Source organism: Oryx dammah, unplaced genomic scaffold (genome assembly GCF_014754425.2).
Source record: "Oryx dammah isolate SB20612 unplaced genomic scaffold, SCBI_Odam_1.1 HiC_scaffold_26, whole genome shotgun sequence".
Classification (NCBI taxonomy): Eukaryota; Metazoa; Chordata; class Mammalia; order Artiodactyla; family Bovidae; genus Oryx; species Oryx dammah.
Window position 1 is genome coordinate 65,496,698 of NW_024070210.1, and position 141,290 is coordinate 65,637,987.

Genomic DNA, 141,290 nt, shown 5'->3' on the forward strand with positions numbered 1-141,290 from the left:
GATCCAGACTGGTTAGAATCAGAAGGCTGACTCCTAGAACACCACCCTGTTACCTCATCACCAACCAATCAAAGGAAGGTCCTGCACCCTGCAGCTCGCCAAGCAAATTTCGTCTATAAAAGCTCTTCCTTGGCAAGTACTTAGCAGTGCAGTGCCAGTGCAGGGGGCAAGAGTCTGAGCCTGGTTGGGGAACTAAGATCCCACAAATCTTGAGGGCACAGCCCAAAACAAAAAACCTCCCCACACCACTGAGTTCAGCCATTTTGAGCATGAACTGCTTATTCTTGCTGGGTCCTTGCAATAAACCTCTCTCTGCTCCAAACTTCAGCATTTTGGTTTGTTTGGTCTCACTGTGCATTGGGTGCATGCACTTGAATCTGACAACAGCTTGATGACTCTGGAAAACATTGCTGACTGAAAGAAGGCAAACACAAAATAATCCAACCTATATGATCTATTTATATGAACTGCAAAACAAGCTACACTAGTCAATGGTATTTGAAGCCAGGATAGAGGTTCGGCTGCGACTGGAGCACTAAGCCCGGCCGAGAGGAGCTACCCCACGTCCGAGGTCAGGGGTGGAGGCCAGGAGGAGCCACCCTGTGCCCAAGGCCAGGGGCAGCGGCCGGGAGGAGCGACCCCACGTCCAACTAGCGGTGGCTGCGCGGGCGCAGGAGGGCCTAGAGGAGCTATCTCACGTTTAAGGTCAGGAAGGGCCCCGCTGATAGCCCGTGTCCAAGGTAAGGAGCAGCAGCTGTGCTTTGCTGGAGCAGCCATGAAGAGATACTCAACGCCCAAGGTAAGAGAAACCCAAGTAAGATGGTAGGTGTTGCAAGAGGGCATCAGAGGGCAGACATACTGAAACCATACTCACAGAATACTAGTCAATCTAATCACACTAGGACCACAGCCTTGTCTAACTCAATGAAATTAAGCCATGCCCGTGGGGCAACCCAAGACGGGCAGGTCATGGTGGAGAGGTCTGACAGAATGTGGTACACTGGAGAAGGGAATGGCAAACCACTTCAGTATTCTTGCCTTGAGAACCCCATGAACAGTATGAAAAGGCAAAATGATAGGATACTGAAAGAGGAACGCCCCAGGTCAGTAGGTGCCCAACACGCTAGTGGAGATCACAGGAGAAATGACTCCAGAAAGAATGAAGGGATGGAGCCAAAGCAAAAACAATACCCAGCTGTGGATGTGACTGGTGATAGAAGCAAGGTCCGATGCTGTAAAGAACAATATTGCATAGGAACCTGGAATGTCAGGTCCATGAATCAAGGCAAATTGGAAGTGGTCAAACAGGAGATGGCAAGAGTAAATGTGGACATTCTAGGAATCAGTGAATTAAAATGGACTGGAATGGGTGAATTTAACTCAGATGACCATTATATCTACTACTGCGGGCAGGAATCCCTCAGAAGAAATGGAGTAGCCATCATGGTCAACAAGAGTCCGAAATGCAGTACTTGGATGCAATCTCGAAAACGACAGAATGATCTCTGTTCGTTTCCAAGGCAAACCATTCAATATCACAGTAATCCAAGTCTATGCCCCAACCAGTAATGCTGAAGAAGCTGAAGTTGAACGGTTCTATGAAGACCTACAAGACCTTTTAGAACTAACACCCAAAAAAGATGTCCTTTTCATTTTAGGGGACTGGGATGCAAAAGTAGGAAGTCAAGAAACACCTGGAGTAACAGGCAAATCTGGCCTTGGAATGCGGAATGAAGCAGGGCAAAGACTAACAGAGTTTTGCCAAGAAAATGCACTGGTCATAGCAAACACCCTCTTCCAACCACACAAGAGAAGACTCTACACATGGACATCACCAGATGGTCAACACCGAAATCAGACTGATTATATTCTTTGCAGTCAAAGATGGAGAAGCTCTATACAGTCAACAAAAACAAGACCAGGAGCTGACTGTTGCTTAGATCATGACACTCCTTATTACCAAATTCAGACTTAAATTGAAGAAAGTAGGGAAAACCGCTAGACCACTCAGGTATGACCTAAATCAAATCCCTTATGATTATACGGTGGAAGTGAGAAACAGATTTAAGGGCCTAGATCTGATAGATAGAGTGCCTGATGAACTATGGAATGAGGTTTGTGACATTGTACAGGAGACAGGGATCAATATCATCCCCATGGGAAAAAAATGCAAAAAAGCAAAATGGCTGTCTGGAGAGGCCTTATAAATAGCTGTGAAAAGAAGAGAAGTGAAAAGCAAAGGAGAAAAGGGAAGATATAAACATCTGAATGCAGAGTTCCAAAGAATAGCAAGAAGAGATAAGAAAGCCTTCTTCAGCAATCAATGCATACAGGAAAACAACAGAATGGGAAAGACTAGAGATCTCTTCAAGAAAATTAGAGATACCAAGGGAACATTTCATGCAAAGATGGGCTCAATAAAGGACAGAAATGGTCTGGACCTAACAGAAGCAGAACATATTAAGAAGAGGTGGCAAGAATACACAGAAGAATTGTACAAAAAAGATCTGCACAACCCAGATAATCACGATGGTGTGATCACTCACCTAGAGCCAGACATCCTGGAATGTGAAGTCAAGTGGGCCTTAGAAAGCATTACTAAGAACAAAACTAGTGGAGGTGATGGAATTCCAGTTGAGCTATTTCAAATCCTGAAAGATGATGCTGTGAAAGTGCTGCACTCAATATGCCAGCAAATTTGGAAAACTCAGCAGTGGCCGCAGGACTGGAAAAGGTCAGTTTTCATTCCAGCCCCAAAGAGAGGCAATGCCAAAGAATTCTCAAACTGCCACACAATTGCACTCATCTCACATGCTAGTAAAGGAATGCTCAAAATTCTCCAAGCCAGGCTTCAGCAATACGTGAACCATGAACTTCCTGATGTTCAAGCTGGTTTTAGAAAAGGCGGGGGAACCAGAGATCAAATTGCCAACATTCATTGGATCATCAAAAAAGCAAAAGAGTTCCAGAAAAACATCTACTTCTGCTTTATTGACTATCCCAAAGCCTTTGACTGTGTGGATCACAATAAACTGTGGAAAATTCTGAGAGATGGGAATACCAGACCACCTGACCTGCCTCTTGAGAAATCTATATGCAGGTCAGCAAGCAACAGTTAAAACTAGACATGGAACAACAGACTGGTTCCAACTAGGAAAAGGAGTACGTCAAGGCTGTATATTGTCACTCTGCTTATTTAACTTCTATGCAGAGTACATCATGAGAAACACTGGGCTGGAAGAAGCACAAGCTGGAATCAAGATTGCCGGGAGAAATATCAATAACCTCAGATATGCAGATGACACCACCCTTATGGCAGAAAATGAAGAGGAACTAAAAAGCCTCTTGATGAACGTGAAAGAGGAGAGTGAAAAAGTTGGCTTAAAACTCAACATTCAGAATACAAAGATCATGGCATCTGGTCCCATCACTCCATGGGAAATAGATGGGGAAACAGTGGAAACGGTGTGCGACTTAATTTTTTTTGGCTCCCAAATCACTGTAGATGGTGACTGCAGCCATGAAATTAAAAGAAGCTTACTCCTTGGAAGAAAAGTTATGACCAACCTAGATAGCATATTCAAAAGCAGAGACATTACTTTGCCAACTAAGGTCCGTCTAGTCAAGGCTATGGTTTTTCCAGTAGTCATATATGGATGTGAGAGTTGGACTGTGAAGAAGGCTGAGTGCCGAAGAATTGATGCTTTTGAACTGTGGTGTTGGAGAAGACTCTTGAGAGTCCCCTGGACTGCAAGGAGATCCAACCAGTCCATTCTGAAGGAGGTCAGCCCTGGTATTTCTTTGGAAGGAATGATGCTAAAGCTGAAACTCCAGTACTTTGGCCACCTCATGTGAAGAGTTGACTCATTGGAAAAGACTCTGATGCTGCGAGGGACTGGGGGCAGGAGAAGGGGACGACAGAGGATGAGATGGCTGGATGGCATCACGGACTCGATGGACGTGAGTCTGAGTGAACTCTGGGAATTGGTGATGGACAGGGAGGCCTGGTGTGCTGCGATTCATGGGGTCGCAAAGAGTCGGATATGACTGAGCGACTGAACTGAACTGGGGAGAAGCGGCAGAGATGGGACAGGACCCAAATTGCTCCTGGAGTGTTGGTAACATTCTGTTTCTCGATCTGGTTACTGGTTATTTGGATCTGTTTGTGAAAATTCCGTATGACTATACATTTCTGATTGGTATATACTTTTTGCATGTGTCACACTTCAATAAAAAGGTTTTTAAAACTTCCACTATTGGGACTCATCTGGTGGTCAAGTGGTTAAAACTCTGCTCTTCCAGTGCAGGGGGCCTGGGTTTGTTCTCTTGTAGAGGATCTAAGATTCTGCACGCCATGTGGTACAGACAAAAAATTAAAAAAAAAAAATTCCACTATTATCACCTACCTGAAACCCCATGACTGTTACAGGGGGGCCAGGGTCCAAGGTGCTTGGGGAAAAGAGACTGAGCTGAAAAAGTTACTTACACTGATTTTAATTACTGATCATTTTGATTTAGATAGATTACTTTGTCACACACACACTTACTGGAATTCCTGTGCATTAAAATGTATTTATTATTTATTTGGCCTTGCCATGTGGCATGTAAGATCTTAGTTCCTGGACCAGAGGTCAAACCTATGCCCCCTGCAGAGGAAGTGTGGAGTCTTAACCACTGGACCACCAGAAGTCCCCTGTCCTGTGCATTTTGAAAGGCACCTACTATTGACAAGCAGTCACCCAAAAGATGACATGATTGCGATGAAACTTCTAGACACTCTGGTGTGGTAGGAGAATTGCCCAGGCTCTGCTCTCTGACATAGTAGGCTTAAAGTCTGGATCAAGCATTCGTTAGTTACATAACCTTAGACAAGTTACTTATTCTGCATTTCTGTCCTTTCGAAGGATAATTATAGGCCCATTTTATAGGCATATTCCCTGTATTAAATGAGATAATATACATGAAGCACCAGGCACTATACCTGACACAGAACAGGAGTCCATTAATAGTAGACGATTATTTAGGTGTAAAGATTTCCCAAGATGTAAAGGCCATGGGGTCATAGAGTCAGACACAACTGAGCGACTGAACTGAACTGAAAGGTCTCCCAGTCAGTAATTCCCAAACACTACCTCACAGATAATCATTACCTGCTGCTGCTGCTAATTTGCTTCAGTCGTGTCTGACTCTGTGCGACCCCATAGACGGCAGCCCACCAGGCTCCGCTGACCACCAGGATTCTTTAGGCAAGAACACTGGAGTGGGTTGCCATTTCCTTCTCCAAATCATTACCTGCAGTTAAAGCTAATCACAAGCAGGAAAGATTCTGAAAGCCTGAAAATTACTTGAGGTCTCATGATCCACGTGGGAACGAGAATCTGGAGTTCCAGTAACAGGTTTTTCAGGATATTTGCTTTCAAAAAGTATCCGCCCCATTCCACTGCCCTCAGCCAGCCATGCAATACCTGCTGTCCCTCCCAGTCTTCCCACACCCCTCCACAAAGACAGCGGCCATTTCTCACGCCTCCTGTGGCTCATTCCCATTAGCTTGCTCTAAAAGCTTCTGAAGTTTTCAGGTGGAAATACTTGAAAGCAAACTTCATGCTCTTATTTCTAATCCCCAAGAGGCTCACCATTCTCTTTGCCCACTTTTCACGCTTCCTGGATCCAGGCGACATTGTGAAGGTGAGCGCTGTCTCCACACCCAACAGAGTCTGATAGAGGGTTAGGAGGCAGCCAAAGTAGTCTCTTTGTCTCTCTTCCAAGATAAAGCACTTTTTCAAAACATTTGCATTTTCAAAAGGTCAATGGTGGTAGGATTATAGGTATTTGGCATTTTTAAAATTACTTTGTGCATTTTCCTAATCATCTCTGACTATGTATTATCTTTACTATAAGATTCTTTGGGACCATCTGTAATTACAAAAGCATTTTGTGCTCAATGCAGAAAACTTGGGAAACATAAAGGAAAAAGAAAAGTCCCCTTAATGACATCATGCAAAGAAAACAGCTGTTAACATTTTGGCATATGTCTTTCAGACTTTTCTCTCTGCAGAGATGCTTCATTTTTGTAATCTGGAAAGAAACGTAAACAGTTAAGAGACAAAGCCTTGAGTCTTTAGTCTTCAATTTATTTCTGTTTTTAAACAGCATCTAACGGCTTGGAAAAGTCCCTAACAGCAAGGGCCTGCCCCATGCGCTCCCAGAGGCTCCCTCAGTCAGGGCTGGGGCCCAGGGTCCAGTCATTCCCCTTCAGCCACACCAGTCGCCAGGCCTATTTTATCTCCATCTCCGGAGACATGGAACAGAAGAGCGTCTCCAGTTAGAGGCGAAGTTGGAACTAAGGGATGCTGCACGAAGGACGGGGCTGAAACACAGCTGCCTTTGTTAGTCTTGGGATATTTTGGGGATATGGTAGCATGCTCAGACAGGAGGGCGTGAAGAGGGGCTCCTGAACTCCTCTCTGGCCTCATTCATTCCTGGGCAAGCCGCACAGCACCCCTTCCTCTTGCCCAGCTCCTCAGTGCACTGCCTTTAAAAGCTGGGCAAAGGATGGCCCGTGTCATTCAGCATTCCTGGCCGTGATCTGCTCAGCTGCTCTTTACTCCTGACCTAGACAGGATGGGTAACCGGGAAGGTGACAACAATTCAGACCTGAGTGTCCCACTACCTCACGCTACAGGGCTTGGGACCCGACTGTACCAATCCCTTACCAATTCTCACCTAAAGGGGAATAATACAAGGGCATCTCTTTGTGAGGAGGGGCAAACCTGGGCATTTAAACCCCAAGCACAGACACAGATGGGCCCCCAGGCCAGAGATGCCTCAATGCATGCACTGAAGCCACAGGGCCGCTCAGCTGGGAGAGTAGGGGCCCCGACTTCTCTCCACACCCATGGTAACCATGGAAACATAACCACCCCCTCTGCCAGCTGCCTGCGTTTAGACAACCAGGCCTGGCCCACCTCCACCCAGCAGAGGCCTGAACTGATGCCAGGCCGGCCACAGAGTTTTGCAGGAAGAACTGGGATTGGGTGATGTGGTCAGTCCAGGCTTCCAGCACAGCTCAGGAGGGCTACCACAGGAGCCTCCACGCCTTGCCGCCTGGGCTTGGGTCAGATGGGGCTTAGTCAGCCAGCACAGCAGCCGGCAGAGCCAGCCACGTGGCCCCGGATGCCCTCGGCCTGTGGGCTAACAGCTACTGTGGGGCAGTAGCCCTTGCTGCAGTAGCAGCAGCCTCTGAGACTCACTGACGGGGCTCTCTGGCTGCTGCTGCCCCTGCCCAGGCCGCTCAGCCAGCTCCCCGGGGCTGAGGATGTACCGATAGTCACTGGGGGTGCCCCCCACGGCCCCCAGGCCACTGTCATCCCCCGCCCCGCTGCTGGCCTGGTCCCCGCCAAGCAGCTCCAGGTCACCTCCCTCAGTAGGCTCCTGGGCCCCCTCAAGGTTGATGTACAAGGGGTCCTGGCTGGCGGACAGTACAGACAGGCGGCCCAGGACCGTCTCCAACTCCATTCGCAGACACGTGAAGCTTGGGCGCTGCTTGGGGTCGGCGCTCCAGCATTGGTACATGAGCTCATACCTGGGACAAAGAGAAGGGTGAGTGGAGGGAGTAAGGAGCCAGAGGAAGGGGAAGAAGGGTCCTCCTTTCAAAAGCAGAGGCCCCTTTATTATATGAAACCACAATTTAAAAAGATGTGATGGGACTTCCCTGGTGGTCCAGAGGTTAAGACTCAGCATTCCCAGTGCCAGGGGCCTGGGTTCGATCCCTGGTCAGGGAACTAGATCCCACATGCCGCAACTAAGAGTTTGCATGCTGTAATTAAAAGATACTGCATGTCACAACTAAGGATCCTGCAGGCTGCAACATAGATCTAAGATCCCAAGTGCCTCAACTAAGACCCAGTGGAGCCAAATAAATAAATAAATATTTAAAAAAAAAAAAAAAAAGATGTGATTATGGAAGTTCCCTGGTGGCCTAGTGGTTAGGATTCTGGCTTTCGCTGCTGTGGCCCAGATTCAATCCCTGATCAAGGAACTGAGACCCTGCAAGCCACATGGCAAGGTCAAATATATATAAATCAACACTGTGTGTCTGGCACTATTTACTGGCACTATGGGTTTACTGTGTATCTGGCATTATTCTAAGTATTTTATATTTATTACTAATTCTCACAATATTATGAACTAAGTGATTCCTACTCTACCAATGTTCAAAAAAAGGCACAGAGAGGTTAAGAACATTGACTAAGGTCACACAGGTAGAAAGTGATGAAAGCAGGTGGGTAGGGTCTAGAGACCCTCTTCTGCTGTTTTGGGAGTGGGTAGTAGGAGTGTTTTTGTCCTGTGAGACACAGCCAGGAGTCAGGGTTATCTGGAGGGGAGTGAGATTTGAGCATTCACCCTTTGTCCTAAATCCTCATCCATTCAGGGGGTCTTAAATCCTCATTATTCATGGACACCTTGAGAATCAGAAAAGCTTCCAGCCCCTTCCCTGGCAGCAACATTTTTTATGTACAACTTTAGGAGCTTTACAGATTCCCTGAGGTCTTATTCCTATTCCCAGGGAATGCCTCATGCTGAAGGAAAAAAAAATCTAACAGGAAGGGGCTGAGACCAGATCTAGTCAGAGCAAATGCCTGACTTTCTTGCCTGTGCCCACAATAAAAGCCCCAAACACTCCCCACATACCAGGCCTCCTGACAGGGGCCTCCAGTGATGGGGCAAAGTCATGCCAGACACTGAATAGGTCGTGGGAATGGTCCAGACCATGGCTATGTGGCTGGGCTGGGATATACTGTCAAGGCCGTGCCAGGAGCCAACTGGCGCCTGTCCACGGGCTGCCTGGTGGGAGGCCAGCGCCTGCCCACCCCCTACTAAGAACACTAACTTCAGTCCTGAATGACACTAAGCCAGAGCCTGGTCCCCACTGCCCAGTAGAGCCTCTGTGGCTTCAGAGGCCCAGGCAGGCTGCAGCCACTGGGAGACCAGCATTTTCTGACTCCCCTGAGCTCTGATGAGGGGAAGCCCTGGTTTGTGCACTCAGATTTCCCTCTCTCCCACAGTCCAGCCTCAGGGTCCTTCAAAGCTCCTACCTTAGAGGAAAGAGGATCCCACTCAGGACTCAACCACTCAGGCTGAGTCTTCCTCTGCCTGTCTCCATTCTTGGACCTCTGGAGGTCCAACCCCAGGGCAGGAAATAGGTTTGTAGCCTCCCATCCCCTAGTACTAGTGCAAAGGTCCTCTGGGGGCCCAGGGAATCTCTGGCTTGCATGGCGTGAGAGAATAATACTAGAATAGACAAGTCATAGTGGGGGTCATGTTTAATAGGCACCTTCTAAACTCACATAGATCTAGGTTCAAGTCTCAACTTATTCACTTAATAGCTGTGTGACATGGGTCGTGTTATCTAACCTCTTTAATCCTAATTCCTCATCTACAAAATGGGGATAATAATAGTCTTTTCCTCATAGGGTTAGAGGAGGATTACCTGAAAGAATGCCTGTGAAGTAGCCAGTTGATGTTAGCGATACTGTGTTCTAGTCACACGGGGTTCATGACTCTCCCCCGAGTAGCAAGTATATCACCATCCCGCCCTACTCCCAAGGGCTCCAGGCTTCCAGAAAGCAGGGAAGACAGTGCCCTTCTCCCCGGGATTGCAGTCTGTTATCTTAGGTCTCTCCACTCCCCCAGAGCAGAGGCCCAGATAAGAAAGGAACCCAACCTCCCACCCCCAGCGCCCCCTCCCTGTCAAGCAAGGAATGCGATGGAGCAGCAGTTTTTCCCAGCCTCCAGGGAGCACTCCCGGAGGGGGAGGGAGCTCAGCTTTGGAGAAGGAGTCTGGGTGGACAATGCTAACAGGGGAACCTGCAGCCACTGTTGCCCAACCCTGGACCTTCTGCCTCTGGCAGGGGATTCCTGGTTCTCCCCGGGATCTGGAGAAAATGAGCAATCGGTAAAGGCTGGAGGAAGAACTATAGGATGATAAAGGAGGAGAGAAAGAAAACGAGTCATAGATGAAAAAGAAAGTTCGGGGTAGAAGTCAGACTTGCCTCTAATGACAAGGATATTTCCACAAAAGTTCAGCTGAGGGTCGCAGCCCCCGCCAGGACAGCAGGTGTGGTGGTAGCCATCAGCTGAAACACCAAACACCTGTTCCCTCCCAGAATCCCCTCCCTGGGGCACTCACACGTCCTCCATACACTCCGGAGGCTGTTTCAGGCGGTTCCCGCCGATGAGGTAGTTGTAAATCTCAGCGTTCTCGATGCCAGCGTATGGCGTCTGCCCACGCGTCATGATCTCCCACATGGTCACCCCGAAGGCCCACTGGGACAGAATCGAAGTTGGGGGGGAGGTGTCACTAGGCCTCCTAGGCCAGGCAGTCTCGAAGCAAGCATATCTTGGGGCTCAGGGGCCTCAGGCTGGGACAGCCAGAGCACAGAGGGCTGAGTGGGCTAGGCCTAGGAGAGGCTCCAGGTCCACCCACACGCTAACCACAGTACTACCCCGCCACCTGCTCACCACGTCACTGTGCACAGTGTACAGGTTGTCAGCCAGACTCTCCAGGGCCAGCCACTTGACGGGCAGTTTGGAGGCACAGCCCTGACGATAGTAGTCCCCACTATAGATCTTTCGGGAGAGTCCAAAGTCAGCCACGCACACCGTCATGTCTTCTGCCAGCCTGGGAGGGGTTGGAGGGTGGGGTCAGCCTTCCACCAGGCTGCAGCCTTACTAAATCCACGGTGTCTTTGTCCCCAAGCCATCTCTTCACAAAGCAGATACTGTCCCAGGCGGGGGCTAGTTCTTCCTGGTACTGCTTCCTGCCTCCCACCCAAACCCTCCAGAATTCACATACATGCAGTTCCGAGCAGCCAGGTCTCGGTGGATAAAGTTCCGGGAGCTCAGATACTCCATGCCACAGGCAATGTCCACCATGAACCGGACCAGGGTCTGCAGCGGCAGATTCTGGTGGGCAGACAGGATAGCAAACTCAGGACAGACCTAGCCAGGACAGGAGGAAAGGGATTCCCTGACCAGGAAACCTAACAACTGTCCTCAGAATTGCTGAAAGGAAGAGGGTGGAGGGGCTTCCCAGTGCAAGGAAGCTTTGGCAAACTTGAGGGAGGGCACCCAAAAGTCAAGACTGTCCCAATCTGGGGCCCCCACGGGGCTCCTCTCCCAGGAAGGGGCCTGGCTAAGCCTCAGTTCCCAATGGGGACTTGTGAGGGAGAAGGAAGCCTGTTAGCAATAAAGGTCAGACTTAGAGCCCGCCTTCTCCCAACCTACTCAAACGGCCCTGCCCACCAAGCCAACCTCTCTCCCAGGGTTTCTGTGCTTTTCCAACTCCTGGCCACTCCCAACCCAGGCACTCACAAAGGGGTTCTCGCCAATCCGGGAGGTGAGCAGGAAGGCGTGCAGGTCCCCATGCTTCATGAAAGGCAGGATGACCATGGGGATGGGGAGACGGCCTTTGGCCCTGCTCCGGAGGCTTACCCCTGGGGACAAGGGAGAGTCAGCGGGGCACATAAAGGTCAAGGGACAGTCCAAGCATCAGCCTGGGTCCCCACCTGCTGGTCCTACCTCTAGCCCTGGCTCTGCTACCTCTTTCCCCATAAGTTCCACACTGGCCCAGTGACTCCCCAGGAGTCATTCTGGCTGCCCCTGAATCTCTGGAGCATCTTCTCTGTCTCCTCCTCCTCTGTTTACACAAGCAGTCTTCATGTACAGGGTCTACAAACTGAGCTCCTTACCTGGAGCCTGATCAGATTTCAGCCACGCCCCTCCTTGCTATTTTGGTGTCTGCTTACTCACCAGGCAAGTCTGAGCTTCTCCCCACAGGCTGCCCTAGCACCTTGGAGGAGTACCGTTTTAGCCTCATTTACATTTACTTCCCCCAAGAAGGAAGGGACTCACCAACAAGCTTGGCCACGTGTGGGTGGTCAAACTCCTTCATGCAAGCCGCTTCCCTGAGGAACTCTTCAATGTCGCTTGAGGCAATGATGTCAGCTGGGAGAAAAGAAGGGAGGGGAGGAGGGAGACGTGACCACTGTGGGCGTGGGGAAACAGTCTGGTCATGAGCAGGAGGAAACCCCACAGGCTGGTCTGTCCAACATCTCCACTCGCTCATGCCTTCTCTTTGGTTTGGACAGCCAAACCACTCAACCAACCACAGCTTAGTCACCCCAAGTGAAACCAGAGGATAGTCACTGCTGAGGCAGAGGACAGAGGCTGGGGCACCAAGGAATGTGGGTTTATGCCTGTGAATTATTCACGTGGCAGAGAAAGCATCCCAGTTAGCGCTGACTAACACATCTTGGAAAGTCTAGGGGCCCATCAGAGCCTGCTTCAGAATCAGCCCCCTTTCACCTTCCTAAGTGACACCCTCAATTCCACTATAGTAATATTCTCCACTCACCTTTCAGCATCTTTACAGCCACTTTCACAAAGGAGCCATCCTCCTGCTTCAACTGGGCCTCCCGCACTGAACCAAACTCTCCTAGGAACCGATCCAAACAATGGTGAGTCCCCTTGGCCTCTTGCCCCCCACCCACCTCCCCAGTGACCCTTCATAGGGGACACAGTATCACTTTCTGGGGCCACTGAAGGAGGCTCCCTCATTCATAGCAAAACAAAGTAAGCTAGGAGTGATGACACCTCAGCCTTTCTTGACCCCAGCCTCCATTCCCCTAAACGTCCAGCAGCCAGGAGTTTATGAGCATATCCTGTTCATAGGAGCTGACCTATACCCACAGCCCAGAGTGACATGGAAGCAAGCAGACACACCCAGCCCTGGCAGCTCAGGCCAGTCCCTGCTCAGCCCCACACACCTTTGCCCAACATCCGGCCCAGGGTGAACTGCTGCTCCGGGATCAGCACATCTTCCAGCTTGTCCTTCAGCTCGTCACTGATCCCCAAGCTGTCCACTGCGGGGAGGCGGTCATAAGAAAGGGAGCGACCTCTCTGGTCCTGATCCAAAACTCAGTCTGCCTCCTCCACCCCAGACGCCACCCTCAAAGCAGAGGTAAACTTTATTTAGCTCCCCCACAGCTGGGCCAGTGACCTCTGCCAGGATAGGTCTACGTGTCTTTTCCATGGTGTGCCTAGGACTTAGCAAGGTTCAGACCTATTGGTCAAATCAGTAAGAGAAAGGCAGGTGCAGGTTCAAGACAGCCCATTCCTTCCTCGTAGGACTCCCCACCACTCACTTACGTGTAGCCTCGATGCGCTCAGGCCTTTCCCGATTGAAGGACCGTGCTGCCCGGAAGTGAACAGCTGGCTCCCCCCGGGCCATGACGGTGTCAAAGGCTTGCCTAAAAGGAGACCCAGGACTTGGAGTCAGCTCCAAGGTCTTCAGTCAGTGCCGGCCTCTCTCTCGATGTCCCCAGCCCTTACCCAAACCGTGTCTCCTTCCTCCTCTTTCGAAGCAGGATGAGGGCCAGGGCAGCAGCCGTCACCAGGGCTGTCAGCACACCCAGGACCACAGGCACCCAGGATGTGCGGCTGTGGGGAGCACCCTGCTGGCCTGTGGGAGACAGGGGCAGTAGCACGAGCTGGGCTGACACCACGGAGACCCTTTAGAATTTGTAAATGAGGGTCAATGAGCCTGAGCCAATGGCTCCTCTCAGTCAGTAAGGGAGCAGAGTGGAAAGAGGCTCCAAAAGAAGACCAAGAGTTCCTACTCTGTCAGCCACAGGCCCTGGCTGTTGGCACCTACAGTGTGACCAGGCATTTCTATGCTAGTCTGCATGGCATGGGGGTGGAGGATGAGATACAACCCTGGCCTCAAGTGCATGACTCTGAGTCTTCGGGCCTCTTAGGAGGGGAGGTGCTGCCAATCTCCTCCCATCAGTCCAGGTTGCCCTGGAAAGCCTCAATCCCGTGGCCCCTTCCCCTTATAGGCCTTACCTGCGTGGTCATGAGAAGAGACCACCAGTGGCTGACTCCAGGGCCCACAGCCAACTGCATTGGTAACACACACACGCACAGTGAGGTCCTTCTGGGGATCCCAGCCCGTCAGGTTGGCCCTGGTCCCCTCCACTGTCAGCTCACCCTGCAGCCAGGAAAAGTCCCCATCCCACACTGAGCCTGAGGAAAAAGGCTCCAGCTGGGTGGGGCCTGAAGGCAGAAAAAGATCTCACTAGGAACATGGGCGGCTAGGAACACTGTGGGTTCAGGGGATGCAGGGACACAACCTGCTGGGAGTCATCACATTCCTGCTGCAGGCTGCAGAGGCCTCTCCTGAACACAAACAAGGCTCAGTCTGAGAAAGCAGGGGTGGGGGATGGGAGGGAACTGAGGGGTGGAAGAGGATAAGAAGGCCTTATCTGTGTCCTCCCCTGGTTTGTGCAGGAATGTACTTCCTGCTTGACTTTCAAAGTGGACACTGGAAGCAGTCTTCACAGGAGATGGACTCCAGTGAACAATGCAGCCTACAGAGGAGGGCAGGACAGCGTAGACTCCCAGGGGTGGTGGAAGGCCCACCACGGCCCCCCGCGCTCACCAAGGACCGCTAACCTGAATCTTGAAGGGCCTCGGAGCCCTGATGGCTGACTCTGATGGCACTTGGAAGTTTCCCTTACCTGGGTACCGTTGTCTTGAGCCCAGGACATTTTATAGGGTCCCAGGGGGCCTTCTGAAGGGCCCTCGGGGATCACTTCTTCCCACTCCAGGATGAGGCCAGAGTCTGTGTGGATGGCATGGAGGTTCTGGGGAGCGCTGGCTGGGGCTGTTCCCAAAGAGAGAAGCTTGCTAAGAGCCCTGCCCTGCCTGCGCACCGTCACTAGCCCACGTGGGCCTTTGGAACCGGCTCCATAGAACTAAACTGCTCCGAGAGGAACAGGTTGGGGAACAGTGTGTCTGCCATTGCTCACTCCTATCACCCGCTGTCCTGGGGAGTAAGGGTGAACAATGGCAAGGCCTGGACTATCCCAGCGAGGCAGGGTATTGCTCTTCATCACCTTGATGGTTCCTCGGTGGCATCCTTCACTCCCCTCTCCTCACAGCCCTGCAGCCTCCTTGCAATTGCTAGCAACTCCATGCATGTTTGTGGTATAGGGTCATTGCGCGCTCTTTCTACAGGGATTTCCCCCAAATATGGGTCTTTCCTTATCATTCAGACCTCAGATCTCTGTATCCAGGTAATCCTGGAGCCCCCTAGGGCACTCTTTACCACTGTACTATCCAATCTTTTCTGCTTGTCTGCTCCACCCACTAGAACTAGAGCTGCTGGATGGGGGCTGGATTTATCCAGTTCACAGGTAAGCAGCAGGCACTCGGTGAAGGGCTGGCTAACTGATGTATGATCCCCCCTCTTTCAATCAACTCTATTCAGAACTGGAGCTGACACTGCCCTGCCCCTCCTCATCCCTGCCCAGGTACTCTGCCCTGTAAGTCCTTTACCTAGACCCTTCGTCCGAAAGGGCACCCAGTCAGCATATGGAGAGGGCCCCAAGGCATTGGCACAGCGAACCCTGAGGCTGTAGTTGGTGGCGGGTGTCAGGTCCCGAAGCAGGCAGGTAAAAGGTGGCACGGGGACCATGACAGCCAGAACCTCCCAGTCTCCTGGGGCCTGAGTCACCTACAGAATAGCAGAAAATCAATGATGTAAGGGAGGGAGGTTTCTTAGGCATGTGAGATGAGATGGAAGGTAGGATGGGTATGGATATGATCGGGGGCTTTAATCTATGCCTCTTCAAGTCTATCAGTGGAGTAACCAAGACCTGGAAACAACCTAATGTCCAGCAACAGATGGATGGATAAAGAAGATGTGGTATGTGTATATATACATACATACATATATACCCAATGGAATATTACTCAGCCATAAAAATGAAATAATGCCATCTGCAGCAACATGGATGCACCTAGAGATTATCATACTAAGCAAAACAAGTCGGAAAGGGAAAGACAAGCACCATATGATATCACTTACACGTGGAATCTAAAATACAACAAAAATGAATATATATATGAAGCAGAAGCAGACTCACAGACATAAAGAACCGACTTGTGGTTGCCAAGGCAGGGAGTGGGGGAGAGGGAAGGATTCAGAGTTGGGGATTATTAGTATACATAGGATGGGTAAACAACAAGGGCCTACTGTATAGCACAAGGAACTATATTCAATGTCCTGTGATAAATCTTAACGGAAAATAAAAAACATATATATCTATAACTGAATCACTTTGCTGTACTGCAGAAATTAACACAACACTATAAATCAATTATACTTCAATTAAAAAAAAAAAAACTGTCAGCAGACATTTGCAACCCATCCCTTCCCACCCACCCCCACTGCACATTCCACACCTCTACGTCTTTGCAAATTCTGTTCCCTTTGCTGGAAATGACCTGCTCTTCCTAATGAAGTCCAACTCATCCTTCAAGATTCAGTGCAAATATCACTTTCTCTGTGAAACACTTTCTCAAATACTCAGTAAAATTGATGCCCCTTTGTGCTTGATGCATAATTATGTTAGAGTAGATACCACTCTTTGTATTCATTTGGCAAAAAAGTTTGTTTACATTTCCGTAAGTTGTTACAGAAGAACCCAAACTTTTTGGCCAACCCAGTAACTGTTTAAATGCCAGCCCAGGGACTTCCCTGGCGGTCCAGTGGTTAAGACTTTGCCTTCCAATGCAGAGGGTGCAGGTTCAATCCCTGGTCAGGGAGCCAAGATCCCATATGCCTTGCAGCCAAAAAAACAAAATATAAAGCAGAAGCAATATTGTAACAAATTCAATAAAGACTTACAAGAAATAAATAAATAAAAATAAATGCCAGCCCAGAGTCTCAGAGCTTCTCAGGGGCAAAGTGCCTAGGAGCTTAGGGGCACCATGAACTTGGCCTGCACATTACACTTTGGGGACCCAGGGCAAGAGTACAAATGGGGAGATCCAGTGTACTATATGACTAAACATTATGATTTTATATGATTTTAAATGTTAAAAATCAGCTAACAGGCTATTAAGTAAAATAGTTTCTATCTTAATATACTGACAAACAAAGCTACAAAACAACCCGAAAGATCAGGTTTGCATTTTTCTACAATTCTCTGAATCCTTGGAGTTCCAAGCCTGAATGAGACAGCACAAGAAGAGCCAGCCTCCAGGCAAGGGTCTGCACCATGAGGGACACCATGTGCATGGGTGTGGACAGTGGCCTCCATACCCATTCCCCCTCAGATGGCTGTCCTTGAGGCTGAGGGGTGCGTGTACCTCAGTGTGATCCATCCTTGGGAGGATGGAGCAGGGAAGAGCCCCATATCAGCCCCAGAAATAGATTTAAGAGGAGGGGGTGTCCTGGTGAGCTGGACGGGTATATTCCCTTGGTCCTATGTATTCCCTGCCCAGGGGCAAGAGGTGCAACCAAAGGAGGGCCAGAGTGGGGTCCTCTAAAGGGGGGCACCCAGAGCAGGGCCCTTTGCTGCCCAGGAGAACTGCCTAGAACTGTTTCAAAGGTTCCCCTTAAATAGCTTTGGAGTGAACAGACAAACGAGCTGGCATTGCCTCATTTTTAGATCACCTTACTTGGCCCTCCCACTCTCTAATGTCCAGGACCCCTTCTGGGCCCATCTCTGAGGCCTGAGTCAGGGTGTGGAGCTCGAGAGTACAGGCATCAAATAAATCAAAGCTTTGGGGTTTTGCCCACATAAGTAAAACTCTTCCAGGGTATCCCCAGTCTGATCTACCGACCCGTTTTCCAGCCTGAAGAATGCACAGGTTGAACTGCTCTGCCATCACTTGTTTGCCAGAGCACCCTATGATAAGGGGCAACAGCCAGGGCTGTTCCTGGTAAGGGAATGACACCTGAATAGTGGAGTCCAAGCCCCGAGGGCAAGACTAGGTAAATGTGATACCACTGTCAACAAAGTGCCACCAAGACAGCCAGGAGGAGGATGGCCAGGAGAGCCCGTCCCACCCTCGCAGCCTACCTGGACTGTACAGGATTGGATCAGGGCTCGGCCGTCGGCCCCCGGCATCCAGGCCACGCTAACGTTGCTGCTGGAGAGCTTCGTCACTGTGATGTTGAAGGGGGCTGCGGGCAGTGCTGCAGATGGGGACTTAGAGTCAGTACCCAGGAAGGATAGAGAAAGGGAGAGAGTATGGGAGTCAAGCCATGAGTCCCTCCCTAGGGTTCTCCCCACCAAAATGATGGCCACGCAGCACTCCCAGGACCACAGTAATACAGAAGCCAAGCAACCAGCAGCAGACAGCTGCTCATACCTGGGAGAGGGCCTAGGCTGGGGAGGTAGGTCGCCTCTCCCTGAATCAAGAGCCCTGTCTAATCAAGGAATAGGATAAGACAGTGGATGGGTGGGGGACACAGTATCTCGGCCTTGGGAGATACCAATGAGAGGCAACTGGCCCTGCAGCCACAGCCCACTCCTGAGCATACATCAGCTCTCTCTCCCTCTGTACCCCACCCACTGTGCACAGCAGCCCTCTGGGTCTCTACCATCCTGCTAGGCTGTTTCCCCCACCCCCATTCCCTCTACAGGGGCTGGAGAAGCAAGATTGGGCATGAGCCTTGACCGTCTCCTGCTAGCTCCCTCCCTTCTTCCCTCCCAAGGACTCTGCTCCAAGATGGGAAATCTGCTGTGACGTCAGGTTTCTATTCTCATCACAGCCGTGGCAGGGTCTCAGGTGCTCCCACTAGGAATGGAGCTATGCCAATTAACCCCTTATCCACCAGATCCCAGCAGGACCAAGGCGAGTTGGAACACCAAACAATTCTAACTTCACCCACAGCCAGCAGAGAGGGCCTCTGCCTCACCGCCTCTCACTTCCTGGGGTCCTCCTACCTTGAAGATGAACAGTGGCAGTGCGAGAAGAGGCCAGGCCTTTTGGGTTGTGAGCTTCACAGGAGAACACAGTGCTCTGGGTCACCCCTGGGGCCAGAAAACCTTAATTAGCATGCCCTGAGCATCAACTCCCACTCAGTCTGGGATAGCCAAACCCTGGGTCTGATTAGCTTAATACCCTCCAGCCAAAAGAAAGGGTTAGACCATAGGGATCGATATAAATCCCAAGGCTGGGGCTCTGTTTTCTCATCTTCTGAATGGCAGAGTTGTGAGAACCAACTGATATAACATATGTAAAGTGCACAGTAAAACATTTGAGAAATGTGACATGTGACACCCCCCCCCCCCACCTCAATCCCATCTCTGGCAGACAGCACAGTGTTGCCTCCCTTTTCTGGTCACTCCTTTGCACATTCCAGAGAGCCCTTCTGTATTTGCTCTGTTCCAAAACATTGTTCTATTTGCAAATTCTCTGCCTTTTCAGTAGTTCTCTGCTCCTGAAGGCACGAGTCTTATCTCCCCAATTATACTAATTCCTAGGGGGCTGGACCAATGGCTTCTCTTTCTTTTGTCCTAGATCCCCCGTGGTGCCTAGCACAGTGTGGTGTGTGGAGTAGGAGTTCAGTGAGTGCTTATTATCTAGCTGGCTGCCTGAGGGTCCCAACCACGCACTGCTAGAGAGAACTGAACCCGACCTCCCTTCTCATCTGCTCCAACACAGCGCCCCCGAACGGGACCTGCCCCACTTCAACCGATCCTGCAGTTCATCTTTTTTCAAATTCCTAAGGGACCTGGCAGATCAGTGTCCATCCCTCCCAACTTGCAGTGCATGAGACCAAGCTCAGATGCCCATCTTTTGCAGCCAGTTCAAGCCTCCACCAGAAACAATAACTTTGTTTCACACATAAGCGAGCCCTTCCTGAGGTGTGTCCCTGGGGATCTTGGGGTCCATGTGGGTGTGCAGGCATGGCGGCTTTGGTTTAACTGTGTAGAGGCATGGCCAGATACAGTTGTTTGGGAAAGGTCTGGAGATTTTCTGGAAAGGGCCATTAGAAGAGTAGGCTCGTGTATCTATCTGTGTGCTGGCTCCCCCTTCCCCCTTTTCCTCCCTGCCCACACCCACCCCACCCCCACTATCCCCAACTCTGCCGCCTGAGATTCTTGTCTTCTAGACAAGTCTGCCAGACACTCCTCCTAGCTCTGCGTGGGCTGGCTCCTGGCTCCTTCCCTTGGGAGGGGTGGGGGGGATGGGTGCCCTGGGTCCTACACATTCACCTCCCGGGGCCAGCTGTGCATGGCCTAGTCTGCTGTGAACTAGCCTACTGTGAACGAAGGCAAGAGGCTCCAGCATCTCCTTAAGCACACACAGCAGGCTCACCGCAAATCAGCCCACCCGGCCAGTCTAGCACACCTGACTAACGAGCTTAGCAATGGTGCAGGTCATGTTCTTAGGCACTCTGGACACTCACAACAGCAAGGTTAGTGACTGAAGCAGGTTTGAGCTCTGCCAGCCTCACCACCCCTGCTCAGAGCCCCTGGGGAGGCTGCTCACCTGTGACATTTAAAACGGAAGGAGAGGGAGCAGGTTCCCCAACCTGCGTGCCTCCTCTCCACCAGATAATGGTGACAGGTTCTGGGGGCCCCACGGCCTCACAAAATAGTTGGAAAGGGGCATTGGGCGGCACTGCCAGGTCTTTTGGCTCCACAGTGAAAAATGGCACACCTAGGGGTAAAAGGCGGATGGGGAGTGAGCCTTGAGAGAGGGATTCTCCCTTCTCTAACAGCCCTTCTCGAAGCCGGGGAAGAGGCAGACGGTGGGGAGCTGCGGGAAGGGCAACAAGGAGGGGAGTGGGCAGGAGCTTTAGCAGAGTTCTGCTGGCAAGCCCGAGATCCCATTCAGGGGCCTTTGTTGCTTTCTTAGTCACTTTGTTTTCCTGGGCTCAACAGCTCTGAGCTCCTGCAGCTGTGGAGCCTTCCTCCCCTCCCCCAGTCCTCCCCCTCCTGGCCTGGCCACTTGGCAGAAAAGGGTCTAGCCCCAGATGGGTGCTCAAGGCTTGTCTGTCAGACAGCTGGAACTCAATTGCACCCCATAGATGCTGGGTTCTAGCCATCCCCTTGGCTCTCAAATCCCCAGGCCTTTCATGTAGGGGCCGGGCCTGGAGTCTGGTGCAACCAGGTCCAGAAGGCAGTGGGGCCACCCAGATTCCACTGAGCTTCCTTGGGCAGAGGTGTGGTCCCTAGCAGACAGCGCCTGCTCAGGTCAACATGCCCCTGTGGCTCTGCCTCCTCACCTTCTACCGTGAGCCACACTGGCTGGGAGGTCTCAGTTTCATCGCCATCCTCCACCTGGCACCAGTACCTCCCCGCATCAGAGCGGTCCACTGACTTCAAGCTGTGGAAACAGGACACAGGGCCTCCCAGAGTCAAGAGGGGCAGCTCTGCTGGGCAGACTCAATGAGTTCAGCCTACCCCCGCTTCTGGAAGTATCCACAGGTGGCCAAATTAAAAAAAAACAACACCACAGACCTATTGCCCCCAGCTCCCAAATCCCATGGCAAGAAGACAACATGCCCCCAGACTGGTATCCCACACCCTCCCCCAGTCGTGCACCTGAGGAAGCCAATCCAGTGCTGCTCACTGACGGGGATGTACACCTGATCCATGCTGTGGACCACAGCCCCATCCTTCACCCACTGTATCTCAGGCTCTTCCATCCCCTCCACACTGCAGTTGAGCTTCACCGGCTGTCCCTGAGACACTGTCAGCTTCACTGGGGCCCCCATGAGCTTCAGGCCTGAGAGGTGGGAAAGAGAAGGTGTCATTCTGCTTGACAGGCACCCTGCGTCTGGAAATATCCCCCATCCTCTCCTACCACCTAGTTTCTGTGTCAGAAGGTTCATTCCTAGCCGGTGGCCAAGGAAGCACAGGCAGGACGGTGTGGGAAGGAAGGTGGCCTAAGCAGGGCTGCGGGAAGGAGCATGACAAGCTCTCCAGGCGCCATCTCTACCACTGCCACGTCCCTCCCAGCGGTGAGGAAGTGACCTGTTCCCCATACCTCCCTGCTGGGCGATGCTAAGTCGGGCCCAGCCACCAAAAGGAAAGCGAGCCAGGCTGCAACAGTGGGGCACCCTCATAACCCGGGGCAGTTACTGCCCTCGGAATCACTGCTGCACCCAGTCAGTGCAACAGGCAGCCAGCTCTCCACCCAAGGTGACAGCCCAGACCCTGCACTGCTGTTGGCATCCTCCTGCACCCCCGCCTCTGGCAAATGTAAGGAGGAAGGGAAGGAGGGGGTGCTCCCCCGAAGTGGAGAACATATGGCTGCAAAACCACGTCAGATCAAACACATGGCAGCCTTCCTGGCAGCCGGCCGCTCTATTAATACCTGAATGTGTGCAGGGGCGGGTGCTAGGAAGGTAGGAGGTAGAAGGGAAGGGAGGGGCCCTGAGCCCAAGACCCCTGAGCTACTGTCACACCAACAGGGGGCTACCCTCTAGAACACTACCTCTGAACACACACACACACACTCCTCCTGTGTGTCTTTAAGCAGTGAGGCAGAGAGGGGCAGGTGAACTATCCATAGAACTGAAACCCAGTCCAGCTTATTCCTGCCCTTTGCTGTGTGATGCCAGGCAAATTTCTGAGCTCTCTGATCTTAAGATACACACGCTCTTCCACTCGTAAATACTTGTCACTATTTCCTTCCTTTTCCTCCTTTGAGATTCTGATATGGCAGGGAGAGCTGTCTGAAAAGAAGATACCTGCTGCTCTGCCCAGTGTCACTTCTTACTCCCTTTACCTTCTCAGGACCAGTCACAGGGCAGAGGGGTAGCTTTACACCCCACACAGGACAGGCAGTCCCAGGGGTGTGTAGTGTGAACTTAGGGATCCCGGGTGCTGCAAGAAGCACTCTAGCCACTGGCAAATGCCTCAGTGGCTGTGTGGGAACACAAGGCTGAGCAAACACCAGCAACTCTGCCCCAGTCCATCATCTCCAACATGCCTGGGTTTCAGGAAGCTCAGAGCAGGCACAGGGACTCGAGTATGCCCAGGTGTTTTCTGTGACTGGGCACCGTGAGAGCCCCTGTACCTACATGATGTAGGGGTCCTGTGGGTGCTGAGTCCCAGCCCCAGTGGCTTCAGAGTGGACCTTCGCGTGTGGGGCGAGCAGACAGGGGTCTCCAGGACTGAGAGGGGTGAACAAACAACTCGGAACATCGAGGCGGGAAAAGCCAGTCCCTAACATCCCCCGCTGACCGCTCAGCTCGCAGCCCCACTTCTTTCCTTACAACCCCGCCAGAAGAGCCCGGCCATGAGAAAGTTGGGGGGTGGGGGCCCCGACCCGAGATCCCGGGGCGAACCCACCGCTGAGCCCCCTTCCCCAGCCCCCGAGCCTCGGCCTTCCAGCTTGGAGCCCCCCGCTCGAATCTCCGGCCCGCCCAGGCCCTGGGCTCGCCCCGCTGCAGTCCCCGGGCTCCGATCCCCGCCGCGCCCCTCCGCAGCCCCCAGCTCTCCGCCGCCCCCCGGGCAGCCCCTACCTGCGGCCACGGGCTCGGGGAGCAGCAGAACCGCCAGACCCGCCAGCAGCAGCAGCGGCGGCGGCGGCGGCGGCCGCGGCAGCGGCGGGAGCCCCGACCGCCCCATGCTCCGCCTCAGCGCCATCGGCGGCGACGCCGCACCATGCCGGGCCCGGCCCGCGAGCGACCAGGGAGGAGGGAAGAGAGGGAGGAGGAGGAGGAGGGCCGAGGGAGGGACGGGGGCCGGCCCGGGGGGCGGCGCTGGGGCTGGGGCTCCGAGACCCGCGCCCGCTGTGAGTCGCCGCGGCGGCTGTCAGCCACGCGGGGTCCCCGGGGCCGCTCCTGGGCCACCGCGCTCCTTCCACAGCCGTCGCCGCCGTCGCCGCCGCCGCCGCCGCTGATTCATGTTCTTCTTGGAGCCGCCGCCTCCTCCCCGGTCGCCCGCCCGCCCGCAGCCCGAGCTCGTACCGCCCCCCCGCGGAACCCCAGGCGGCTCGCTCCGAGCACCAGCCTAGTAGCTGCCAGCCAGCCGGGCCTCCGGCAGACCTCCACTCAGACCTCCGCAGCCTCGGCCGGCACCCGCGGTCCCAGAGAATACCCTAGTGCAGAACCCAAGGGCCTGGCTGGGTCCCCTAGATGGGCACCCCAGCCACGCCCCTCCTTTCCTTAAATACACCCCAGCATCTTTTCCAACCCAGCACTCTAGATCCTTCCCTCAAAACCTTCCTAGAGACCTCTACCATACCCCAACTTTTGTCCAGACTCTGATCACAGAACCTAGCACCCTCCTTTCAGCACAGAAAATTTCCCCTGGATACTTCCAACCATCAGGCCCTGCAATTGTGGTGACTCAGTGCTCCCCACACAGGACCTACTAGCACACCTTCGTGCCTCATTCATGAGTTTTTCACCCAAATTCCCTGTATTCATATTCCACTTTCCACCCCTTTATCTCCAAGACCTTGGGCCTTGGGTCTTGAGTTCTGAGATCTTGGTAATCCTCTGGTTTTATCCGCTGTTGCCACTGTTCCACTACATAGGTTAAAGCCCAATGGCCCACATCTCTGAGGGACTGTCATTCTTCCTGGTTGCTCCCTATGCCTCTAGCCCCCATCCCTCAGGATGTGATGTGAAAGTTGGCTGTGATCTCACAATATCCAATAAAACATTAGCTATTATTAGTAGATTACCTTACACATAGTAGGCACTCCATAAATAGACAGATGCTTGTTAAATGAACAAATAATTGCCTCAGAGCTTGGCCTGACCCACCACCAGTAATCTAAGGGGTAGCTGACGTGTCTACAGACATCCTGTCTGGCTGATAAAGAGCTGGTTCCAAATCCATTTTACCAAATGTCCCCTTCCGTTTGCCCTTGCCTTTAGGGGTCCCCAGGACCAGAACTCCAGAGGGCAAGGCCCAGAAGTACTGGGTAGGGAGGAGGGACAAGCCACTTGTTTTCCCCTCTTCCTCACCTTCCATTTCCCTGAAGCCTCACTGGATCTTTCAAAGGATTCTCCTTCTGAGCAGCAGAGGCCTGCCTCTTCCTTCTCTTGGCCCCATCAATGCTTGTTTATTTATTATACTAATGATAACAACAGCAGTTCTGGCGGCAGCCTCAGACTCAGCTGGGGGCGCCCCCAGGCGGCAGCACAGGGAAAGTGCTGTCAGAGTTGGATGGCGGGGGCCTGAGTGTCCGTTTAACTGAGAGCTCAGGCAGTCTTCTGAGGCGCTGTGGGTCGGCTTTGGGACTCTTTCCTAAAGGAAAAGTCTAGATCCGTTCCAGAATCCACAGTTTCGGAGCTCGCGCTGAGTCGGATCAGGGCAGGCAATAGTCTAGGGCCGAAGCCAGATTCACCCGGGCCGCGGCTACTGCGGCAGAGTGGCTGCTGCAGCCCTGCCCTTGAGCACTAGTCATTTCTCAGGGTCCTCTCCCCCAACTCTCCTCTCTGGAGGCGACTTCAAGTTTCCAATGAAAGGAAATTGTTGACTCTGGCTGACACCGGAAAGACCGCTCCTAGAGGATGTTGAACTTGGAGCCCAAACCTGGCCTTTTAACTTCCTCTTCTCCCCTACCCCAACCCTGCCCCCCATTAATTCCTGAACTCTGATGAGAATCCCAGTCCAAGGACCATCCTTGGCCCCCAGGCAAAATGGATTTCTGGAGCACATGCCTCTGCATTCTCCACTCACAGTCTTTATTTTCTTTCTTTCTTTTTCTTTGATTGGCCACTCCAGGCAGCACATGGGATCTTAGTTCCCCTACCAGGGATTGAACCCATGGCCCCTGCATTGGAAGCATGGAGTCTTAACCACTGGACCCCCAGGGAAGTCCCTCTTCTCTCACAGGCTTGACAAACTTCCTACCTCAGGTAGCAGCCTGAGGGGCAGCATACTGTCCCTGTGGGGCCTGGCGACTGGAATGCCTGCCTCCTCTACCCCTGCTTCTGAACCCCTCTCAAGTCTTAGTATTTCTGCTTGCAGGGTAGGGAGGACTGTGGAGTCCTGGCCTTCAGACTTTGTGCTCCTGCATAGAGTGCTTGCCTCCCTGAGCCCTCACAACCCACTCTTACCCATCTCCCCCATCTTTCTGTCTCTCTGGACACAGAAAAGAAACATACTTTAAGGATATGTGAGCAGGTGTGATTTTGTGGAAGAGGTGTGTAGGTGGGTGAGAGGGTGTGCATTATGATGTATGAGGGAGGGTGTGCATTTGTGCAAACCCTAAATGTGACTGACGCTTTGTGGGTGGATGGGGAGAGGATGTGTGTGTGTGACTGGAGGAGGTTGGCTGCCTGTGCAAATACAGGCCTGCAAAAATCTCCCTTCCTTTTGTAAATGCCTTGCTTGGAAGAAAACTAATCAAATCAACAGGAAATGTATTTGACCTAACATAGGAGCAGATGTCCAAGTGGTTCCTGTTCTCAAAACAGAAGCAGAGCCAGCTATGATCTATCCCACCAGAGAGTAAAGGCCAGCAGCAGCCCCTTATTATGGGTGGAGCTGGGTTGGGCCTTGGCTTCACCCTACTCATGTGAAATAAGTATCTGCCCATTCTCTGCCTTTTACAATCCATGACTGTCCAAGGAAGTCAAGGAGCAAGAAAAGACAAAGGCAAAACTGGAAATAAAAGCCACCTGCCCATAGCAGCAGAACACCTTGATAACAATTTCTAGCAGTCTCTGGAAGTAGCTGCTTCAGCTTTCTCAGAGTTAGGACTCCTCCTCCATGAGAGAACCAAGTCACGGGGTCATGGCAGTCTTGCTGGCCCTGTGAGCAAGGCTATATTCTTTTCCAAATACTGCTTAAAGAGGTTAAGAGTTGGGAAGTTTCCTTTAAGGAATGGGGCAGCCAATGGAATCTGTTCCTCATCACCTTAGAGAAGCAGGGAATCTATGACTTTGGGGTTTGGAGGTGTGACGTCACGGGCGCTGGGGACTGTTGCTGTACCTGCCAAACGCCCCTTGCCTGAAATCCGTAAATCAGAAACCGTGCCACACCTTGCTCAGTTGACGATAAAGCAAAAAAGTAAGTTTCTAGGAGAGACAACACTCTGAAAGGGGGATTTTCAAATGAGCAGATTTTCCCCCAAAAGTAGATTTAGGAAATAGGAAGAGAGCAGGAGGTCTGGGGTTTCTGAAATAGCAAGTGAGTCCAAACATGTGGGAAAAAAACCCAACTGTACTCTTCAAAATTTCACTGAGGGATGGCCCTGAGAAGAAGAGTATAGTAAGTATGTGTGTGTGTGGATGCCATGTATCTGGCTGTCTATAGTTCTTTTTTTGAGCTGCTTTAATAGCAACATGGTAATTTAGGCTATTAAAAAAGTTTTTTATTATGAAATATTTTAAACATACGTACAAGTAAAACAGTATAATGAATCCCCGAAGTACCCTTCATTCTGCTTCAATGATTATCTTAGCCAATCGTGTTGTATTATTCCAATTTATTTTTAGTCTTTTGCTGGAGTTCTAAAACCAAATCGTAGCCATATAATTAATTTCAGCTGTAAATATTACACTGTGTATCTGTAACAGGCTTTAAAAAACTCACCCATACAGAGATTCAGATAGTTACATATAGAAATATTTATAGATATGTGTATATGTTACACGTACACATATATTCCCTTTGTCAGCTGAGAAGGGCCCAAAAGCAAGACACTCCAGTAGCAATGAGTATATCTAGCACCCAAATCTTGGTTTCTAATACCATTTTCCAATGTAAGAGAACCAAGGGTCCTTGGAGAAGTGGCTGATTCTAGGACTGGGGCAGGAAATATACAAGATGAGTTTGGAGAATTTTGTAGTACCAGAAAGTAAGGAAGTGTTCAAAAGCAGAAAACACAAATCAAGCATATACATTCAGGGAATTCTGTCCAGTGGTTAGGACTCCAAGTTCTCACTACTGAGGGACCTGGTTCAATCCCTGGTCACGGGACCGAAATCCCACAAGCCACATGTTATGGCCAAAACACACACACACACACACACACACACACACACACAATGATGGGGTATATCAAAGGGTCAAATATAAATATATGTGAATGACTATAATTTGTTAGTAATTAAAAAGTATATTGTAAATTAATGTTAGTTCATGGAGAGCATAGACAAATCTACCATGCAGAATTACAAATAATTTATAATTTAAATATTTCAAAGGTACTCCAGCCTCAAGGAGGGGGAGGACTTCAAACTCATAACCTCAGTCTAATCATGAGAAAATCATCAGACAAATCTCATCGGCGGGATATGGCACAAAATACCCTACCAGTACTATTCTAAAGTGTCCAAGTCATCAGAAAAAACAAACAAAAAAACCCTCTATGAAGCTGTGACAGCCAAGAGAAGCCTAAGGAGTCATGACAATGAAATGCAATGTGGTATCCTGGATGGAACAGGAAAAGGACATTAGGGAAAAGTTGAGGAAACCTGAATAAAGTATGGACTTTAGTAATACTATGTCAAATATTGGTTTATTAATACCAACAAACCTGCCATATTAATGATAGATGCTACTATGTTTAGGATAAATTGAATGTTTCTTGCTTTATAATCCTGTAAAGCTAAAGCTATTCTAAAATAAAGTTTATTTTTCAAAAAAAAACACATCCATACCCAAAACATTAAAAAAAACACATTTTATTTATTGACTTGTTTATTTAGCTGCACCACTCGGCTTGCAGGATCTCAGTTCCCAACGAGAGATTGAACATGGGCCATGACAGTGAAGGCACTGAATTCTAACCACTAGATCACCAGGGCGGAGAAGGCAATGGCACCCCACTCCAGTATTCTTGCCTGGAAAATCCCATGGATGAAGGAGCCTGGTAGGCTGCAGTCCATGGGGTCGCTAAGAGTAGGACACCACTGAGCGACTTCACTTTCACTTTTCACTTTCACGCATTGGAGAAGGAAATGGCAACCCACTCCTGTTCTTGCCTGGAGAATCCCAGGGACGAGGGAACCTAGTGGGCTGCTGTCTATGGGGTCACACAGAGTTGGACACGACTGAAGGGACTTAGCAGCAGCAGCAGCAGACCACCAGGGAACTCCCCATACCCAAAAAAATGTTTTAAAAATACTTAATAGTGTGTGTTTTAGATTTAGTTTTTCCAAACAGTCTTAAAAAGTATCATTTTATAGTATGTTTGTTTGAATCAGGATACAAACAAATCAGGACCACATATTTAATTATCAGCCCTGGGATTTCTTTGGAAGGAATGATGCTAAAGCTGAAACTCCAGTACTTTGGCTACCTCATGCGAAGAGTTGACTCATTGGAAAAGACTCTGATGCTGGGAAGGATTGGGGGCAGGATGAGAAGGGGACGACAGAGGATGAGATGGCTGGATGGCATCACGGACTCGATTAACATGAGTCTGAGTGAACTCCGGGAGATGCTGATGGACAGGGAGGCCTGGCGTGCTGCAATGCATGGGGTCACAAAGAGTCAGACACGACTGAGTGACTGAACTGAACTAATGCAGTTAGACATGATAGAGCTAGACGCTTGACTAGATTTAGCTTCAATTTTTTAATAAAGGCTTCCTAGGCTGCAGTCCATGGGGTCGCTAAGAGTCAGACACGACTGAGCGACTTCACTTTCATGCACTGGAGAAGGAAATGGCAATCCACTCCAGTGTTCTTGCCTGGAGAATCCCAGGGACAGGGGAGCCTGGTGGGCTGCCGTCTATGGGGTCGCACAGAGTCGGACACGACTGAAGCGACTTAGCAGCAGCAGTAGGATGTGTTTTGCACTTTCAGTGGCATCGTATCAGAGGGCACATTATGCCCAGCGGCCCCACTTTCAGTGACGTTAAGATTCATCAGTAGGTTTAAAAGTTGGCCCTCTGATCCATCCATCCAAAGTTCTCATCAACCTTTTACCTAACAGTTTTATCAATCATTGCCTGCAGTAATTATGTCATTAGTGGTTGCAAACAAAGATTTTCTATATCCAGTCTTCCTGCAGTTTTGGATTCAATGTCCCTCCCTCACTCACCATTAACTTCTGACCAGCCAGTACTATTTGGATTCCAAGGTTGGCTAAATCCTAGCAGCTGAAATTTACTGCTGCAGTTGAAACCAAGAGAGTTTAAAAAGGATTTTATAGAATACTTGGAAAATTGCTAGAAATGCAAATTCTTGGTTCCTATTAGAGACTGAGTGAATCAGAAACTCAGATGTGGCCCGAAATCTGGCTTAACAAGCCCTCCAGGTTTTCTGGCGCTTCTAACATTGGCCGCCCTAAGATGGCCTTCAATCAAGCAATGATTTACTAAGGTCATATGAACATGGCAATAAACTGGGTGCTGAGCATGATGGATGCAAAAAAGAAGGCCTGATTTCCCCCAAGGAACCCAAAGTTTACACACGGGAACAGGGGACATGCCTGTGAAAAGGGAACTGGTGATAGGTGATAGTGGGCAGTATGCTGCCAAAATGGCACACAGGTAGCGCAGATAGAGGATTCCAAGGAATTCCTTGGGTTTCACCTTTCCTTTGTCGGCAAGAATACTGGAGTGGGTTGCTATTTCCTCCTCCAGAGGATTTTCCAGACCCAGGGATCGAACCCGGGTCTCCTGAGGCTCCTGGATTGGCAGGCAGATTCTTTACCACTGAGCCACCTGGGAAGCCCCAGTAATCTTCTTACTAGTCCATAATCACACTGGGGAGGCTACCGTCCTGAGTATGCAGGTTTCTATGCGCTGCTCCTGAGCGTGGATGCTAGAGTGTAGCATACAGTTATCCCGGCTGGTGAGTACGGGAGGGCGTCTGAGTAACTCTTTGCCTCTGTCACTGGTATTGTTTGTGTAGAGAGAGCCTGCGTAAAGCTTACTTGCCGGAGTACTTTCCTGTTCAAGCGTCCTGAAGACCAAAACGGCAATTCCCTCCCGGGAGTGGGCGGAGCCGGGATGCGGGGCGGAAGCTCAAAACCAGCGGCGGCGGAAGCCTGGCCCCAACGGGGCAAGATGGCGGCACCCAGGTGCTTCTAGATCAAGTAGGTGGTTTGGCTGGCGGGACGGACTGGAGGAGATCCCGGCAGAGGTCTCTGATACAGGGTATTTAGTTCTTGGTCGGAGCCTGCCCCAGTGTCTTTGGTCTGGCCAGGGGCGGCCGCGGCCTCTTCGATGCGGAGACCGTAGGCACGGCCCTCCATCTGCAGGCAGCATCGTCTGAGACTCCGTGGTTTCTCTTTGCTGACACGGGTGATCCTGGAGCACCTGCGACCGTAGGGCCCAGCTCTAGGGCAGTTGTGGGGCCTGACAGAGTACAAGTCATGGACTGCTTTGGTGAAATTTATTATTAAGTATTTTATTGTTTTCAATGCTATTGTAAATACAGTTGTTTTCTTAATTTTGTTTTCTGATTGTTCTTTGATAGTGTGTAGAAATACAAGTGATTTTTATATATCTTTTATAGCCCAAGGTTTTTAATAATTTAAATACTTTTAAACCAGGCATGTTCAAACCAGTCTGATACTGAATCACCACTGCCTGGCTCTTGAAGGCATTTTTCTTAGGTCCCCTGTGGTTGTTCCTGAGTTTTTATCATCCACAGATTGTAAACAACCTAAGTTGGCAGTAAATACTGTTGCTGGACTGTTGACATCAGGGAAGGCTAAATAAAGAGAATGGCAATAAGGTATGAATGAGGAGGAATGAGTCCACATGAACCCAGGGAAAAGGAGCCTTCTCTGATGCACAAAAAAGAACTGAGGTTCAGTTGCAGAGGGCCCATTATCTTTATTGCTTCTAGGGTGAATGAGAGTGAATTCCCTATGCTGAAGCAGTGCTGGAAAGAGTTGAACTAGAGAGGCAGCTGGAGTGGCAAGATGCTGTCGAGACCAAAGCCAGGGGAGTCGGAGGTGGACCTGCTGCGCTTCCAGAGTCAGTTCCTTGCAGCTGGTGCCACCCCAGCAGTACAGCTGGTGAAGAAAGGAAGCAGGAGAGCTGAGGATGCCAACCTGGAGCAGCCTCCACTGCAGGATCATCGGGATGTGGTGATGCTAGACAGTGAGTGGCTGTGGATTTGTGGTTGAAAAGGAGAGAGGTACAACCTCAGGGTCTTCTTTTCCTAGTGTGGCTGGATTGCCCATAACTGTGGAACTCTGTTGCTGCAGCCCCATTTTACATATGAAGAAACTGAGGCCAGAGAGATTAAATACCTTACCCAAGGTGACACAGCTTGAGCCAGGGCCCCACAACAGCTGCCTTTCTTTCTTTGGCTTCACTCTAGACCTCAATCTCTTCCTGGGAAGATATGAGTAATCTCACATCTGGGGTTTTTTCCTTTCTTAGGTCTCCCAGATTTGCCCCCAGCTTTGGTTCCTGCTCCCCCAAAGAGAGCCAGGCCCAGCCCTGGCCATCTCCTGCCTGAACATGAGGACCCTGAAGAGAGGCTGAACAGGCATGATCAGCACATCACTGCTGTCTTGACTAAGATTATTGTGCGTCTCACCCTGGTTAAGTGGAGCAAAGCGTCCTAGGGCAGCAGGGATGTTTGGTGTGGGTGGTGAGCCTTGCTGAGTAGAGAGTGATTCAGAAAGATGGGACTCCATCCCTCTGCAGTCAGGGTGGGGGCTGTTTAGAATCACTGTGCCTTAAGAAGAAAGGTGGGTTCATGACTTGTTAGGGTGAGGTTCTAGTGATAGAGTACTAAGGTTAATGGGATAGCATTGAGCTTGGGGATTTGTCTATATCTTTACTGCTTTGTACTTTTTTGCTGCAGGAACGAGATACAAGTTCAATGCCTGTGAATCTGCCTGTGTCCAGTGGCGTTGCTTTCCCTCCTGTATTCCATCGCTCACAGGGGAGACAGGTAGGCGAAGGTCACCTTAGATGGTGTTTAGGAGACAGTCATGTGAGCATCATAGTTTATCCCAGGTAGATAATCTTAATAATGACAAACAATTCCATTGTTAAAACAGCACAGCACTAAGCACTTTATATGCCTTACTTCATTTAGTCCTCATAACAGCCATATAATGTAGGCATCATCTCCATTTTCCAAATAAAAAAACTGATAGCTTGTCCTACACCACACATCTAACAGAAGAGCCAGAAGTCCACCCCACGTCTGTCCGACTTCAAAACTTGTGCTTCTATGGAGCCTTGCTTTTTCTGAAGACTTGGGTTGTGACCCTTGGAGATTAAATAAGTCTCTTGTACCTCTTTGTTCCAGCGACATCAGTAGGTTGAGAAGAGAATAGGGTAATGAGCATCTGTCACCTGGGTTTTCTTTTTGCCCTTTAGGGGAAGCCAGTGACAGCTGGTAAGAGAAGCATCTTTGCCCAGGAAATGGCAGCAAGGAGAGCATCTGGAGCCAGAGTCTCACCAGTTAGAGAAGTTGAATCTGTCTTGGACCCGCCAGAGAGTGAGTGGGGACTGAAGAGGCTTGGTCTAAGCTGTTTTGTAGTACACAATCATCAAGTCATCTCTGGATATTCTTCTTTCCTGCTTCAAACCTGAAGTGCATTTGAGCCATCTAAAGAGGAGCTGTCCCATACCCTACTGAGAGTATTGAGTGTGGGCAGCTTGGGTCCATATCCGGGTCTTAGGTGCAGGCAGAGGACAGGTCATTGCTTGACTATAGGAGAAAAAAGGGGATAGAAATGTCGGTGTGTGTGTGAGTGCGTGTTAAGTTGCTTTAGTTGTGTCTGACTCTTTGTGACCCTGTGGACTGTAGCCCGCCAGGCTTCTCTATTCATGGGATTCTCCAGGCAAGAATATTGGAGTGGATTGCCATGCCCTCCTCCAGGGGATCTTCCCAACCGAGGGATCGAACCCAAGGCCTCCCGCATCTTCTGTATCGCGGGCGGATTCTTTACTGCTGAGCCATCGGGGAAGCCTGAAGTGTCTGTTAAGAGGCTGTAAAATAAAGATGTAGGCCAAAATTCTTTAGGGATGCAAATTACTAGGAGAAGAACTTGGGGCAGACCTCTAGAGGCAGACGTCTGCCTAGACATCCAAGAGAAGAGTCAGTGGGATGTTTCTGAGGGAAACCTCATGTAAATCCAAGGGGGAAAATGAATACGTCACCCCAAGTCAGGCCCAGAGTGCCTGGAGTCCTGTGTCATATCCAGGGGGGTCTCCACTCTGTGCCTGGGTAGACTCTGGGACCTCTCTCTTTCTCCAGAGCTAATGGGATTAGAGAAGAGGCCCAGGAATTCCAGCTGGAGTGAGGCAATGAACTGATGGTATTCTTCTTGCAGGTGCTATGACCTGTGAGGCACTCACACCTAGGGAGTTGGGCAGCCAGCCTCCTTGGAACAGCTACAGCTTCCAGGGACCCCGTCTGGTGACAGGGAAAGGGCTCAAGAGCCAGGAGGCTGAGCAGGAAGCCCAGACCATCCATGAAGAAAATGTAGTGAGACTGCAAGCCCTGGCTCCGGAGGAGATCCTGCAGGAACAGCAGCGGTTGCTGGCTCAGCTTGGTACGGGTACCGGCCTTTCCTGCCAAGATCGGGCTAGGAAGGGATTGCCATTTATTGAGGAAGGCTTACTGTGAGTGCTTTTCATTCTGTTCTCAAACTGTACCTGTGAGGCAGGTGGTGGTAACCTGATTTATTTAATGAAAAACAAATAAAACTGAGGCTCAAAACTTTAAGAAATTCTCCCCCAGGTCACGCAGCCTGGTACCACATCCTGTTAAGGAATGCGAATGTGATGTAAATCCAAGTCTACCTGGTCTCATGGGTTGTGCTTTTAACCAGTAGATCATGTATCCAGTACAGGTATAGTATAGTATACACTGTATTCCGGCTGTACTCTAGTACAGCTGCAGGGCACTCTGTTTTATGTGAATTATATGCTGTGCTGTATTACACCTCCCTCCTAGTTTTTGGACACCAAAACAGTAGTGTCAAGTCAATCTTATTCCAAACTATGTATCTAGCACTTACATAGAGCACAGCATATATTAGGTTTTTAGTGAATATTTGTGCATAAGTAAATAAATAAAATAACTGAAAATGAGAAACTATTCCCCTAAATGCCTTCTTTTTGGCCCTAGTCAACATTGATTCATTTATTCCTTAGCCCCTTACTTTGGGCCTTGACCTGAAGCCAAGCACAGGGATGGGCAGAGAGGCCTGGACCAGAGGACTGTGAAAAATGGAGGGATAGGTGGGTAGGCAGGTTCCAGTGACAGATATGGGTCACTGAGGCTGCAAGAGAGCCCAGGGGGCGCATACCCCGGCTGGGAAGTGCCTTGGCACCCACTGACAGGCCACATTCAGCAGGTTTGGGTCTGTTGGAGGCTGGGAAGGGTATGCCTCCAGCTACTCCCCTCTCCATGCTCTCTTCTAGATCCTAGCTTGGTTGCCTTCTTGAAATCTCACAGCCGTACCCGTGAGCAAGCAGAAGAGAAGGCCACAAGGGAGCGGAGACCAGGAAGACCCTCTGCTGAGGTCACTGGAAAGGAGGCCATTGCACCAACTTCTGCCAGTGTGCCCAGGCAGGAAAGTGAGCTGGAGCCAGAAACCCCAGGTTTGGAGGAGAAGGGGACTTTGGAGGAATGAAAGCAGAGGAAAGTATTCCTTCTCCCGGGTCTGGCAGATAGGAAGAGAGAGAACCTTCTATGTCCTTGAACATGTAATGCTAATCCTCATGCTTGGCTTGAAATCAGTCTTCATTTGCTCATGCATATATTCTTCCCGCACACGCTTCCTGTGTTCCCGTCCTGTTAACTGCTCCTCCCCCTTCCCCGGTAGGAGACAGCACAGTAGGATGGGGCTGAATGGCCCCCTCCCCCACAGACCATCTGCCCCTTGCCTTTGCAGTAGCTGCCCCAGCTCTGGCTCCATCCATCCCACAGTTCTCTTTGCCTCTGCTCTCTCTGATGGCAGGATGGTGGGAGAGGAAGAGTCTGATGCAGGTCTTGTGAACAGGCCAGGCCTGAAGCAGAAAGGCCAGTGGGAGCACTCATCTTCCAGGAACTGGATTATTTTATGAGTGATTAACAAAAGAAGAATTGAATTTGGAGAGCCCTAGGAAGCTCCTGCTAGGGGATGTGCTCCAGACAGCTGAACAGGTTGGGTGGGGCTTGGGTCGGGTGAGGAGGAGGCGGCGGCAGGTGTGTGTCTCGGTGTCTTGCTCTGCCGAAGTGTGACTGCCCGCTCCTCACTGTCTCCACTCCCCTGCTCCTTTGGAAGGTCAGTGCTAGAGTGGAGAACTGGGTTTCCCTGATGTCTGTGGTCCTCCCTTCCTCGTTTCCGTCTCTCTCCTTTCTTCCTTATCTCCTCCTCTTCCTCTTTCCCCTCTCAGCAAATCTTTGGGGTCAGCAAGGGGCTGGAGCCCAGGACAGGATGTCTGCCATAGTAGTCATTCCAGGCCGTGGGCTGTGCCATTAGCCACAGCTGAGGGCAGAGGCTGCCAGACCCTTGGGCAGAGGTACATGTGGCGGCTGCTGGACACCTGGACCCCAGTGGATCAGCAACCTGAGCCCCTTAGGGAAACTGCTCTGCTCCCATCTCTCCAGCTCTGGCCTTGCCCGTGACTCCCCGGAAAGAATGGCTGCACATGGACACCGTGGAGCTGGAGAAGCTCCACTGGACCCAGGACCTGCCTCCACTCCGGCGGCAGCAGACGCAGGAGGTGAGGAGGGTCTGCGGGCCGACAGGGATGCAGCGGGGTGGGAGGCGTGGAGGGCCCGCTGGCTGACGGGTGCAGCTGGGTGGGAGGTGTGGAGGGCTCGCTGGCTGACGGGTGCAGCTGGGTGGGAGGCGTGGAGGGCCCGCTGGCTGACGGGTGCAGCGGGGTAGAAGGTGAGATGGGCCCACTGGCTGACAAGGGTGCAGCGGGGTGGGAGTGAGTGGGGCTATTGCTCTTGTACCCAGAACTCAGGCCCTCCTCATCCCTCGAGCTGGAGAAACTTCTCTGTGCTCACCCCTCTCTTCCTGCCTGGCCCCTCAGGCCAGAGGAGCCCCACTTCGGGTCAGAGGTCCAGGCAGGACGTCAGTCCTGGGAGGCCTGGGGTTACAGTGAGGAAGGACGTGAGGAATTCACTGTGGCCCCTGTGCATAGTCTTCTTTCTCTACCCATTAGAGGATGCAGGCCCGATTCAGCCTTCAGGGAGAGCTGCTGGCCCCCGACATGGACCTTCCCACCCATCTGGGCTTGCACCACCATGGAGAGGAGGCGGAGGTGAGGCGTGGGCTCCAAGGAGTACTGGGTCAGCAAGAGCTTTTAACAACCATGTGGAGAAGAGCAGCTGCTCAGCTGCCTCAACCCTCCAGTGCACCCATTCCAATTCTTGACCCTGCTGGTTCTAAGGCTTGAAATCTTTCTCCGTGTTCTCTCGCACTCCAGTCGGTCGCCAGAACTTGGCAGTTCTGTTTGTCAGCTCTCCATGTTGCTTCCTCCGTCTGAGCCTTGTTCCCTCTTGTCTGCTCAGCCACCATGTCTTCTACTCACTCTGTCCTGCGGTTCGCTCCCCCATGGGGTTGCTGTACTGATTTCCTCTGACCCCTTTCAGGCTATCTCTTGCCTCAGAAAGTTTCTTTGTTCCGGAAATGCTCCCAGAATAAGGCCCTGGCTCTTCAGCCCTGCAGAACAGCCCTTCCGCCATCTGTCCTTGCTGACCCCACAGCTCTGCCTCCCTCCCTCCTGCTGCACATTCGGCCACCTTTCCCCACACACAGCCCCTCTGCTCCTGGACCTCCAGCACGCAGTTCCTGAAGCCTGCTCCAGGGAAGCCTTTACCCTTCACTCCATGCCCTGCCGGAGAAGGCAATGGCACCCCACTCCAGTACTCTTGCCTGGAAAATCCCATGGATGGAGGAGCCTGGTAGACTGCAGTCCATGGGATCGCGAAGAGTCGGACACGACTGAGCGACTTCACTTTCACTTTTCACTTTCATGCATTGGAGAAGGAAATGGCAGCCCACTCCAGTGTTCTTGCCTGGAGAATCCCAGGGACGGGGAGCCTGGTGGGCTGCCGTCTGTGGGGTCACACAGAGTCGGACACGACTGAAGCGACTTAGCAGTAGCAGCAGCAGCAGCAGCCATGCCCTGCCATCAAGGGCTCTATCTGCTCACTGAGACCACATCACTTTTCCAGGACTGCTCTCTCTCTCCTGTACTTTAGTTGCAAATTAACACTGATGACTACATTTCCCCCCAATCTGCCTTAAGCTGTGGTTACTTGTGTGCAAGTCTTATTTTCTTTACCAGTTTGAGGATTCATGGAAAGTAGAGGCAAGAAACATCACTTCCTTTTCTTTATCTTCGCCTTGACACCCAGCTCCGTGTACGGCAGACGGGGATTGCCGCATATTTGTTAATGGGTGCTGCCCTCTGTCTTGGCTCCTTCTGACTTCTTGTCCCTGTTCCAGAGAGCAGGGTACTCCCTTCAGGAGCTCTTCCACCTGACGCGCAGCCAGGTGTCCCAGCAGAGAGCCCTAGCGCTGCACGTGTTGGCCCAGGTCATCGGCAGGGTGAGTGGCCCGCTGGCCTGGTCCTGTCCACCCCCCTACCCCTTAGACTCTCCCACCCCTTGCCGATTTCTTTCTGACTCACTGGTCCGTACCCCAGCTGTCTGTGGGTCACACTGGGAAGAGGTCAAACCCAGGGTCCAGATGGGCAAGTGAAAGTCCTAGGACGAAGACTCGGTACCTTCCGCAGATTCAGCAAGGTTTTCTCCTGCCCTCAAGGCCCAGGCTGGGGAGTTTGGGGACTGGCTGGTGGGCAGCGTCTTGCGCCTCCTTCTGGATGCCGGTTTCCTCTTCCTGCTGCGCTTCTCCCTGGATGACAGAGTGGATGGGGTCATCGCAGCTGCTGTCCGGGCTCTTCGGGCTCTGCTGGTGGCCCCTGGAGATGAGGTACAACATGCCGAGGAATGAAGCTTCGCGGCCTCATGGTCCCTACTCCCCCTGCTGGGCCTGCCCTCACCGACAACCACCGACAACCTGTTTCCTGACCCAATCCCTTCTTCCTCTTTCCACCCCCACTCTCCTCTCTCAGGAGCTCCTTGACAGCGCCTTCTCTTGGTACCACGGAGCACTGATATTCGCTCTGATGCCCAGCCAGGAGGACAAGGAAGACGAGGACGAGGACGAAGAACCCCCAGCAGAAAAGGCAAAAACCAAGAGTCCTGAAGAAGGAAACCGGCCTCCATCTGACCTGGCCCGACATGACGTCATCAAGGTACAAGCGTGCAGGCAGCTGCACCAGTCCCCTGACCTCCAGGGCAAGCACGTGTTGGGCAGGTGGGGTCATCAAGGCCTGGGGCCCAGCTGCATTTGGCAAGGGGCTTGTGTCTGAACCTCAGGGACTTCTGGCTACCAACCTGCTGCCTCGGCTGCGCTACGTACTGGAGGTGACCTGTCCAGGACCTTCTGTGGTCCTTGACATCCTGACTGTGCTCATCCGCCTGGCCCGGCATTCCCTGGAGTCAGCCACAAGGGTGAGAGACAGGAGGGAGGGACTGGGCAGAGAGCCTCGCTGGGCCTGGCCTTGCCCCTCAGCCGCCCACATCCCTTTTCTTCCTGGCCCTCACAGGTGCTGGAGTGCCCTCGGCTGGTAGAGACTGTGGTCCGAGAATTCCTGCCCACCAGCTGGTCCCCCATGGGGTCGGGGCCTACCTCCAGTCTACACCAAGTGCCCTGTGCTCCTGCCATGAAGCTGCTTCGTGTCCTGGCCTCGGCCAGTAGGAATATTGCTGCCCGGCTGGTGAGCGGGACGTGGCAGGGGATGAGGGCTTGAGACAGAACTGGGTTGGGGGCTAAGCATGGCTCTTGTACTTTTAGGCAGCCCAGTCATGCCATCTTTCTCTTCCTGTTTCAGTTGCTTAGAAGTGCAACAGAAACCCCCAGAAAGGGGCCTAGTGTTATCCTGTAGGCTTGCTCTGTGCTCATTAGAAAGGCTGCCTGTTCCCTGCACCCAGGCCAGGGGGGCCACATACAAACAGGCACCAAGCAGCCTTGACAGGTGCCTAGCAAGTGCCTGCTGACAAGAAGGCAGGCAGGAGGGCGGAAGGGAGGGATGGGTGAAGTAGTTTCACCCGAGCCCTGAACTATGACTCTGTGGCACCAGAGGGTCCTGAAACAGGACTCCCAGCGATCCTGATCCCTGGACTCTCTGCCCATCCCCAGCTGAGCGGCTTTGATCTCCGGAGCCGCCTGAGCCGCTTTATAGCTGAAGACCCCCAGGATCTGGCCTTGCCCCTGGAAGAAGCCGAGACACTGGGCACTGAGGCCTTCCGCCTGTGGGCAGTGGCGGCCTCCTACGGCCTAGGCAGCGACCTTTACAGGTGAGAAGAGATGATGGGAGGCCCCTCAAGACCCCTCCAGCCCTGTACTCTGGCCTGAACTGACGATTCAGCCTTGCTCAAGGTCCAGGCTCAGAGGGAGGCTAAGCATGAGGAAGAGATGATTCTGGGAGGAATGAAGACAGCTGGGGCATCAGGGCTAGCCAGGGGGCAGTGGAGCAAGGCTGTGTTAACCACATTCTGTGCATCACGGCATTGATATCTGGGTGAAATTGAAATTCCCTGTAGCGTGTAGTGTGGAAGCCTTGAGGGGCTGCCTCCCTTCCCCCAGCCCCCAGACTCCCTTGAAGCCTCACAGAGTGCCCGGCCCAGGCCTCCCTCCTGTTCCTCCTCCGCCAGCCTACAGAGGCCCCAGGGCAGGCCTTGCTCCCTGTCTTCTGTCTCTGTCTCCCTCCTCACACTGAAGGGCCGTCTTTGTCTCCCCCTCACCACCACCACCAGGGAGCTATACCCTGTGCTGATGCGAGCCCTGCAGGCTGTGCCAAAGGAGCTCAGTAGCCCCCCGCCTCGGCCCCTCGCTCTGCAGAGGATCGCCTCGCTGCTCACTCTCCTCACCCAGCTGACCTTGGCAGCCGGCCGCATCGCCCCTGAACCCAATGGGTAGGCCCTAGCCCTGAGCTGCCAGTGAAGAGTTGTCCTGCCGGGAGCTCTGGGATCGGTGGAAGGGCTCCTCCACAGAAAGAGGGTGGCCGGAGCCTAGAGGGCAGTCCAGGCAGCCAGATCCTCACCCGGCCCCTTTTGGCTCTCCTGTAGTGCCTCTGCTGAGGCCAGTCTGTTGGCCAGCCCTTCCTCAGTCACTTGGACACAGGTGTCTGGGCTCCAGCCTCTCGTGGAGCCATGTCTCAGACAGACCTTGAAGTTGCTGCCCAGACCTGAGATGTGGAGTGCCCTGGGCCCGGTGCCCACTGCCTGCCTGCTCTTCCTGGATGCCTACTACCAGGCCTGGAGCCAGCAGGTACGTGTTGCCTACTCGCCTTCCCGCCTGCCCTAGGTGCCCCGTCTGTGTCTTAGCGTTCTGCCCTCTTTCTCGTGTCTCCACCTGTCCATACCTCCCTCTTGCCACCTTTCCTGCTCTCCACCTTTTCCCTCCTACCATTTTTCCTCTTTCCACCTTCACATCCAGTAGAGCTTCCAAGGAGCCATGTTGGTGGAGGCCAGAGAACCCCAAATAGCAGCTTAGCCTCCCTGGAGCCGTTATACTCTCTCATGACCCTGCCAGCACAACCTCAGAGTCTTCTCTACCTCCAGAAGGGTCAGAAGGCAGAAGCCTCTAAACACAGACTCTGGGGATCTTGGAATCACAGGGTCGGCCTGAGTGCCCCGGGTAGGAGGATGGGGGCTCCGGGGCCATCAGCTCTGAGTCTCATGGTCTTCCAGCCAGGCCTGTGCCCAGAGGATTGGCTGCAGGACATGGAGCGCCTGTCAGAGGGGCTGCTGCTGCCCCTGCTGAAACACCCTTCTCTGGGCAGCCTGTGGGATTCCCTGGGGTATGTACTATGTGTGTGGTGGAGGTTGGTGAAGGGAGGCAGTTTTGCTCCTTGTGGGGTTCCTGAGTCCATTCAGCTTGAGGGAGACCTGAATCCCTAGTAGGCAGCAGCTGGGGGCTCCAGGGAACATGGGCCCCCTTGTTTTGCATGGCCACCTTGACCCTGACCTTGGTCGCAGACAACCCAGCACACCTCAGACCAGAGCCCCCTCGGCTTCTCCATTCTGCCTCCAGGTGCTGCTCCCCTCTGTGCAACCCACAGTCCTGTGCTGTGGCCCCTGAAACTATCTCCAGCCTCGCGTCACTGGGCTGTGCAGGGGGCCACCCCCCTCTCAGTCTGGCTGGCTCAGCTTCCCCCTTCCCGTTCCTCACGGCCCTCCTATCTCTTCTTAACACCCTGGGCCGGATCCACAAAGGACTGTGTGGCCAGGTGAGTGCTGGGGGCCAAGATTGCAGGATTGCGGGGGAGGGCACCCCTTGGGGAAAGGAGGTCTGTTTTGTCAAACCCTCACTTCTGAGTTTGGCAGGGAATGGGTGGCCGGGGAGCCCCAGAAGGGATCGAAGTCACCTTCCGAATCTGAACACACTTGCTCTTCCTCAGCTGGCCACCGTACTGGCTGCCCCGGGACTCCAGAACTATTTCCTGCAATGTGTGGCTCCCGTGGCCACTCCGCACCTCACCCCCTTCTCTGCGTGGGCCCTGCGCCATGAGTACCACCTGCAGTACCTGGCACTCACCCTGGCCCAGAGAGCGGTGGGTGCCTCTAACCTCCCACCCCATCCTGCCTCCCTGGAACATGTGCTGCTGCTAACAGGCCTTGCAGCTCCTACTTCCTGAAGACATGCCCAGAATCTGTGCCCTTGGCACGTGCTCTCTTCCTCACTTCTGTTCCCTGTGCCCCTCACCCCCTTTGCCTCCTCCTCCCCCTTCCCCCTTTTCTGTCCACAGGCAACACTGCAGCCACCAGTGTCAGGCACCGACGCGGCCCTCTGTCACGGCATGGCCTTGGCCCTGCTGGGCCGGCTGCTGCCTGGGAGTGAGCACCTCGCCCATGAGCTGATGCTGAGCTGTGTGTTCCGGCTGGAGTTCCTCCCGTAAGTCCAGGCTTGGTAGCATCAACTCAGCCCTTTCAAAAAGCTGCTGTAGTGGTTGCCAGAGCAGGTCTGAATTGGGAACCGGAAGACCTGGGCTTAACTTTCTTTCTTCCATGAATTACACTTAGCCTGTCTTGAGTTTCCGTTTCCTCATTAGTCAAGTGAGGATGAGGATAACACACTAGGGTGTTATTTTGAGACTTCTGTGACTGTATGGCTGGAAAATGGTTATAAACTAGCTGTACACTTGTAAAGCTAACAGTTACTCAGTGCTTACTCTTTGTCTCATCCCCCTTAACTATATGTCTGTAATTATTTAACCCATAGTATGAGATGGGTATTATCATCATTATTATCATCCCCATTTTACTATGCAGGAACCAAGGCAGAGTTCTGTAAATGAGCACCTAGGTAACTCTCTCTAGTGTCTGTCCTCTTAACTGCCATGTGGCTGGTTATTAGGGGGACAGGAAGCAGCAGGATTGGACCTGGGAGCCTCTGGGAGGCCCTGGAGAGCTGGTGGCCTTGTGGGTTCTTGCCCTCATTTTTGTTTTCTGGTTCCATTACAGAGAAGGAGCATCAGGGGGTCCGGAGGCAGCTGACTTCTCTGACCGGCTCTCCTTAGGAAGTGGAAGCGGCGGAGACCTTGGATGTGGGCGAGGGACTCTCCTAGCTCAGGCCTGCCAGGACCTCCCCAGCATCCGCAGCTGCTACCTGACCCACTGCTCACTGGCCCGGGCTAGTCTGCTCACCTCCCAAGCCTTGTACAGAGGGGAGCTCCTGCGAGTCCCAGCCTTGCTGCTCCCTGTGCCTAAGGAGCCGCTGCTGCCCACTGACTGGCCTTTCCTGCCATTGATTCAACTCTACCACCGGGCCTCAGACACCCCCTCGGGGCTCCCTCCTGCTGACACTGTGGGCACAGCCCTGCGGGCCCTGCAGTGGGTGCTCGTCCTGGAGAGCTGGCGCCCCCAGGCGCTCTGGGCTGTGTCTCCTGCTGCCCGCCTGGCGCGGCTCATGTGTGTGTTCCTGGTGGACAGTGAGTTGTTCCGGGAGACCCCAATACAACGCCTGGTGGCAGCCCTCCTGGCCCGGCTCTGCCAGCCTGAAGTCCTACCAAATCTCAACCTGGATTGCCCGCTTCCTGGCCTGACATCTTTCCCAGACCTCTATGCCAACTTCCTGGAGCATTTCGAGGCTGTCTCCTTTGGGGACCACCTCTTTGGGGCTCTGATTCTCCTTCCCCTACAGCGTCGATTCAGTGTCACCTTGCGCCTCGCCCTCTTTGGGGAGCACGTGGGTGCCTTGCGAGCTCTGGGCCTGCCACTGACCCAGGTACTTTCTCAGCCCAGCAGGGCCCACCATGGGCATCCTGTCCTGGGCCTTGGAAGCACTCCTGAGCAGCAGGGTGCTTTGGTGGCCTGAGGTTCTTTATCTTACCTCTTGGGGGCTTTGAGGAGATGAGAAAATACATGAAAAGGGTTTATCATGGTAACTGGCATACCATAGGTGTTCATTATTATTAGTGGCACTGTTCTTGCTCGTGAGGTGCTACAGTGTAGACAAGAGATGTACTGAAACCAATACAGTTCTCAGTTATTCAGATTCTAGGTGTTAAGTCAGGATTCAGAGAAGGCAAAGATCAAAGTGGATTTTCCATGAGGAGAAGGTCTTGTGGAGGAAGTGGGATTGATCTGGATACAAAAGGTTGGGTAGAATTTGGATTGTTGAGGAAGGATAGAATGTACCTAGTGTACCTAGTGGAACAGCATAAGCAAAAGGCACAAAGAAATATGATAGGATGGGAGGAGGAAGGAGTCACACAGATACCAGCCTGGGAACTTGTTGAATATCAGGCTTAGGAGTTAAACTTGTAAGCTGTAAAGAGTTCCAGGCTCTCTTAAGATTTGTTTTTTTATTTCCATTACAACTTATTTTGGTAAGCTTGAAATATAAAGATTTTAGTATATGTATGTAAAGTATAAATGTATAGTTTAGATACAAAACTAAAAAGAAAAAAAATATTTTTAAGAATTAAAAAGAACATTACAGGGAATTCCCTGGTGGTCCAGTGGTTAGGACTCCCACTGTAAAAGGCCTGGGTTTGCTCTCTAGGCAGGGAACTAAACTTCCACAGACTGTGCAGGCTGCAGCCTAAACAGGAAAAAAAAATAGATTAGTAATAAAAATAGTGTTGCCGTTATCCATAATCCTGCTGCCCAGTGGTGACCATTTTGACTTTGATTTATCCTTTTCTAGTCTTTTTTATTTTTTCCCACATGGCACAGCATGCCGGATCCTACTTCCCCAACCAGGGATCAAACCTGTGCCCCTTGCAGTGGAAGCACAGAGTCCTAACCAGGAAATTCCCTCTACCCTTTTTCATGGAGATATGTATATATGTTGGCAGCACTGCTCTGTGGGAGCTTTCTCTAGTTGCAGGTGAGTGGGGGCTACTCTTCAGGCTTCTCACTGTGGTGGCTTCTCGTTGCAGAGCACAGGTTCTAGGCGTGTGGGCTTCCGTATTGTGGCTCAAGGGCTCTGAAGCACTGGCTCAGTAGTTGTGGCACAGGCACTCAGTTGTTCCACGGCAATGTGGAATCTTCCTGGAACAGGGATCGAACCTTTGTCCCCTGCATTGGCAGGCCGATTCTTATCCACTGCACCACCAGGGAAGTTCTTAATGTGTATACGTATTTTTATAAAATTGGGATCATCACATAATGTTTTCTTAATTTAGTGTTATATAATAAGCATTTCTCACATTATTAAATAGCCTAAGAAATCAATATTTTTATTATATAATCCATTATGCAAATATGTCAGTTTATTAGAACCCCTTAGTGGGCATCAAAGTTTGTTTCTGATTTTTTGCTATTTTAAGTAACACTCTGATAAACACCATTGGACATAAACACATAATCATTCTGCATGAAATTAAGAATAATTTTTTAGAAAAATAATTACTATTCCAAAGAACATGAACTTTTGAAAGGTTTGGTAATAGAATTGAGCAGCTGCATGTGACATTTTGAAAGTTTCAAGTAGATTAAACAGGCAGTGGTGGCAGTAGAAATTCACAGCTGCTTCTCAGTTTCCCAATTTCCACTGCTTTCCAGCTCTTTAGTCTTTTTTTTTTTAATTTATTGATATGTAGTTGATTTACAATATTGTTTCAGGTATACAGCAAAGTAAATCAGTTATATATATACATGTATCCACTCTTTTGTTTTAGATTATTTTTCTGTATAGGTTGTTACAGAATTCCCTGTGCTATACAGCAGCAGTTTCTTATTAGTTATTTATTTTATATATAGTTGTATGTATATGTCCCCATCTCCCAATTTATCCCTCCCCCCATCCCCTGGTAACCATGAGCTTGTTTTCTACATTTGAGAGTTTGCTTCTGTTTTCTAAATAAGTTCATTTCTAGCTCTTTAGTCTTTAACCTTGACCCTTGTGATAGAGAGGGACAGATCTCTGCCCTCAGGATTTGGTTCATGTGACCATCAACCCTCCTCCCCATTGTCTGCTGATGCACATCATGCCCTCAGCATGTCTCATATCCCCTGTCACAGCTGCCTGTGTCCCTGGAGTGCTACACGGCGCCTCCTGAAGACAACTTGGCCCTCCTTCAGCTCTACTTCCGGGCTCTGGTTACTGGTGCGCTCCGTCCACGCTGGTGCCCTGTGCTCTATGTTGTGGCTGTGGCTCATGTCAACAGCTTCATCTTCTCCCAGGACCCAAATAACTCAGTAAGTTACATCCCCATCTCCAAAGGGAGGAAGGAGGCTGCAATTGAACTGGGCCAGCTGGGGAGGAGGTGAGGGCCCAGCCAGGCCAGAGATAGGTACCTTCTCTTGGCCTGGTGCCACCTCTTCTTACTCTGCTTCTAGGACGAGATCAAGGCTGCCTGTAGAAGCATGCTGCAGAAGACTTGGCTGCTGACAGATGAGGTGGGGGTCACATCTTGGAGGTGGGAGAAAGGAGGGTATTGGGGAACAGAGATCTCAACGGGATCTCACTACCTGCTACATAAAGTTTTCTTCTCTGCAGGGCCTTCGGCAGCACCTTCTCCACTATAAGCTTCCCAATTCTGCCCTTCCCGAGGGTTTTGAGCTGTATCCCCAGTTGCCCCCTCTGCGTCAGCAGTACCTCCAGAAACTCAGGATCTCAGGTGTGCTCCCAAATGGGGTGTCAGATACCTAGTATAGCTGCTTCAGATGAAGAGATGGATACACCAAACAGATACCTGGCCAGAGAGAAGGGCTTTGTGTCCTCAGAGTGGGCAGGAAACAAAGAGTGGAAGGCCTGCCTTCTTGGGAGGAAGCAAGCTCTTCGAGCTTTTTTAGAGCTTGGTGAACCTACCTGTATATCCTGATAATTGGAGCCCAGGATCTAGGACTTCTGAGGGTCTGTACTGGGAGTGAAGGGTGACTTAGCTATGTCGCCTTGGGGACAAGACAAACCAACTATACCTCTCTTCCTCTGCCCACGCCCTGGCATCAGTGTGTATGAATACTGGAGCTGGGCATTGAAATAAAATTTTTTTAATCTTCTGGGAATGTGATTTGGACTGGTTTCAGATATACTAGTTCAGGATTGGTATCAAGGGATGGGTTATCCCTGAGGGAAGCAAGACTGCTGTGAGAGAAACGGGAGAAATCATGAATGGGAAGCGAAAACTAAGTCTATATCTGGGACGACAAAACATGGGTCCCAGTTCTGGAGTGAAGCCAGGCCGGGGCAATGCTCTTGGGAATGGGGCACTTCTAGAAGGACTCTGTCAGCCGTCCACTTGAAGTGTAGGTGTCCTTAATGAGGTCATTATCCTGTCTCTGCACGCATGTGTGTAAGTGGCTTCAACCATGTCTCCATCTTTGCAACCCCATGGACTGTAGCCCACCAGGCTTCTGTCCATGGGATTCTCCAGGCCAGAATACTGGAGTGGGTTGTCATGCCCTCCTCCATAGGGATCTTCCAAACCCAGGGATCAAACCCAAGCCTCCTGCAGTGGTAGGTGGGTTCTTTACCTCTAGCGCCACCTGGGAGGACTGCAGCTTGTCTCCTATGGCCTCTTATTTCCATCAGTTGCTATCCTGAGACAAGAAGAATCCAAAAATCAGACTGGTGTGGTAGCTGTCTGTCTTGGATCTGTTTGGGCTGATATATTAGAATACCACAGGCTGGGTGGCTTATGAACAAGATATTTATTCTCAGAGTTCTAGAGACTGGGAGGTCTTCCCTGATAGCTCAGTTGGTAAAGAATCCACCTGCAATGCAGGAGACCCCACTTCAATTCCTGGGTCGGGAAGATCCACTGGAGAAGGGATAAGCTACCCACTCCAGTATTCTTGGGTTTTCCTTGCAGCTCAGCTGGTAAAGAAAATGCCTGGAATGTGGGAGACCTGGGTTGGGAAGATCTCCTGGAGAAGGGAATGGCTGCCCACTTAGAGTATTCTGGCCTGGGGAATTCCATGGCCTGTGTATTCCATGCGGTCTCACAGAGTTGGACATGACTGAGCAACTTTCACTTTCAGAGACTGGGAAGTTTAATATCAAGGTGCTGGCTGATTTAGTGTCTGGTGAAGACCTGCTTCCTGGTTCATAGACAGCTCCCCCATGGCAGAAGAGACAAGGGAACTCTCAGCGGCCTCTTATTTTTGGCCACACAGCTTGTGGGATCTCAGTTCCCTGACCAGGGATTGAACCCAGGCAATGGCAGTGAAAATGCTGTGTCCTAAACACTAGGCCACCAGGGAACTCCCCTGGGGCATCTTTTTATAAGGGTACTAATCCCATTCCACTCATGAAGGTAAAAACCTCATGACTTAATCACTTCCCAGTGGCCCCACCTTCAAATATGCTCAATATGGAGATTCAGTTTCAATATATGAATTTGATTGATGGTGGATCTGGGGCGGGGTATGGGTAGAGGGGTTCTATATAGTGAGGTTCTACAACATCCCTTCCACTGTGGACTTTAGTGGTGGTAGGCAAAGACTGGGGAGGATTGGATCAAAAAGTAAACTCTGGTTCATCAGTTTATCTCTTCCTTTTGGCACCTCTAGGTTGTTCTTTTGTCTGAATTCCAACACTAAGCTTTCTTAGTGTCATTTGCTGTGTGAAATTATAATCATTGTGTTTACAGGTCAGAGTGAGAGCTATGTCCCATCAGTAGGTAAAGAACCCATCCCCTATAAATGGACCTGCTGAACACAGAATTAAACGGTATGTTTTACTGAGCAACTCCCATATTTATGAAACATCAGTAGTTCTCAAACTTATGTGAAAAAAAAAAATCACTTGGACATGGTGTTGAAACAGATCACTTGGCCCTACTGCCAGTGTTTCTGATAAAGTAGGTCTAGGGTGAAACCCAAGAATTTGCATTTGTAACAAACTCCCATCTGCTGCTGCTGTCCAGAACCAACCACACTTTGAGAACCATCGGCTTACAGGGACCTTGTAAAGTAAATTCTATGGCCTCATAGTAAGAGTTAAAAAAAGACATGGGTGCCAGGCTTTTTTTTTTTTTTTTAAATCACTGTAGTGTCTACAAGCAGCACTATACACTCAGAGATTACTAAGTAGCTAACTACTATAACTTCTTTTTTTCAGTATTTTTTAATTAGGTCTCAGCCTTCAAAATTGGTATTTTGAGCCAAAAAAAAAAAGACACAAAACCACCTGATGGTGCGTGGCCCTCTCACTTATCGTGTGCCTTGTGGTTACAAAACAACTTCCCTTCCTATATTTTGCAGGTGTAGAGAAACTCCTTGAGTTGTGATCTCTTCACCAAACCCAGTTCACTACAGATGCTAGTCTTTTTTTCCCTGCAGCACAGCATGTAAGGTCTTAGTTTCCTGACCAGGGATTGAGCCCATGCCCCTGCAGTGGAAGCAGAAAGTCCTAACCACTGGGTCACCAGGGAATTCTTGGCACTCTGGTCTTTTGATATCAGGCCCAGGCTTTTCACCAAATCGTGGAAGTTGTGCACAGAGTTGACATAGGCAACAAAACTGTACAAGTGATCGCTTGATATCCCAGGGTCTGAGCTGGGGTGTAGTCAGGTCGGCTTTAGGACCCAGCGGTCTCCAGTAAGAGGCAGGACATTCCTAAAAGCATCAGTCTGAGCCTGTAACTCTGGCTGTGGTGGGTGGGCCAGTCCTCTTCCTTCGGCTGCTGCTGTGTCTTTAGTAAGTGCCTTCTGGCAGTCAGGGGACCATAATGTTACAGGCAACTTCCTAGACTTGGGGGTGGCTGTTGAGACAAGTGGGGTTCCAAGGGGCTCCTGCAGAGGTCTTGAATGCTTGAACCCTTGCAGCCAAAGCACAGGGAGTGCGGGTAAAGAAATGTGGTGGGTGCCTGATCCCAGGATCCAGATCTCTGCTGGGGAAGGAGGGACAGGCCCTGGGTCTCAGCATGGCATGGGGGCAGAACCACCAAACTAGGTGGAGAGAAAAATGGGGGCCCTGCAGGATGGACCTCGTTGCTGTGCCCAAGTCATCCACTGGTAAAAGCTCTCCGGGGAAGAAAAGTGAGCACACGTCACCCGTACCCCACCCCAGTGGGCCTTTGACAACCAGAGTTGGTTTGGGCAGCGTCCAGGTGCTAGTATGTTCCAGCTAGGTGGGGGTAGGGGTGTGGCTGCGAGAGGCTCTCCATCTGCCATCCTGTTAACACATGTGCCCTCTCCCAACCCTGCCGTCGCCTCGTCACCTTTCAGGTGCAATTCTCTGCTCCAGCTTGGGGTCCCAGGCACCATTTCCCCCATCCTCGTCCTTGCTGCCACCGGCTCCAAGCTCCTGGGACCTGGATATCACCACCCTGCCTAATAGCTTTGAGCCAGCCTCTCCTCTAATTCTCCCAGGTGAGCTCTGAGCTCCTTCCTCCCTTCTCCGCTCTCCACTCTGTGGGGTCCCTCAGGCTGGGGCAGGTGCTCCTGACCCTTTCCTCCCTCCCTGCTTCCAGGTTGGCTCTTCTCCATCTGCAGGGCCAGGAGCTGGCTTGGGCCCGCACACACAGTGGGCCAGGGACCACACTAGCAGCAGTGTGGTGGTAACAGTGGGGGCCCCTGGGACTCTGAGCAGTTGTGGTAGGCATGGGGTGCTGGCCAGTATCTATAAAGAATAGATACTGGCAGAAACAGGAGTAGATGTGGGCAGCAGCTGCAAATCTGAGATTCTGTGGTCTGGGGAACTAGGGGTACCTGTGCTCCATTTAATCTTGGTGTATCCCGCAGTGACAAGCAGCTTTGTCCCTTCTCCCAGCCAGACCCTGGAAGGGGTGGCAATAGTTGCTACCAAGTTAGCTATACCCAGGCGCCTGTTCCTGCCAATTGGCGTGTTCATAACCAGTAGCTGCTGCAAGAGGTGGCTTGAGCCTCCCTCACCATCTCCATTAAGCCTCTTGAAATAAGTGCAAAATCTAATTTTATGGTGTGCATACCTAGTCTCCCCATTCCTTCAAAATACACTACATCCCCTAGGTCCCTTAGATAAGAACTTCTGGAACCTCCTCCATCACTAATCTCTACCTTAGGCGGGCAGGCTGAGGACCAATGGTCAAGGGCCAGGGACTCAGAGCCCGCTTTCCGAAGGATCTCAGCCCATAGTGCCTCGGGCAGCAAAGGTGCCAATAAACACCTATCACTGGCACGTGGAATCTTCATCTCTGCCATCTGCTCCCTTGGTTGTGGGAGAGCCGCCTTACATCCTCGTGGGGCAGCTGGGAGAGGATGCCTGTCTGGAAGGAAGCGGAGCGGCTCAAGCGCCCCAGAGCAGGGGCTGGGTGGAGGGAGGGGCGTTTCTCGGGGTTCAGACCTCAGCACTGGGAGGGGAGGGCCCGGGCCTCCACCTATTGCAGCACCGGCACCAGACTCCCCGCGGGAGTTTCCGTGCCGCTGAGGAGAGGGCGGCGACCAATGGGATCGAAGGGGTCCCAGGGTCGTGGCGCTGGGCAGGAGGCGGCGGAGGTGGTGGGAGCACCACCTACGTCTTTCGGGTTCGTGCTTCCCTCCGCGCGGGCTGCCCCGGTCCTCCAGAGCTAGGTGTTGGGGTCCTTCCCACCGAGTGCTCACTCACAGGATCTCTTTGGCGTCCCCAAAGCCGGGGACCTGACTGCGAGCCCCTGTCTTTAGTCCCTGGGGCGCGAGCCCTTGCCCAGCGCCCGGCTTCTCATTCGACGGCTGGAGGGCGCGCCCCTGTATGTCGCTGCCGCGTAACTGCGCACTGGTGAGCCGAAGCCGCTGCTGGTGGCGGCCGCAGGAAGCGGTCAGGCGTACTTGAAGCGGCAGGACCGAGGGGGGACTCAGATCACCGCCCGGAAACTAGAGCCGCTCGGTGGCGCCCAGGAGCAGCTGAAGAGGCGGGGCGGCAGGTGAGGGAGCGGGCTGCGAGGACTGGAGGGCGTGCTTCCGTCCCCGCGGCCAGCCACCCCTTGTCTCTCTGCAGGGGGCGGCTGGACCTCGCAGGCTCCCTACACTCCCCGCCGGCAGGTCAGCGAGGAAGGGGTCGGGGCAGCCAGGGCAACGCGGAGGTCTGGGCTAAGCTTGGCTGGGTGGCAGCCGGCGGCTTCGCGGGCGGCAGCCGTTAGGTGCACCCTTGGGGAGGGCAGCGAGGCAGACCCGAGAGTGAAGTGAGGTTACACCCTTAAGGACAGACCTAGTCCCTCAGAAGACAGTTGGGAAAAGTGTTGAGCCCGCCTTCCAGGCCAGAGCAGGTAGAGTAATAAATATCAGAAAAAGAGGTTGGGTAAGTTGCAAAGTACACGTGCAGACTGGACTCCCTCGATTTTCTTTTACATCCAGCATCTTTGTCAGCACAACATGTCCCATCCTTGATCTGTAGTAGTCCCAGGAACTTAGAGCTGGCTGCATTAGCAAGCTGAGCTGGGAGGCAGAAAGGCAGGGGTAGTTTAAGTCAGCAGTTCTCAGAGTGTGGTGGCTGAGCCATTAGCACCACCTAAGTTGCCAGATATACAAATTCTCAGCCTCCCTCCAACCTCCTGAATCAGAAGTTTAGGGGAGGGCCCCATTATCTGTGTTTTAGTCAAGTCTCTAGGTGATTCTCATGTACTCCAGAGTTTGGAAACCACTGCTATAAAGAAAGGGAGCCTTCCTGTCTGGGCAGTACTGTTCCTAAGTACTTTATACACATTATCTCCATTGTTGTAGAAGTGGAGTGTGTGGGTTGGGCCTCTTCCATTTTATAGTTGAGAACATGGGATTAGAGAGGTTCAGACAGACAAGGAGCAGCCAACCTGAGCCAGGCTTGCAGATTCCAGCTATTATTTCTTCCCACCTCTCTGGCCCCTCAGCTCCCACCTGCCATCTGGCAGCACTAGTGTGATGTGAGTGTAGACAAGGCTATACTGGGGTTTCCATGGGGAGACTCCGGCTTCCCTGCTGTATAAGCCAGCTTCCTGTCTGTGAGGAGCTGTGTGCTCCTCTTCCTTCTCCCATTTCATAGCCAAACCCTCTATCTCAGTTTCTGGCAGGGAGTGATGCCTCAGAGACTGACATCCCCTGGACTGATGAGAAGGGTGCAGTATTTGTCATACACCCCAACAGTGCAGCTTCTGGCAGATATTGGCCCCTATCCCCCACCTTTCAGCCTAGTCTAGCTCTTTTCCTCAGTCCCTCCCATCTGACCACCAGCTCTGCCCTGTGAACTACCTGGTCTTGCACAACTCAGGAATACTTGGGAGCTGGGCTGTCACTTGTGATGCCAGAATGGGGCATTGTGGTCTGCTTGTCAAAATATCTCTTGCTCTGAATTCTCTTCAACAACCTGCAAGCTCAAGGATCCCAGAAAAGGAAGCATACAAGATTGACAGAAGTCCCCCAAACTCTCCCACCCTCCCCAAATGCCTGGCATTGCTCCTCGTTCCAAAGTTCAGGGCTAAAATTAACCATGAGACTGGAAAAAGTACATACGCCCCCACCCTCACCCAGCAATATCAATTCTTTTACTCATTGTCATGGAGAGTCACGGAGGGGTGGAGATTCGACTAGACCTCAATTGCTGCCTTCGCCTTTTGAAGATCTGCCAATGCCAGGCCAAGCTCCAGTTGGCCAACCGCATGTGCCCCGAGGGCATGGAGCTGGCTGCGGATGACGTCACCTGCATGGGTATGTCCTGCCTGTGTCTGAGGTCTGGACTTGCGGGACTATGGGAGGGGGTGAGCAGTAGGGCACTGGGAAGGATAGCTGCTGTGTGCCAGGCACTGTGCTGAGTATTGGGCAGGGGATTAGAGGTGTATCAGTGCATGCTCTGCCTTCAGGGAGCATGTAGTCTAGTGCTCTAGTGTGGTAGGGGAGATACTGATCACTGTCTCTATATATGTCTACATTTATATCTAGATATCTACATATATCTTGTAGTGACGGTTGCCATGGGAGGTGTAAAGTGTCTTAGGGGTGATGAGGAGGGAGTAGTTGCATTCATTTAGGATAAGTGAGGAAAGCATCATGGAAAAGTGAACACTTGAGCTGAGTCTTGACGCATCACTAAAAGTTGGCATAGAGGGACAGAGGGGAGTTTCCCACTGGAGGACCTGCCCACCCCCTCAGGCCTTTTGATTCTGATGATGGCTGTGGTGGTGGTCTTGACACTGAGCCTTCCTACGGTGTGTGGGGTCCTAATTCTGGGTACAGAGCACCCAGCAGGCAAGGCTGATTTCTTCACTGAGCCAACAGGCTTCTGTGGGGTTCCAGGGGCAGACATAGTTGATTTCAAACCTCTACTCCCAGGAGAGAAGTGGCAAACTCCCCTAGGGTTCTAAAGAGTAGAAGCACCTGGGGAGGCCTGAGTACAACATTATCTTAATGGACATCTGGAGAGGTGTCCTGGGCAGGGGCAGGTCAGGGCGGGCCTGATGGGCAGGTAGAGAATATGCCAGTGTTCCTCCCATCCTTGGTGAACCATAAGAAGTGGCAGGACCTGTGGTGGATGAAGCTACCAGGCCTTGAGCTCCAGATCAAGCTTCACATCTCCACCATGAGGACAATCCCCAACCCCTACTACTTCCAGGTGAGGCTTAGCCCAGGCCAGTTCTGTATGCTGCCCCCCCAGGGCTTATGGAGGTTTCCTCAGCCAATTTCATTCTGCTCAGCTGAATCCTCTCGCTCCTTCTGAGAGCCTATGCACTCTGAATCCCCAGCCTCCATCCTGCGCCCTGCTGTGGTGAATTATGGATCCCAGTGAGCATCTCATCCAAACCCCTTGTATAGAGGAGATGGAGGTCAGAGAAGCCCTGAAAGGGGAAGTAACCTGGCAAAGTCAGCTGTCATCCCCAGTTCTGGGATGGTAGGGACCCTAAATATGATTCCTTTGGCATAAGGATTGTCTTTACCCCAGAGCGTCTGCAGGGACCCAAGGGAAGACTTAACACAGAATCCCACCCCACCACCTTAACCCACACCTGCCCTTTCTTCTGCCCTGACTCTGCCCTGGTCACCGTCACCCCTTGCAGAGCTTGTCCTTGGGGACATGCCATGATGCAGAGAGCTCAGACCTTCAGAGAGGGCCAGTTGAGCATATGGAGGGTGAGCAGGGGACAGGGGAGGTTAAGGAGGCTCTAGACCCTCAAGGACGCTTCCCCAGACCCAACCACCCACTCCCTTCCAATCTGCCTTTCTGCAGAGCCCTGGCCCGTGGTGTGTTTGGAGAAACCTATGAGGGACTGGTAATTGGCCTTCCTGGGGACCCCAGCCTTCTGCAGGTGACTATCAAGGTGAGAGGGGTGGGGCTTCTGACTGAGAGTAGAAGAGAAGGGTCTCTGAGAAAGGAGTCATGGCTGGAGATAGGGTCAACTCGCCCTCTAGAAGTGTCCGGGGTACTCAGGAGTACTGTAGTCTTCCTCCCCAGTGAAAGTTGTTCAGTCACGTCTGACTCTTTGTGACCCCATGGATAGTCCGTGGAATTCTCCAGGCCAGAATACTGGAGTGGGTAGCCTTTTCCTTCTCCAGGGGATCTTCCCAACCCAGGGATCGAACCCAGGTCTACCACATTGCAGGCAGATTCTTTACCAGCTGAGCCACCAGGGAAGCCCCTCTCCCTCCCTGGATTCTGCCAGAATTCTGCTGTCCACAGGATGGACTGGATTTCCTCACTGAGATGCTCATCATGGGGTGCACCTGGGGCCAGGGGCAGAGGTACAAGTGGGAGGGAGGCACCCAGACCCACCTGCAGAAATAGCTTTTCTTCACTCTGGGGCTGAGAGGTAGCAGCTCTAGGGACCTAGAGCTCCTCTCCTCTCCGCCTTGTGGAGCCTAGAGCATGGTTTCTCTTCCTGCTGGTGATGGGGTATATGCACCACCAGCTCAGCAAGTTCAGCCATGAGAACATCAAAATACTGTGAGTGCATCAGGGCTACCTCTGGCCTAATTCTGCTGGAGTTGGTGTCTGGAGGGGACATGAAGGGTTTCCTGAGTCAGAGCCAGCTGCAGCTGGTGTGACCATTTTCCAGCCCTCTAGGCTCACCTAAAGACCTGTTCACGGGTCCCCAAACCTGTATGGTCTGATGTGCGTTCTGCCTGACCCAGGCCCAGCCATCACCTCTGGCCATGCAAGACCTCCTCCAGCTGGCTAGGGACATAGCTGAGGTTTGCTACTACCTGGAAGAAAATCACTTCATCCACAAGTCAGAGTGATCTAGCCCTGGGGACCTCCCATCCTGCTCCCTCCCCAAGGAATAGCCCTTTTACATAACTTTTATTTATTTATTTATTTATTTATTTATTTTTCTAGAAGGGCTGGACCCAGGCTGACACAGTCACAGTGTTCAGGGGAGAGACCTGGTCCCTTGTATGCTTATTAAGCCTCCCAGGCATTGCCATTATCATTTGGACCACACGGCACTAAGCAGGAGGGATTGGGAGATGCTGAAGGGTTGCGATCGGCATGCCATCATGTGGCAATGCTGATGGTGCAGGATGAAGCGTCCAGAGCCTAGAACAGTGCCAGGCACACACTGGTGCCAAATCTACAGGCGGATGAATGACAGAAGAGAGGAAGCAGGAGGCGGGCTTGACGCAGGTGGTGAGGATGCTGGTGAAACTGAGCAGGACCCTGTAGCACCCTTCTGGGTACAAAAGCCTCTCCCTGCCCCCTGTCTTCCCTGAGTTCTAAAGAGCAGGCACAAGCAGTTAATGATTCGGAGAATAGAGTCACAGAGCTCCTGGATCCTCCTCTCCTGCAGCCTGGTTGCCCCACTTCAGAAAGCCCCTCCCTGAGTGAGTGAGGGACGGAGCCTCACTGACGTGGGAAGGGCCCTTTCAAGACAAAGGGCTGCCTTTGCCAGTCCAGTCCTTGAGCAAGCAAGCATCAGGGGCCTCGGGCAGGGAAGAGGGGTGGACAGCCGTGGGGCGGGGGCCGGGTACCCTCGAAGGGAGCAAGCCTGAGGGGGGTCACCCCACCCAGGAGGACCAGCCCCACCCCAAAGGCATGGAAACCCGGCCTTGACCTGCTCACTGACCGACCTAACCAGACCACTGGTCAGGCTGCCAGGGAGGGCTCGGGGAGGGAGAGAGAAAGAGCAGAAATAAGGCAAGGATGGCAGGAGGTGGGGGGGAACATCAGGGCGGGGAGAGTGGTGGGGGACAGAGAGGAGGTAACTCCATCTAAGTGGGTGGCCAGTGGGTGGAGGAGGAGGTGAGTAGAGGGCAGGGGATAAGGGGTGGGCATAGGATGGGGGATGGGGGCCCCTTTTACATAACTTTTAAAGAAAAGATCAAGGCTGGAGTTCTGGCAGTGATTTTTCGCTTGACTCTACTGGGCCACCAGGAACTGCCTGCTGAGCTGCGCTGGATCCAGCCAAGTGGCCAAGATTGGAGACTTCTGGATGCAAGCAATATCTACAGGTATAGGACCTGGGCATGTGGTGCTCCAAGGGAGTTTACCAGCACCTTTGGACCATTTGAACAGCTCATCACTTCCTTCCTCCCTCCTGTAGGGCCAGTTATTACCACAAGAGGGGCCCAGGCTCTGCAGGGGGGCCCCAGAAGCCTCCCTGGAGGGCATCTTTACATCCAAGACAGACTCCTGGTGATAACATGCACTCCACTACCTTGGGTCACCTGATGTGAGGGAAAAGGAAACTGCTCCTGATGGATTCCCCTGCACTCAGTTCCCACCATGTGTGATGCAGGTCTTTAAATGCTGCTCTGGGAGATCTCACTGGGCTATATGCCCTGCCCTGGGTGCACCAGTCAGGAGGTGCCGACTGTGTCATGGGGCAGGGAAGTGGGGGTGAATGACTCAGTGTGAGTATGGAGTGTTGTCTTGAGGGGGAAGTTTTTCACTGCCAGGGTTGGCAATGAACTCCTCTCCCCAGGTACTGTATCATGACTCAGTGTTGACAGCATCAGCTGAACTTTGCCCTCGTTTTGCCAGAATCTTGGAGCATCTTCAGTACAGCACTCAGGTGTGCCATCTGACCTGCCCCAACCATCCTGGACTTGGGGAGCAGGAGGGAAACCATAAAACAACACTGTGAGCCCCTACTCCCCAACCTTCCTATTAAAGAACCCTGTTGTGCTGAATTCACCCCTTTCAATTGAATTAACCCATCCTGGAGGAGGAAGGGGCTGGGGAGCCTGTCTTTGGCGGGCCTAAGATCTCCACAGGCCCAGGAACTGATTCTAGGAAGCTTGAAGAACTGGGGAGGGAGCCTCCTTGGTCCCCAGCTGCCTTTTGGCCTCAAGCCCCCCCGAATCCAGGAGTAACCAACCTTGGAACCTTTGGAATCTCACCTGTGGCTCCTGGGTGCCACAGGGTCCTAAGGGTGAGGACTCTGGCATTGATGGTGACAGTTCCTCCCTGCACTCCTCCCCAGGCTTCTAGGTGGCTTGTGTCCCACGTAGCCTGTCTCCCGCAGTCTGTGCTGCATGACTGGGGCTGTCTCAGGGCTGGCCTGGCACCACTGAACTCTCCATCCTGGAAACCAGTCTCAGGCCTCCTGGGCAAGAGCCTGGCCACTGCCAGCCTTTGATATGTGGGGCTAGAGGCCACCCCCACCCACAGGTGTAGATGGGGAATTGAAATTGCCTCTTTCAGGAAGCCTTCCCTGGATTGCCCTTACCCCATTAGCATCCTCTACCTGGGCAGCCCCCAACGCTACACATGCCTCTAAAAAAGAGCTCTTCTCAATAGACCACAGTGATCTGAGTGCACCTGAGAGACGCTAGGGAACCAAGAAAGAAGGGACCAGAGGGAAGGAGGGGATGAGGCCAGAGGCAAAGCTGGTGTCTTTGAGTTTTATTGGGAAGGGGAGTCCATTGTAGTGTGGGAATTCAGACCAGTAGACCTAGTGCCTGTGAAACAGAGTTCTTTATCTGGCTTCTCTGGAGAGGTATGGAGCCCCGTCAGAAGAGCTGGGATGAAGAAGAAGCCACTTACCCAGCTCTCCTCCTCCCTCTCCCACTTAATTCGTGTCTCTAGGAACACTGGGGCTTGTAGGGGGCCAGGCCCTGCGCGTGCAGTGTGTCCCACAGTGGCTGGCACTTGTCCCTACACGGCGGTATGCACTGCTCCACATCGCGAGGTTTCAGTCTCTCTTGCCTGCATGCATGGTGGGGACGCAGGCGCAGCTCCATCTGTTAGACCCTCAGGTCAGCAGGGACAGGGGCCCAGCCTCATCTCTCGGCTAGGCTGGCCAGGATGCCAATGAGATTGTCCAGCCCCAGCAAGTAGCCGTCCTCTCGGTTGCCCTCTTCCCAGGGCCGCCGGTGGTCCAGGGTCTGGCCGTCAGGGAGGGGCGTGGTCTTGCCAAAATCGATGAGCCACACGCCGGCGCGATGGCAGTGATCATGCACGAAGAGGAGCGAGCTGCCGATCACCTGTCGAGTCCCCCACCGTCAGGCCACGGTGGAGGAGCCCTCCACCCTCGTCCCTCACAGACCACAGACATGTGAGCCTACCCCTCTTACCTCGTGTCTCCTAAAGAACTCAGAGACCTCCAGAGTGTCCCGGATCTGCTGCAGGCGGTTCAGATACCTCCTCTGGAGAGGGTGGAGAAGAGGAGGACAAATTAAATACCAACTGAACCTCTGCGATTGTGAGATTATGAAGAACGCCGCGATGCATGCTTGGCTTGGCAAATACCATGGTGAGGAAGGCGCAGGCCCCCACGTGGCACGCAGCCCAGAATTGTTGTAAGCAATAACAGCGCAGTGCGATAAACACTGGGATGGGGGTCACGTAGGGAAGGCTGTTGCGTCAGATGACCTGACCTGGGGGCACCCCTCGGTATCAGGCTCCCCAGCATCTCAGGGTTCTGGGATCCCACGCTCACCAGCACTTCCGCATCCCCTTGCACAAATTCCTCAAAGACGCGGATCACCTGCTCCCGGCTTCGCGTGGTCTTGAAGTCGGTACTGCAAGAGCCGTCGGCTTTCTGTAGAAGGTGGCAGAAATCGTCAGGGGCCACGTGTGCGCCCAAAGGGAGAGGATCTGGCTAGCGCAGGGATACCTCCCGGGACGTTGAATGCCAGGGACAGCGAGACGGCCGCCAGAAGGTGCCTCTTCCGGGGGCAGTCGGGGTGGGAGGTCAACACGGAGGACAGACACCGCACAGTGGGGCTGGGGCGGAGGAAGGGCCCGGGAAGTGCAAAGCGACGCGGTCCTGGCCCACCTTGATGCCCTCGATGCGGAAGCCGAGAGTGGTGCTGGAGCTGATGCCTTCTCGCCACTGCATGTAGCGCGGCTTGGTGACCGCGCGTTGCGCGTGCTCCTCCTCGGTAGGTGCCTCAGGGTCGACCGCCAGCATCTTCTTGTACATGTCCTTCCGCAGCTTGGGCCGCTCGCGGGCTTTGGTCAGCTCCTCTTCCAGGTAAGTCCTACGGAGGCGCAGGCAGCGGCGCGGCGTGAGCGGGCGCACACCCGGACCTAGTCGAGCACTGCCTTGGGCACGCGTAGAGCGCTCGTTCCCGCCCTGGGCCCTTTATTGGTTTCCAGCCGCCCCGCAGGGCACGCGTACCTGACGCCCATCTTGCAGTCTAGTACGCAAGGCCCATCGAAGCCGTCGAGCAAGTCCTGCAACTGCAGGTAGCTCTCGCCGTCGCGCTCCACCACGCCGTGGAAGGCGGGCACGCAGCCTCGTAGCGCATCCGCCATGAGCCGCGCCAGGCAGTAGCGCTCGGGCTCCGAGCTGCGCTTGAGGATCAGTCCGCTGGTGCCCGCTGCCTTGAAACTCCCTGAGAGCAGACCCTGGTTAGCGCCGCCTAAGTCCCTTCCTCCCGGCCTCCTCCCCCGGCACCCGCCACGGCCCTGTGCTCACCCGTGTGCCCCGCCAGCTGCACCCAGGCGTAGCGCTTCTTGAAAGGGCTCATGACCGGCAGGTTCACCATGGTGCGGATCTTCTGCCAGTGGCTTTTCTGAAAGCGACACGACCCGGGTCTGCCGGTCAGCGTCTCAGCAGTAAAGCCATCCTTCCTCTGGAACATGGTCTCGCCCCGTCCCACCCTACCCTAAGCAGCTCATGCGTGGAGCTTCAACGGCTGATTCACTCAGGGGAAGTTTATCGTGAGCCTGTGTGGCGGACCCTGAGACAAGCGCCTGGAGATGACCGATATCCAGTGTGCTGAAAAGAGCCTCAGCCTTAGCGTCAGAAGCTCAGTTCTGCTGCTCCAAAGCTGCATGGACAGGTTACTGAACTGCTCTGTAGAGGTTTTAGGACTTTTGTAAGGAAGACAGTCTCGTGATGTTAAAAAAAAAAAAAATGCAGATTTTCAGGTCTACCACAGGGAAACTCTGAGCATTGCACTTTTACCAGTGCCTCGGGATATTCTGGGGCTTGAGAAGCCTCTGAGTTCAGTTTCTTAATCTGTAAATGGGGAAATAACCACTCCCACCAGGTTGTTGTGAGTAGTAGTAAATGAGACTTGAGTGTGACACCCCCCACCGCCTGTCCCATTCCTTGGCATGGACCACTACCTGCACAAATCTGGATTATCATTTAATACTTGGGACCATTGGTTCCTCTCATTTAGGGAGAAAGACAAACATGGAAACAAATCATTACACAGGCCCAAGGCAGGGAGGCCAACCTGGTAGAGCCTGAAGAAAGAATAGCTTGGTGCTCCCGAAGGCCCTCTTCCTATCCTTAGATGCCATCTCACTCCCTACCAGTTGACAAGGCCAGGGTGCCCCAACCTGGACCCAGAAACCTGGGTTTTGAAAATGGAGTACAGAGAGGAGGGTCTGTCATCTTAGACGAAAATGAGAGGGAAATTGAGATTTTGGTGTACCTTTTGCCTTTTGACCGTTGCGTCTAGTCTGAGATCATCTGATACTCTGAACCTTTCCTCTTCCCACGCCAAGCTCATCACTCCTGTGTCTACCCACTGGAGCGCACAGGTTTGCTCATCTAAAGAGTGTGTCTGCTGCCTCCTCCCAGGGTGCCTGCCTTTTAGAGGAATGACATGTGTGCCTCCACAGGGCTGGAACCCAGGAATCCAGCTCTCACTCAACCCACCAGAGTGAGAGGGAGAACTAGGGTGGAGGCTTAAGCAGAGGAGGCTGCTGACTATAAAACCACTTTTCATGGGGAGGAGATGGGAGTCAGTGACAGAGTACTGGAGGGGGGAGTCCAAAGTTGCTTCCAGTCTTGGCTCTGTCACTTTCTAGCTGAGTGAACTCAAGTGAGAATTTCATCTGTGTGAGCCTGTTTCCTCTGGACCTAGCTGTTGCCATAACACGAGCCACCATTTACTGACCGCCCACTGCACGCCAGCCTTCTCATCTCCAACAGACAGCATTGCTCCTGCTTTCTTCCCGAAGTCCTTACATGGCACAGTAGGGTGTGATCACGTGTCCAATCCCCAGGGATCTGGGGGTGTAGCCAGAAGCAGCCCACTAGAAGCATGACATCTCTTTCGAACTCCCTTTTTCACTCTTTAAATACATACAAGTTTTGCATTATGCTGCATAATAAATCCAAGTTTTATTATAAAACTCTCCCACCTCCAAATCCTCAAATAAAATTCCAGGAGGATGTATGTGCCAGGTACGTTGAGTGGCACATCCTATACCCTCTTCCCCCACACTCAGGTTGAAATTCATGCTGCTGCTGCACATGCGCAGTAAGTGCCTGAGATGGTAACTATTGCCATTTTACAGAAGGCAATCAAAGTTCAAAGAGTAACATTCCTGCTATCCCTGCTTCCAGCTGGCCTCCCAGTCTCTGCCCTAAGCTCAAGTTAAAAACCCACCCCCATGTTCCATTTGTCCCAGCAGGTTCCAGAGGTCAAATGGACCCTGCATGAAAAAGTTTTGTATAAGATGAAGCAATTTGCAGCCACAAGGTTGGTGTGTTTTGATCTCTGGGGAAACACTGAGATCTGCCTGGGGACCCCTCTTTGTTGGCTGGACACCTTTAGTTTATCCAAAGGGATGGGTTTAGTGGTGGGGCTTCAGGAAGCTTTAGGGACTTACTGGCAGAATTTGGGGGGACAGTGGGGCCAGAATGGACTTCATTATAGGACTCATCTAGTTCCGTAGCCACCCCAGTAGAAGATGGAATCAGCCTTGGGTTAGGTGAGATGGGAGAACTGCATCATCCTTTCTTCTGCGATCATGTAGGAGCAGTGAGTGAGGCTGGAAGGTGAGAGGTGGACCTGGTAGAAGAGGATTTAGTACCTGCAGGCCTGAGCTACTATCTCTTGAGTGATGTGTGATAATATAGCATTGACTTGCTCCCAAACTGAGATAACATCAGGTTATCTCTCCACTCTCCCCACCCCAGTTTTGTGAGATCATATCAGCCAAGAGCAGCAAAGACTAACGTTGTTTCCAGCCATGTGGGTTACAGAAGGCTTTCAAACCCGTTATGCCATTTGAGCCCTCCCAGGTACCTTTTGAGGTTGGTTGGTAATGACAGGATTTAGTTCCTCTGCCAGTAATGGATAGGGTCAGATATGGAAGGAGTTGATGCAAGCATCATGGAATTCTGCCATCTTCATCGAGGGAGCTACCTCCCCCAGGGAACATAATGCATAAAAGATGCATATATCCAGAATGGCTCTTGGGGAATCATTCTTTGGCGAGTGGGTGGGGATTTTGGCACATGAACAACAGCAGGGAAGATATTTTTGAGCAGGTAAAGCTTTTATTGTGTGAATATCAGAAAGCAGATTTATTATGTTACAGAGTGAAACCTGGCTGAAAAAAGGGTTAAAACCCCATCGCCTGGCCCAGGCAAATAGAAGTCTGAGAAAGCATCTCACAGCAAGAAGCTACCCAGACACCTTGGGACAAAAAGCTCAGGAGAGCTGACCATGTGAGAGTCTTTGATGAGGTCACAGGAGGACCCTCTGATAATTCTTCACCCATGAGGCTGGACAGGAAGCATCTCTCTCTGGGCAGAGCTTAGCTGAATACTAGCCTGAGACCCTCCTTTGTCTGAGCTCTATTTAGAAGCCCTGAGGACTCCAGCTTCTTGTATCACACCAGACACTCTGTGTATCTTCTGCCAGAAGCCCTTTACTTTGTCTTTGGTATTCATCTCCCCTCTTCCTGACTTCCATGCCCTACCTACAGCCATCCACTCTGGATAAAGCTCTCTACCAGCCCAACCCCCTTGCCATGTTCCCAATACTTTATCAAATAAGCACTCCTGGTGATGGTGGTGAGAACAATCAGTTTAAATTTATAAAATGATTTGCACCAAGGTATAAGTGACCCACGACTTCACCCTCCCAGGGGCATTTGCTTTTTAAAAAGGAAGTCTGTTAACCTAAATTCTGCTCTATAATTAGTGAAAAGTGAAGTGCGGGAGTTCTGGGCCCAGGACAGGATGGCATCCAGGTCTCCTTACCCATCCTGGAGCACTGAGAGAAGAGAATCAAATGAACAAGAGTCAAACAACCTCTCTTCTGCTATAGCAACACCCCCAAAATTGTTTTAAGTGGCAGACAAGGCCTAAGAATGTCATGCCAGCTGCCCTTGGGGACAGGCCCCCAACTCCTCTCTTGGCCTGAATGGTTTTTCTTCCCCATGACTCTTCCCTCTACCGTAGGAAAGGAGGCAGGAAGGAGACAGGCTGCCCAGTCCCAACTACCTTGAGGGGGAGCCCAGCTCCAGACTCTGGGCACACAGTGTGCGGCTTCTAGAAAGAAAAGATGAAGGATGTACGCAAGCCTCGCAAAGGCTTCCGCTATTCACATTATCCACCCAGGCCGGAGTTGTAAGGGGCCGGAGAGCTGAGAGTTGAGGAGTGCTGCCGCAGTACCCTTCTCCCAGGTGACATCCTTCACGGCCAGCTAGCCCGTGGGCTCTGCTTCCTGCCTGGGGAAGCCCTAAAGCCAGCCTAGGCGGGCGCGCTGTGCCGCTCCGCGAGGCAAAGTCCGAGCCGGGCCCTTCCACGCGGACGCAGGCGGCCTCTGTCAACAGCCCCTGGCTTATCTGCCACCGCCGTGGCTGTTTGCCTTCGGGGAGGTCCCGGCGGGCTGGGGGTTGGGAAGGCCTGGTACTCGCAGCCTTGGAGCTGGAAGGGCCCTCCACGGCCATCTGCTCCAGCTCCTGCCGCGCCGGGTGACGGGGAGGCCCAGAGTGGGAGAGGCCGGCCGAAGACGCCCAGGGCACAGCTGCGACTGGTCCCCTGCATCTTGACCCCAGCTGGCCTGCCTACGTGTAAGCAGTCCTGAGCCGCAGGTCCTCCTCCGCCTTTAGGGAAGAGTGAAGCCGGGGGCTGCCCTCCTGGCTCCCTGCCTCCAGCGCCCGCCTCTCAGCTCTCAAAGATTTGAACGGGGGGAGAGTTGGGCCCACAGTTACTGCTCCGGATTTTCGGGGGTGGGGAGGGAGGAGTCCTCTGACTGCCCCTCATCACCGCCTCAGAAACCCTCGGGCGGAACCGCCTCCTTTCAGCGAACAGGGTTACACCAGAAATGTCAGGGGTCAGGGGTATCCTTACCCCTAGGGAGGAGAGAGGGACTCCCCGCGCCTTCTGCCTGGTGTCGGGGTGGGTTCCTGCTCTATGAGACTTTTTCCTTTTCCCTCCTGTCACAAACCACGTCGCCCTGAGGATAATGTAAGTCTCAGGGGTAACTGAATCACGGAGCCACTGCAAGCCATTACAGTGACTCTCGCGCCTCGTCCAATCCGAGCGCGGGGGGAGCCTAGGTCCCGCAGGCCCGGCCGCCCCGGCGCACGTCCGCGGCTCTCACCACCCTTCTGGGCAAGCCCCGAGCCACCAGAGCCTGAGGGCGCCCTTCGCCTCTCCCTCCACTCCAGGGACACTTGCATAACGTGGATCTAGAGCAACTCCTTCTCGTTGACCGCGGATAGTTATTTAAAGTATTTGGCCTTGATTAAAACAAGGGGGACAGAACGGCTATCCTGGGCGCGGCACGACCCGGAGGGGCAGGCACGGAGAATGATTGCACCGCACCCTAGCCTGGGTTATCAAAGGGTCAAACCTGGCCCCAGAACATCCAGGCTACCGGGGGCGGAGATTGGCAGACTGGTCCCACCCTCTCAGCCTCAGTTTACCTCCCCCACCCTCCCCGGCCAGAATTAGGAGCAGCAAAGCGGAGGAGGGCAGCGTTCCGCCCCCTGCCGAAGCTCGCTGTCCCGCGCCCCTCCCTTGCCCGCGTCCAAGCCTGGTGCCGGAGCAGACGGCGGCAGTTCGCGAGCGGAGCCTGGAGCTCGGCTCCACTCCCACTCAGGAGAGGGAAACCGTGGCAACGGCGGGGGTGGGGCGGCGGCGAGGGAGAGGGGGCGGCAGAGAGGGAGGCTCGTCCTCCCGTCTCGGCGAGAGTTCTCCGGGCAACGCTAAGCCCCTCGGATCCCTCCAGCCATCTCACGGCCGGCAAGTCACGCTGCCCTACCGCCCCACCGGTCCCCGTGGCCGGTCTCGGGGATTCCTCACTCTCTTAGACGCCCCCACGGCCCTAGAACTGGAGTAAAAACTGTCAAGGCGAGGGGTTGGTCCGGCGCCTGCCGCCGACCCCACTGCCTAAAGAGGGAGAAGGGGCCTCTCGGCGGAGGGAGCTCAGGGCGGGAGTTGGTCCGCAGCGAGCTCCAAGCAGGTCCCCGCTCCGGCCCCGCCCCGCGGCCCGTACCTGACCCACGTCCTCGCCCGCTTCCAGCTGCACGTTGCCGCGGCTCCGGCTCTCGCTGTCGCTCAGAAGATCGTCCTCCGAATCCTCGGGCAGCGACGAGGAGCCAGTGGAGGAGAGCGACGAGGTGGAGAGGCGGCGCGGCTGCTGCAGGTGCGACGAACCCACAGCCGGGAGCCAGCTACCCTCCGGCTCGGGCGGCCCGGGGCTGGCCGGGGGCACGTCCGGCTCCTCGGCCGTCACAGTCAGCTGCGGGATCACTGGGGCAGGGGGAGTCCGCGGAAGCCCGTTGGGGACCTGTCCCCCGCGCCGCTTGGCCCCGCGAGCCCGGGGCTGCCCGGCGGCGGCGGCGGCAGCGACCGCAGCGCAGCGCGCCTCGAAAAGCAGGCGCAGCTCCCCGACACTCCGGCGCGGGGCCCGCTCCAGCCCAGGGCTGCAGGGCCCCGCGCCTGCCGGCCGCGCCATGCCCGTCGGGCCCCCGGGCAGGGTCATTTCCCGGTAACAGAGCCGCGGCGGAGCCCACCAGCCCGCGGCGCGGCGGGCACTGGAGACGCTCGGCGCCCCCGGCTCGAGACTGCCCCGAGGCGGAGCCTGCGCCGCAGCCCGCCTGGGCCCCGCCTCGGCCGCGCCCCCCGCCCACTCCTTTCACTTTCAGAGAAAGCGCGGGCCTTCCTGGGCTCCTGCCCAGCCGGGAAGGCTCCCTGTTGCTCCGGGGGTGGCCGGGAAGCCCAGGCCTCCTGGATATACAGAAAACCCGGGACTGGCCCTCGTGGCCTCTCAGTGCCCACCTTCGCTGGGGAAGGCCGGAAGGATTGCTCCGCCCCACGCCGCGCTTGACACCCCAACTCCACAGGGATTCCTCCAGGAATTCCTCCAGGGCAATTCCAAGGGCCCTGACCCCGCGGGGGTGGAGCTGGTCCGGCTTTGGCTCTCGCACCCCGTCCCCTCGGGCTCCTTTCCTCGTTCCACCCATTCTGGGCTAAGGCGTCCAGGTCTCGGGGGCTTTTCCCCCTTCTTCGGCGCGGAGTTCGAGGCCTTCGGCTTCCCTAGGAAGCCTCACCCCAGGGCGTGTGCCCAAGTGGGGACTGTGTCTTGGGAACCAGCTGAGGCTTTCCCCACTCCCTTTCCCCGAGGCTGGCAGAGTACAAGGTCAGGGGGCGGAGCCTGGATCTCTCCACGTTTTCCTGGCGGAGAACCGGGCAGCATCCCAGGCTGCTGGCTGGCGGAGGCTGGGGTGGGGGCGGCGAGCCCTTCTTACTCCTTTCCTTTTGGAGTTCAGGGGTTGGAGTTACTGTGGGGCTGGAAGTAAGTCATTCCTCCTCCTTGAGCTGATTTTTCTTGACAGGGTTGTTGTCCGCCTCACAGGATTGCTGTGAGAATAAAATGAAAGATGTGATATCTCGAAATGGTAAGAATAATTTTAGTGTGGGTGGGAGAAAGAGCCAGCCTCAGGTTCACCACACTCCAGATGTGATTTTAGGCAGTCTAGTCACTGTTCTAAGTCCATTTTCTTACTTGTAGATGTAGGTAAACCTCACCTGAACCACAGAGTTGTGGCTGTGAAACTGGGAAGACAGTGCTGATATTGGAGAAGGATCTCATACACCCCAGCGTGCTCATCAGTAGCATCGTTGTGGTAGGTCTTTTGGCCACTTTGCGTGTTAGTGGTCAACTGAGCTGCAAAGGCTGCATTGTGTAGAACTCAGCATTTCACAACATTTCCTGTTTTTTCTCCAGATGCCATGAGAGAGAATCCCTCACTGGGGATTCTGATGCCTAGAGATTACTGGGGGACCTGTGGGGATACAGCCCTCAGAAGGATGGCCTCTGAGCTGATGAAGACAGAAAGGAACTCTTATCTCCTTTCCTTATTTCCCTTCATCCAGAATTTGAGAATGGCCTAGGAGGAGAGAAAAGGAGGAGAGACAGTGGGCGCCTTCAGCAAAGAAGAAAAGGGAAAACCCCTAGGGAAGAAAGATTGAGTGGAAGAAAGAGTGGGAGGAGGGAAGAAAAACGGAAGACATGAAGGAGTAAGAGAAAGAAGGAAATACAGGAGTCTGAATACTCAAGTCCTCTGGAGAACCTGGGAAGCCACATGGCTACCTTCTCTGGGGCACAGAGGTTTGGAGGAGCCTGAGTGTTTGTGTAAGGGGTGTACTTGAGGGCTTGAAGGACCAGAGACACCTGCACTCATTTCTATCCCTCCTTCAGAGCTCCCCTGGTTAGGGGGGGAGCTGGGAAGGTAGTACCCTCAGAGGGGGCCTGCGGGCAAAACCAGAGTGGAGAGAGGCAACAAGGACCTGTTAGAACTGGAAAGGTGGGAAGGGAAGAGAAGTGAGAAGAGGGAATATGCAGCTCACACCTGTGTGGCAGTCAATGGATGGGCAATGTTGGAGGCACAAGCAGGCTGGGAGCTGATGTCATCCTGACTGCCATGAGGAAACTCAGGGCAATTCCTTTTTCTTGTATCAGGAACTTGCCCAAGTCAGGCAACCAAAATAGAGCTCTTTGCCATACCTGCTCAGGCCTTCCTCCCTGGAAAGGTAAGGACAAACCTTGGAATGGGTATTGAAATGAGTTAATTTCATAGATTTTCAAGTGGGAAGTACATTTATATACCTCTAACATCATCACAATACAGCAGAAGTAACAAAGAGGTTAAATGACTCAACCAAGGAGGTTAAGGCACTTGTGCAAGGCCACATGGTTAGGTGGGGGAGTGTGCCCTAACTTCTATTCTTGTGCTATGCTCAGTTTCTTAACATCTTGCAGTTCAGTCTCTAGATCCTTATCCAGTGAAAGCAGAGTCTGCCTCCATCTATCATAGGCAGAAAACATAGGCACAATCCTGGGGCAGGGTGGAGGGGTCCCAATAGAGCTGTGGGACAAAGTCAAAGGGGCTGCATGTCCTCCTAGTTGAGCCAGGAATGACCTTGCAAATGCTGGAATTCTGTTTTTTTTTTTGCCTCAGTTTTCCCAGTCCTTGAAGTTGAGTAGATGGATGTGAGTTAGAGGGGTGTGGAGAAGGTCAGTCTGACTACAATATAGGCGTAGGAATGGCCTCTTGTATGATGCAAAAAAATAGATGTGCGGGGGCCAAGAAGATTGTTTCAAGGTTTTGATGGTCATTAGGTGGCTGATCTGAGAATGGCCATGAGAATCCCTCTGCTTTATCCACAAGGTCAGCTACATGTCTGAGAAGAGAGCTGATCCTTCTTCTTGTGGCTTCTTTGTTCAGGGATCCTCCTATACCCTAGATGCCTGCATCCTGGGGTGTCTGAGTCTTTATCCCTCTCTGTGTCCTTCAGGACTTATCAGGCATGGGGGCTACATCCCTCCTGGGGTTAACTAGCCTGGGGCACAAAAGCTGTGGAAGGGGTGTGTGAGATTGAGTGAGAGGTTTCTAGTTTATTCCTTAGCCTGCCTCACTTAGCTCTGTGCCTCTTATGCAACTCACAGTACAGGACCATTGGCCCCAGGGGTAGGAGCAAGGTCACTACTCACCATTTCTATGCCAGTTTCTGGTTCCCAAGACCCCTGGGCAGGGCCTCTCACCTTGGAGAGAGAGGATGAGTGGGCCATCTGTTTGTTTGTTTTTTTTAGTAAATTTATTTGTATTTGCTGCACACAGGCTTTTTCTATTTGCAACAAGCAGGGGCTACTCTTTGTTGTGGTGTGCAGGCTTCTCATTGCAGTGACTTCTCTTGTTGAGCATGGGTTCTAGGGCACAGGGCTTCAGTACTTGCAGCACTTGGGCTCAGTAGTTACAGCCCCTGGGCTCCAGAGCACAGGCTCAGTAGCGGTGGCACACAGGCTCAGTTACCACTTGGCATGTGGGGTCATCCCAGACCAGGGATTGAACTCATGTCTCCTGCACTGGCAGGCAGATTCTTTAGGACTGAGCCATCAGGGAAGCCTCCACCTATTGTTTTGAAAGCCTTTCCAGTGAGAGCTGAGCTTCCATGAGATGTGTGTGAGTGTGTGAGACCATGTGTATATATGTTGGGAAGGTGGTGGTGGCATAGTTTCCTTTAGGCCAGGTGGTACGGGTTCTCATTCAAGTCAACAACTCCCAGACATGCTCTATGAGGCTTAGTGTCCTCCAAGGGAGTTTCTGACCCCAAGATTCCAATATTCTGTGACCTATGACTCATTTGTCATTTATAGAGCAAATTAACTTTCATTGCAATGGCACCCCACCCCAGTACTCTTGCCTGGAAAATCCCATGGATGGAGGAGCCTGGTAGGCTTCAGTCCATGGGGTTGCCAAGAGTTGGACACGACTGAGCGACTTCTCTTTCACTTTTCCCTTTCATGCATTGGAGAAGGAAATGGCAGCCCACTCCAGTGTTCTTGCCTGGAGAACCCCAGGGACGGGGGAGCCTGGTGGGCTGCCGTCTACGGGGTCACACAGAGTCGGACACGACTGAAGTGACTTAGCAGCAGCAGCAAGCAGCTGCTATGAACAAGGCATTGTGGTAGGTGAAAGGGATGCAAGAATGATCCCTTACTAGGGGTGGTGGCGCATCATTTTATATTGTCTTTTGAAGGAAGGGAATGAGAAAGGACACAACAGAAAACAGCCCCGGGAGATTCTGTGCTTCCAATGCAGGGGGCATGGGTTCCATCTGTGGTTGGGGAACTACGATCCCCACATGCCACACGGTGCAGTTTTAAAAAAGACAAGAAAGAAAACAGGCCCCAGGCTGCTAAAAAGCTATATTTACTGTTTCCAAGGAACTTTCAGTGAGACCTTGGTTTTCAGCTGCTTCCTGCAAGCCATTCATTCTCCAGCCCTGGTCAGTCTGAAGCCCTTTTCTGCCCAGAGCATGGTAGAGACAGTGCTGAAGGGTTTGCCAGAGCCAGGGTTATTGCAAATGGGGAAGAATTGGTGTTCTCCTTCCTCCTGGAAAGAGGAGTGAACAGCCATCTTCACTTGACAACCCCAGACCCTTTTCCTTGCCTTTGGGTTTCTCCTCCTCCCGATGCAATCTCTGATCCCATAATTGATACAATTTGTGGAAATATATCCTGGGAATATCTTCTGATAAAACTTGGGACCTAGCAGCATTCACTGACCCGCCACCCTCTGAATCACCCTCCTCCAAAACAGTCAAAATGTGTCACCACACCTGTGTATGCTCAGTAAGAACATTTTCTCTCCTGACACACTTCAGAAACAAGGTTTCCCATCCCTCCCAGGAGCCTGTGTTTCCCCTCCTCCCTCTCTCTAAAACTCAGAACCCTCAGAATCTCTGCCAGTGGCCAAGGGGAGGCAGAGGGGACTGGTAGTGTCTGAGGTCAGGGATGCAGTCTTTCTCTGTCCCCCACATCCCTCCCAGGGTACCTCCAGATCTTTCCCTGCCCCAGGTGGGCGCATCCGCTAATTATATTTGTGATCTCTGCCTGCCAGCGTGACCTCCACCCGGGATGCGCAGAGAGCCTCCAGTGGCCAGGTGGAAACAGGAGCCACTGGGAAGCAGTGTGCAGGCCCTAGGTCCGTGGAGCTGATGCTTGCTCCTCCTCCGCAGGCATCAGTCGCCGGGCGCCTCACGCAGCCCGCCAGGAGCACCGAGTAATCTGAGGCCCCAGCTCCTAACTGCTGGTGGGGGGCGGGTGTGGGAGGCCGCCGGAGCACGCCCGGCCGGGGTCCACGGTTGGAGACGTGCATGGCGAGTGCATGCACGTGCAGGCGGTGTGGTCACCGCCCCGTGGGGCACTCGGACCTGGACTCCAAGGTCTGTGAGGTCGCAAGCGGGCGAACAGAGGCCGAGGCTGTTGACTCGTCGGGGCGTGAGGGGATAGCTCCCATCTGCCACAGCCGTTTTACTCGCGGACTCAAGTTGAACCCATACGACGCGGACAGCCTGGGCTTCTACTGCAGGCGGCGCAGCACCGCCATCTCATTCCCGCGTGCGCTGCGGTCTGGGGGACACGATAGAGGGGAGTGGTGGGGTCAGAAATCCCAGAACGCAGTCAGCTGGTCTCGCCCCCCTTTCCTCCACTGCGTTTATTGGGCGTTAACTAGCTCCCAGGGTGGAGGTGGAGACTCACAGATAACAGTACTACAGCGTGGTGTGTGCCGCCCTAGAGAAGCCTAGGTGCTCCCAAACCGGAGCGGGAAGGGGCAATCAGAGAAGGTTTCCTGGAGGAGGTGACCTTTGAGCGCTGAAGGGTGACGAGTAGTTCTCCAGGGAAAAATCGATGGGGATAGACCTGTGCGTTTCAGGAGAGGTGGATGTGTTTATGGCTGAGCAAGATGTGTTCTCCGCATGAGTTTAGCGACACAGTGTCGTACGTTTGCGCCTGCTATGTCCATTCAGTCGTTTCTCTTTGTGACCTCATGGACTGTAGCCCACCAGGCTTCCCTGTCCATGAGATTCTCCAGGCAAGAATACTGGAGTGGGTTGCCATTTCCTTTTCCAGGGGAACTTCCCGTCCCAGAAACTGAACCCGCACATACTGCATTGCAGGCAGACCGTTGAACCGCTGGGGAAAATGCAGGGTCATGGACAGCTAAAAGAGACAAAAAGTGATATTCTGAAGATACTATTAAGTCGTCATGAAAGAGATCAGAACTTGGTTGAACTTCTTTACACTCATTTTCCAGTTTGGCACGGTTTTTATGTTTTAATTACTCCCTGTGGTGTTGGGGAGTTGAGGCCTCACAGTCTTTCTGAGTCCCCTGGGGCAGTGGTGAGGTGGAGGCCTCCGGAGCTAGTGAGGGCTGAGAGCAGGAGGATGCTTTCAGAACGACCATCAGTAAAGAGGGTGTGTGTTGGGGCTGCAGAGGATAAATAGCAGCAGCAAGTTTCCTTCTCTGGACAGTTCTCCTGGCCAGCCCCAGTGATCATCGGAACCTCCATAGGGAGACAGAATTTCTTGACCTTCCTCCCACCCTTCAACACACACACACACTCCTAGGTGGGAGCCAGCTGTCTCTGGGACACACACACACGCCACCTGAGTCTCTGGGACACACACACACACTCCTAGGTGGGAGCCAGCTGAGGCCCAGCTTCTGGAGCTTCATGCCTTCTGCTGGCACGGGCTATTCTGTGGTTTCTGACCCATTCCATCACACTGCCCCTTCCACCCCCACCCCTCCACTCTGCTCCGTCTCTCCTGTGAGGCCTAATGGACTCTATTCTGACAACAGCACCTACCGAACCTTTACTGGGAAAAGGAACACTTAATCTTGAACAGGCTCCAGATAGATTTTATGTTAAAGATGGGGAATGGGCTCAGAAGAGTTAACCAGCTTCAGCCCTAGGTAGTTAAGTGGTGGAGCTGGGGCATGATGCTGCACTGAGCCCGTTTACCTTGTGGCTTTTAGGCTCTCTCTCAGGTCCAGAGCACAATCTGGAAGCCCTCAATACGCCTGTGCTGCACTGGCTAAGCCCCTATTTTGGGCCAAGAAACTGGCCCTGGGGGCCAGCCTGGGGAACCCTCCAGAGAAGGCAGACTGCCCCTCTGTCCTCACCCCCTAGTGCTGCTGCTCCCTCCAAACCTCTCCTCCTCAAAGCACTTCAGCTGCCCACTTTAGTCAGGAAAGTTACATGAAAGTATCTGAGCTGGAGGCCTGTGACTTCCCCATTCCAGAACGCCACTGCCATGAGATAGCCAATAGACCCTGCACTCCTCTCCCTTTGCTTTCCTCCACCCAAGGCAGTCACAGCCAGTGGCTGCCTCACAGCAGAGAACCCTGGGAAATAACTAGACAAGGCTGTCCTCTAGGCTGGACTATAATCTCTGCTCTCTAGGGCCCAGGAGCCCACTACTTCCAACAATCAGGTGGCTGGTGTGATAGGGAGTTTAAGAAAACTTCATTAGATGCAGTTGCTAGGTGATCCCCAGGGACCCACCTCTCCCAACATCAAAGGCAGGCCTGGACTAGGCTTGTACCATTGCGTTGCCACCCCCTACCTTCCCAGGTCTAGAAAGGTTTGACACAGCCTCATGCAGTGAGGGCAGGGAGCCTTACAGATGTCCCCAGCTGGGGCCCTAAGGGAAGTATATCAGTATTATCCCCAGAGCCATACTCACAAGCCCTGGGTCTGCCTTCATACTCACGACAGGCAGAAAACAGGTTAACAAAGAAATTATACCTCAGCCAACTGAAAGCTATAGGATGACACTCTCACTAGGGTTAGGCAGTCTATCAGGGGCCTACCTAGTTCTGTTAGAGCTTGTTGGTATCTTCCAACGTAGGAAGTAAACTAGGCCAGTTGGAGGTTGCCTTGGCTCTAGGTAACCATTGTCTCAGAGAGGCTTCTGGGGAACTGAAGAGTTTACAACAGCCACTTTCACTTGGGGGTGGTGGTGGTTCAGGGCTAAGAGTAGGAGGAGGGAGGGAAGCCAAGCGAGAGGCTCTCTTAGACTTTTAAAACCTAACTTTGAGAGTTGCCACTCAGGATGCAGTCTTTGGACTAAATCTGAGTCCCTTGTTAAAACAGGGCATAAAGTTTATTTACAAATATCTGTACAGTTTGAGTGACAGGTCAGGACTTCACAGAAACAAAGAAAACAAAAGCATTTTCTTTGAAGGAAAGCTGTAGGCAGGAAGACTTTCTCTGCACCTGTCAGAAGCAAGACAGACAAACAGACCTCTATACATCATGAGCTCGGCATACGGACATTGGCCTTTTTGCTTCTTGGAAGGAAGTGAAAAATGTATAAAGCAGCTTTAGGTGCCACACCCTTCAACACTGAAACCACCTGGGGGGTGGGGTGGGGGTGGAGCAGTGGGCCACTGCTGCCATTCCCCAGCACAAGAGGTACCTCGAACCTCCAAGAAGCTCCGCTGGTGGGATAAAGCCAATGTATCATGCCTGGTCAAGATGTCAGTTCAGAGGCCCTGCCTCAGTTGAGACTGCAGACAAGTCCTCGGTCTTGATTCCAATCACCAAAATAGGCTACTCAGGTGAGAAGTTAACTGTCGGTCTTCTTTGGTTGGCTCTGCTCCCTGCTGTTTCTGGCATCTCAGAACGAAAGTTTCAGCAGCTGCGTGTGGGGAGGTAGTGGCACAGTGGCTACAGTGTGATGCAGTTTTAATAAAAACTTTATTACACAGCCATAATGTAACCGACACTTCTCCAAATCCAAATGATACTAAATACAGATCTACATGGTGGATCAGAATGTCTCCAGCAAATTATATGGATTCTATCATTTCGTGTCTTTTAAAACAAGAAAGAAAAAGTCCAAGTTTGTCATGATACGAGAGGTCCCAGCAGCCTCCAGGACTCTTCTGGAGTCCAGGCAATGTTTAACAGTCTGTGATTCCACATTTACACAACAGTCTATAAAGAGTTTTGGTCAATGGACTATTCAAGTATATATGATTTTAATGAGTCCACCACCACTCCTTTGCCCAACTGAACTGTCACAGCCACCATATAAGCTGTGTTACAGTCATATTTATCAATTTTACAGTCACAATTCTTTTTAAAAAAACATTGATTGCTGCTTTTTTTTTTTTAAATAAAAAAAGTGGAAACTAAGTTAAAGCAACACTGAGGCTCTACTAAACCCAGAAGAGTTACCAAGTTCCTTTCTGTTTAAATATAACTTAATCCATGATTTCCCATCATCCTACTTTCTTATAGAAAGTGGGGTGAAGAGATACAAAGCAGGGCTTTGAGATTCCTCTCCCTCTTGTGGGAATCAGCAGCTCTCAGCTGTTCCTTTAGCTTAGTTCTTGTTTTATATAGTCAGCTGTACTTTGTTCTGAAAAGATTTGTTAAATGCCACTTTTATTTACACTTGGAGCTTTACACCTGAGAATGATTATCAAGCAGTCAGCTTATCTCTTTGCAAACATTTTATAAAGACATACATACTTCTTTGCTGGCTTCACCCTAGCTGCACAATATATATGCTTACCATATATATGTATACACACACACAGAACTGCACATGCTTGTAACATCTGCAACCTATATCTTTGTGTTCGTTCTCTCCACATTCATGTTGAACACTTTCTCTTAAAAAACAGAACAGAATATTATTCTTGCTGAAACGGCAAAACAGAACCACTAGGAAGAGACAAGTACATGGGGTGGGGAAAAGACACACTACATTCAGCCAAGAAGCTGTGGGCTGAACACATGGGCTGAGCAAGACACCTGTACCTCCCTAGTACCTAACCATGGGCTTCCCTCCCACCTGCCAGGACACAGCTGACAGGGCAGGGGCCAAACTGGGGAGATTTCTCCGAGGTGGGAGGGTGATGGGAAAAAGGAGGTGGGGGAGAAGTTACACAGCTACAGCAGTCAGGCCCGTTTAGTAAGAAGAATCACATTTAATGAGTTTCTTTCTTGCAGTTTCAGATGCTCAAGTACAGCTGAAAAAAATCTGAAACAGCTATAGCCCCATGACAGACAGATACAAAGAGTACTGCATTTTAAAAAAATGATAAAAAAATCCACACACTTACAGACACATACACACATACACACTCTCTCTCAAATAGAACCCCCTCCCTCCCCACAAATGTACACTTTTTGGAAATTAAATTGGGTTTTGAAAGCCCTTCTTCCGCAAGATCGGAAGAAGAGAAAGATGAGAGAGAGGAGAGGGGTCTGCGGGTGCCCAGCCCCCACTCCCCACCAGGGCCAGGGGCCAAATGTTCAATGGTTGGGTCCAGGGCCATCCCGCACAGGACGCTGCCCAGTGCTGCTGCTGGGGGCTCCAGCAAGAACCCCAGCTCCACGGTAATACTGAATGCGTGCAGAGTGGCCAATGAACTGTGGTTTAAAATAAAAAAGAAAAAGGCAAACACAAATCTAAAGACATGGATAAAGCCCAAGAGAGCCCAGGTTCACATTGGGTGGGTCCTGGGGGGTCGGTGGAGATGTTGCAGACCAGGGAAGTCTATACAGCAAATGGTTTATATTACAGATGACTGGCAGTTTAGAGTCTCTTCCCAGTTCTCCTGCTGCTCCAGCCCAGTGAGGGCAAATCAGAGGAAAGGAGGAAAAGTGGGACACTGTGATGGGCATGCGGGGTCAGATGCAGCAGGCTGGGCACGCTCAGATAAGCCCTCGTCGTTTTTTGTAGTCCTCCAAGTTCAGAGATCTCCTCGGAGCGCCATCCTTGGCCGGCGGAGCCTTGGAGGTGATGGCCAAGGCCTTTGATTCTACAGGAAAGAAGAGCAAACCAGCATCTGAGGTCCCCCAGTCTTGGGCTTCACTCCTCCAGGTAGTGTCCCTGTTCCCTCTCAAGACGGACCTGCAGCCTATCTTACTCTGGCCTCCATAAATACAGGTGACTAGACATCCCCATTTCTTCCCCCAAAGCAGGCCTCCTTGCTGGCTGAGAGTCATGGAGCCACCCTGGTCCTTGGCCATGGCCAATCTCTACCTTCACCTACCTGAGCTGGGGACTTGTAAATCAATCTTCACGTCGAAGTCATGTACTTTGAACAAGTCTTCTGAGAGATCACTGGCTGATTTAGAATTCAAATCTTTATCCTTTCCCTGACCCTGCAATGGGAAGAGAAAAACTAATTACAAAGGGATAAATGCAACTGGACTTCAAGCAGCAGCAACCACTAATGGTAAAAACTGCTGCTCAAGTTCATTAGATCTTCCTATTAAAAGACTTTTCTGATTTCTTCTCTCAGAGGGAGGAAAGGAAGAGTCCACAAACAGGTTTCATTTCTGAGCCTAGGAGGAGAGGGAAGGGAAGGTTCATGTCTGTGGGTAAGGGTAGAAAGGGTAGGTTTAAGACAACAAATCACCCCTGACTCAAGATCTCTGGAATTTCTGGGAGTTTGGGCTCCTTAGGAAAAGGCAGAAAATGGCTTCTAAATGGGCAGTTTCTCTTGGTTTAACATTTCAGTTTACAAGGAGCTTTCACTTTTACAACTGTCTCATCCTTACATATCATCTACTCCAGGTTGTCCTATAAGTTAGGCAGGGCATATAATATTACCCCACTCTACACAGGAGAAAATGTGGATTAGAAGGCTAGAGGTCAGCCGCCCAAAGCCACAGTCAGGGGTTTCATTAGATCTTCATTAGAAGTAGTGGTGTTGGGTTCAGAACTTACGTCATCTGACCAAAACTCAGTAGCTGTTTATTACATTTGTAAATAATGAGAATGAAGAAAGGACTCCAAGTGGGACGCCAAGTTCCTCCAGGTGGGGACAATCAAGCCCAAACCAGGAAGCGCCTGCTCTGGTGTCCAGGCCAGTGGCCGAGCTTCAGTGTTATACTTGCCTTGCTCATTTCCTTTGGAGCATCTGGTAACACTCCAGAACCGTATTTTGCATTCAGCTGGGCCAATATGGCAGCTTGAACAGCTGGGTCTCTGGACTGAGAGAAAAAAGAAGTTATTTTAGAGACTCTTCAACACTCACACAGTCCCACCACCAGTTTCTGTCCCACCTACCACCACTAACACAAGCACCACAGTAGGCCCATCAGCAGTTCAGTGGGGTTTTCCTCCAGGCTACAAAAAGGGACAGTTAAGAGCTTTGAAGTCCAGCCCAGCCAGGCCCTTGCTAGGCGGCCTAGCCTACACAGTCCTCGTGTCTGCTGCACTGGCAAACCTGCCCTGGTATCGCACGTTAGTCCATGGGTTTCTAAAGTCCATGCCAGGTTTTTACTACCTGTATGTCCTGCAGTAAGATAGAAAAGGAAGTACCCAGACCTGAGTGTTTGAGGCAAGCAAATCCCACGAAGACAACATTATTTTTAACTTGCTTATTAATCTCCTAATGGAATTCATTTATGTCCCAGAATCTAGGTCCTGACTAAATATGTCCTCTTTAGGCACTCACATTAGAAACGATGGTAGGTTTACACTGTCGCCTGGTAAAGGGATCCATCTGTTGGTTTTTCATGTTGTGACTTTCAGCCTGAAACAGAGAGCATGTATTACAGAACTCTATCTCCTGCCCGCCCACGCCTCTCATTTATCATAAGCATATGTATAAGTAACGGTCTCTGCAAGGGCCTGGAAAAGTCAAAGGCTGTCTATTAGCCTTTTCCCTTCAAGAACACCAGAACAGATTATGGGAGCAATAACAAAAAGAAAAAAACTGGAAACTGATAAAAATAAATATGCGTGGAATAGAATCTAAAGATGGGGAGGGGTTAGCACAGAAGACTGCTGCTTTCTATTATAATACCTTATACAGTTGTATGTGTACAGACAGAGAGACTATGTGTGTGTTAAGTGTACATGCTACTTTAATAATTAAAAGAAAACATACTCAGGTGAGATACAGAAAATATTACATGTTGTTTTATTAATTAAAACTATACTTAGTGATCCAGATCAAGCTGTCTCACTCACCACAAGGGCCTTCTCAGACTCCACAATGTTCCACTCCCGGTTCCGCTGGTTGATGTAACTGTGGGGTGGGGAAGAGGGATGAGTCAGTGGGCTGTGAAAGGAGGGCGGGAACCATGGTGCCTGACTCCAGATATGTGGAGCCACTGGAGCATAGCATGTCCAAGGCCACAGCTCGCCTGATAACTGTGGACCAAGGATAGGAGCCCAATCAAAACAGGCTCTGAAGCACACCTGATAGCAGATATGTTCTTGGTCCGCTGGCGGTCCAAGGCCTCTGCTCGCTCCTCTAGCTCATTCAGCTGGTCTTGGATTTGTTTGGCCTTGTCCTGATCTCCCAGGTCCTCAGCCATGGCCTGTACACAGACAGATGCATGAGATTTTGGCTATGACCGGCTCTGTATCAAGTGTCCCCTTCCTCCCAACACAGGCAAGATATCTCACATGATGAACAAATGACAGGAGGTGTGAAGGAATAGCAAAAACGAACACCTCAGAACCCAGGCCCCCCTGGCTAACTCACCCTAACAAGGCTCACCCCACCCTGACATGAAGAATAGAAAGCCACCTGCCACAGTGGGGCTGGGCAATATCATTCGTCTGTTCGGACCCAGTCCTGATACTACCCTGGGGTCTATCCTATTACACGTGAAACTAAAGCGACTAGAAGGGGAGGAGAATGGAATAGGCAAGATCAGCTTCCATTTAGAGAAAGGAAAACAGCCAAGGGATGCTGCCCAGATGCCAAGAAAATCTATGCTGCTTACAGTCAAGCCCTGCATTTTCTCCCAATCCTGCCACTACTGACTTGGCAGAGGATGAACAAGTCTGGTTTCCGTATCTCCTTGCAGGACAGGGAAAGAAGTTCCAACACAAGTCCTCACCTTTTCCTTCAGAAGCTGCGTTTTCTTCATAGCATAGTTGGGTGGAGCTTTCCTGAATCTTTCTTTCTCTTTTACAATCTGTACCAGAGAGGAGAAGACACCAGCAGTGAGGTATTCCTAAACTACTTTTGTAGGCAGGACAGGTGAGCCCATTGTGGAGGTAAGCAGATAGTTAAAAGAGGGCTGCTCTTCCTATGGCAGTGCCATGCCCCACATACAGAATGAGTTCATTCCAAGGGGTACTATGCTGCTTCCCGGGTCACAGAGATTCTTCCAGGCTAGCGTGAAGGAACATGCACCAATAGATAGCAGCAGCCCAAGGACCTTGTACTGTAAGGCTAGCCACTGTCCAAGAGAACAGAGATCACACAATTTTACCAAAATGTCTCGGAGAAAGGAAACTCCTGAAGGACCAAGCCTAGCAGAAGAACAGAGATCCCTGAGCCCTGAATCTACTTTGTTAGGCTATGACTTCAAGTGACAGTGTACAAGAAAATCCTGATGAACTATAAATTCTAAGGTAGTAATAAAAGAATTCCTTCTTCCTCATGCAATAGTGGTAGAGCCCAAAATGTCAAAATACAGGAAAGAAAAGACAGACATGATCTTCTCTAACACTTGGCTCTTGATGAGTCTCCAGACTCTGGGACACCAGGTTTCTTACCTCTTCAATGTCCTGATCATTGAATTTATAATTAAGAGCTTCTTTAATAGATAATTCCTTCTTATTGATTTCATCTAGAGTGGGCAACTGCATGCCAGCAGAGAACATCTGGACCAAAATGCAATAAAAGGGTTGTTTATAATAAAGAATTTTGGAAAGAGGCTCTGTCAGTATTTTCATGAACAACTGCTAGGGAGGTGCTGTCTACTCACTCACCGCTTCTTTCCACTTCATGAATTCGCTCTCAGTGAACTCTTGGTTTGAGACAAACTCTAGGCGGAACACTCGCTGGTCACTGCCGTGCCTACGTGAAAAGGAGACAGCAGCTTCAGGAATGGCCATGTTGACTGCAGTGCCAGCAGATCAATCCCACCAGACTCCACACTGCGTATTTCTGAGGGCCTCCATCTTGGCCACCCTTTAGAATCATCTACAAAGATTCACAAAACTTCCAGTGGCAAGACACAACTCTAGATCAACTGAATTAGAATCTCTTGGAGTAGGAACCAGCCACTGAAATAACACAAACAACAAAAAACCTTCCAGGCTGTTCTAAAGAGCAGCCATGATTAAGCATCAGCGTGAGCACTGGAAGCGAGTAGACTTAGCAAGTGCTTCAAAAGTCCGGCTATAGTAAAATCGGTCACAGTCAACTGGCATCAAGAATATGAAATGTTACGGAGGTATGAATGACAAGGAGGCTCTATCCCTAGAGAGAAAGAACACTGCCTTTCTACTGATCCCTGTGCCAGCCATGTGAGTCAGTGCCTGCCTCACAGGGACAGTCACTCTTAGCATGTCATGGCTACTGCCTAACCCAACTGGCTCTTTTCAACAGTCCAGGAGAAATGATGGGAATGGGAGAAGAGAACAGAGAGACCACAGAGGCCAAATAAGGCCATGGCAGAGGTGTGTCTGTGACCCACTATCTGCAGTGACCTAGCAAGCTACTTCTATTCCTTCCCATACGGGGCCTTTAGAATTTTCAGGCTCTAAGAAGGTAGGGACTTGTGTATTTTGTTCGCACCTCTATCCTGATGCCTACAACTGTGGCATGTAGCCAGCATTCAGTCAATATCAAGTTATTGAGGCACAAACTAAATCCAAAAAGGTGACCTGGCTTGTGAGAGATCAGGTTAGTTGGTGATGGAGCCAGGACCAGAAGCAAGCCTCCTGCCCACACTCACTGAGGAATGCCTGCAGGACTCTGGGAGGAGCAGATTTTGTGATCGTCTTCCTTCTATGTGTTCCACCATTCAACGTCCCCTGTGAGACAGCTACACCCTACCTTCCCTATGGGCAAGGGCAGAACACAAGTTTCCCTCCAAGCCCCTGGTGGGGACAACACAAACAGTACTATAAGAAAGAGAACAGTGGGAGCAAGCAACAGCCCCAGCAGGCCATGCCTCTTTGCAGTGGGAACAGAATCGGCCACAGAAGCACCTCTCCTACCGTAGCTGTAGCCCTTTGTTTGTTCTGGTGCCACCAAGCTGGTAAACTTTGGCGGTTTCCACAACACCCGTGATCTCAGCAACCTAAGTGAGGACAGAGACAGCAGTTACAACACACTCATTCGAAGTCCTCCACCCCACCCTCTGGCTTCATCTGCCTGAGTGCAAACGAGTGACCCTAAACTGAGAGGAGCCCCACAGCTTCAAGGTGTTCTGGGCACCGTTCTCAGGCTTAGGACTCAGACAGCCAAGCACCTGTGCCCAGAGTAAGTGAGGATGCAGTTAGCCTGGTGGGACCCGTTGGCAAATTCCCCTCTAACCTAATTCTGCCTTATTGGGGGTGCACTTGGCTTTCAGAGGTCAGTTTTATCAATCAAATGTGAAGACCATGATGTCTGTTTCTGTTGCCAACGTTTCTGGGACGTGGCATGGCCACTGGTCCTCACACAAGGGGGTAAACACAGGTTAAAATCAAACAACTCAGAACAAAACAAACAAGAAAAGAAAAGAGAAAACAAACCAACCAGCTACGCTCTAGTCATCCAGACCACAGAAGCAGAGCTGGAACTCACAAAATAATCTCAATAGGTTGGAAAGTTTTGTTTATTTTTTAAACCTCAATATAACTCCCTGTTCCAGAAGTCATTTAGTATGTAATGTGGAAATTTTTCATCATTTTTCAAATGAATAAATCTTCCAGATTACATAACTCCTGACAAAGACTTCATAAATGTCTCCCGTCTTGCTTTTATATGGAAGGATAAAAAAAATTGTTCTAAATCTAAACTTTTGGGCTCCTAAACTCTTCCGGCAACAGGTCAGCTTGATCCCTGGTTGCCTCAGACTGTGGCTAATCTAATGACATCTCTACTGGAATCTATTTTCCCATCAAATGGTGGCAGAAAAATGACAGGTTTGTTCAGCAGTTCATACTCTTAGCCCAGAATCATTATATTTAAACCATCCTACAATTGTCCAAGGAAAGAAATACTAGCCCGGTAAACTGGTTTGCTGTTGTGGTTTCCAATGCCGATCCGTACAAAACATCCTGTGACTGTCTTAGCGAAGAAGGGCATATGACACCAACGTTCCAGCTTATGCCGTGATAATCGAACCCGATTCAATTCCTCTGGTAAGGAGACCGGTTGTGATTTTGGAGGGATCTCTTCTTTCCTGTGAGGAACAAAGGACGCTGGGAAAACTGTTCATTGTACTAACAGATCAAGGTAAATAAAAAATACCGACTTCTTAAAACTTAACCAAAGTATATGTGATTTCACACAGCAGGAGAAATACATGAAGCAACAGGAAAGTGGGACTACAATCCTGTTCCTGACCAGGACTGTGAACTGTCTCGAATGAGGCTGCTATCCCAGATAACCCACTATCAGAGAAAGAAAACTAATGGGAGCTCTTGGCCAATCTGAGGGTGACATGAAGGCAATTCCTACCTGCCAAATCCTGATGAAATGTTCAGGGGCGCAGCCTATGAGCCAAAGGCAGAAGCCAGTTTGGCAGATATGCTCACAAACTCAGCTCGGCAATTCAGGATACTTGACCAAACCACAGTTTGTCGCCAAACAGGAGGAGATATTTGGAAACTACACTAAACCTTTCCCCGTAGAACCCACACATCCTGACTACTAGACCAAAATGTGCACAGCTTACTCCTCTTCCTCATCGGATGACGTTGTTCGGGATGAGCGGTCTGACTTTTCACTGGACTTGTCATCCTCTTCCTCCTCTTCGTCGTCAGAGTACACCTCACTAGTTTTTAATGGCTGTTTCTTGGCAAGGAGCTCAGCTTAAAAAAAAAAAAGGAAATGTTTACTAAGGTTTTCTCAATAAGAAACATCTTTCATCTCTGAAAAAAAGGACTGGAATGTAGAAAAAGATTTACTAGATCGTTCCACCATCTCTGGCCTGGATTGTGATTACTTAGGCTAGTTACCCAGAAAGTTTAAAATCATACCAAATGTCAAGCCCCAGCAGACAAAAATAAAGGGGGTGAGGGAGGGTGTTGGAAGATAGTCAGTAAGTGGGCAAAAAAGGATACCAACTCTGCTGACACTAGTCTTTTATTGTTCTCAAGACACCTGGAGATGGGCAGAAAAAATGAGGAAAAACTAAAGATGTCTTCAGAGTCTTTCAGGGAAACCTTATTTTGAATTTACAGCACTACATGTAATAGCACAAGACTGAAAACAACCCAAATGTCTGCAAAGGGGAGTGGCTGAATCACCTCTAGCACACTGACCCAGTGAGCCACCCTGCAGCTGCGAAACAAGGAATGAGCCAAGATGAGCCATTACATTGCATCCTGAGTCAGAAAATCTTTTTAAATGAACAGATAGTAAATATTTTAGGATGGGCTTCATATGGTTACTGTATCAACTACACAACTTTGCTACTGTAGACAGGAAGCAGCCACAGACAATTATGAAAAATGGGCATCGCTGTATTCCAATCAAATCATTACAAAACAGGTAGTCTACCAACCACTGCTCGACCTAAGGAGTTATCTCTAGAATATATGAGTAAGTGAAAAAGGCAAGGTAGAGAAAAGTGTGTATAATGTGCTGCCACTAATTCAAGATGGAAGGTGAATCTGCTCCTTTTGTTTAAAAAACTAAAAAGGAAGGCTGCCTACTATGGGAGGGAGGCAAGGAGTGAAAAAGAAGGGTATAGGTTCTATATTTCTTTGAACATACCTTATTTAGAAAGTTTGACTTTGGAACCTTGTATTTTATATAATCATAAAAGAAAAAAAAATAATATCATCTCTACAGATCACAAATAAAATGAAACGAAGTATTCACTTGATGGCACAACCACACAAAAAGAACGCTAATAAGTGACTTTTTTGGGGCCACGCCACCTGGCTTGTGGGATCTCAGGACCCTGACCAGGGACTGAACATAGGCCAAGGCAGTGAAAGCATCAAATTCTAACCACTAGACCACCAAGGAACTCCCAACAAGTGACTTTGAAAAAGTCATTTGAAAGATATACAGACCAATGAAATAGAGAGTCTAGAAATAAACCCTTGTATCTATGGTTAGATGATTTCTGACAAGGATGTCAAGACCAATCAATAGGGAAATGACAGTCATCTCAAAACCTTGTCCTGGGAAAACTGGATATCCCACATGACACACAAAAAAGTGGACTCTTACTTCCCACCATACAAAAAAATGAAAATGAATCAAAGATCTACATGTAACAGTTAAAATTATCAAAATTTTCGAAGGAAGTAGGGGGAAAAGTTTATGACACTACATTTGGCAATGATTTCTTGGATATGATATCCAAAGCACAGGCAACAAAAGAAAAAGTAGATAAACAGTAGACGATAAATAGTACTTCATCAAAATTAACTTCTATGCATCAAACAACACTATCAAGAGGAAACAGACAACCTATAGATCAGGAGAAAGCCGTTGTAAATTATATATCAGATAATGGACTAAAATTGAAAATAATTAAAGAAGTCCTTCTACTCAATAACAACAAAAAACAGAGAACTTGATTAAAAAACGGGCGAAGGACTTGACATTTCATCAAAGAAGATATCCAAATGGCCAATAAGCATACAAAAAAATGCTCAGTATCACTAGTCATTAGAAAAAGGCAAATCAAAACCACAATAAGATACCACTTCATACCCACTAAGATGGTTAGAATAAAAAAGACAATGACAAGTGTTAGTGAGGATGTGAAAACGAGGAGAACGCTCATACATTGCTGGTGAAAATGCAAAATGGTTAAGTCTCTTGGAAAACTGCCTGGCAGTTTCTCAGAAGGTCAAACACAAAGTTACGATCAGTCAGTCAGTTCAGTTGCTCAGTCGTGTCCAACTCTGCAACCCCATGAATCTCAGCACGCCAGGCCTCCTCTGCATCACCAACCTCCAGAGTTTAGTCAAACTCATCTCCATCGAGTTGGTGATGCCATCCAGCCATCTCATCCTCTGTCGTCCCCTTCTCCTCCTGCCCTCAATCCCTCCCAGCATCAGAGTCTTTCCAATGAGTCAACTCTTTGCATGAGGTGGCCAAAGTATTGGAGTTTCAGCTTTAGCATCAGTCGTTCCCAAGAACACCCAGGGCTGATCTCCTTCAGAATGGACTGGCTGGATCTCCTTGCAGTCCAAGGGACTCTCAAGAGTCTTCTCCAACACCAAAGTTACCATATGCTTCAACAATTCCACTCCTAAGTGTATAGGCAAGAGAAGTGAAAATCTGTCTACTCAATAACTTACACATAAATGCTCAGAGCAGCATTATTTGTAACAGTCAAAAAGTGAAAACAATCCAGTGTCGCTCAAGGTGAAGGGACAAATAAAACGTGTACAGACATATAATGGAACATTACTCAGACATAAAAGGAAGAAGTATGATACATGCTGCAACATGGGTGAATCTAGAAAGCATGCTAAGTAAAAGAAGTCAGACACAAGAGACCATATAGTGTATGATTCCATTTATATGAAATGTCCAGAACAGGCAAGCCCATAGTGACAGAAAGTAGGCCAGTGGTTGGGAAATAAGAGGAGTAGGCTAGGGCTGGGAAATAACAGGACTGAGGGGGTGACAGCTAAGGGATATGAGGTTTCTTTTTAGAGTAATGAAACATTTGAAAACTCATTGAGTTTTATTACACAGCTGTGAATATACTAAAGGCCCTGTATGCTTTAAATGAGTAAACAGCATGGTACCTTAATTATACCTCAAGAAAGTTGTTATAAAGCATAAACAAAACAAAACAAAAAAACCTTGGCATCCTAGTTTTGAAACAGATACATCAGTATGAGGCTCAAAATCAATGTATCCTAAAAAAAAAAAAAAAAATCCTAGCTCTGGATATCAAAAAGACTTTAGAAGTAATAACCAATCCAGTAGTGTTCCTTGTGTCTAGACTATGGTTAAAATACAGTTTCTCATGAGGGAGGAAAAAACCCACCCCAAAGCACAAAGATGAATTGGGCTCCTTAGAGAAATGGCTGACTCTAAATCCAGAAAGCAAGAAAGCTACAAAAGACCACTGGATTATTAAAGACTAAGGCCTTTGTTTCCTGTCAAAAGAATTCAGGCTACAACTGGTTGAAGATAAGACAATTTGAGTCTCAACAATAATAACTGCAATGGAATAAAAACATAAAGTATGTTAAAAATCCATGAGTTCCCAAAGATATTAAAAAAAAACAAACAAATCTCATTGGTTACAGTTGGAGTTTACTAAGGAACTATCTCATTCTTTTGAGAACTAATAAATACAAAATGTCCCTGGTGTTAACCGAATAGCTGTTAAGTTTTTCTTTACGTAAGTATACCAGATAGTAGATGAAAGAATGATATCACCATTTTGTGGCTTAAAGACTTAAATATGAGACATGACACCATAAAACTCCTAGAAGAGAACACAGGCAAAACAATCTCTGATATAAATCACACCAGTGTTTTCTCTGTTTCCCAAGGCAATAGAAATAAAAGCAAAATAAACAAATGGACCAACTCAAACTTACAAGCTTTTGCATAGCAAAGGAAACCATAAATAAAACAAAAAGACAACCTACAGACTGGAAGAAAATATTTGTCACTTTTTTTAGCTGTGGTAATGGAACTGTAGTTATATTTAAGAGTCCTAATCTTTTAGAAATACATATTAAAGTATTTATGGTTGAAATGTGATGATGCTGAGATTTACTTTAAAATAACCCAAAGAGGGACTTCCCTGGTAGTTCAATGGCTAAGACTTTGCACTCCCAATGCAGGTGGCCTGGGTTCAATCCCTGGTCAGGAAACTAGATCCCACATATTGAGACTCAAGAGTTCACATGCTGCAACTAAGACCTGGTGCAGCCAAATAAATAAAAATAAAAATAAATATTTAAAGTAACCCAAAGGAAAAGGCGGTACAGATTTAATAAGATTGGCTATGAGCTGACTGCTGAAGTTGGAGGATGGGTTCATGAGTTTATTATACTATTCTCTGTGTTTGGAACTGTCTATTCTTGAGAGCTAAAAGGGTGAGTGGGGAGATAAAAATGGCATCGGGAAGTCAGATCATATGATCAAAGACACAAAGTAGCCATTACATTTTCCCCACTTACCTGTTCTGTTCTTCCGTTTTTCTCGCTCTGCTTTTAGTTCCTCCATGGCTTGAGATTTCTTATCTAGTTTCTCATCCCGTTTGGAACGTCGTTCCTTGTTGTGGGACGTTACCTGCGAAGGGAAAGGTATGTAGAATGGTTCTCTTCACCAATAGCTGATAACATTCTCTGTAACTAACAATAATTCAGTTCTCCAATGTGAATCTATATTGGCTGCAGAAACTGAAATTTGCTTAAGGGGAGACAGCATCCTCTTGTGGACAAAGAGGACTCAGCAGTATAGTCAGTCCTGTCTTATCTGGCTAATAAAGAGAAAGCCAAAGAAATATCAGAGTAAACACTTTCTGGAAGGACTCCCTAGATCGTAGCTAATTTTTTTAATACTGTCAACAAAGCTTTTTGTGATAAACGTAGAGATGACTAATTTTCCAAGCTACATTTATTACCAAGTCCAGGATGACATACACCTGAGTAAACATCATAACCAATTTAGCTACCTGGGACAGGAAGTCTAGCAACTTTCCCTTAAGGAATGCTCACACACCAATTGAGCTGCTTTTTTACATGCAGACTTCAGTAGAATTCCCAAGGAGTTAAACAGCACAGCTAATGGTGAAATGATATGTCCAGAGATTAATGAAACCTACAAGATGAAGACACCACATAAACAGTCTTGCAATAACTGACCTAAGCTGATTATAATATAAACCCATCTTTTACATAAACATACGTACACACTCAAAACAGAGGTATTACTCTTTGGATAACAAGGACTACTGTATCTCCTACCTGAGATTCTTGAATCTGTGTCAGTTTTTTCTTTTCCTGCTCCTCCTCTTGCTTTTTCTTTTTTTCTTTCTTTTCTTTCTTTTTGGCTGTTTTCAGTTTTTTCCTGATTTCAAATCTGTTTAAAAGATATTTGTTTGGTTTTTAAGTGGCAATTAAATATTTGTAAGGACTGACTTGTATTAGATCGGAGAAAGAAAATAAGTAGGGGGGAAGGAGTTAATGTTTTAGTTTCCTACAAGAAACTCCAATATATTAAGTATGTTAGAAATACTGAATATAAGCACACCAAAAATACTGGACAGCATTTAGCTGAAATAGACTTAAAAATGAGAGAAGATATTTAGGATCCTCCTGTATCTTGTTGGTAATACACAGCTCTTCCTCAACTTCACAAAACGGAAGAGTTAATTATTGGATTAACTTCAATGGTGTCTCATTAGAAACATAATGGAGCCACAGAGAATCACTGTCACATTTTGAAGGTGGTCAAGACACAGGCTGTATTTTAAAAATACCACTTGACATCTTTCTTATTTAGGAAAAATAACTCCCTCAGCTCTACCACAGCAAACATGTGAATAAATATGTTATTCTCTTAAACAAATGCAATTGAGGCGCTCTCCCTGTAACAAAAATTAGGCTTTTATGAAACAAAACTATTGTTTTGTGTGAATTTAAGGAATTTTATGGAAAGGATCAACAATAAGAATATAAGAATATTAAACTCTTTTTCAATTATAAATTTTTTTTTACTTAGCTCTTAATAGAGTCAATATACAAAAATTAATTGTATTTCAATATACTTGCAGTGTGTAATCCAAAAATGAAATAAAGAAAACAATTCCATTTACAGTAGCATCCAAAAAAATAAATACAATATTTAGGAATAAATTTAACAAAACAAGTGCTAGTCTTTTATGCCAAAAACTAAAGAACTGTTGGAAGAAATTAAACAATATCTAAGTAAGTAGAAAGATACCATATTCACAGATTGAAAGACTTAAGATGGCAACACTTGCAAATTTGATAAACAGATTCAACACAATTCCTACAAAAATCCCAGCTGTGTGCTCACTTTGGCAGCACATATACTAAAATTGGAACGATACAGAAAAGATTAGTATGGCTCTGCGCAAGGATGACACGCAAATTCGTGAAGCGTTCCATAATTTTTTTTTATAAAGGGAATAATAAAGTGAATGAAACAAACAAAAAAATCCCAGCTTTTTCTTTTCACTGCTGTGAAAACTGATAAACCAATACTAAAATTCCTATGGGAATGCAGAGGGCCTCAGATAGTCAAAACAATTTTGAAAAAGAACAAAGTTGGATAACTTAACACTTCACAAGTTAAAAACCGACTATACAGCTACAGTAATCAAAACTGTATGATATTGGCCTAACAATAAACAATGATCAGTAGAACAGAAGAGATTCAACAAATAAACCCATACATCCACAGACAACTGATTTTCAACAATGGGGCCAAGACTGGGGAAAGAACAGTCTTTTCAACAAGTGATACTGAACAACTACACCAAATGATAAAGCTGAATTCATATCTCACACCATAAAAAAAAAATCTGAAAATGGATCAATGAGGGGCAGAGGGGTAAATTAGGAGGTTGGGATTGATATATACACAATACTACATGTAAAACAGATAACCAACAAAGACCTACTGTAGACCACAGGGAATTCTACTCAATACACTATGATAGTCTATATGGGAGAAGATTCTTAAAAAAAAAAAAGATATATGTATAATTGAATTGCTCTGCTGTATACCTGAAACTAACACAACACTGTAAATCAACTATACTCCAATGTAAAATTTAAAAAAATCAATGATCTAAATATAAGAACTAAAACTATAAAACTTATAAGAAAACATAGGGGTAAAAGTTCACGACTGGATTTGGCAATAAATTCTTAGCTATGATACCAAAAGCTTGAGCAAACAAAGAAAACATTTATTGTACCCACAAATTTTAAAATTTTGTGCATTAAGCAATACTTGAGAGTGAAAAAATACAACCTACAAAATGGGAAAAGATACTTGCAAATTATGTATCTGATAAGGGCCTGCTGCTGCTGCTGCTGCTGCTAAGTAGCTTCAGTCATGTCCGACTCTGTGCAACCCCCACAGACAGCAGCCCACCAGGCTCCTCTATCCCTGGGATTCTCCAGGCAAGAATACTGGAGTGGGTTGCCATTTCTTTCTCCAACACATGCATGCATGCTAAGTCGCTTCAGTCGTGTCCAACTCTGTGCAACCCTATGGACAGCAGCCCACTAGGCTCCTCTGTCCACGGGATTCTCTAGGCAAGAAAACTGGAGGGGGTTGCCATTTCCTTCTACGATAAGGGCCTAGTAACCAGAATACATAAAGAACTCTTAAAACTTAACAAAAAGACAAATAACCCAATTTAGAAAATAGGCAAAAGCATTTGAACAAAAATTTCTCCAGCAAGGATTTGAAAAGATTTTAAACATTATTAGTCAATAGGAAAATGCTAATCAAAACCACAATGAGATACTTCACAGCCACCAGGATAGTTATTATGGAAAAATAACAAGTGTTGGCAAGGATATGGAGAAACTGGAACTCTCATACATTGCTTGGGGGAATGTAAAATGATGCAGCTGCTCTGGAAACAGTTACCAAACTGTTTTCTCAAAAAGTTAAACATAAAATTACCATATGACTCAGCAATTCCACTCCTAGGTACCTATCCAAAAGAACTGAAAATAGATACTTAAATATTTGTACATGAATGTTCATAGTAGTATTATTCATAACAGCAAAAAGATGTCAAAACAGATTAATAGGTAAACAAAATGTGACGTATACACTTAATGGAATATTATTCAGCCATAAAAAGGAATGAAGTACTGACACATGATACACGAATGAACTTCAAAAATATGTTAAGTGAAAGAACTCAGGCACAGAAGACTATATATTTATGATTCCATTTATATATAATGCCCAGAATTAGGCAAATCTATAAAGACACTAAGTAAGTTAGTGGTTTCCTAAGGAAGGCTAGGAGGCAATAGAGAGAACTGAATATCAGTAAGTACAGGGTTTTTTCCTGGGGTGATGAAAATGTTCTGAAATTAACTGTGGCAATGGCTATACAACTTTCAGTTCAGTTCAGTTCAGTTGCTCAGTCATGTCTGACTCTTTGTGACCCCATGAACCACAGGACACCAGGCATCACCAACTCCTGGAGTCCACCCAAACTCAGGTCCATTGAGTTGGTGATGCCATCTAACCATCTCATCCTGTCATCCCCTTCTCCTCCTGCCCTCAATCTTTCCCAGCATCAGGGTCTTTTCAAATGAGTCAGCTCTTCGCATCAGGTGGCCAAAATATTGGAGTTTCAGCTTCAACATCAGTTCTTCCAATGAACATTCAGAACTGATTTCCTTTAGGATGGACTGGTTGGATCTCCTTGCAGTCCAAGGGACTCTCAAGAGTCTTCTCCAACACCACAGATCAAAAGCATCAATTCTTCGGCACTCAGCTTTCTTTATCAATATATTAAAAAAAAAAAAAATCACTGAATCACTTTCAACCACTTTCAATGGGTGGATTCTATGATGTGTAAAAATATATCTGAATAAAGTTATTTTTAAAAGTTAATATCTGAGGTGCTGGAAAACTGGACAGTTACATGCAAAAGAAAAAAATTAGAACATTTTCTTAAAAAAAAACTCAAAATGGATTAAAGACATAAATGTAAGACCAGAAACCATAAAACTCCTAGAGGAAAACATAAGCAGAATACTCTTTGAGATAAATTATAGCAATATTTATTTGGCTCTGTCTCCTAAAGCAAAGGAAATGAGAGCAAAAATAAACAAGTGGGACCTAATTAAACTTAAAAGCTTTTAAAGAGTAAAGGAAACCATTGACAAAACAAAAAGACAACCTACTGAATGGGAGAAAATATTTGTAAATGATAAAACTTATAAGGGGTTAATATAAAAAATATATAAACAGCTCATACAACTCACTATCAAAAAAACAAAACCTGATTAAAAAATGGGCAGAAGACCTGGATAGACATTTTTCCAAAGAGGAAATGCAGATGACCTATAGGCACATGAAAAGATGCTCAATATTATTAATCATTATGGAAATGCAAATCAAAACCACAATGAGGTATTACTACCTCACAGAATGGCTATCATCAAAGAGAACACAAAGAACAAATGGAGGAAAATTAACTGGCGCAGCCAGTGTAGAAAACAGTATAGAGGTTTCTCAAAAAACTAAAAACAGAATCACCATATGACCCAGCAATTCCACTCCTGGGTATATATTTAACAAAAACAACAAAAAACTAATTCAACAAGATACACACACTCCCATGTTCATAGCAGCATTATTTACAATTACCAAGATATGCAATGAATGGATAAAGATGTGGTGTGTATACACATACACACACACACACACACACACACACACACAACAGAACACTATTCAGCCATAAAAAAGAATGAAACTTTGCCATCTGCAACAACATGGATGAATTTGCAGGGGATTATGCTAAGAAAGGGGATTCCCATGTGTCACTAGTGGTAAAGAACCTGCCTGCCAATGAAGGAGACCTAAGAGATGCAGGTTCAATCCCAGGGTGGGGAAGATCCTTTGGAGGAGGAAATGGCACTCCAGTATTCTTGCCTAGAGAATCCCATGGACAGAGGAGCCTGGAGGGCTGCAGTCCATTGAGTCACAAAGAGTCAGACACGACTGACAACACAGCACATGCTAAGTGAAGTAAGTCAGACACAGAAGAACAAATACTGTATGATATCACTTGTATGTGAAATCTAAAAAATACAACAAACTAATGAATATAACAACAGAAACAAAGAAACAGATCCACAGACACAGAGAACAAACTAGTGGTTACCAGGGGGGAGAGGAAAGTGGGGAGGGGCACTATAGGGGTAGGGAATTAAGAGGTACAAACTACTGTGTATAAAATAAGCTACAAGGATATATTGTACAGCATGGAATATAGCCAATATTTTACAATAACTAACAATATAAATTGGGAAGAGTATAACAAGGCTGTACACTGTCACCCTGCTTATTTAACTTCTATACACAGTACATCATATGAAATGCTGGATGAATCACAAGCTGGAATCAAGATTGCAAGGAGAAATATCAGCAACCTTTGATATGCAGATACCACTCTAATGGCAGAAAGTGAAGAGGAACTCAAGAGCCTCTTGATGAGGGAGAAAAGAAGAGATTGAAAACGCTGGCTTAAAATGCAACATTCAAAAAACTAAGATCATGGCATTCAGTCCCATCACTTCATGCCAAACAGGAGGGAAAAAGTGGAAGCAATGACAGATTTATTTTCTTGGGCTCCAAAATCACTGCAGATGGTGACTGCAGCCATGAAATTAAAAGATGCTTGCTCCTGGGAAGGAAAGCTATAACAAAGCTAGGCAGCATATTAAAAAGCAGATACATCACTTTGCTGACAAAGGTCTGTATAGTCAAAGCTATGATTTTTCCAGTATTCATGTACAGATGTAAGAGTTGGACCATAAGGAAGACTGAGTGCTAAAGAATAAATGCTTTTGAACTGTGGTGCTGAAGGAGACTCTTGAGAGTCCCTGGGACTGCAAGGAGATCAAAGCAGTCAACCCTAAAGGAAATGAACCCTGAATATTCATAGGAAGGACTGATGCTAAAGCTAAAGCTCTAATACTATGTCTATTTAACATGAATAGCCGACTCACTGGAAAAGACCCTGATGCTGGGAAAAACTGAAGGCAGAAGGGGAAGAGGGTGGCAGAAGATGAGATGGTTAGATAGCATCACTGATTCAATAGACATGAATTTGAGCAAACTCTGGGAGATAGTGGAGGACACAGCAGCCTGGTGTACTGCAGTCCATGGGGTCACAAAGACTCAGACACAACTTGGCAACCCTGAACAACAATAAACAATATAAATGGAATATAACCTTTAAAAATTGTGAATCACTATACATGTTACTTATATAATATTGTATATCAACTATACCTTGATTTAAAGTGTTTATATTTATATTATGTTCTTACATGTATCATCTGACTCTGAACTTACAAACAATCCCTCAAGGGGAGGCTGAGGCAGGAGGAGGGTCAGATCACCTGGCTAGTGAGGTGAACTTGAGCCTAGACTTTCTGACAGAAAATATCAGTGCTCTTTACACAACCAAGTTACCTTTATGTAGTAAGCTTGAATAAGTAAGTAAATAAATAATAAAAAAGGGAAAGCTCTAGAATAGGGGAAGAACCTAACAACCAAAACCAACACATTCCCCAGCAGTCCAGTGGTTAGGACTGAGCCTCCACTGTGGTGGGCATGGTTTGGATCCCTGGTCAGGGAATTAAGATTCCGCATGCGACTTCACTTTTACTCATTGGAGAAGGAAATGGCAACCCACTCCAGTACTCTTGCCTGGAGAATCCCAGGGATGGGGGAGCCTGGTTGGCTTCCATCTATGGGATCACACAGAGTCGGACACGACTGAAGCGACTTAGCAGCAGCAGCAGTAGCATGCTATGCAAAGCAGTCAAAACAAAGACAAAGAACTCCAAACAAACAAAACCACCCCCTAAACAAACAAATAAACACCACCAAAAAGGATGCCTCATTACTGGTGCTGCCACTACATCTCACATTAGGATGCTAGTGATGTTTACACAAAAGTTTCTGAGTTTCCATGTACTGCCCTGCAGCTAAACAAATGAGCTACAAACCCCTAAATTTCTGAGAATGGCTCTGAACTTCTGTCTTAATTCTCCTCACTGCAAACATTCTTTAATTGCCTCATTCATATAAGGTGAAAAACATAAAAACCAACCTCGAGATAAGCCACCCACTACTCTAGAGCTACTTGGTGATTTTACCATAGGGCCCTACTGGCCTTGGTTGAGAACCTTTTGCTATGCTCTCCACAGTTCAGAAATACAAATTTTCGAAGTCATTCTTAACCATCTGGCAACTCTGGTACTGTTTCTTAAGTCCTGTTTGTTCTAATATAGGTAACTGTGGAAGCATCCACACTCAAAACAAATGTCTATGACTTGCTGCTGACTGAAAGCCAAACATTCTTGTCTCAGATAACTCACCAGACTTAACATGGTCTCCAGAAGGGACAACCAGGCTCCCAGATGAAATGGGACTACTTGCTGCCAAAGAAAACGCTTCTATGTTTCTTTCACATGACCAGGTAGGGACAGAATAATCCTAGTTCTGAGGACTATTTCCTGAGATGAAAGCCAAGTTTATTTTCACCTTGAAATGCTTTTAGGAGATAAGGAAAGACTTTTGTCATTTACACATGTAATCCTAAACACTGAAACACCTTTGTATACCAAAAAGCAATTTAACATTAGAGTTTGAAAAAAAAAACAAAAACCATGCTAGAAGGATAGTCAGATTTCTAACTCATAAACAATGAGAATTTCAAGTCATTTTTTTGGGATGGGGGTGCTGTGCTGCATGGCTTGCTTCCACAACCAGGTATTGAACCTGTGCCCTTAGTAGTGAAAGGGTGCAGTCCTAACCCCTGAACTACGGGGCAATTTCCAAAATTTTAAGTCTTAAACCCTAGGAAGACAGGGCTCCAAATGTGAACTTTGGAAAATTACTCTAATGTATCATTAAGGAACTACTACTTTACCTTTTTTTCAACACCTCCCTCTTCTCTATGCGGTTGAACAGTTCTTGTTCTCTCTCCTTTTCTGTCATCTGTTCCAGACGGGCCCTGTCTTCCTCATCTCCCATGAGGTCTTCTCCGTAGCCATCATGGAATTCCTCATCTTCTGAGGAAGAGTCTGAATCTGAACTGGAGGAGGAGCTGTTGCTGTCAGAATCTGACACTTCACCTGCAGCACAGGCCCAAACACAAGATTAGGTGGTGCTGCAGAAGACACGTGTTGATAATCATTCCTCCTCAGCTCTCCTAGGTGAAGTGGAACACATTCATCTCACTTCCCTGGTGAAAATTCTTGGTCTGCCTTTGGCAAACGCAAACACAGGTTACAGAGATTCTAATGCAGGGACTCCTCGTGGGTTTCCTGTGGATTTCAAGGACCTCAAACACAGGTTACAGAGATTCTAATGCAGGGACTCCTCGTGGGTTTCCTGTGGATTTCAAGGACCTAACTAATGCTTTGGAATTGCATGTATTTTTCTTGCTTCATTCAGATTCTAAACAGATACTGAAAAGATCAGAGAGCCTTGCAATAAAGGCAGAAACCATACTGTAAATCAGGTACCTTTCCCCCTGATTTCTGATTCTGCAGCTTCTACCACGTAAGAGTTCACTCCCAGGTCTGACTTGACTCACCTTCCTCAGGAGCTGAGCTCTCCGCTGAACTGTCTTTGTCCGAACTGCCTGAGGAAGCAGTTTTATTCGCTTGTTTCTTCATGGTTCCTTTCTTCTCTATTTTTCTGGCTTTTCCTTTCTTCTTATTTTTATTGCTCCCAAAAGTCCACTACAAGGAAAAAAGAAAAAGGAAAATTGAAACAGGAATTTTATTGAGAAAAGTTGTAAGATTCGAGAGTTAAGAATTTCGGATATTCACTGAAATAATTTCAAGAGTCTCTATTGCTTTGAATCCAAAACAAATACACTTTTATAGGAAGAAAGATAATGATTTTTGAAATTTTACTTAAAACTTCGTAACTTTTGGTTTATAATTTCTTAAAGACAGTAGATAATTTATACAATAAATAAAAATTAATAACTTTTTATCAAAAGAAAAGCAATTATGTCATCTTAATGGCAAGTCAACTGAGTTAACTAAAACTCGGTATAGAAAACAGCTTCTAACGTTTCCTGTGGCAGAGAGGTCAGTAATTGCTAGAGGTTGGTATGTTTGGGTTTCAGTACACAGTGCATAGTTTAGTTCTGGAGTGGGTCCCAGGAAGGCAGGGGGAATAAAGCATGTTAGCAAGAGAGAACTTCAGAACACACAGCGAGAAAAGGATGAAGGCCACTGTTTGGCATGGACAGTAGCACTGGTACCAACTCCAAGAAGGCAGAAAGCATATAATAGATCATTGAAAAATATACATGTGTGTGTATCTTTTTAAAAAAATTTAAAAAAGTATTACATTACAACACAGTGCTTAAATTGGATCATAAATAGGAGATCCCATACATCTAAATACAAGGAACCTGCGATTTGTATTATCAAAGTAACAGGCTGGTGATACACAATCACTCCAAGGCCAAAAAAATCACCTTCATCAAGCACTTTAATTATAAGGCCGAAAGACCATAAAATCATTATTAAAATTCACAGAGACTATTTAGTTACATTAAACCATACCTCCTTTGATACTGTAACATCAGTTTAGGAGAATGATTTTAGGTGAAAAGTACTTTACTTGGAGAAACTTCATTTTATGTACTCTGAAAATAATATTTATAACCATCATGGACCTACCGTATAGCAGAGAACTATATTCAACATCTTATAATAATCTATACTGGAAAAGAATCTAAAAAAGAATTTATATAGATATAGATATATCTGAATCACCTTGTTGTACACCTTAAAGTAATACGACACTGTAAATCAACTATACTTCAATAAAAAATTTTAAAAACTCAGTAAAGCAAACTCAGACAATACTAAATAAACCAATGAACAACCATGGAGGGGGAGGATAAAAAATAACATTCATCTTTCCAACATCATAGATTGAATTATAAATCTGGCATTGACATAAAATTTCTATATCTAATATTTTTTAAAAGCACCAAGTCTTTGTTCCTTCTATAATATGATCATTATAGAACCTATCTAACAATAGCCAAGATCAGAAGGAAATTTATTTTGGAGTTTTTTAGGGGGTGTGGGTGGCAGGATAGTTCTGATGAGGTTTCCATCTTAGAAATGCTCCAGATGAGCTATTTTTAAGAACCACAGTCTGTTAATTTACCTTGATAAAATACTGTGAAAGAGTGCTACTTTATCTTCTAATTTTTCATTTTAATTTACTCAGTTATTTTAACTGCTACTTTATTTTTGTACTCAGGAGCCAGGAAGAAGGGATAAGTGAAAACAAAACAGCTACATGTTCTAGATGATACCGTAAGTGAATAAATGACATATTAAGTAATACACCATTTATATATTAAGTGATATACAGTTAAGGCAACTCTATAAGTGAGTTTACTTCTCAAACTTTTAATATTTCAACACTTAGTTACCATTTCCAATGCTTTTAATGGCTATGTTTCAACCATTTCAAATTTTAATCATTCCAGGATGATATTTTCTAGGTCATTTTGAAAGAATCCCAAGAGGCCAAAGTGATCAGTTTCTTAGTTAACTGAGCTAAAATATATTAACTTCCTACGCTGATAATAGAGATATTACACTTGTTTCAAGAAATATCCCAACTATGCACATGATAGTCAATAAATATTGATCATGAAAATGAGCATAACCCATCTCTTCTAAGCAGGGTGTCTTTTCAGACTGTACAGAAATCCCTTCTTTGTATAAAGAGGTCCCTTTATACTTCTACCTGAAGGTAATACGGAAAGGCTCAGAACATAAAGGCTGAGCTTACCGAGGTCACGTGCATCAGGATGGGCTAGGGTCTACTTCTGCCCACAGATTAGGATTACTCATCTGCAACAGAGTCAAATTCTGAAATCCTGGGTGAGGGCAAGTGGGGAGTGTGTAAGAGCAAAAAGGGCTTAAATGCAAGGCCATACAGGTGAACTCAATTCAGGAGGTGCTAGAAAGCTATGTGTGGAGAAGGCAATGGCACCCCACTCCAGTACTCTTGCCTGGAAAATCCCATGAACGGAGGAGCCTGGTAGGCTGCAGTCCATGGGGTCGCTAAGAATCGGACATGACTGAGCGACTTCACTTTGACTTTTCACTTTCATGCACTGGAGAAGGAAATGGCAACCCACTCCAGTGTTCTTGCCTAGAGAATCCCAGGGATGGGGGAGCCTGGCGGGCTGCCGTCTATGGGGTCGCACAGAGTTGGACACGACTGAAGCGACTTAGCAGCAGCAGCAGGTAACTTTAGTTTAAAAAATAAAACTTCTTATGAATACATCTTTAATAATAATATGTGTTCATTATATGAAGCTTTGGGGAAAAATAGTATTTTTAAAGCTAAGAAAAAAAATCTGTATTTCTACCACCCAAAGGTAAATAATCACTTAAAATATGGGGCCCAGTCTCATTATTCCTATTTAATATAGAGAAAGAGACTCAAATTGGTTCTGATTGGTCTCCCCAAAAAATTTTTTTCCCTGGAGAACAGGTCATATTTGTAATATTTTACATTTATTCCTATAATCCAGAGGTTTCTGAGTGTTTTCTTGGTCTAAATACATCTAAAGTACATATTTTAAATATCTGCCCAGTACCTCTCCTCTCAAGATCATAGAACCTAATAAACCATAAAGGAGATGGTCAAGAATTGTGGCAGGCAAAATCAATGTAGAAATAATCTTAACCCAGCCATTAGCTCTGTCGAAGACAATGGCAACCCACTCCAGTACTCTTGCCTGGGAAATCCCATGGATGGAGGAGTCTGGTAGGCTGCAGTCCATGGGGTGGTGAAGAGTTGGACACGACTGAGCGACTTCACTTTCATGCACTGGAGAAGGAAATGGCAACCAACTCCCAGTGTTCTTGCCTGGAGAATCCCAGGGACGGGGGAGCCTGGTGGGCTGCCGTCATGGGGTCGCACAGAGTTGGACATGACCGAAGCAACTTAACAGCAGCAACAGCAGCCATTAGCCCAGAGATTGACTCATTCTGTTGACTCTAAGAAGGAAAACTAATTCTTTCATTGCCAGACGGTGGTAGTAAAGGGAGTCTAAAGAGTACAGGATAGGATTAAAGAGATACTCTTGGGCTCTCCCCATCCAGGAGAGAGCAGAAGAAATGACCTAGCTTTTCTTAATTTGGTTTGGGAACTATGGCTGTAATGAATGGCAAGCTCTGTGGTGACCTTAAAAGTGCTCTAAAATGCACCACAAAGAAGACAAGAATGAGAAAGCGAGTGCCTGCCAATTTGCATCCGAGTACAGAACCAGTCTTCCCTGGTGGCTCAGATGGTAAAGCGTCTGCCTGCAATGCGGGAGACCGGGGTTTGATCCCTGGGTTGGGAAGATCTCCTGGAGAAGGAAAGGGCAACCCACTCCAGCAAGCTTGCCTGGAGAATCCCACGGATGGAGTAGCCTGGTAGGCTACAGTCCATAGGGTCGCAGAGAGTCAGACACGACTGAGCAACTTCACTTTCACAGAGCCAAAGAATCCCCTGAGGATAGCTGCTTAAAAACAATCTGGAAAAGGGAAAGGATCAGTGGATCAGTCAGGACTCATACACACTGACATCCTGCTTTCCCCCGCACTCAAATGCAAGCAGGCCCACACAAAACACCAGGGAAGCATTATGTACATATGCAGTGATGGAAACCTAAAACAGCGACTAGAAGGAAGATGTTTTCTTAAGTAATAAATTAAAAGAAATTAGCACTTTGACTCTCACTCCTGTAACAGATACTCTAATGGATGGCAATTATCTAATAATACAAAGAGGGTTAGGAACTACTACATCACCCTGTGCCAGACTGAGTGTGTAGGGTGTATTATAGGCAGGTCCCTACTCTGGGAAGCAGCTGACCTTCCTGGCACTCAGCTGAAAGACAGGAAGGAACATGGGGTGGGGCGTGGCTGCTTAGGACTTGGGTGGCACTGACATGCTGCATACTCTGAGTATCCTGGAGAGAGAAAAGCAATTTCTTCAGCATTTCAGAGAGGTTATCTCTAATGGGCAAGGAAGATCATATTCTAGGTCTCAGGACCCAGAGTAGAAACCACTGCAGTGCAGTTATTCCTGAAATGAATTTAGAGTGAAATGACATACTTTGAGGTAAGCAGGGTTTAAGAAGAATAGCTGGGCTAGTGATAAACTACAGGAATAGAGGTTCAAAAAATTGGAATAAGGCCCAAGCCCTCAACTTGAGACTGTTTTCTTATCTGTAAAGAAGGAATAATACTTGACCACATATCAGGGTAGTGTGAGACTCAAACGAGACTGAATGAAAGATGTTTAGAGCACATCAGAAACCACGAAGCTCTATATAAATGGAGGGCACTATTTTATGATGGGAAAAGGAAACCAGATACTCTGTGAGCCTCTGTTCTCTAATCTGTAATAAGGGAATCCAAATGATCTCTATGACCCCTTGGAGTAGGATACTATATGAACTGAGTATTATACTAAATGGAAGCATTTGTCAAAAGGGTTCAGTAGTCATTATTCTACATCTAAACAGTGGCTGATAGAGAGCTGTGTGGACAGGGCATGGTTCCTGATTTAGGTGGTTTTCTTTCTCCCCTTGAAGATAGAAAAGGATCAGCCAAGCTGAAGAGTAAATGCAAATGTCAGCCTAAAGGACATGAGGAATAGCTAAGTTTTCTTTTTCCTTAAAAGAAATTAATTGCTTTGTAATTAATCACAGTACAAAGAACACTACTATACCTTATAATCAAGCAATCATGCATATTTAACTGGAAAACACACTCAATCACAAAAATCACAATCACAAGAATCCCTACACTCAATCACAAAAACTTACAATGTGGTTGTCGAGATAAAAAGTGAAACAGAAAAGATACAAAAAAACAAAGTAAAATATAATCAGTACTTCACTGCACTGTGTGGTAAGAAGTGTCAGAATTTGCTGTACACAGTTTAAGCAAGTGGTCCATGAAAATCACTTTATTTTTCTTATGATGAGATTTTTTTGGTCTCTAGAAAATGAGGTGCTACAGTATGGTAATCTACATAGCCAAGAATCAAGAAGTATGTTAAAAAAAAAAAAAAAAAGCTTATGAGCAATTCAAACAGCTACTCCTGTTAAATTCAAGCAGAATATTCACACAAACTCTATGGGGCCCTGGCTTCCTGACCTCAGAGCAGATCAGATACAGGAAGCCGGAAGCAGAGCCATCACTAGGAGGTGAGACAATGGCCACTGCTTACCTACAATAGTGGGGGGGGGGGGGGGGAAAGGCACCCCAACCAGCACTGGTATTCTGGAAGTCATTATTTCACAGGACAAGAACTGCCATTCATAATCATGACTAAATCAGCTTAAAAAACTATATTTGACAAAACTTATCCGAAAGTTTCAAATATAATAGATATAAACTTTCAAGAATTTAGTTTTAGTATTGGGATAATTCATCTCCATGGAACATCTTTTTCTACAAGTATTGTGTGTATGAAAACCTTACTAAATGAATATACACATTGAAAAACATTAGTTTGGCGGTGAAGGCCTTTATCGGAAGTACGTGCTGATTATTATCTGCATGGTAAGGCAGTAACAAAACTTTGCTCTTGGGATCTCCGCCAACTTCGTGGAAAAGTTATTACTAAATGAATTTTAAGTAAAAGTAGCATCCTTTTCAAAATGTCCTATTAAAAATATTGGCGCCAGCAAGCAATAAATAAAGTAGTGGAATAGGAGTGCAACTAGATCAACCAGGAGCACCCAAAAGATTAATGGGATAAAAGGGAAAGAGAAGCAGCTTCAGAAAGAAAGAAAGTAGAAAACAATGGAATGAGGGAAAGCAAGAAGAGACCAGAGTTTTGAAGAGGTGGTAAGCTGGAGCATGAAGTTCGTCCAGGAGGGCTGACACAAGTTGTAGGGAAGAAAAATCTGGTGTGACAAGCAGTGAACAACAGGGCTGGGCCAGATGCTTTTATTTCTCAAAAGTGTAGAAAACAGGGCTATACATGAAGTTTTTTAAAATAATCATTCTCAGTCAGGCTGAGGGTATTAGAACATAAGTCTGATGTCCCCTTACTTTGTCTAATATAGTTATATTCTGCTTTGAACAACAACAAAAAAGGTTTTCTTGGTATCTAACATGATTTTTACTGGTACCAAGTGAAAATCTAGGCTTTCTTCTTATGGCTTACCTAGATGCAGCTATCTGTTTCCACGAGACCCACCATGTTTCTCTGAACTACCCAGTTTAGAACTCTCTTCCTCCTAGTAGACTTTTGTTTCAGCCACTTTTTTGTTTTTAAACTTCATCTCATGAATAAGCACTAATTCTCTTCCTTCTAAGCTTGTTATTTTTCTTCCCCGCCACTCCTGTCTGCACCCTTGGTGGTGCTTCTCTTATCAAGTGCGCTCAGGGACAAGAAGTGTCGGTACCAAAATGCCACAACACATTATCAACTCCCACTGCGGTGTGTTTCCCCATGTCCCAGGCACGGCCAATGAAAGGTTACAGGAAGAGTTCCACTTCTTATTTTCTCATGTGCCCAAGGTATGATTGAGAATAATTCACTCACCAAAAATAATACCGAAGCATATTTTCTTCCATTAAAGTTAGGTATTCCCTCCCCCCGACAGAGACTATAAATGAAATCTCTACTATTCCCTCCTGAAATGAATGTTTTCTTTTTTTTTTTTGACTATACCACACAGCTTGTGGGATCTTAGTTCCCTGACTAGCGATCAAACCCATGCCCCAGGGAGCAGAACCACCGAGTCCTAACTCTGGACCACCAGGGCAGTCCCCATAATTGAACTCAACTTAATATCCTCTGTACCCACTTTTTCTGGATAGGAAACTTTCATAACTTCTTTGCATCTCCCTCCTCACCCCTACCAGTTAGCTAGGTATCTTCTTATTCTAAAGTCAGTGCGTGTCTCTCCTTAAGACAAACCACCCATTAACCTAACTCAGTCGTTCCTGACAAATTTTCTGTTCCAGCAAATCTGAGGGGAACAATATAATTCTTTCTATCTGTATTTATCATTGCTAATGACAATAAACCATAAAAGAGTCACATGGGAGGGGAAAAGTGTTGGGAGGTGTATATGGCAGCCATAAATCTGAGTTTACCATACTACTGTTCTCTCGTGGTTGGTAGGATTTTTTAAAAAAGATTTTAATTGTCGAAAATAATGAAATATTCACCCTAACTTTGTAGTGCTCTGTGCTTAAGCTAGTAGCCTGGGCCAGAAACTGATAATGCAGACCAAAAAAGAGGCACCTTTCAGAATGGCCATGAAACAGAGACTGCTATTTCCAGTGAAGGGTGAGCAGACTGGAGCAGAGCTGCAAGAAGCCAGTGAGCCTGAGGGATGGGACGTGGAGGCAGCTACAAGAGCTAAGAACTCTGCGAGGGGAACCTTACTCAAACTTTAATTCCCTACTAGACAGGGTGCAGCCTGTCAGCTTTTTCTCTAATAAGTACAGAAGTAGCTGGTAGCATTCTAAGGATGAAGACTCAAGAGTTGGTAAGTAGCTGAGAGTGACAAAGCTGGAGACGTGTTTATGATGCTCGATCTACCCTAGCACATATTTGGGCTCCTCTAATGCTGTGGAGTTGATACATACTCTGACTGCTTGGTAGAAGCAGTTCAAAAGGATGAAGGGAATCCTTGTAGTAACTGCATACTCAAGAGTGATCTAATGATAGTACTATGGAGCTTCAAAGGATAGCTACTGATTTTTTCCTTAAGGAAGTACAAAGATCATAAACATGCTACAGGGTATTCCAAACACAACACAGATTTGGGATTACACTGTAGCAGCTGACTTCTAAAACATGGAAAATGAAAATAGTTAATGTAGGAATAGTGGGGAAGGGAATTATTTCAAGATTTTTCTGTTCTATTTTTGCTTTTTTTTAAATAGAAAAAACAAAGCAAATTATTTCATAAAGCCTACTGCTTTCTAACAGATTGGATTACGTTATCAGTTTTAGAGAACTTACAGTTCCTCCATGAAAAATAAATGAAACAAAAAATAAAATTCACACATTTACTACCTCTTATAGTCAAAACAATTTTAGGTCTGTTAAATTATTTACGACTAAGAGAATATCACTACAGTCAATCAGAATGCAATCTTTCCTAATCTGCATATACAGGGCACCGGTGAATACTGTTCTGGCTGTTAACTAAATTTTATTATACTAAAAAAATTTTTTTTTACTTCAGTGGAACTTTAAAACAAGATACTGTTAGTACACTGTTAAAAATATTTTCCTAAGGAGCTTCCCTGGTGGTCCAGTGGTTAAGAATCTGCCTTGCAATGCAGAGGACACAGGTTTGATCTTTGGTCCAGGAGGATCCTACACACCTCAGAGCAACTAAGCCCGAGTGCTACAACTACTGAAGCCTGTACACTGTGCTTAGCAACAAGAGAAGCCACCGTAATGAGAACCCCGCGCAGCACAATAAAGGGCAGCCTCTGCTTATTCCAACTAGAGAAAGCCTGCATAAAGCCATGAAGACCCAACACAGCCAAACAATGAAATAAATAAATACAAAAATTAAAAAAATTTTAAACAAAAATTTTTTCCTAGACTGCAGGTTAAGAGATTAAACACAAAGGTGATATCCAGTCTACCTCCAGGAAATTACTAAGGGGAAGAAAAGTATTTTAAATCAAATGAGGAACATGTAGGAGTGTTTCAAAGACCTTTCCCCTAATCTCTCTCTTCCATTAAAGTTCTGGATCTTTTAGGGCCTTGTTCGGTGGTGGGCAGCAGATTGGGAAAGTCACCTTGGCTTAAACAATGAACAGCTGGGTATTTCTCCATAATACCTAATGACACCACTTTGGGGGATGTTGATTACGTCTACCCAAAGAAAGCTTCTTGTCTTTCTAAAGTATTTTCCACCAAAATTTGGCATTCTTCATAGAATTTCTTTTCTGACATAAAAATGGGACTAAAAGTTGACAAAAAAAAATAAAAGAGATGATGACTAACAAGTTGTGCCCCTTCTGTAAGAGTGCTAAAAATAAAAAACTAAAAAATGGTCACGGATGCACTGCAGAAGTGCCTGCTGGGTAACTAGCAGTACAGAGAACATCACAATGTGAGAGCTTTCCAGACACAATTTTCTTTCCCTAAGAAGTTCTTACAGATCTTAGGCAGGAAGGTCTCAGGTTAAGGAAAAGAGGCTGTCGGGACTCTCAAATGCCCGTCAGAGGCCCACCCCTCCACACCCACCTCGTCATCGCTGTTAGACGTCTCCGAGTCTGAGGAGGCAGCAGGTTGACTCACAGGTGGCTCCTTCTCTTCAGAGTCACTTCGCTTCCGCTTTGCCAGGGACAAGAGTTCCTGAGAGGGCAAAGTAGCCGCATGAGTTCTGTTTACAGAGAAAGTACATCCAAAAATACTACAATGCCCACTTTCCCTAAATCTCTTCTACCTCTTTATGGTTGCAATCAAAAATACCGTCATGGGAACTTTCATCACATGAACAGTCGGACTGCCACACTTCTAAGTGGTAAAGAAATGTTTTCAAAATCTGTCCTGGGAATTCCCTGGTGGTCCAGTGGTTAAGACTGCACATTTACTGCCAAGGGCCTGGGTTCAATCACTGGTGGGGGAACTAGGATCCCACAAGCTATAAAGCACAGGGGAAAAAAAAAAAAATCTGTCCCCTCAATGGGAGGTGTATGTCTGAAATGGAAAAGTGACTAGAAAACTGAACAGTAGGCTACCCCCATATGTGTTACTCGCTCAGTCGTGTCCAATTCTTTGCAACCCCATGGAGTGTAGCCTGCCAGGCTCCTCTGTCCATGGGATTCTCCAGGCAAGAATACTGGAGTGGGTTGCCATTTACTTCTCCAGGGCATCTTCCCAACCCAGGGATCAAACCCAGGTCTCCACCATTGCAAGCAGATTCTTTACTATCTGAGCCACCAGGGAAGCCCCAGGCTACACCTAAATTTCCTCTATAAGTTACAGAAGTACTGATTCTCAGGATCAGGTCTACAAAGGTAATCTGCTCCCTGTCCTCAGTGGTATAGCCAATACTCTGAGCATCTTCTTACTATATATATAAAATTCATGGTAAAACTGGCATCTGTGGCGCTGTTCAGAATAAGCTGACAAACTGTAAGTTTCTGAAAGTGAAAGTCGCTCAGTCGTATCCGACTCTTTGTGACCCCATGGACTATAGCCTGCCAGGCTCTTCTGTCTATGGAATTCTCCAGGCCAGAATGCTGGAGATCTTCCCAACCCAAGGACCGAACCCAGGATGCCTGCATTGCAGGCAGATTCTTTACCATTTGAGCCACCGGGGAGCCCAATAAGTTTCTAAGGTAGTTTTCTGAATGCTTAAACCAGGGCAGGGAAAAGTCTATTTCTGGTGCTTCACCCAGGGCCAAGCAGGAAGTATGCTGACCACTACATCAAAATCCTAATTTGACAACCCAAATATTTCCATTCACCATCTCTGCTTTGTCCTGGTGATTTAAGAGATTAAAGGGGAAGAGATATGCCATTTAGTAAGTTGTGGCTACAACCAGGATTTGCTCTTTCACATGGTTCCCCTCTCCTGTTAGTTCTCCCCAACTCAGTCTACTCAAAAACACAACAAAAGGATGCTTGCTCTGGTTCTTGCTCTTGGGTAATATTAATACCAGACCAAAATTATATTGCACTTACCAGATGTCAGATACTTTTCTAAGCATCTAACATGTAATCTTCACAACACCTTAAGGTAAATATCATCACACCCCCCCCCAATTTAAAGATAAAAAAAACTTAGTAGCAGCAAAGGTTAAGTAATTTACCCAAGATAATACAGCGAGTGTATGATAGAGTCAGGATTCAAACCAGGACAGATAAAATCCTAGTTCCTATTTCAATCATGGTTTACATTTTCCCCTTGTGCCAAAAAAAGAGAAAAATACAACTAATAAATACTAGTAGCATTATTCCTTGATGATGATGGTGCTATACAACTAAAGATTAACTGCCAAGACAAAATTTTTAAAGACTGCTATAAAATATCTGTTTTCCTCTTCCAGTCTCTTTCTATTTTAGGAGTATACCCTCCTTGGCCAGAATGAGAAAATGACCTTCTCAGATTAACAGCTGACATGATCTTGTCTTCATAAGCAGTCATGAAATGTTACTCTTCTCATTTCCTTAGACAGAGCTGGCATATTAACTTCCTGAAAAGGCTTCAGATCATAAGAACACTCTCCTTTTTCATACCAAAATGGTAACTCCTACTGACCAAATACGAATTGCAACAATATTTGTGTGTTTATAGTCTTTTAAAAACAAGTATGTAATTTACATATAGTGTGTTTCATCCTTTTTTATGGACAGTTCTGAGTTTGACAAATATAGCTGAACTACTCCTGTGAACCAGATATAGGACAGTCCCATCATGCCCTCCAAATTTTGCTGTAACTTGCACTGGTCAATAAGAGTCATTACTTTCATATGAAAAAGTAGAGTATGTATGAGCTTCAGCCCTTTCAGGAATTTAGTGCTCTCCATCTCCCTCCCTCCCCGCCTGGCAATCACAGACCTGTTTTCTGTCCCTATACATCTGCCTATCATAAAATATCATATAAATGTAATCATGTAGCATGTAGTCTTTTGAATCCAGTTTTTTTTTAGAATAATGCATTTAAGATTCATCCATGTTGCCGGGACAGGAATAGGCAGTTTGTTTCTTTTTATTATTAAGTAATATTCCATTGTGTGGATACACCACACTTTACCCATCTGCCAGTTGAAAAACATCTGGATTGTTTACAGCTTGGGGCAATTATTGGTTCATGTACAGGTTTTCATGTAAATGCTAGTTTTTATTTCACTTGGATAAATGCCGAGTTATATGGTAATTTGTGTATGGCCTTTACTATTATCTTTTTTCCATATTACCTTCATGCAAATTTATAAAAATTGGAAAGACTTCTTATCAGTAATTTTTTCCTGACCCTTTGAGGTTCACAAATGCAACAGAATTCTGTTTTATAATAATACCAACTCATTATAACATGGATTTGGATATGTTGGCAATCAAATTCTTCCCTGAAACAGACTATTACAAGCAGTAGATACGCATTAATAGTTACTGTAACTAAAGTGTTAAGATGTTAATACTGTCTTCTTGTTAAAGAGATTCCACATAATATTAAAAAACTAAGACAACTAATAAGAACCATTGTAAGTTATCTGTATAGCACAGAGAACTCTACTTAAAACTCTGTAATTGACCTATATGGGAAAAGAATCTAAAAAAGAGTGAATGTATATATTACTGATTCACTTTGCTGTATACCTGAAATTAACACAACATTGTAAATCAAATATACCCCAATAAAAATTTAACAATAAATAAGTAAATAAAATAAAAGATAAAAACCTAGCAAATGGCTCTTCATTAGTGGACAACTGCATCTGACAGGCACAGTCCTTCTTCTACAGCATTAAATACCATATTAACAACAGTACAGAGACAGCAAAGACCTTAAGAAGTGTGAAAGGCTACTCTTCACAGTTAAGTCCTTTATATTCTGAGGGCTCATAAATCAGCTGAACACACTAATGTGCAACAGAAAGGTCTTGCCAATACCACACACACAAAGAGATAGACTTGTTACCTGTAGGGGTGGATTCATCTAACACCAATACTCACAAAATCCAGTTTAAAACTGATTCATGCATGGGGGTAGATCCACCTGCAGCTCTCTCTTGCCAGGCCCACTTCACTGTGCCACACTGGTTGAGATGATGTTGTGTGTGTCCATTGGTTCTCTCACCATCCTCTCTGTATTTCATCACAGCTAGTGAAAACCTCTTTTCTCGGGATTCCTATAGGATGCCATGGCAGTGTAGGGTGCCAGCATGGTTTATCAAATTGAAGCTGAACTAAAGATCTGCTGAGAGTAATGCCAATGCCCAACACACTGCAGGTAAGGCTGTGTAGGATGCCACATCTGGCTTCCAGAGGAGTGTCATTAACACTGCTTGATATTTAACACTAAACGAGGTGGCCAAAACTCAGACCCTAACAAAGCAAGCCTAACTACACTCAGGTAATATTTATTAAAATAGTATTATTTTGGTTAAAATTAGAATTTTAATCCATCAGTATGTCAAGATTCATAAACCTGAGGGTTGAATTGCCCCACCCCATGATTCACAATGAGCTTTTTGTGATGCCATGTTGGGATCAACTTGTAATAAAGCAATTTAGCTTCCCCTTACTCAAAGGAAATTAAGTCTCATCTCTTTAATCAAACCTCCCATGATCACATGAAAGTGGGATACACATTCTGTACCCCAGATAAGGAGAATAAAAGCCCATATGGATAAACCTCAGAGGTTTTTTTTCCCTAATAGTTAATTAGCATGTATTTTTTTCACTTATTCATTCCACAAATACAACTGATATAAGTGATTACTGCCAATTAGTGTGACCAGACATCTTGGTTTGCTCAAGACTGTCCTGGTTTTAGCAATGAAAGTCCTGAATTCTGGGAAACTCAGTTCCTGGCAAGCCGGGACAGATATTAATAGTTCTCCTGCTATCAGCACCTACTATATACCAAGTCCTGAGTAGACAGTCATGAAGATACATAATCCTATGATCTCACAGAACTGAAAACCAAGTGAGGGAGTATATGAATAACTGGTTCACCTTGCTGTTCACTTGAAACTAACACAACATTATAAATCAACTATACTCCAATAAAATTTTTTGAATAAATAAATAAAATCGAGAGAGGGAGAGAGACAACAAATAGATAAAGGATTATATCTAGTAATAAGTGCTGAGAAGGTGGTTGTCAAGTGGATGGAACACCTATCTGCAATAGGGTGATTGCTTCTTTGAGGCAATGGTATTTAGGCTGAGACTAGAAACCTGGTGAGAGGAGACAGGGGTGCAGCAGTCTTCTGGACAGAAGTCTACAGAGAGAATAGATAAGGCTCTGAGACTGGCAACAGCTTGGCTTAACCAAAGAACTGAAAGGGAACCAGTGTGACTAGAGCTTCGTAGGCAAGGGGTGGGGGATGATGGAATGAGGCAGGTTAGAGGCGAGAAGAAACCACATCATTCCCAGGTTTATAAAGCAGGATCAGGAGATCAGGAGAACAAATTTTATTGGAAGGCAGTGGGGAGACTTCATCAAATGATTTTAAGCTAGGGAAGTAACCATCCCCTGAGAGGGTTTTTAAAAGAGCACTCTAACAGGAATAGACTAGAAGGCCAGGGAAGAAGTACCGAGGGGTCCACAGCAGGGCAATCAGAGTGGATGTGGCCTGGACAGCATAAGTAGCCATAGGGACACAGGGAAGTGGGAGGACTTGAGAGATGCTGAGTAAAGAGTAATAATTCACAGAAGTGTAAATCTGAGATTAATTCCTATGTTTTCTTTCATATCAAAATTGTTGATAGAAGAACATCATTTCAACAGTGGACACCGGTTATTTTTAAAGAATAAGGAACACAGCCACTGTGTACACACATGTCTGTGGGATACATGTATGTCCCATTCTGTTTTGCTAGAACTGTTTCGACAAGCATGCACTATTTTTATAATTAAAAAACAAAAGAAAACAAACCAAACCAATGAACAAACACAAAAACCCTTCAGAATAAGTAATTCCAAAGTGACAGTATAACATTCTTTTACTTATTGCATGACTGGAGCTAACTGTGGCAACTTCTTCCAATTACCAGCAAAGTGATTATACTTATAGATAAAATACTGTGCTATATAAATGCCCACACTGCCACAGAATTGATAAAATAAAATCAGCTTTCAACACAATCAAAATAAAAAGTACATAAAAATCTTTAAAAAATTCTATTACTGTTATTTATTTATAATTGGTTCCCTCTTTGAATACTTTCTAACTAATGCACATTGGGCCTTATAGAAGAGATATCAGTATTACAGCAGAGGCTAGAGTAAGAACTCCCAATCTGACAGTGTCCTTTTTATCTCTAAGCAACCCTACTATACAGAAAAGTTAGAATCTAACTTTCTACCATGGATATGCCACAAGCAGCATTTGCTTGTTCAGCAAAGATTTATTAATTGTCTACTCTGTGTCAGGCAGGCATTATTTTCAACTACCTACAATGCTTCCACTTGAGTCTCATAAGACAATTTTAATCTCTACACATCTAAGACTGAACATATACTCTTCACCTCTAAACCTGATCTTCCTCCAGGGTTCCCTATCTCATGCCAGAACATCCTCTTCCTCACCCTCAGCATCCAATCAATCATCAAACTCACAGTTTCATAGCATGACTATTATGTCCTATTGAATCCACTTTCTGCCGTGTCTATAACTACACCGGTCCAAGTTAGGCATTCATTCAACAAATATTGACAAGGTACATGCAGCAGGCCAGATGCTGTTCTAGATGCAGGGATACTCCACTGCCCTCTCGGAGCTTCCATTCTAGTGGAACTTACCCTCTCCACCATCTCTCACCTGGACTCCTCTATCTGCCACCTAACTGGTGTCCCTTCTCTAGACTGCTCTTCACATGTCAGTCTGGGAAAACTTTTCAAAAGACAAAGAGGAACACCTCTTCCAGCTTAAAATCCTCCACTGGTTTCTCATTACCCTCAGAATAGAGTTCACAGTCCTGAATATTGCTGACCTGATCCTGGCAGTGGCTTAAAACTTCTTTTCAACCTCAGCCCACAGAGAGGTAAATTATACCTTATGAAACAATATCTTTATGAAACATACTTAACTTTATTAAGTTTGACTGACATACAATTATTTTTTATATTTGATTCAATTTTGTTTTTATTTGTAATACTGGTTGTGATCCACTAAACTGGTTTTTCCATTTTCAAAGAATCCAAAGAGACTACTTCTGCAGCTTCACTTGGACCACTCTCCCTCCGACTAGTGATGTCGTAGTCACTCTGCTTCTTTCAGTTTCATGAGAGTGCTAGGTCCTTCCTGCCTCAACGGTTTTGTACATTTTGGTCCCTCAACCATGAACACTCACATGTCACTGTACTCTTCAGTCACCTATCTCCTCGTCCCTAATCCATATTCCATGCTCAGCTTAAATGTCACTCCCATCAGGCTAGCACTGGGTCCCAGGTCAAACTGTCACAGCATCTTTATTCTTCCTTTCTAAGATGTAACACAAATCTAAGGAAATGACTCTCTGAGCAATTTCAGCACCTGTCCCTCCCTCTGTGCTCCCCTACATCCAGCTCCTGGAAGGTGGGAATTGCTTCCATTTTGTTCATCCAATTGCCTTATTGTCTAGCACTGTCTAACACATTTGTTGAAAGATTTTAAAAAAAAAGAAAAAAATCTTTCCTTTTGGGGAACTTAGGAAGGGAGCAAATAAATACAAACCAAGAGAAGGGGTGTTGAAAGACAGGTTTTCAATTTTTCCTAAAAGCCTGTTATGGCTCCCACTGGACTCAACCTTCCCTGAACTATTTCTAAAGAAAGTCAAGTGAAACTGGCAGATGAGTTACATCAGGCGAGATACAACATCATGACACAAATTTAAAAACTACAGAAGTTAACACGGACACTTCTCACAACTTCATCCGAGACTTCAAACTGCTCTGACTCATGAGAAAAGACTTTAGGGACTTCCCTAGTGGTCCAGTGGCTAAGACTCCATGATCACAATGCAGGGGGCCTAGGTGTGATTCCTGGTCAGAGAACTGGATCCCACATGCTGTAACTAAGAGTTCACATGCAGCAACTAAGAGTTTGCATGCCTCAATGAAGACTGAAGATCCCATGTGCTACAACCAAGACCTGGCGCTGACAAAAAAAAAAAAAGACTATATTAATAAGAAGCACTTCTAAATTTCCCAACTTTTATGTGAAAGATTTGTGGAAGGATACTTTATAAGAAGTATTTTTCCTTGAAAAAGGCAGAGTAAAGTTCTTGTTAGAAACACTGAGTTGTACTGACTTGAATAGACAACTTCTGGTTCCTTTCTTGTCTTGAATGCTTTTCATATTACAGGACCCACTACATAAATATTATTCCAAAAGAGTGACATATTATCTTCATATAGGTACATGGTGGGGTAAAAAAGCCTAGATTTGGCTCAGATTGTGTTATTTTTTCCCAAGAAGCACCAAAAGCAATAACTCCATGATTTGCAATTCTAAGATGTTGAAAAAAAGGTGTGGCCAACATAAAAAATAAGGTCATTATCAGGTCAGATGTTAAAATGAATCCTTCAAAGGTCTGAGTTTTTAAAACCTTTGAAAGTTAAAACAAATTTCAAAGAACTCCAATTCAGCTACCACATACCTCTTCCCACCAAGAAGAAAGGGAAAAACTAAACAGGCCTCAAAAAAAGCATCCCAACAATTCAAATGGCTTCAGAGGTTAGAAAAACCAGCTGCTTTGCCACCTTAAGGTTTGAGGTGAAGTCGCTCAGCCGTGTCCGACTCTTTGCGACCCCTTGGACTGTAACCTACTAGGCTTCTCCGTCCATGGGATTCTCCAGACAAGAATACTGGAGTGGGTTGCCATTTCCTTCTCCAGGGGATCTTCCCGACCCAGGGATCGAACCCGGGTCTCCCTCATTGGGAGCAGACGCTTTAACCTCTGCGCCACCAGGGAAGCCACCTTAAACATCTCTGTTAAGTTCCTTTGGTTATGTGTGCACACACACTATGGCTGAGACAGGAAGCCATTTCTCTCCCAAACTACTTACAGTGTCTTACGAAAAAGATTAACTTGTATGCAGACAGTGGTCTCGGTGTTTAACACAAATAAGTACCTGGACTATAACTGGTAAAATACCGTATTTTACCTCAGAGGATAGAGTCCCCTGAGAGTCTTCTGATTCAGTAGGTCTGGGATGGGAGCCCCTGCAAAGTACATCTTAAACAAGCAACCCAAGCAGTTTCACACATACATGTTCTTTCTCTCACCACCAGGAAAAACCAGTGTAGAAGGCTGACCTGCCTCACCTTCAGTAAAGACTAATTTGGAGGTAATATTTCTGACATAATGGCTTAGATTCCCACTTGGAAAACTCATAGACAAAGGATCTCCTTACTAACTGTGCTCCATTCTCACATTTGACACTCAGAGATTTGTCATGGTTTGTTCTTTTCCACAACGCCTGCTCATTAGACAGCAAATACGATGCTATACCCCACCAACGAAGACCAAGAAATAGATGGAGTAGACCAAGGCATCTTGGTGAGGTAAGGCCCAGAAGGCATTAACTTTGTTCTGAGGATTCCTAAAGACCGGAAAACCAGGCTGACTTTGAACTTCTGCTCAAGATCTCTGGGAAAACTTCTAGACAGCATAGAACTTTTTGATTCCTCTGAAAGCCTGGCACAGAGCTGAATAGAAAGAAGGCACTGATGCCTGTTAGGAGGCACAGGAAATGGGGATTTTGATCTGGTTCCCATCTGATAAAAAGAATGCCAATGAGTTGAAAAGGAGAAAGCTGAAATTGTGTTAAAATGTATTAGTATTACTTACAAATTTTATGCTAATTTCTTTTTACAAATAGATAAAGTTGGGTTTAAAGTTGTAATCCCTTCAGTTTCCACTTTGAAAAAACTTTTTTGTGGATAAGGAAAAATCTTTCTGCTACAAAAGGAAGCTCTCTACTCATTTTATTTGTCAGACTTCCGTGGAAAAAAAAACAAAGAATAATTTACAGCTTAGTTCATTTATCATCAGAACAGATGTCTTAAGAGTGCTTTACCAAGGAAGTCCCCCAAATCATCTTTTAAATTGATGTACCAATTTCCTCTATTCAATATACTTTACAAACATGCATTCGAGTAACATAGAAAATGGCTATGAAACATCATTTTGCAATATGAAACACAGAATAGTTGGTACATGGAAAGAGCATAGGCCTTGCAGTCATACAGATTTGGGTTCAAATTCTACTACCAAGTTGTGTGAATCTAAGTAAGTTATATCTTCAAGCTCCATTTTTCTTATATCTAAAATGGGGGAAATGGTACCTAATTCATCAGAATTTGAAAACCTGACAATGTATTTGATGCCTGGGTCAGGAAGATCCCCCAGAGAAGTGGAAACCCATTCCAGGATTCTTGCCTGAAAAATTCCACCAACAGAGGAGGTTAATGGATTTCAGTATCTGCTCAGTCGCTTAGTCGTGTTCGACTCTTTGTGACCCCAAGGACTGCAGCCTGCCGAACTCCTCTGTCCATGGGATTCTTCAGACAAGAATACTGGAGAGGGTTGCCATTTCCTTCTCCAGGGCTACAGTATCCTTCTGAAGGTCTCAAAGAGTCGGACATCACCGAGCGACTAAGCACACACAACACATAGGTGACTAGTTCACCTGGACTGGAACCCTCCAGACTCCTCTGTCCATGGGGTTTTCCAAGCAAGAATATTGGAGTGGGTGGCCATTTTCTTCTCCAGGGGATCTTCCTGATCTAGGGAAGTTCACCCCAGGCCCTATGTAAATGGTAACTGATGTTATCATCAGAAATACCTACATTTTAAAATTAGAAAATAGTTGTTTTTTAAGTTCTAATCCTAAGTGCCAGTCTAAACATCAGCCAAACTTTTACAGTCAAGAATATATTTTTACATATTTCAGGAGTCTCTCCTGTGAACATTTTCACCTTACCTTTCACTTTCTATCCCATAACAAGGTTTCTATCCCTCTGATACTTCTCCACAGGCCCCACTACTTCCTCATCTCCTACCTCCATATTACCATTTTCAAAAGAGCCCTCTTTCCTTCAACACCTCTCCAGTCCCTCTTTCTCAAAGTCCTCCCCTTTCATGCCCTAATATTTAAGTCCTGAGACCTCTGACCTAATACAGAGGACTCCCAAGAAGCCATTTGTAGAAAAGCTTTAGTTTTCAGGTGCTTGTATCAATTAATTCTTACAAATACTCAATCATTTGTAATAACCCAATCAGATACACAAGGCTGATATTTTATCTAGACTTTACAGTTATGGCCAAAGATACATAGCTAGAAAACAGCACAGCCTAGAACTCAAAAATTTCAGATTCTAAGTTCAGTACTCTACTCAACTTACAGAACTACTAGCTCTTGCATATCCTTTCTGTATATAATTTGTTCACTAAACATGGGGGAAAACTCTCTTTGAATCTTCTGTTATCACTGGAGCACAGCTACAAAGGACAGCTTCCTCCCTATAGTATCTCCCAGAGTATATAAACAGTTCAAGCAACCCCAAGACAGTGAGACGTAAAGTTAGTTTCAATGGCTCCTGAACATCTTTTAAGTAGAAAGAATTCTGGGATGCTGTATGAAAAGGGCCTCCATGCCGCCCTAGATATTTCTCCACTTATGCCCACTTTCCTCCTCCCAAGAGCTTTCCTGGGTCTGACATCTCAATGGGGACCCTTAACAAACACAAAACACCCTAGCTGCCAAGTAGATTCGTGTCCACTGCTAAGTATTCTTCGCCAAGCACGGAGAGGTTGCCCTTCACTCTGTTCACACCCTCGTCTTAAAAACTTCATCTTCCACAGCCTGCACCTTCTCGGCCTCCCTCTCCCGCCCCCCACCCCCCGCACCGCCCCCAAAACCTCCCAAACACCCGGGTTGGCGAGCGATACTTTCTATCTCTCCGTGCCCGGATCGCCTGGCCTGCTGCCTGCCGCCCCGATCTGGCCGTGGCAGACCAAGGATTCCTCCAGTTCCCCCAGTCCGAGGCCCACCAGCCTGGCCCCTGCCCCGCCTCCCCGCCCAAGGCGCCAAGTCCTTCGGGCTCTGTCTCCAGGCCCCGGCCAGACTCCAAGGGCCGCGGGCACTGCGGGGAGGACTGAGGGGGCGGCAGCGGCGTTCAGGACACGAGGCAGGCCGAGCGCTCCAGCCAGGAGGCCCGGGGCCCGACAGGCTCCCGACTCCCGTGGCCGGGACTCAGCCCTCCCGCTCCGCTGGCCCGCGCCTCCGCGGCCTGTCCTAACCTGATCCAGGTTCTCGTCGCTGCCGCTGTCCTCCGTGTCTGAGTCAATCACAACGCGGCCTTTCCGCTTCTTTACCATCGTGGTCCCCCGGCTCCCACGCCGGACGCCGCCCGGACTCCCCTCTTGCCCGCCTGCCAGGGGGACCGCCACTGCCGCCGTCGCCGCCGCCGCCGCTGCTGCTGTTCGACCCACACAAAGGCGACCGCGCATGCGCGCTCCGCTCCGCCCCTGGCCCCGCCCCCCGTTCGTCGCACGCCGTTCGCCGGCGCCCAAAGCCCCGCCCCTCCCCCCCCGACGCAGCGTAGGAGGCGGGGACACCCGGCTGGGTTCCGGGCGGTGAACGACCGTCTTGTACCCAGCGCCCGCAACTGGAAGCTCTGGGTGTGTCTCTGCTGTGGGGACGAAGCTTTATGTGCTGCCTACTTGTTTTGGACTGGAGCCGCAAGCATCTGGGTCTGCTCTAAGGAGCCTTTCGACTGTCCGACACTGATGGAGTCTCGAGGGCACCGTTAGGGCCGCCCGCCTGAAAGACAAATCGTTTGGACCACGCTGAGGACACCTGTTGTGGAACGAAGCCTGCCTACCTGGGCTGTGCGAGTGACAACTGATCTGGGACCTGAAGGATGCATCTGATTTACCCAAAAAAAGAGTAGAGGGAAGGGTATTCCAAGCAGAGAACCGTTTGGTCAAAGACATAGCGATAATAGAAAAAGTTGAGTTCAGGGAACTGAAAGTTCATTATGGCCGAACAGAGGGCATGGTGTGTGGGGATGAGACTGTGGAGGCACGCAGCGGCCAAATCATTCAGATCCTAATAAACTATATTAGGAAGTTTTAAAATCTTTCGTATTGAAAGATTCTAAACTGTAGAACGACATTATCAGATTTGTGTTTTTAAAAAATTACTCTGGCTGCAGTGTAGCGAATGAATAAAGAAGGAAGGAGACTAAGGCAAGAAAACCACATAGGCTGTTGAAGGCGTTTTGGCAAAAGATAATGCCCTGAACTAAGGAAAGTGAAAGTCGCTGAATCCTGTCCTACTCTTTGCGACCCCGTAGACTATACGTATACGAAATTCTCTGGACCAGAGTACTGTAGTGGGTAGCGGTTCCTTTTCCAGGGGGATCTTCCCAACCCAGGGATTGAATGCAGGTCTCCCGCATTGCAGGCAGATTCTTTACCTCCTGAGCCACCAGGGAAGCCAGAACTAAGGAAGAAGCAGTGAAATTGGGGAGCAATGAATAGCTTCTGGATAATTTGGAAGGTAGAATGACTAGGACTTAAAAATTAGTTGGGAAAGGGAAAAGGTGACGTCCCAAATACAAATGATACTCAGGTTCTGGTTTAGGAAGCTGGTGGGTCCTTCATGGAGATAAGGAACACAAGTGGAGAGGATGTTTGGGAGACTGGGTGTGTAGGAGATCAGTTCAGTTTTATGCCTGTTGAGGGCAGCTGATAAGAACAACTTCACAGTGATTTCTTTGTGATATTTGGAATATAAGGTAGGGAGCATCAGAAACAATAATTTGAAACTGTTCTCAAAAGTTTTTGGAGTCCATTAATTTTTTATTCTGGTTGTGAAGTTGAGAGTTAGGCTTGAGGCTTCTCAAAGTGTTATTGAAAAGTGTTCAGAATTAAGGTAGAGAAAACAACCCAAATAAGGCCCAACTATCTCTACTCCAAAAACCTTGTAAGAGAAGTCCCCTAGACTTCTCTCCCCCAGCGTATCCTTGGAACTGAGCCCATGGCCAAGGTGACCCAAAATGACCAGCTTACCTCCTTGTTTCTAGCTACCTCAAAGGCTGGTGCCCTTCTCTGAGGACTGTCTTTAAATCTGTGAATAAAAGAAAGCTATAATATAGTTAGTGACCCTTGACTGCAATTAAGAAAGATGGGTTCTTTATTTGAGTGAAATCTATTGATTTTTCAGCAAGGGGCCTTCTAAAGCATTGTGGACTGGACTTAGTCCATGTTGAGACCAAACTGTGTCCGAAATGAATGAATGAACATTCTGTACTCTGAATTTCCTCTTGAGTTGGCTTCTCAGGGAACCCGACCTGTGAAAGTTTCCTTTTTGTAAAATTAAGATAATGATAATATCTGCTTCTTTGGGTTTTGCTGAGGTATAAATTCGGAGAAGGCAATGGCAACCCACTCCAGTACTCTTGCCTGGAAAATCCCATGGACAGAGAAGCCTGGTAGGCTGCAGTCCATGGGGTCGGTAAGAGTCGGGCATGACTGAGCGACTTCACTTTCACTTTTCACCTTAATGCATTGGAGAAGGAAATGGCAACCCACTCCAGTATTCTTGCCTGGAGAATCCCAGGGACAGAGGAGCCTGATAGGCTGCCATCTATGGGGTTGCACAGAGTCGGATACGACTGAAGCGACTCAGCAGCAGCAGCAGCAGCAGCAAGGTATAGACTGGGCTGTTCAGGTGGCTAAAGAATCCGCCCGCAATGCAGAAGACCCAGGAAACCACAGGTTCAATCCCTGGATCAGGAAGATCCCCTGGAGGCGGGCACGGCAACTCAGTCCAGTATTCTTGTCTGGAGAATCCCATGAATGGAGGAGCCTGGTGGGCTACAGTTCATGGGGTCACAAAGAGTCAGACATGACTGAAGCTACTGAGCGCATAGCACACACAAGGTATAAATTACTTAACATATAAAAAAGTGCTTTAAATACTTCCTGGTAAAGAGTAAGTACTCAATAAATGTCTATAATTGTATAATTGGGGAGGTGAATTACAGTAGAGTGAGTAGGGGCTGGAGGAATAGTGTTGGAAATGGGAAATTTTTGCTTTTTGTATACTATGGTATTGTGTGAACTTATTACACTGAATATGGATTTTTCATCATTATTTATTTTTAATTTTAATTTTTTATTTTTGACTGTGCTGGGTCTTCATTGCTGCACACAGGGTTTTTCTAGTTGCCCTAGCAGGGGCAACTCTAGTTGTGGTGGGCAGGCTTTTCATTGCAGTAGCTTCTCTTGTTGCAAAGCACGGGGTCTCGGGTGCTCAGGCTTCAGTAGTTGTGGCACATGGGCTTAGTTGCCTCTTGGCATGTGGTCCGGGAAGATCTCCTAGAGAAGGAAATGGCAACCCACTCCAGTATTCTTGCCTGGAAAATCCCATGTACGGAAGAGCCTGGTAGGCTACAGTCCATGGGGTCGCAAAGAGTCAGACACGACTGAGCGACTTTCTTTCTTTATGTTATAAGGGTGGGACTCTCATGAATAAGATTAAGTGCCCTATCAAAGAGACACCAGAGAGCTTTCTCACTACTTCTGCCAGGTGAGGACACTACAGAAAGATAGCAGTCTGTACCTGAAGAGGGTCCTCACCAGAACCCAACCATGCTGGCAGCCTTAGACTCTTAGCTTCCAGAACTGTGGGAAATAGATTCCTGCTGTTTAAATGCAAGAAAAAATACTATGAATTCATTAAACATTTTAAACGAATCTGTATCCTGTTCCTTACAACTGTATCTAAAATATATTAAGAGTCATACAAGTAGGTATGTGAACTTTGAGAGAAGGACTAGGAAATCATTACTGTCTAATTTGCCATGCTGTTGTAGAGTCCTCCTTTTGGTGACCTAACCATCTCTTAATGAGTTCAGGGTCTGAAAACTAACCCAGATCTAAAAGTGGGCAAAGGATGGTCACTATCCATTGGGGCAACTGCCCTCAGCCCCTGATCACCCAACGTTAATTTCTTCTGATTAAAAATTGAGGAGTACACTTGTTTGACTATCTATTTTGTCTTTGGGGATGCTATATTCTGTTAACCATTTCCATGATTCTCTGAGGGTCAGGATTCTGCAGCTGTCATTCTGACTTTTCCACTCTTCATAATAATCGCATCTGCCTGGCTTCTCACAATTAAGTGATATTACCTGACTTCTTATTTCAAGACCCTATTGCTCCCCTTTTGGAACCCAGTTTTCCAACAGCTGCTCCTACTGTCAGTCCTAGCCTATAAAGGAAAACCATAACTGAACTTTTGGTGATGCTGGTGCACCCCTTACCATCACATTCCTTAAAGTCTTGATGAATTCACAGGTCTCCTCTTGGTCTTCCTACAGAACATGATCATTCTGTGGGATTTCTGACCTTAAGTACATCCACCTCCTGCTGACTTCTCTAAATTTTTTAATCTCTTCCTACACTATATGTCTTGGCAACTCTGGCATTTTTTACCTCATGTGGTATATAAAGTTTTCCATGCCTCTAAGAGCCATCCTTATAACAAATTTGTACCATATCCTGGGGTCCTTGGCAGAGTGATAAACTGTGTGACTTAGAGTACTCCCAAATCAATAAACTCCCCCTAATCCAATTTTGCACTAAGGAGTTCATGATCTGAGCCACAGTCAGCTCCCAGTCTTGTTTTGGCTGACTGTATAGAGCTTTTCCATTTTCTGCTGCAGAGAATATAATCTGTCTGATTTCAGTATTGACCATCTGGTGATGTCCATGTGTAGAGTTGTTTGCTGTGTTGTTGGAAAAGGGTGTTTGCTATGACCAGTGTGTTCTCTTGGCAAAAATCTGTTAGCCTTTTCCCTGCTTCATTTTGTTCTCCCAAGGCCAAACTTCCTGTTACTCCAGGTATCCCCTGACTTCCTACTTTAGCATTCCAGTCCCCTATGATGAAAAGGACATCTTTTTTCTGGTGTTAGTTCTAGAAGGTCTTGTATGTCATCATAGAACCATTCAGTTTCAGCTTCCTCAGCATTATTCATTGGGACATAGATTTGGATTACTGTGATATTGAATGGTTTACCTTGGAAACAAACACATTATTCTGTCATTTTTGAAGCTGCACCTAAGTTCTGCATTTCTGACTCTTTTGTTGACTGTGAGGGCTACTCCATTTCTTCTAAGGGATTGTTGCCCACAGTAGTAGATATAATGCTCATCTGAATTAAATTCACCTATTCTGGTCCATTATAGTTCGCTGATTCCCAAAGTGTTGATGTTCACTCTTGCCATCTCCTGTTTGTCCACTTCCAATTTTCCTTGATTCATGGACCTAACATTCCAGGTTCCTATGCAATAGTGCTCTTTACAGCATCGGACTTTACTTCTATCACCAGTCACATCCACAACTGGGTGGTGTTTTCACTTTGGCTCCATCTCTTCATTCTTTCTGGTGTTATTTCTCCACTGTTGTCCAGTAGCATATTGGGCACCTACCAGTCTGGGGAGTTCATCTTTCAGTGTCATATCTTTTTGCCTTTTCATACTATTCATGGGGTTCTCAAGGCAAGAATACTGAAGTGGTTTGCCATTCCCTCTCCAGGTTTTGTCAGAACTCTCCACCATGACCTGTCTGTCTAGGGTGGCCATACATGGCCTGGCTCATAGTTTCATTGAGTTAGACAAGGCTGTGATCTATGTGATCAGATTGTTTAGTTTTCTGTGATTGTGGTTTTCATTCTATCAGCCCTCTGAGGGAGAAGGATAAGAACTGGTGGAAGCTTCCTGATGGGAGGGACTGGCTGTGGGGGAATCTGAGTTTTACTCTGTTGGGCAGGGCCATGCTCAGTAAATGTTTAATCCAATTTTCTTTTGATAGGTGGGGCTGTGTTTCCTCCCTGTAGTTTCGCCTGAGGCTAAACTATGGTAGGGGTAATGGCTGTAATGGTGACCTCTTTCTAAAGGACTTATGCCAGTACTGTTGTATTCAGTGCCCCTGACCCCACGGCAGTCCACTGTTGACCCATGCCTCCACTGGAGACCCCGGGATGCTCACAGGCAAGTCTGATTCAGTTTGTTGTGTGGTCACTGCTCCTTTCTCCTGGGTCCTAGTGTGCACAAGGTTTTGTTTGTGCCCTCCAAGAGTCTCTTTTCCCAGTCCTGTGGAAGTTTTATAATGAAATCCCACTGGTTTTCAAAGTCAGATTCCCTGGGGGTTCTCAGTACCTTTGCTGGATTCTCAGATTGGGAAATCTGTTTTGGGTCCTGCTGCTGCTGCTAAGTCACTCCAGTCGTGTCCGACTCTGTGTGACCCCATAGACGGCAGCCCACCAGGCTCTACCGTCCCTGGGATTCTCCAGGCAAGAACACTGGAGTGGGTTGCCATTTCCTTCTCCAATGCATGAAAGTGAAAAGTGAAAGTGAAGTCGCTCAATCGTGTCCAACCCTCAGCGACCCCATGGACTGCAGCCTACCAGGCTCCTCCATCCATGGGATTTTCCAGGCAGGAGTACTGGAGTGGGGTGCCATTGCCCTAGAACTTTCTTAAAAGTGTGAGAATTTCTTTGGTATAATTGTTCTGCAGTTTGTGGGTCCTCTGCTCTGCACCGCTATGGTGGCGCTAATGGCAACTTCCTCCAAGAGGGCTTATGCCACATGCCACGTGTCCCAGGTCTGCTTATTGAAAAATTCAGTCTTAAACTGAAAAAAGTAGGGGAAACCACTGACCATTCAGGTATGACCTAAATCAAATCCCCTGGGATTATATACTGGAAGTGACAAATAGATTCAAGGGATTAGTTCTAAGAGAGTCCCTGAAGAACTATGGAAGGAGGTTCATGACATTGTGCAGGAGGTGGTGATCAATACCATCCCTAAGAAAAAGAAATGGAAAAAGGCAAAATGGTTGCCTGAGGATGACTTACAAATAGCTGAGAAAAGAAGAGAAGCAGAAGTCGAAAGAGAAAGGGAAAGATATACCCATCTGAATGCAGAGTTCCAAAGAACAGCACTGAGAGATAAGAAAGCCTTCCTCAGTGATCAATACAAAGAAATAGAGGAAAACAATCAAATAGGAAAGACTAGAGATCTCTTCAAGAAAATTAGAGATACCAAGGGAACATTTCATGTAAAGATGGGCACAATAAAGGACAGAAACAGTATGGATCTGACAGAAGCAGAAGATATTAAGAAGAAGTGGCAAGAATACACAGAAGAATTATACAAAAAAGATCTTCACGACCCAGATAAGCACAATGATGTGATCATTCACCTAGAGTCAGCCATTCTGGAATGTGAAGTCAAGTGGGCCTTAGGAAGTATCACTGCAAGTACAGATAGTGGAGGTGCTGGAATTCCAGTTGAGCTATTTCAAATCCTAAAAGATGATGCTGTGAAAGTGCTGCACTCAATATGCCAGCTAATTTAGAAAATTCAGTAGCAGCCATAGGACTGGAAAGGGTCAGTTTTCATTCCAATCCCAAAGAAAGGCAATACCAAAGAATGTTCAAATTACTGCACAATTGCACTCATCTCACATGCTAGCAAAATAATGCTCAAAATTCTCCAAGCCAGGCTTCAACAATATGTGAACCGTGAACTTTCATGTTCAAGTTGGATTTATAAAAGGCAGAGGAACAAGAGATCAAATCACCAACATCCTTTGGATCATCAAAAAAGCAAGAGAGTTCCAGAAAAACACCTATTTCTGCTTTATTGACTATGCCAAAGCCTTTACAACAAACAGTGGAAAATTCTTAAAGATATAGGAATACCAGACCACCTTACCCGCCACCTGAGAAATCTGTATATAGGTCAAGAAGCAACACTTAGAGCAGGACATGGAACAACGGACTAGTTCCAAATTGGGAAAGGAGTACATCAAGGCTGTATACTGTCCCTCTGCTTATTTAGCTTATATGTAGAGTACATCATGAGAAAATCAGGCTGGATGAAACACAAGCTGGAATCAAGATTGCTGGGAGAAATATGAATAACCTCAGATATGCAGATGACACCACCCTTATGGCAGAAAGTGAAAAGAAACTAAAGAGTCTCTTGATGAAAGTGAAAGAGGAGAGTGAAATATATGGCTTAAAACTCAACATTCAAAAAACCAAGATTGTGGCATCCAGTCCATCACTTCATGGCAAATAGATGAGGAAACAATGGAAACACTGACAGACTTTATATTCTTGGGCTCCAAAATCATTGAAGATGGTGACTGCAGCCATGAAATTAAAAGGACACTTGCTCCTTGGAAGAGAAGCTGTGACAAACCTAGACATTACTTTGCCGACAAAGGTCTGTCAAAACTATGGTTTTCCAGTCATCGTGTATGGATGTGAGAGTTGGACTATAAAGAAAGCTGAGGGCCGAAGAATTGACAGTTTTGTACTGTAGTGTTGGAGAAGACTCTTGAGAGTCCCCTGGACGGCAAAGAGATCAAACCAGTCAATCCTAAAGGAAATCAGACCTGAATACTCATTGGAAGGACTGATGCTGAAATTGAAACTCTGATACTTTGGCCACCTGATGCAAAGAACTGACTCATTGGAAAAGACCCTGATGCTGGGAAGGATTGAAGGCAGGAGGAGAAGGGGACGACAGAGGATGAGATGGTTGGATGGCATCACCGACTCGATGGACATGAGTTTGAGCAAGCTCCAGGAGTTGGTGATGGACAGGGAAGCCTGGTGTGCTGCAGTCCATGGGGTCGCAAAAAGTCTGACACGACTGAGTGACTGAACTGAACTGGATCCAATTTTAAAATCTGGTGCCCTGATCAAGCATCCTCGACTCCAGTCCAGTGCTTCTCTCCCAGTTCCTGCCATTACATACTGGGCTAGTTCTTGCAGCTCCTTTGGAGTATAGTTCCTTCTTTATCAGACCCAATATGTCCTGTACTGGATTATATATAGTGTTTCAACCGTATTTATCAGCCTAGTATCCAGGAGGGAGATACAGGCATATTTTGAGGAGGGTACATGCAGTGTTGCAGGGGACTGGCTTCTGCACTGTCTACAAGCACGAGGTGAGGGATGGTGGGTCATTTCTGTAGGTTCAGGGGGGTCAGAAGAATCTGGAAATTCAAGATCTTCAGGAGCATCAATCAGATATCCTCATTCCATGTGTTGTGATCCCATTATTTCCTAACCAGGACCCTTAGCTCACCTGCATTGCTTGGAAGTTTAACTTTTATTGAAGCTTAAACTATCCTGATGATAATCCTCCTGCTGCTGCTAAGTCGTTTCAGTCATGTCTGACTCTGTACGATCCCATAGATGGGAGCTCACCAGGCTCCCCCATCCCTGGGATTCTCCAGGCAAGAGTACAGGAGTGGGTTGCCATTTCCTTCTCCAATGCATGAAAGTGAAAAGTGAAAGTGAAGTTGCTCAGTTGTGTCCGACTGTTAGAGACCCCATGGACTGCAGCCTACCAGGCTCCGCTGCCCATGGGATTTTCCAGGCAAGATTACTGGAGTGGGGTGCCACTGCCTTCTCCGGATGATAATCCTGGGCCTCACCTTTCCCTGCTGACCCACTGCAGGTGTTTAAGTCCTTGTTGTGTGCTGTTAAGGAAGCCTCCTGGATTTCATAGGCTTCCCTGGTGGCTCAGTGGTTAAGAATACACCTGCAATGAGGAGATGCAGGTTCAATCCCTGGGCTGGGAAGAGCCCCTGCAGAAGGAAGTGGCAACCCACTCCAGTATTCTTGCCTGGGAAATTCCATGAACAGAAAAGCCTGGTGGGCTATAGTCCATGGGGTCACAAAAGAATCAGGCAGGACTTAGTGACTAAGCAACAACTGGATTTCACATTTAGCTTTCAGTAACAGAACCCAGTTTCACTATCCTTGTAGTTATTATGCCTCCAGTATATATTTTTTGAAATATCATTGATTTACAATGTTCTGTTAGTTTTTGATATACAGCAAAGTTATTGAGGTATTCTTTCCATTATGGTTTATTTATTACAGGATGTTGAATATAGTTCCCTCTACTATACATTTGTGTCTGCAGAATGTAAACTCCTAATTTGTCCTTCTCCCATCCCCTTTTCTCTTTGATAACCATAAATTTGTTTCCTATGCCTGTGAGTCTTTTTCTGTTTTGTGAGAAAGCTCAATTGTATCATATTTTAGATTGCACATGTAAGTGATATCATATGGTATTTGTCTTTCTCTTTCTGACTTACTTCACTTAGTGTGATAATCTCTAAGTGCATCCATGTTGCTGTGGCATTATTTCATTCTTTTTTCATGGCCGAGTAGTATTGCATTGTGTGTATATGTGTGTGTGTGTGTGTGTGTGTGTATACATACACATACATATTCTTTATCCATTTATCTGTCAGTGTATGTTGCTTCTATGTCTTGGCTATTATAAATAGTGCTGCTATGAACATTGGGGGTGCATGTATCTTTTTTCTTTTTTTAAATGTTTATTTTATTTTTGGTTGCACCATGAGGCATGTAGGATCTTACTTCCCAGATCTGGGAGCACAGTCTTAACCACTGGACCACCAGGGAAGTCTTATCTTTTTTAAAATTTTTACTGAAATATAGTTGGTTTACAATGTTATATTACTTTCAGATGTATAGCAAAGTGATTCATTTATACATATATATTCTTTTTTCACATTCTCTTCCATTATAGGTTGTTACAAGATATTGAGTATAGTTTCCTATGCTATGCAGTAGGTCCTTGTTGGTTATCTATTTTATATGTAGTACTGTGTATGTTTTAATCCCAAATTCCTAATTTACTCCTTCTCTCCTTTCTTCTTTGGTAACCCTGTTTGTTTTTTATATCTCTGAGTCTATTTCTACTTTGTAAGTAAGTTCATTTATGTCATTTTTTTTGATTCCACATATAAGCAATATCATATGGTATGTGTCTTTCTCTTTCTGACTTACTTTGCTTAGTATGATAATCTCTGGATCCATCCATGTTGCTGCAAATGGCATTCTTTCATTCTTTTTTATGGCTGAGTAATATTCCATTGTATATATATACCGCATTTTCATTGTCCATTCATCTCTTGTTGGACATTTAGGTTGTTTCCATGTCTTGGATACTGTGAATAGTGCTGCTAAGACAGAGGGGTACATGTATCTTTTCAAATTAGAATTTTGTCTGGAGGTATGCTTAGGAGTTGGAGAAGGTGATGGCACCCTACTCCAGTACTCTAGCCTGGAAAATCCCATGGACGGAAGGCTGCAGTCCATGGGGTCTCGAAGAGTTGGACATGACTGAGCGACTTCACTTTCACTTTTCACTTTCATGCATTGGAGAAGGAAATGGCAACCCACTCCAGTGTTCTTGCCTGGAGAATCCCAGGGACGGGGGAGCCTGGTGGGCTGCCATCTATGGGGTCGCACAGAGTCAGACACAACTGAAGCGACTTAGCAGCAGCAGCAGTATGCTTAGGAGTAGGATTGCTAGAGTATGTGGAAATATTTTTATTTTGTGAAAAACCTCCGTACTGTTGTCTATAGTGATTGCACCAACTTACATTCTCACTAACAGTATAGAAGGGTACCCTTTTCTCCACACCCTCTCTAGCATTTGTTATTTGTTATTTGATTTTATTATTTTGGTTGCATCACGAGGCTTGTGGGATCTTAGTTCCCTGACCAAGGATCAAACCTGGGGCCTGGCAGTGAGAGCGCCAAGTCCCAACCACTGGATCGCCAGGGAATTCCCTGGTATTTGTAGACTTTTTAATGATGGCCGTTTTAAAATGGTGGGGCTTTCTGGGTGTCTCATTGATAAAGAATCTGCCTGCTAATACTGGAGAGACGGGTTCAATCCCTACACTGGGAAGATCCCCTGGAGGAGGAAATGACAACCCATTCCAGTATTCCTGCCTGGAGAATCCCACGGACAGAGAAACCTGGCAGGCTACAGTCCATGGGGTCACAAAAGAGTCAGACACGACTGAGTGAGTGAGCATGTATGCACATAAGATTCTAACTGGTGTGAGGTGATAGCTTGATTTGCTTTTCTGTAATGATTAGCAGTGGTGAGCATCTTTTCATGTGCCTATTGGCCGTCTCTGTGTCTTCTTTGGAAAAATGTCTGTTTAGGTCTTCTGCCCATTTTTTGACTGGGTCATTTGGGTTTTGTTATCAAGTTTATATGTGCTGTTTATATATTTTGGAAATTAAGTCCTTGTCAGTTGCATAATTTGCCAATATTTTCTCCCAGTCTGTAGGTTGTTTTTCACTTTGTGCGTGTTTCCTTTGCTCTGCAAAAGATTGTAAATTTGGGTCCTGTTTGTTTATTTTTTATTTTGTTTCTGTTGCCTTGGGAGGCTGATCTTTCTTTTGGGGGTGGGGGGAGGCTGATCTAAGAAGACTTTGGTTAGATTTATTTCAGAGAATGTTTTGCCTATGTTCTCTTCTGGGAGTCTTATGGTGTCATGTCTTATATTTAAGTCTTTAAGTCATTTTGAGTTAATTTTTGCTTATGGTATGAGGGAGTGTTATAACTTCACTGATTTGCACGTGGCTGTCCAGCTTCCCCAACACCACTTGCTGAAGAAACTCTTCTCTATTGTTGATTCTTGCCTCCTTTGTCAGAGATTAAATGACTATAGGTGTAACTAAGCTGTACATGCTGTACATTTTGAATGCTTATTAAATGGGAAACCTGGGCTTCCTTGTATTTAATTGTTCCTTTCTGGTGAGTGAGAAATGGTCTTAGGATGCTGAAAATCAGCCTTCTCTCTGGCCTTGCTCAGTATAGCTGCATGGTTCATAACTTTTTCCTACCTCAGCACACATAACAGATGCTGCCTATACTTGATAAATACATACCCTGAAGTGTCCTCTGTACTCAAAAAAGCACTCATGAAAAGCATGTCAAAATGCCAGGCAGTGAAAAGGATGTGACCATTGGGATAACTTTTGTCTTTAAAATTATTTTTAGAAGGGGCTTCCCTGGTGGTTCAGTGGTTGGAACTCCAAGCTTCCACTACAGGGGGTGTGGGTTCAATCCCATGTGGCACAGCCAGAAAAGAAAAGTTATTTTTATAAGTTAATTTATTTGTCAACTTTGGCTTTTAGTATGATTAACTACTTGTTACTTGAGACCCCTATGACAAAAGATATAACACACAATGAAACCACTAATATAAGTAAATCCTATTACTTAAAATGTTTATCAAAAGTCAAACCTGTGGCTTATTTAGTACCACAGGATTCCAAGATTTACACATTCACATGTCAAACTTTCAATTGAGGGAATTCCCTGGCATTTCAGTAATTAGGACTCTGAGATTTCACTGCCAAAGGCTTGGGTTCAATCCCTGGGCAGGGAACTAAGACCCCACAAGCCACCAAAAACAACATCAACAACAAAAATATTCAACTGAGCACATGAACCAGGCACTGAGGAAACAAAGGTGAACAAGACGCCATCCCTGCTCCAATCTAGGATAGCAGTTCTTGAGTTAACTGAGAATCAACTAGGAGCTTATTAAAATGCAGTCTGATTCAGTAGGTGAGACCAAGGAATTTGCATTTTTAACACACCCATGGGTGATTTCCTTGAGTATGGGATGGTCTCATTTTGAAAAACACTGGTCTCGACACAGAGAAGCCCCAAAATTACATCAGAGGTTCAAGATCAGGGACTCTTTTCTATCCCTGATATTTCCTAAAATAAGTAGCACATGCATATTATCATGTACTAAAGTTAAGAGTGACCCTCAGACAGTGACTCAGAAAGACTAAAATGGAGAAGAACGCAGACTTCTTTAAACAAGTTGTCTGTCAATATGTAGGAGTTTTCAGAAGATTCCAAATCATCAACTCCCTTACTTGATAAATATTGAGTGCCTACTCTGTTCCAGGGACTGGTGGACATTCCCTTCTGTCTAAAGCTCCTCTTAAGGGGACTACCCTAGCAATCCCATGGCTAAGACTCCACCTTCCAATGCAGGAGGCACAGGTTTGAACCCTGCTCAGGAAACCAAGACCCTACATGCCATGGGATGTAGCCAAAAAGTAAAAACCAAAAAATGCAAAATACCAAAACCACCACCACCAAAAAAACAAACGAAAAACCCTCCTCCGATGCCATACATGCTGCTACTTCTATTTCTCTGAACCATTGTTCTATTGATTGTTGCCCTTTTCTGTGTCTTCAAGCTCTCTTTTTCTGCTGGATCCTTCCTTTTAACACATCTTTTTGTCTGAAAAGTAAAAAGTCTTTGACCTTGTGTCTCCTCTTGCTATAGTTGTGTTCTAATTTCTTCCTCACAACCTCATCAGTTAGGATGCTTTGGCTGCCAGTGACAGAAAACTCAATACACATTGGCCCTAGGCTTGATGCTGTGAACTTAATCCATGGAAATCGTCACCATTTGGCCACGCAGAACTCTTTTTCTTCAGATACATGATCTCTTTCATAATTCTGTGCTTTGGGGCATGCCTGCTGCCTCACTGGATTGCCTCTTCCCCTCCCGTGTGTTAAATGCTTTATCCTTTAGTACTCATCTACTCCAGATAAGATACAGAGTAGTAGATAATGAGCTTGTAGCCTGGAGAAAGGCAACAGACATAGTTTGAATCCCAGATCCACCAGCTTTACCAGCTATGACAAGCCTGTGACTAGCAAGTTGCTTAAATCTGTAAGATCCAGTTTCCTTACCTGTGAAATAGGCATAATATTAGTACCTACTTCATAAGTACTTCATAGGTTGCAAATATTAGAGAAAATGCCGCAAAAGTGTTATGTTCAAGGCCTGGCCCATCACACCTTTGGGCCACCCTGCACCTTGTGTGTCCCTCTATTCATTCCTCTTACCCTGTGCTGGCATTTTTTTAATTTGGTGCCATGTCCTGCACTGGACTGCGGACTTGTTGAGCACTGTCCCAGAGTTCAACAATAATAGCTAGCTACTTTTCTGTGAACACAAAAAATTCCAAAAATTATGCTAACACTTTGCATATATTATCCACTTAATTGAAAACTGCATAAAGGCCATGCTACCTGCTGAGGCTGGCCAGCACTGGACAATGCTTCTTCCTCTTTTCCCTCTTCATCACGGGGGACTGCAGGGATCGCCTGGTTCAGGTCCCATGCTCAGGGGCCTTAATGTCCTCTGGTCCCAGGCTTCCAAATAATGCTTCTAGTATTTATTTCATTTTGAGCAACAGGGCATTTCTTTACAGTGGCCTGCTCTTAATCTATCTCATTCTGTTCCTTTCATTGTTTTATCATTTCAGGACATTTGGCTGTCCAGTATCCACAAATGGACATACTGTCTCCATTTCTAATTTGGATGGGTTTCAGTTTTGTTATGAAGGAGGATACAGTTAAGCTGTGGTGAAGCCCATTACCTGGGAACTCCTGGGAGGCCAAGGGAGAAGAAGATACAAAAGTAACTGCATCAACCTAAATAATCTTTTCCCCAACCGTTTATCTTTATTTCCCTCAAATACTGCTCCCACCCTCCTCTGCCTGCCTTTCCATGCCCTTCCTTCTTTAAAAAAAAATATTTTTTCAGCCATGCCACACAGCATATGAGATCTTAGTTCCCCGACCAGGGATGGAACCTGTGCTCCCTGCATTGAAGGCTCAGAGTCTTTAAATACTGGATGGCCAGGGAAGTCCCTCATGCCCTTCCTTCTTGATTTAAACAGTTTCCCTCCTTTCAGCTTCCCTTTCTCCACTGCTAATAAATACACATAGGTTTTCCTTTTTTTTTTTTAATTTTTGCTGCATCACACAGCCTGTAATATCTCAGTTCCCCAACCAGAGATCAAACGCAAGCCACAGCAGTGAGAGCACCAAATTCTAACCACTAGACCATCAGGAAACCCCTGGGGTTTCTCATACTTAAAAAAAATCAAACAACTAATATATAAGAAAACACAAATCAAAACCATAATGAGATCTGCAGTAACGTGGATGGACCTAAAGATTACCATACTAAGTGAATTAAGTCAGAAATAGAAAGATAAATACCATATGATATTATTTATATGTGGAATCTAAACTATTACACAGATTTTCCTGGTGGCCCAGTGGTGAATACTCTGTGCTTCCAATGCAGGGGGTGTGGGTTCAATCCCTGGACAGTGAACTAAGATCCTGCATGCTGTACAGGGTGGCCAACCCACCCCCTCCAATATGACAAAAATGAACTTATTTACAAGTAGAAATATACTCACAGATATAGAAAACAAATTTATGGTTACCAAAATGGAAAGGGAGGGATAAATTATGAGTTTGGGATTAGCAGATACAAGCTGCTATATATAAATTAGATAAACAACAATATCCTACTGCATAACACAGGAAACTATATTCAATGCCCTATAATAAAAGTGAAAGTGAAGTCATTCAGTTGTGTCCGACTCTTTGCAACCCTGTGGACTGTAGCCTACCAGGCTTTTCTGTCCATGGGATTCTCCAGGCAAGAATACTGGAGTGGGTTACCATTTCTTTCTCCAGGGGATCTTCCCAACCCAGGGATCAAACCCAAGTCTCCCACATTGGAGGCAGACACTTTAACCTCTGAGCCACCAGGGAAGCCTAACACAGGAAACTATATTCAATGCCCTGTAATAAACCATAACAGAAAAAGAATACAAGAAAAATATATATGTATTTTTGCTGTATGTCAGAAACTAACAACATAAATCAATTATACTTCAATGAAAACAAAATATAACACAATAAGATATCAGTTCACATGCATTAGGATGGGTGTTTTTAAAAAATAACACAAAAATAACAAATGTTGATAAAGACGTGGAGAAACTGGAACTCTTGTGAATTGCTTGTGGGAATGTAAAATGGTGCAGCCACTATAGAAGATACAATGGTGATTCCTCAAACTATTAACATGGAAGTACCATATGACCTAGCCAGTCCACTTTGGGGTTTTAATCCAAATAAGTGAAAACAGAGACTTGAACAGATATTTGAATATCCATGTTAATAGCAGCATTTACGAATCATAGTCAAATGGTGAAAATAACCCTAAGTATCCATAAATAATGAGTGGATAAACAAAATGTGATACATACAATGGACTATTAAAATTTTTTTTTATTGAAGTATAGTTGATTTGTAATGATTCAGGTATACAGTGAATTGATTCTTTTACATAAACAATGGACTATTCAACCTTAAAAGGGAGGAAATTCTAACATGCTACAACATGGATAAATCTTGAAAATTTCATGAAAAGTGAAATCAGTCATACACAGAAGGACAAATATTGTATGAGTCTACATAAATGAAGTATCTAGATTAGTCAAATTTATAGAGACAGAAAGTATTGAATAGAATGGTGGTTGCCTGGGGATTAGGGAGAGTGATGAATAGGAAGTTAGTGCTTAGTGGGTACAGAGTTTCAGTTAGGGAAGATGGAAAGTTTTGGAAATGGATGGTGGTGAGGGTTATCCAACAATGTGAATGTGCCACTGAATTGTATACTTTAAAAATGGTTAAAATGATCAATTTTAGGTTGTATATGTTTTATCACAATAAAAAAGCAAACAAACATTAGTGTAACCTGATTACTAATCTCCTTTTGAATAGTATGATTTTATGACTGATCACTTCTCCCAGTTCCAATCAGTTCTATTTCTGGAGCTTTTCTGGGCCTCAGTTCCCTCATCTGTTTAATGATCATGGCAGCTGCCTTGTGGCTGGTTTTAAATATTAAATGGCTTAGCACATGTGCAACACTTACAAAAGTGGCCAGCACAAAGTACATTCTCAATAAATGTTAATTGATATCATCTCTCTTCTAATAAAATATTCAATGTTCTGTCTAAACTTGCAATTTAAAAAATTCCCCTATTTGCTCCTAACTGCTCTAAAATCAACATTCTTACCCTGAATACAATAGATAGGGCTTTTCTGGTGGTTCAGTAGTGAAGAATCTGCTTTTCAATGCAGGGGACACTGTTCTATCCTTGGTCCGGGAAGATCCCACATGTCTGTGGCAACTAAGCCTGTGTGCCACAAGTACTGAGCTCATGTAGCAACTACTGAAGCTGCTGCTCCCTAGAGCCTATGCTCCATAAGAAGAGAAGCTACTGCAATGAAAAGCCTGCCCACCCCATCTAGAGAGGAACCCCTGTTTGGTGCAACTAGAGAAAGCCTGAGTGCAGCAACAAAGACCCAGGGAAGCCAATAAATAAATAAATAAATATTTTAAATAGATTATCAGCAAGACCTACTGTAGGGCGGAGGGTAACTCTACTCAATATTCTGTAATAACCCATTAGGGAAAAGAATCTGAAAAAGAATGGATCAATGTATATGTATAAATGAATCACTTTGCTGTACATGAGAAACTAGTACAACTTTGCAAATCAACTATAATATAAATTAAAAAAAAATGATTCTGTGCAAGCTGCTAATATTGGTCTCATAGAGACTATGACCAACATCAATGTATGGCCACATTTAACCTTTTTTTTTTTTTTAAAGATTTATTTTATGTTTATTTGTTTGGCTGTGCTTGGTCTTAGTTGCAGCATATGGGATCTTTCGCTGTGGCCTATGGGAGCTAGATTCCTGACCAGGGATTGAACCTGGATTCCCTGTACTGTGAACACGGAGTCCCAGCCACTGTACTACCAGGGAAGTCCCTAGCCTTTTTAATATTATGATCTTTGGACATTATTGTATTTTAACTTGTACTGACTACACTTTTCTTTTTCATTCATTAGTTGCATGAGGGGATATTTAAAAAGAATGCAGCAGGGTATACACTCTCATGACATAACCGAAGCAACTTAGCATGCATGTATGCATGCATAGACTCCCATGGAGGCCTTGCTCAGGTCAGAGCGTTTTTTTACAGACCTTTAGAATTTTTTCTTCTTGCCCTGGGAACTGGTGTTCTACCCCCAAAGCCCTCCCCACTCAGCCTTTTCAAGACTCAGGGTTCTGCTCCTTGGATGGAATACATTCTCATGTTCCAGTAGGTACCTGAGTTCTGATGAGGGAAACTTGCTATTCTGATTTCAAGTCCTGCACATAGGGTGACCCTTATCATATCAGGTGATCCTCAGCGTACTTGTGCTGCTTGGAAGCACTTCCCTCCAGGTACTCTTACACAGGCATGTACACCCAGAAAGTCACCTCTCAAGTCGTTAGGAGGCAGGTGACGCTAAAAGAGGTGGCTTTATTTGAAAATGAAAGAAGTATTCCTATGTGGGAATATACAGCAGATTGTTTAATGAGGTTACAGTGAAGTAGTAGAAGTGGATGAAACCTCAAGGGGGATAAAAGCTTTATTTATTTTTTTTTTTTTTTCAGGTGTGCAAAGATGTATTTTAATCCTCACAGAGTTTTTACATACACTTTGAAATTTGTAACAACTATCAGACCACTGGTGTTTTTTCACCAGTGTTTTTTCCCATTATAACAGCAGGAGTTCACATCAGAATTCATTAGTTTATGTCAAGTTCCATTCTGACAGATCTGCAACATCATATCCCTTCAAAGTCAGAATTTAAGATTTCACATGAAATTTTAATCTCTTACTCTTTCTCTCCAACAAACATTATATACACATAATGTTGTGACTCTCTTTAAGGATGTGATAGTGATAATGTGTGATTCAGTTAGTTTTTTCCATGCAAGGATTTGCAAAATTGGTTTTGTACTTTAATGTTATAAAAGGGTTGTGTTCAAAGGAGATTCCTTTGGAGAGTTGATAAAGTGTTATATCTACCTTATTCTGCCACAGGGAGATGAAGAGGTTTCCTTCCCCCTTCAGTTTAAACTTAACAGAGCCCAGACTGTGTCTCCTGGAGTCTATGGAGCCAAAAAATCAATACCAAACACATATGAGGAAAAAACAAATGAGACTTGCCAACTATCTGCCTAACAGAGAGGTTATCTACTTGAAAGTTACATAGTCGTGTCTGACTCTTTGTGATCCCATGGACTGTAGCCTGCCCGGCTCCTCTGTCCATGGAATTCTCCTGGCAAGAGTACTGGAGTGGGTTGCCATTTCCTTCTCCAGGGATAAAAGCTTTAAACTCTAAACCTTAAGGAAGCCCACATTCAGGGGATGAGGGAGAAGAAATGCAGAATAATGCTCTACTGGTTAAAACCATCTGAGTCAGTATTACCCAACTCTCCTGATGATGTTAATCTGTGCCAAAATTTATACTTCAGTTATTTTCCATTTCATGTTTGTTAACCTCTGGCTTTCACATGCTGACAGATTCAGGAGTAATTCAGAGTTCTTACACCATTATCTAGGACTACACTGGCCACTGTGGTAGCCACTAGCCACGTGCGACTATTTAAACTTAATTCAAAGAAATAAAATAAAAAATTCAATCCCTCATTTCAAGTATTTAACAGCCACATCTGGTTAGGCACTACCATATTGGAGAGCGCTGATAGAGGACATTTCCAACATTGCAGAAAGTTCAGTGAGTTTAGGAAATCTCTGCCTGTTTGTCTGTTTTTCCTGTTGGGTATACCTGGATGTGTGTGTGTTTAAAAAGAATTTTATTGGGGTTTAATTGATTTACATTTTTCATTAGTTTCAGGTGTACAGCAAAGTGAATCTGTTATACAGAGAGTATTGAGTAGAGTTCCCCATGCTATACTGCTTCTGCTAAGTTGCTTCAGTCGTGTCCGACTCTGTGCGACCCCATAGACGGCAGCCCATCAGGCTCCACCGTCCTTGGGATTCTCCAAGCAAGAACACTGGAGTGGGTTGCCATTTCCTTCTCCAATGCGTGAAAGTGAAAAGTGAAAGTGAAGCTGCTCAGTTGTGTCCGACTCTTAGCGACCCCATGGACTGCAGCCTACCAGGCTCCTCCGTGCATGGGATTTTCCAGGCAAGAGTACTGGAGTGGGGTGCCATTGCCTTCCCCATGCTATACAGTAGGTCCTTATTAGTTATCTGGATGTGTTATTTTTACTAAGAAGGAAGTGTGACCCAAAGCTGGTCAAGCTATACCCTTACAGATAGTGGTAAAAAATGGGATATATTATTTAGGATTAGAGTCACCTTGGGTGATAAACCCTAAATAGCAGGGTTAAATAGGTGGGGTAGGGGAAGCTTATTTTTCATGTTAGAGTTCAAGTATAGGCAGTCTGGGGCTGTTTTGGCTACTGTGATTCACAAAGTCCTCGAGGTCCCAGACTACTTCTGACTTCTATGAGAGGTGGCCCTCACCCTCATGGTCCAGGGTGGGGTCCTGTCATGACAGGTTCTAAGCAGTAATATGAAAGCAAAGAGGAAGGAGGGAAAAGACACCTGTCTCACCAGTCAACTGTTTTTAAAGGAAAGCTCTCAGCTGCTATGACAACATTTTTATTTCCACTGGTAGCTGCAGAGGAGACTGGGAAATATAAACTTTAATGAAATAGAGGAAGAACAAATACCAGGAAACAATGAATAGTTTCCCCCTTAGGGCTCAGCACCAGAAAAGAGGACCAGTTAAGAAATGCCAGTCGGAAACAAAAGCTATTAAATCTGTCCAAGTCTTGCACCCTGGCAAGTGAAAAAAATTTCTTTTCTCCTCAGGTTGAGAAGATATATAATATTGTGGCCTGAAAGAGCAGGTATTTCTCAAATCCAAATCAGGGAGGGACTGTGACAGAGCCACTTGAATTGTGATTACAATTGTAAAGGAGCATAAAATCACCTCAGTCTGAAGATATTGTTGCTGCTTATATATTGATGGAGGGTGGATTGGGGTTTACCTACCTGGAGTCAACTAAGACAAGAGACACATTAAGAATTTCCCTTTCAACATAGGGGACAAGGGTTCTATCCCCAGTTGGGGAACTAAGATCCCACTTACCATGGGGCAACTAAGCCTGGATGCTGCAACTAGAGAACCTGTG

General features: G+C 47.3%; 5 protein-coding genes and 1 non-coding gene across 8 annotated transcripts; 3 read left to right on the top strand and 3 right to left on the bottom strand.

Annotated features, from left to right (window-relative positions):
• Positions 1 to 6,110: 6,110 nt before the first annotated feature.
• TYRO3 (TYRO3 protein tyrosine kinase) lies at positions 6,111 to 24,864 on the bottom strand. 2 transcript variants are annotated; one of them, XM_040226875.1, is made up of 19 exons: positions 23,342 to 23,480; positions 21,414 to 21,597; positions 21,095 to 21,195; positions 20,356 to 20,526; positions 18,804 to 18,890; positions 17,934 to 18,049; positions 15,400 to 15,577; positions 14,580 to 14,725; positions 13,906 to 14,050; positions 13,393 to 13,522; positions 13,210 to 13,310; positions 12,828 to 12,923; positions 12,416 to 12,496; positions 11,914 to 12,006; positions 11,374 to 11,495; positions 10,856 to 10,965; positions 10,522 to 10,681; positions 10,190 to 10,326; positions 6,111 to 7,582 (listed from the first exon to the last, which is right to left on the bottom strand). In XM_040226875.1, the coding sequence occupies exons 1-19, from the start codon at positions 23,463 to 23,465 to the stop codon at positions 7,192 to 7,194; spliced, it is 2,673 nt and encodes an 890-aa protein (XP_040082809.1). In that variant the 5' UTR covers positions 23,466 to 23,480; the 3' UTR covers positions 6,111 to 7,191. The 2 variants fall into 2 exon arrangements, with proteins under 2 accessions (XP_040082809.1, XP_040082810.1); XM_040226876.1 differs by lacking the exon at positions 23,342 to 23,480 and adding an exon at positions 24,797 to 24,864 and having other exon boundaries at positions 6,114 to 7,582.
• Positions 24,865 to 30,773: 5,909 nt separating this feature from the next.
• On the top strand, positions 30,774 to 47,236 carry RPAP1 (RNA polymerase II associated protein 1). 2 transcript variants are annotated; one of them, XM_040226867.1, is made up of 25 exons: positions 30,774 to 30,830; positions 31,589 to 31,845; positions 32,131 to 32,279; positions 32,561 to 32,650; positions 33,085 to 33,205; positions 34,044 to 34,265; positions 35,140 to 35,319; positions 36,311 to 36,426; positions 36,877 to 36,975; positions 38,166 to 38,267; positions 38,484 to 38,651; positions 38,794 to 38,976; positions 39,101 to 39,235; positions 39,331 to 39,501; positions 39,924 to 40,081; positions 40,541 to 40,699; positions 40,853 to 41,054; positions 41,477 to 41,586; positions 41,820 to 42,015; positions 42,187 to 42,339; positions 42,535 to 42,680; positions 43,250 to 44,012; positions 46,256 to 46,432; positions 46,574 to 46,633; positions 46,734 to 47,236. In XM_040226867.1, exons 2-25 carry the CDS (start codon positions 31,665 to 31,667, stop codon positions 46,884 to 46,886), a joined length of 4,194 nt encoding a protein of 1,397 aa, XP_040082801.1. In that variant the 5' UTR covers positions 30,774 to 30,830; positions 31,589 to 31,664; the 3' UTR covers positions 46,887 to 47,236. The 2 variants fall into 2 exon arrangements, with proteins under 2 accessions (XP_040082801.1, XP_040082802.1); XM_040226868.1 differs by having other exon boundaries at positions 35,140 to 35,295.
• Positions 47,237 to 50,159: 2,923 nt separating this feature from the next.
• Positions 50,160 to 58,214, top strand: LTK (leukocyte receptor tyrosine kinase). Its single transcript, XM_040227613.1, is given in 22 exon segments — positions 50,160 to 50,217; positions 50,407 to 50,550; positions 50,674 to 50,763; positions 50,766 to 50,802; positions 51,280 to 51,373; positions 51,375 to 51,440; positions 51,546 to 51,690; positions 51,911 to 52,013; positions 52,015 to 52,058; positions 53,178 to 53,227; positions 53,724 to 53,811; positions 54,543 to 54,712; positions 54,821 to 54,882; positions 55,325 to 55,415; positions 55,775 to 55,836; positions 56,004 to 56,133; positions 56,227 to 56,330; positions 57,467 to 57,560; positions 57,642 to 57,732; positions 57,834 to 57,925; positions 57,970 to 58,048; positions 58,051 to 58,214. Coding segments are annotated over 22 exon segments (2,022 nt in total). The 3' UTR covers positions 58,179 to 58,214.
• A 692-nt stretch (positions 58,215 to 58,906) lies between these two features.
• On the bottom strand, positions 58,907 to 67,267 carry ITPKA (inositol-trisphosphate 3-kinase A). The gene is made up of 7 exons (XM_040226882.1): positions 66,742 to 67,267; positions 60,960 to 61,056; positions 60,660 to 60,876; positions 60,315 to 60,519; positions 59,976 to 60,077; positions 59,611 to 59,682; positions 58,907 to 59,520 (listed from the first exon to the last, which is right to left on the bottom strand). The coding sequence occupies exons 1-7, from the start codon at positions 67,228 to 67,230 to the stop codon at positions 59,317 to 59,319; spliced, it is 1,386 nt and encodes a 461-aa protein (XP_040082816.1). The 5' UTR covers positions 67,231 to 67,267; the 3' UTR covers positions 58,907 to 59,316.
• An 8,514-nt stretch (positions 67,268 to 75,781) lies between these two features.
• RTF1 (RTF1 homolog, Paf1/RNA polymerase II complex component) lies at positions 75,782 to 119,945 on the bottom strand. The gene is made up of 18 exons (XM_040226877.1): positions 119,733 to 119,945; positions 108,011 to 108,121; positions 98,319 to 98,466; positions 97,650 to 97,854; positions 89,938 to 90,052; positions 89,149 to 89,260; positions 84,708 to 84,843; positions 84,035 to 84,212; positions 83,041 to 83,123; positions 81,805 to 81,892; positions 81,589 to 81,696; positions 80,925 to 81,002; positions 80,275 to 80,396; positions 80,044 to 80,101; positions 79,526 to 79,603; positions 78,963 to 79,058; positions 78,113 to 78,224; positions 75,782 to 77,878 (listed from the first exon to the last, which is right to left on the bottom strand). Exons 1-18 carry the CDS (start codon positions 119,940 to 119,942, stop codon positions 77,772 to 77,774), a joined length of 2,145 nt encoding a protein of 714 aa, XP_040082811.1. The 5' UTR covers positions 119,943 to 119,945; the 3' UTR covers positions 75,782 to 77,771.
• On the top strand, positions 91,005 to 91,110 carry LOC120853824. The gene has a single exon (XR_005718876.1). It is a non-coding gene; the product is annotated as a U6 spliceosomal RNA (small nuclear RNA).
• Positions 119,946 to 141,290: the final 21,345 nt, after the last annotated feature.

Coding starts and splice junctions, on each gene's coding strand:
- TYRO3 (XM_040226875.1), bottom strand. CDS start 23,465: ATGGCGCTGAGGCGGAGCATGGGGCGGTCGGGGCTCCCGCCGCTGCCG. Junction 18,050..18,803: donor TGCCACTGTTCATCTTCAAG/GTAGGAGGACCC, acceptor CCCCATCTGCAG/CACTGCCCGCAGCCCCCTTC. Junction 10,327..10,521: donor ACACTGTGCACAGTGACGTG/GTGAGCAGGTGG, acceptor ATTCTGTCCCAG/TGGGCCTTCGGGGTGACCAT.
- RPAP1 (XM_040226867.1), top strand. CDS start 31,665: ATGCTGTCGAGACCAAAGCCAGGGGAGTCGGAGGTGGACCTGCTGCGC. Junction 39,502..39,923: donor GGAATATTGCTGCCCGGCTG/GTGAGCGGGACG, acceptor GCCCATCCCCAG/CTGAGCGGCTTTGATCTCCG. Junction 44,013..46,255: donor TGGGCCTGCCACTGACCCAG/GTACTTTCTCAG, acceptor CCCCTGTCACAG/CTGCCTGTGTCCCTGGAGTG.
- ITPKA (XM_040226882.1), bottom strand. CDS start 67,230: ATGACCCTGCCCGGGGGCCCGACGGGCATGGCGCGGCCGGCAGGCGCG. Junction 61,057..66,741: donor CGGGCGAGGACGTGGGTCAG/GTACGGGCCGCG, acceptor TGTCGCTTTCAG/AAAAGCCACTGGCAGAAGAT. Junction 59,521..59,610: donor AGTTCTTTAGGAGACACGAG/GTAAGAGGGGTA, acceptor GGGACTCGACAG/GTGATCGGCAGCTCGCTCCT.
- RTF1 (XM_040226877.1), bottom strand. CDS start 119,942: ATGCGCGGTCGCCTTTGTGTGGGTCGAACAGCAGCAGCGGCGGCGGCG. Junction 89,261..89,937: donor CACAGATTCAAGAATCTCAG/GTAGGAGATACA, acceptor TTCCCTTCGCAG/GTAACGTCCCACAACAAGGA. Junction 80,102..80,274: donor AAGAACATATCTGCTATCAG/GTGTGCTTCAGA, acceptor CCCACCCCACAG/TTACATCAACCAGCGGAACC.